This window comes from Cornus florida, unplaced genomic scaffold, assembly GCF_030987335.1.
Source record: "Cornus florida cultivar Cherokee Brave unplaced genomic scaffold, ASM3098733v1 CherokeeBrave_3.0.0_Hap2_Chr11, whole genome shotgun sequence".
NCBI classification, from domain to species: Eukaryota; Viridiplantae; Streptophyta; class Magnoliopsida; order Cornales; family Cornaceae; genus Cornus; species Cornus florida.
In genome coordinates this window covers 37,150,417-37,255,833 of record NW_026775581.1, presented here as the reverse complement: position 1 = coordinate 37,255,833, position 105,417 = coordinate 37,150,417, and the positions used below count along the sequence as shown (strand labels likewise).

General features: G+C 34.4%; 6 protein-coding genes and 1 long non-coding RNA gene across 13 annotated transcripts; 4 read left to right on the top strand and 3 right to left on the bottom strand.

The window, feature by feature from the left end:
- Positions 1-31,945: 31,945 nt before the first annotated feature.
- On the bottom strand, positions 31,946-41,020 carry LOC132285540 (ABC transporter I family member 10-like). 2 transcript variants are annotated; one of them, XM_059787727.1, is made up of 6 exons: positions 40,720-41,018; positions 40,377-40,548; positions 40,126-40,212; positions 33,245-33,370; positions 33,050-33,172; positions 31,946-32,289 (listed from the first exon to the last, which is right to left on the bottom strand). In XM_059787727.1, exons 1-6 carry the CDS (start codon positions 40,788-40,790, stop codon positions 32,080-32,082), a joined length of 789 nt encoding a protein of 262 aa, XP_059643710.1. In that variant the 5' UTR covers positions 40,791-41,018; the 3' UTR covers positions 31,946-32,079. The 2 variants fall into 2 exon arrangements, with proteins under 2 accessions (XP_059643710.1, XP_059643711.1); XM_059787728.1 differs by lacking the exon at positions 33,245-33,370 and having other exon boundaries at positions 40,720-41,020.
- A 963-nt stretch (positions 41,021-41,983) lies between these two features.
- On the top strand, positions 41,984-44,032 carry LOC132284732 (NAD(P)H-quinone oxidoreductase subunit O, chloroplastic). Of its 3 annotated transcripts, XM_059786861.1 has the most exons (6): positions 41,985-42,265; positions 42,379-42,434; positions 42,977-43,042; positions 43,145-43,186; positions 43,556-43,615; positions 43,774-44,032. In XM_059786861.1, the coding sequence occupies exons 1-6, from the start codon at positions 42,049-42,051 to the stop codon at positions 43,801-43,803; spliced, it is 471 nt and encodes a 156-aa protein (XP_059642844.1). In that variant the 5' UTR covers positions 41,985-42,048; the 3' UTR covers positions 43,804-44,032. The 3 variants fall into 3 exon arrangements, with proteins under 3 accessions (XP_059642845.1, XP_059642846.1, XP_059642844.1); XM_059786862.1 differs by lacking the exon at positions 43,145-43,186 and having other exon boundaries at positions 41,984-42,265; XM_059786863.1 differs by lacking the exon at positions 43,774-44,032 and having other exon boundaries at positions 41,984-42,265; positions 43,532-43,615.
- A 444-nt stretch (positions 44,033-44,476) lies between these two features.
- On the bottom strand, positions 44,477-50,199 carry LOC132285132 (uncharacterized). Its single transcript, XM_059787299.1, has 4 exons — positions 49,702-50,199; positions 49,498-49,603; positions 46,556-46,767; positions 44,477-46,118 (listed from the first exon to the last, which is right to left on the bottom strand). The coding sequence occupies exons 1-4, from the start codon at positions 50,023-50,025 to the stop codon at positions 44,931-44,933; spliced, it is 1,830 nt and encodes a 609-aa protein (XP_059643282.1). The 5' UTR covers positions 50,026-50,199; the 3' UTR covers positions 44,477-44,930.
- A 16,764-nt stretch (positions 50,200-66,963) lies between these two features.
- Positions 66,964-73,946, top strand: LOC132286984 (uncharacterized). 4 transcript variants are annotated; one of them, XM_059789434.1, is made up of 7 exons: positions 66,964-67,105; positions 68,348-68,414; positions 70,379-70,714; positions 71,161-71,812; positions 71,894-72,093; positions 72,176-72,420; positions 72,522-73,946. In XM_059789434.1, the coding sequence occupies exons 3-7, from the start codon at positions 70,446-70,448 to the stop codon at positions 73,319-73,321; spliced, it is 2,166 nt and encodes a 721-aa protein (XP_059645417.1). In that variant the 5' UTR covers positions 66,964-67,105; positions 68,348-68,414; positions 70,379-70,445; the 3' UTR covers positions 73,322-73,946. The 4 variants fall into 4 exon arrangements, with proteins under 4 accessions (XP_059645417.1, XP_059645418.1, XP_059645421.1 ...); XM_059789435.1 differs by having other exon boundaries at positions 70,376-70,714; XM_059789438.1 differs by having other exon boundaries at positions 66,965-67,105; positions 68,345-68,414; positions 70,376-70,714.
- Positions 73,947-83,640: 9,694 nt separating this feature from the next.
- LOC132280972 (photosystem I reaction center subunit N, chloroplastic-like) lies at positions 83,641-83,898 on the top strand. The gene has a single exon (XM_059782717.1). The coding sequence runs from the start codon at positions 83,641-83,643 to the stop codon at positions 83,896-83,898; it is 258 nt and encodes an 85-aa protein (XP_059638700.1).
- A 181-nt stretch (positions 83,899-84,079) lies between these two features.
- On the top strand, positions 84,080-84,671 carry LOC132285371 (uncharacterized). Its single transcript, XR_009472523.1, has 2 exons — positions 84,080-84,277; positions 84,382-84,671. It is a non-coding gene; the product is annotated as an uncharacterized LOC132285371 (long non-coding RNA).
- A 1-nt stretch (position 84,672) lies between these two features.
- On the bottom strand, positions 84,673-89,956 carry LOC132285369 (probable polygalacturonase). Its single transcript, XM_059787549.1, has 5 exons — positions 89,018-89,956; positions 88,193-88,313; positions 86,887-87,061; positions 86,271-86,341; positions 84,673-86,131 (listed from the first exon to the last, which is right to left on the bottom strand). The coding sequence occupies exons 1-5, from the start codon at positions 89,477-89,479 to the stop codon at positions 85,497-85,499; spliced, it is 1,464 nt and encodes a 487-aa protein (XP_059643532.1). The 5' UTR covers positions 89,480-89,956; the 3' UTR covers positions 84,673-85,496.
- Between the last annotated feature and the right edge of the window lie 15,461 nt (positions 89,957-105,417).

The window sequence follows — 105,417 nt, the reverse complement described above, 5'->3', positions numbered from 1 at the left end:
TATACTACCACTACACTAAATCTACACTACTAGCATGAAAATAAAGCTATCTAGACTAGGGGAGAGGCACAAACCATCAAGAATAGGCATAAACCATCAAATGAACCAAAATAGCATTCATTAAGCATATCATCTTGATAATCTCTCGATCTATAGCATCAATATACATAGACATGCATCAAAAACACTAAATCTAGAGATAAGCACATGAATATCCTACTTTACCATACATAGACATATGGGTAGCATAGAATAGTCAATTGGAAGCATTAAACCATACAAACCATGAAATAATCAAGATTTATATATACATGAATATCAAGATGTATCATACAACACTAATCCCTCAATAATACACAAGATTAGAGTATAGAAAGCATGCTTGGGGCTAACTCTAGCCCCAAGAGGATGTCTAGACACTCATGGTAGTGATGATCCAACCCTCAAGGGCTAACTCCATGGCTACTCCTTGTTGGTGAAGATCTCCTCCAATGGTGCTCTAGTTTCCCTCCTTCCTCCTCTCCAAGGAGAGCCTCCAAGATGATTTTCAATGTGTGACAAGAGACTCTAAACTCCTCACCAAAAAGTGTATCATATTCCTTATATAGGTAGGTCAAATACACCCTATGATGAGCTGTGGTCGTGCAAGGCATATTCTCCAATGATTGGGTGAAGGACGGAATAAATGAGCTGGACTTTAACTTTTTATCGCTGGAGGAAGTTCGATCGATCGAACCTTAACTTGGATCGATCGAAGATAGGTTCGATCGATCGAACTGCATCTTGGATCGATCGAAGTGGTCTGACTCCTCCGGATAAGAACAAGGCTGAGATATTTCGAAGATATTTATGGGGAAAAGGACAAAAGTGGTTGGTAGGCGTACAGCTGTGGATAAGATCAATCATTTGAATAGGACAAAATAGGGTTCGATCGATCGAAGGTGATGTTGGATCGATCGAACTTGGAATTTCAGCAAAGGCCAAGGTTGGATCTATCGAGAAGTACTGTGATCGATCATAGATGTTCGATCGATCGAACTCTAAGTTGGATCGATCGAACTTTTCAGCTGCACAACTTTGATTCCTTTTTGCTCCTTTCTTTCTCCACTTTGCTCCTTCCTTTGGTTTATCTCAGGATTGCTTCAATTAAGCTCTTATTTGGCTGAGTTAGCTCAATTTTGGGATTAGTGCCTGAAAATATAAATAACACGTAATAAGTCTAAAACGGCAAAGTAAGATAGATAAAGGTACTAGAATGCTTAAGCTTAACGGGTTTAAATGCGCACTTTTCAGTGCTCATCATTGATCATTACAAATAATCTCAGAAATGTGTGTTCATATTCAACTCTATTTTCTCACTCACTGTAACTTACCTTAGGGTTTTCTTGAAGGCTTAACTAGAATAATGCTATAACAACATATATATAGTACACCTTGAATATAAACCCTATCTCAAAGAGGAAATGTGTGCGTCACCATTAACCAATAATTGGTCATGGAATAATATGTAATTCTCTCTATGAATGTACCATAATACCCCTGCCACCTTTGCATAAAATATCTTTTAACATTCAAGCTCATTGACAGCCTTGTGTTTGTATATGTATATGAACGTATAACAAGCTTAAAGACTAAGTAAAGACTGACAGCTTACATATCCTCACACGTGTCATAAGAATTCTCAATAATTTGTACCATCATACACAAGTGTATAATGATATAATATATGTGTGAAAAGACCTAATTGCCTCTGAAATGCTCTGTAGCCAAATATCAACTTCTGTACCTCTAAATGGCCTGCAGATTGAGTCTCCAAGATAATGTACCTTCCTTAGAACATTTGAATAGTCTAATTAACACTATAAAATGGCCAAGTTACCCCTGAGGTTCAATAATATGCATTATTTATGCCAAAATCACTTAAAACTCAATGTAGAGAACATGTGATAGACTTTTTGACATTTAGAAGAGCAAACCCTAATTCAAAGGTGGGAGCAACAATCTCCTTATGTTGCCTTAGAATTTCAAAATCCAATATATGCTTGAATATCAAAAAGGAACTTAAATAATCAACAATGCACTAATAGAACAGTAATGAAAGCATACCAAAGGATATACATATCCTTGATTAATGTTCTATTTTTTTCTCCCTTTTTGACATTAAAAGTCAAAAGGTGAAAGGACCAACAATGTTAACAACTAGAAGGGATTAGGAACAACCCAAAGAAGATCTCTAAGAGTTGAAAACCTCTGTGGTAGCAATGGCTTTGTCAAGATATCTGCAAGTTGATCCTCTATAGGAAGATAGGTAATGTTAATGAGCCCTTTTTGTACCTTGTCCTTGAGAAAGTGGTATTTGATATCAATGTGCTTGCTTCTCTAGTACAATGTTGGATTCTTGCTAATGGTTATAGCCCTTTAATTATCACAGTAGAGCTTTGGAGGACTAGAGAATGGAATGCCAAGTTTTGAAAGAGTTGTCTTCATCCAGAGCAGTTGTGAACCAGCTGGTGAAGCAGCTATGTACTCAGCCTCTGCAGTGGATAGAGACAATGTGTCTTGTTTTTTCCTAAGCTAAGAGACTATGTTTGAACCAAGAAGGTAACAACAACCTGAAGTATTCTTTCTATCCGCTAGAGAACCACCCCAATCTGCATAAAAATAAGTTATAATAGGCAAGGAGGGTGAGTGAAGATAGTGAAGACCATAAGAGAGATATCCGAGTATCCTTTTTTGCAGCTTGTAGATGAGAAGCCCTTAGATTGCTTTGAAATATTGCAACTAAGCCCACAGAATACATAATTTCAGGTCTAGAAGCTGTAAGACATAATAAACTACCAATAATGGACCTTTAAAGTGTGGAAGGAACATTTTTTGTTGTACACTCAAGGATAAGCTTTGTGTTAGGGCACAAAGGTATGGATACTACCTTGTTTTTAGCTATATTAAATTTCTTGAGTAATTCAGTGGCATATTTCTCTTGAGAAATGAAAATACCAGTGGAAGATTGATGAATTTGAACACCTAAAAAGTACCTTAAAGTGCCAAGCATGAACGTTTCAAACCTTGTTTTCATATAGTTTGCAAATTCAGAGGTCAAGGAGGAATCTGAGCCATAGAATATGATATCATCAACATAAATCTACAGGATTAGGAATTAATCTTGATGTGTTCTAACATATAAGGTATTGCCAACCTTTCCTCTATGAAAACCTTGTTCCATCAAGAAGCTATATAGCTTCTCATACCAAGCTCTAGGGGCATATTTAAGACCATACAAGGCCTTACTTAGCTTGTAGACATATGAAGGAGACTGTAAATCTTTAAAACCCTTAGGTTGTTCTAAGTAAACTTCTTCATTTAGATCTCTATTTAGAAAAAACAGACTTCACATCCATTTGATAAACCTTGACTTGTTTGTGACAAGCAAATGATATAAGAATTCTAATGGATTCCATTATAGCCACTAGAGCAAAGGTCTTATCATAGTCAATTCCAGCTTATTGAGCATATCCTTTACACACCAATCTGGACTTGTTTCTGATCATTGCACCATTTTCATTCATCTTATTTCTAAAAATCCACTTAGAGCCAATGACATTCTTGTCATCTGGCCTTGCCACTAGTGTCCAAGTTTCATTTTTCTGAATTTAATCAAGTTCTTCCTTCATAATAGCTATCTAATTTTCATCATTCTTGGCTTCATTGCCAGTCTTTGGTTCAATTGAAGAAAGCATAGCGAATTAACTATATTCTTCATCATTTTCTTGCTCAAGTTCACTAAGTCTCTTCTTAGCCCTAGTTTGAATGCCTTCCTTAGGACTTCCAATGGTGTTTTCAGTTTGTCCTTGCTTCTGTAGAAAAGGAAATGTGGTTTCTTTTTTAATATAAGATTTTGATTGTGAAGTGCTTACTTCATTTGACCATGCAGGAGAATCTTCATCTTCAGAGACTATGGTTTGACGATTCTCATTAAATTTCACATGAATTGACCCAACATTTTAGAGGTTCTAAGATTGTAACATCTATAGGCCTTGCTTTTGGTTGAGTACCCCAAAAAGATGCCTTCATCAGCTTTTGAATCAAATTTTCCCAAGCTGTTAATGTGCTTAAAAATGTAGCACTTACTCCCAAACACTTTAAAGTAATGGACTGTTGCAGGACTCTTATACCAAAGTTAAAAAGGGTTTTTGGTTTAATTAGGCCTCAGAAGCACCCTATTTATAATGTACACTGTTGTATTCATAACTTTAGTCCAAAAGCCTTTTGCAAGTAGCATTGTCCTCCCCATTTCTTATACAGTTCTATTCTTCCACTCTACAACACCATTTTGTTGAGGTGTGGCCATTACAGAAAACTCCTTCATGATACCCTTAACATTACAAAATCTTTCAAATTCTCTCATGGTGAACTTAGTGCCAAAATCTGATCTAAGCTTCTTGACAGTGCATCCTCTTTCATTTTCAACAAGATTGACAAACTTAGTGAAGTGTGTAATGGCTTCTGATTTTTATTTCAGAAAGTAAACCCACACCATTCTAATAAAATCATCAATAAGGAGCATAAAGTACTTACTTCCACCAATGCTTGTAGTTCTCGTAGGGCTATAGAGATCCATATGAATTAGGTCAAATGCTCTTGAGGTGTTCAATTCTTTGAAAGGGAATGAAACCCTTGTCTGCTTCCCTTTGTTGACATGCTCTACAAGTATAATCTTCCTTGAACTTTAACTCAAATAGGCCTTTTACTGCCTTGAACCTTAGTATCTTTGAAATGTTTCTTGAGTGAACATGTCCCAGCCTCTTGTGCCACAAAATTGCTTCATCCACAGTTGATAAATTACATGTTGGTTGATTATCTTTAGTGATTATGTGCACATTTCCAGAGGACCTATTTGCAGATAAAAGTAATTTATCTAAGGTAAGATCAACCACATTGATCTTTGTCAAAGTACACCTTCTTATCTGTATCACACAATTGACTAACACTTAGTAGAGTGTGTTTGAGTCCCTCAACATATAACACTTCATTGATCTCTAGAAGGTCTTCAGACTTGCATACAATTCCAATACCAACAATTTTAGCCTTTTGATTATCTCCAAATACCACACTGCCACCATCAAATTTCTTTAGGGACAGGAACTTAGAATTGTCACCTGTCATGTGTTTAGAGTATCCACTATCAACATACTATTTGTCATTGGTATTATAAGCTTTAAAAGCTGTGTAAACCAACATACTAACAAAGTTTAGTTTCTTGGGAATCCACATCATCTTAGTCTTGACAAAGGATCTTTCTTTCTTTAACTTTCTGAGCTTGTAAGAGGTCTGGCTTCTTCATATACACAAAAGTGAGTTTGATGTTTCTCATGGCTGTAGTGACAAAGTCACACTTATTAAGCTACAGTGTTGGATAGGTTTTGTCAAGTAACTCATGTTTAGACCTAGTAACCTGTACAATGGGAAACCTAGCATACACTTCACCAGTGAATGACTTAACAAATACTCAGTGAGTTTGTTTAGCCTTAGCTGTAGTGTCACATAAGTAACCAATACCTGTTTTTCCAACTTGCTTTGTAGAGTTCTTCTAAATCTCAGTGATCTCTCTTCCAGATCCTGCGAGAGTTTTTCCTTACATCTTTTGGTAGTGCACACATTCTTGTTGGTTTGAAGCTTCAATACACAAGACACAATTAAGAAGATAGAGCACAGAGTTGATACCTGTAACTTTTTATGTTTAATGAGTAAACCCTTGGACTTGTGTAACTTTGAGCTAAGTCTTTTGATTTGGACTTTCTGTAGATCACACTTCACAGTCAATCTCTCACACTCTTCAATGATTTCTTCTACTTCAGTGTCATTTTCCTTATCTTCTTTAATCCGTGAGTTAGGGTTTTTAATTAGTGTTATGAATAAGCACTCATCTCCCTGGCTTTCATCTGGTTTCTCTTCTTCTGGGCTTGCATCCCAATCTGAAACTAAAGCTTTCCTTCTAAATTTACCTCTGTTGTTGAAGTTCTAAGTCTTCTTATGAGTTTGACCTTTTGAATCAGTACAATTAGCCACATAATGGCCTAACTTGCTACAACCATAACAGGGTTATTGTAACTGAGACTTCTTTTAGAACCTGAATTTTCTGAACTTTTTGGCAAGGTAAACAACTTCATCTTCTTCAAGATCATCATCTTCAGACTTAGGTTCAGCATCCTCAGCCACTTCTTTGGCCTTAAGAGCTGCTTCTCTTTTGTGTTGTGTAGGTGCACCAATTCTCATCTCATATGCTGTGAGTAAAGCTTGAAGATCATTAATTTTCATTTGAGAGAGGTCTTTGTCTTCAAGAATAATAGCCTTTGCATTGAACCTTGAAGTTAAGGTCCGTAAGATCTTCTTGCACACTTCAGAATCTTTTACCTTTTCATCAAGAGCCTTCATGTTGGTTACAATTTCATTGATCCTGAATAAGTACTCTTAAACAACTTCTTTTTCTTTCATTTTACAGCCTTCATATTGAACTTTGAGAAGTTGTATCTTATTCTACTTGGTAACATTATTAACTTCATAAGTAGCCTTGAGAGAATTCCATATTTCTTTAGTTGTCTTGTAATTCTTAATCCTTGTGAACTCTTTTTGCTTGAGTGCACAGAAGAGATCATGCCTTGCTCTTCCATCATTTGCTAGAGCAACATTATCATCTTATTGAGTGGTTTTTGGATTGAGAACAACACAACTATAAATGATTGCATGACATATATCATAAAACTGGGATATGAGAAAAGCTTCCATCCTTGTTTTCCATGAATCATAATTGGACCCATCAAAACCAGGTGCTTTGTTTGTAACCTGACCTTTTTCCATTACACAAGATCTTCTACAGGTTGGTTAAAACCTCAAAAAGGCAGACCAAAGCTCTGATACCAATTGATGAACCAAGAGGGGGGGTGAATTGGTTCTTGTATGAACCTTTCTTTTTTGTTTGATCAATACAATGTGATGAAGATGATGACAGATTCAACAAGCTTACACACACTTATAAGTTACACACTCAGTTGTCTCACACTCTGCACACACCCTTTTACAAGTTAAGACACTAGTTTTCACAACCTCTACAAACACACTAGCCCCATTAAGTGAACTCTGCACACACCCTGTCCTAAACAACCCTGCTTGGACCCTGCAAGTTCTCACAGCTCACCAAATACATATAAAGAGATGTATTACAACAATACTCAAGCTATTACACAAGATAAGAATGAATAATCAGCTTAAAGTATCAATATAAGCACCATGCCTTCATTCTACTGAAACTAGGGTTTGAAGGGTAAAATAGGAATTTCGTGTCCCACAAACTCAGAGATGAAATCCATAACCTTGTATCTTCATTATAGACATGCTTAGATGATAATCAGGATTAATACAACATTAATACACAATTACAACTCATATATAGGCTCAGTTTTGCATAACCTTTAAGAACTATTTACAAGGTCAAATTCTGTATTGACCTTATTTTTGTGCAAACCTCAACTTCAACAGCCTTGATTCAGTTATAGAAACTTGCTCAGATGATAATAATGCAACTCATAGCGAGATATAGTGATATTAAGTTTAGATTAACAAGCTAAACCAATAAAACAAGCTAATACAAAGGCCTGAGACATCAAAATCAAATGCAGCTAAAAAATGGTCGCAAACATACTTTATGTAGATGTAAAATAATAAGTTACACTTGCCTCAACCTTATTCAGCACCAAATCAAGCTCAAACCAAACTTAGACCTCCAAACCAGCTTCTGCACCAGAAAAATACAGCAATATACCTCAATTTGACCATCTACTCTTGCGAATTCTCTGAGTGTATTTCTGAGCTCAAATCAGGCTTTGATCATTACAAATAATCTCAGAAACGCGTGTTCATATTCAACTCTCTTTCCTCACTCATTGCAGCTTGCCTTAGGGTTTTCTTGAAGGCTTAAACCCTAAAATAATGCTATAACAACATATATATAGTACACCTTGAATACAAATCCTATCTCAAAGAGGAAATGTGTGTGTCACCATTAATCAATCATTGGTCACGAAATAATATGTAATTCCCTTTATGAACGTACCATAATACCCCTGCCACCTTTACATAAATTATCTTTTAACATGCAAGCTCATTGATAGCCTTATGTATGTATATTTATATGAATGTATAGCAAGATTAATCACTAAGAAAAGAATGACATATTCTCAGACTAGGACCACAGGACATGTGTCACAAGAATTCTCATCAATTTGCTTTAACCAAAATACCCTTAAAGTGACACTTGTCAATATACATTGCCTTCTGTAGTTGAGACAATATAAGCAATTCAATATAATGTACCTTCGTAAACAAGTGTATTATGATATAATACATGTGTGAAAAGACCTAATTGCCCTTGAAATGCTCTATAGCCAAATATCAACTTCTGTACTAGGGCTTGTAATCCTAAATGGCCTGCAGATTGAGTCTCCAAGACAATGTACCTTACTTAGAATATTTGAATAGTCTTCTTAACACTGTGAAATGACCAAGCTACCTCTGAGGTTCAATAATATGCACTGTTTATGCCAGAATCACTTAGAACTCAATATAAAAAACCTGTGACAGACTTTTTGACATTTAAAAGGGCAAACCCTAATTCAAATGTAGGGTCAACAATGATGATGTTAGGTCTCAAGAGGATAATATCTACACAATATATAATCCATTCCCCAACCAGAAATTGGGTTTAGGGGGGGGGGGGATAGAATGCATAAGCCATGCGAGTTAAGACATCAAGGATGTTGGGTCTCAAGAGCAGGTGATTCTAATGTCCTATATTGCCTGGGAGGGAGATGTTGTTGGCACTTATATATGTGGATATCTCTTAACTGTGTAGATGTACGCATTTTGCGGAAAACCATTAACACTAAGAGGAAAGCGTGCAAAGTGCAAAATATCTACACGGGTTGGGGCGGGTCGTGAAAAATGGGATCAAAGCCAATCCCCAGCAAAAAATATGGGACGTGCATTATCCCATGAGGGATAAGAGGCCAATAAGGATACTAGGTCCCAAGAGGGGGGATATTGTGACGTTCGACATCTCTTTGGAGGGCAAAGTTGTTGACACAGCTTATATGTACGTGTTGGCAACTCACAATTGTGCAAACACGTTTAATTTCCCAGGGGTGTTGGCCCAGTCTAAATATTTTACAAACATCATCCCACACGAATTGGAGCCACAAACCCAACATATACAAACACCCATCATACACATGAATTAACCCACATAGTCAAATGACACTTCAATCCATTTAATAAAACCATCAATACATATTATTCGCTATACATATATAAAGCATAATAATCACATTATTACAAATTGTTTAATTTTCTATGTAGGGCATACAATCCTAACACTTGTTTGCCGTGTTAATCATTAGTGTTAATTCAAACACAAAGAATTTCTTTCATACAAGCTCCTCGAGCGGGCTTTTATCTTATCGTACTCATAAATTTCTACTCTAACCTCGACTTTGAACTCACCATTCATAATCTCTCCCCAACCTGCACTTTTTCTTAATGACTCAGTCTTATCTTATTCATGAGTTTTCACTCTAACCTCAAATTTGCGCTCACCGTTCTTGATCTCTCCAGAAAAATTCTATCTAATTAACCTCCACTATTTCTTGATGACTGTTTTATCTTATTCACAAAAAATGACCTATCCTATACAAGGAGGGGCATATTCCTTTGTAGTGCATACAAATAACATCATTTTGATATAAACACAACAAGATTAAGTTTAGAAAAAAAGAAAAGCAATTACATCATGTTATGTTCGTGTTATGCTCCTGCAATGTTTTGGTTATATATTATTGTTTTTTTATCCCTCTCTCAATGGTCATATTTAATTTTGACTCATTTAGTGAACATTCCACATGTACCATTTTTCCATGTTTCTTCTCAAACTATTTTTTAAATAATTCCACATGACAAGTACAATTTTAACTACAATCGTATCAAGGTGCACCTAAGTTCTTAGTCAGTTATATTAGGTTAGTGATCTTCATGGAATTTACTTCTAGACTCTAATAATAATAATATATATTTTTTGGACGTTATAGATATAAAACTACAAAAATAATGAAAGACATTTAGGGAACTACAGGATTGAAGGTTAAAAGAGAAATTTATAATTTAAGAACCCTAAAAGGGTTTCAAACTAAATAATACAAGAGGTTAGTAGTTAATATTAAAATTAAATATAAAAACTATAGTGTTAGAATTGTCTATGACCTTAATTGTGTCGTGTTCATGTTTTGAACCTCAACCAGTTTAATTCGATTAGACCTGTTAAATTAATTATGTTTGTTGAGCTCAAATAAACCATAAGATGTTGAGACCCAATTACTATAAGAATTTTCGTTGTTGGAATATAAACCCATATGAATCTTACATTTGTGTTTTTTTATAAAAAAAAAACTTATGTCCTAAATATCTTCATTTTCGTAATTTTAATAATCAGTGATGCTAACTGTTCATTATATTTGTGTTTTATACTTAAATTAATAAACGGACTACACGATCCACTTAATTTGAAGGAGTTATATATGTTATTAAATGGTTATGTCCTATTATAAGTCACGACTAATTTCATAAACGGGTCATGTTGTGTTAGTTCTTTCATAAATGGGTCGTGTTGTGTTAGTTGTTTTATTATTATTTTTTTTAATATTTTTATTAAATGCGGTGCAATTACAATTAAACTCATGTATTTGGATTAATTTTCATTTTTTTATTTTATTTTATTAAATTAGTTGGATAAGCATTAAATGGAGCACATATACTCTTAGGGCATGTTTGGTGAACATGAATGGAATGAGGCAGGAATGGAATGCAAGTGGGAATGGAATGAGAATGATGTAGAAATGGAATGATCATTCTCATTTCACTGTTTGGATGCAAACAGAGAATGAAATAACCATTCTCATTCCTGTGTTTGGTTAGAAGAAATAAAAAACTGGAATGGAATGATTTATAAATTGCTTTCTCCAAAATACCCTTGCTTGTAATATATCAGTTATATTAAAACAAATTCTTATTATATAATAAAACTAGCTTATACAATTCGATGCTTGAGCCATTGACTAAAGATGGTATGCCTGACAGTTAATGGGTGATGTTATAGGCAGTGTTTATATATATGTGTGTGTGTGTGTGTGTGTGTGTGTGTGTGTGTATTTATATTGATATACAAAGTATATGTTTATATATTGTATATATATACACATATATATATATATATATATATATATATCTGCAAGTGAATTAGTGGGTCAAGCCGAACAAAAAAAATCCATAAAGAAAGAGAGCAGCTAGCAACAGTACAGACGGCATAATCCAGTGACCAAACGTCGGCGAGCCTCAAAACGAAGCTTCTTCATTGAACCAGTGAGACAATTCAAAACAATGAAGAATCTCTCCGGCACCGGTGCAGTTAAAAGTTCTCCGATGATCATTTCCTAAAGCTCATGTTGTTGGTTTACATCAAAACGGGTAACTCCTGCGCCACTTCCTAATAAAGAGAAAGTCAGGGTTTCGGTGAGAACAAATTGCAGAGCATAAACTGCAAATAGAGAGCGAGATATATATATATATATATATATATATATATATATATATATATATAGTGCAGTGTGAAGAGAGAAAGAGGAGAGAGATAGAGAGGGTGTACAATCACATAGTGAGAGAGGAGAGATGGAGAAAGAGTCTGTTAGATCTGTAGAAAAGAATGTGTATGGGTTTTTTTGTCCTTTCATTTTATTATCTTAATTTAGTGAGAATGAAATGGCCATTCCACAAGTCCAAAAAAGGAATGGTCATTCCATCTAAAAGCTGGAATGAGCATTCCAAAGCAATAACCATTCCACTTTTAAAGTGGAACACCAAATAAGAGAAAGGAAATGAGAAAGTGGAATAGTCATTTCATTCCATCACACCAAATTAGACCTTAGTGTCACGGACTTGGACCTTTCTAAGCTCACATGCGGCCTTAGACACTTTCAAGCCCCCCTTGAAGCGCCAAGTCAGCCTACCCGAGTGTGCTAGTTTAGTGAAGACTAAGGCTAGACAAGTGCTTTGCTTACTTGGGTGTGTAGGAAGAGATTATGCAAGTGAGCAAGAGAGTTTGGGAATGTATGAACACTTGTATTACTTGAGAGGAGATTATAACTTAGGTTACTTGGTGAGGAGCAAATGAACTCCCAGCTCCTATTTATAGGCCTTTGGCCCTTACAAGAACATTCTAGATGTGTACAAATGTGTGGCCTAGAATAAGTGTCTAGAATCCTCCAAAGATGTATCTACACAATTCTAGCTATCTACAATGTATAAGACAAGTCTAGAGAATTCTATACAACTCTAGACAAGCCCAGAAGAGACTAGACAACTCCACACTATTCTAGAGAATTCCAGAAAGTTCCATACTTGTGTAGAGAAGTCTAGAAAACTCTCGGTCCATGTAGGCTACCATGTCATCGTCTGCTGGGCATCTGCATGGCACCTGCATGGCATAACCTCTTGGTTGCGGGGTGTGACATTCTCCCCCACCTAAGCTCGCGATGCCCTCGTCGCATCTTCTTGCTTGAACCGCTTGATATGCTATGCGAACTACCAAAGTGTATTTTCATGCTCCCAGCTCGTCTCGCTATCTGGAAGGTTCTTCCATTTCACTAAATATTCTGTATACTTGGGCACGCCTCTCCTGCTTATCACATGATACGCAAGGATGCAATCAACTTCCTTATTGAAGGATGTGACAATGGCCGTGGGTGCCCTCTGCGATATTACCTGAGTAAGGTCTTCCGTGTCTTCATGATAAGGCTTGAGCATGCTGACATGGAAGACTGAATGTATCTTCAACTTGGGTGGAAGCTCCACCATGTAGGAAACCTTACCCACTTTCTTAACAATGGGGAATGGGCCCTCATACTTTCTTATTAGCCCCTTATGCACACTCCGTAGGGACTTAAACTATTGGGGTAGTAGCTTAACCATCACCTGGTCCCCACTATGTACTCCACCCGCCTTTGTTTGGTATCGGCCCATTTTTTTCATCTTCCTTGCCGCCTTCAAGGTACGCCCTAGCCAAATCGGACTGCTCGTGCCACCTCTTGGCAAATTTGTAGGTCGTCGAACTTTTACCATCGCAAGTCGAAGCAATGGCGTTGGGTGTCATAGGTTGTCGTCCGGTAACAACCTCAAATGGGCTATGATTGGTAGCCTCACTCTGCTGCAAGTTGTAAGAAAACTGTGCCACCCCAAGGAGTTTGGCCCAATCTCGCTAGTTGGCACTTACATAGTGCCTTAAATAAAGCTCTAGGAGAGCGTTGATGCGCTCTGTCTGCCCATCTGACTGGGGGTTAAAACTCGTAGAGAAGTTGAAATTCGTCCCCATCTTCTTGAAGAGTCCCGTCCAAAACCTACCCGTGAAGCACGGGTCTCTGTCACTGACAATATTATGCGGAACTCCCCAAAGCTTGACCACATGGTCAACAAACAACTCTGCTGCCCTCTCTGCTGTGTAATCTGTTGGTGCGGGTATGAAGGTGGCATACTTGTTGAATCGATCTACTACCACTATAATGCTCCCGCAACCCTCTAACTTGGGCAAGCAAGTGATGAAATCCATAGAGATGCTCTCCCATGGTCTCTCTGGAATAGGCAGTGGCTCCAGTAGGCCTACGAGATGCTGTTGCTCTATCTTATCTTATTGGCACACAAGGCAAATCTTTACATATGTCTCCACATCATCATGCATCCGAGGCCAATAGTAAGCATCTTCTAAGAGTGCTAGTGTGCGCCGCATACCTGGGTGACTAACCCATTTGGTGTCATGGCACTCCCGTATTAGCTCCTTCCGTAAGTTACCCCACCTGGGCACAAAAAGTCGGTCCCCTGTGGTCATCCCTTAGCCAAAATTATCGAGTCTTCCCTTCCTTAGCCAGCTGAATAAGGCTTTTGGCTAAAGGATCATGTTACAACCCCTCCTTAATCTGCTCCACAAGAGGGTGTTGGGGCCGACTAATAGCTGCGAGCTCGACCTTGCGACTAAGTGCATCTGCCACAACATTGGCCCTGCCCGACTTGTACTCAAAATGATAAGTGAACTCTGCTAAGAAGTCCTGCCATCGTGCTTGCTTGGGGCTATGCTTCTTCTGTGTCTGGAAATAGCTGGTGGCAACATTATCTATCTTGATCACGAACTGTGCCCTGAGCAAGTAGTGCCTCCAAGTATGTAGGCAATGGACGACCGTCGTCATCTCTTTCTCCTGCACCGTATAACACCACTCAGTATCATTAAGCTTGCGGCTTTCATAAGCTATGGGGTGTTCTGCCTACATCAACAAGCCCCCAATAGCAAAGTCTGATGCATCCGTGTGCACCTCATATGGCTTGGAGTGGTCGGGCAAGCTAAGTACCGGCTCTTCTGTAACTGCGCCCTTCAAGTCATCAAATGCCCCCTGGCACAACTCTGTCCAACTCCAAGCACGCGCCTTTTTCAGAAGGTCTGTCAATGGGGCTACTCTTGCCGAGTAACCCTTGATAAAGTGGCGGTAGTAGTTGACGAGCCGAAGAAATGAATGTAGCTCTGTTACCTTAGTGGGCGGCTACCACTCTTGAATGACCTTCACCTTTACCTCGTCCATCATTAGCTTGCAATCCCGTATCTTATGCCCTAGGAACAACATCTCATCTCTTATTCGAGTTCGCTTTGACGTCCCAAAGAGTGTTTTAATGAGTAAGTCTGAATCCTTGAATGAAAATACCTCAATCAACGTACCTATTATGTCACTAGACCATTTTTATGTATAAAGATTAAATCTTTGAAAGAAAAAGAGAGTTTTGAGTTAAACTTATTCGAGTTTCCTTTAACGTCAGGATAAGTGTTTTAATAAGTAAAGATTGAATCTTTGAATAAAATTACCTCAATCAAGATACCTATTATGTCACTAGACCTTTTTAAAGTATAAAGATTAAATATTTGAAAGAAAATGAGAGTTTTGAGTTTAACTTATTCGAGTTCCATATGAAGTCGTAAAGAGTGTTTTAATGACAAAAGATTGAATTTTTGAATGAAAAAATCTCAATAAAGGTACCCATTATGTCACTTAACTATTTTAATATACAAAGATTAAATCTTTAAAAAAAAATTGAGAGTTTTAAGTTAAACTTATTCGAGTTCCCTTTGACGTCCCGAAGAGTTTTTTAATGAGTAAAGATTGAATCTTTGAATGAAAATACATCAATAAAGGTACCTTTTACGTCATTAGACCATTTTAATGTGTAAAGATTAAATATTTGAAAGAAAATGAGAGTTTTGAGTTAAACATATTCGAGTTCCCTTTCACATCAGGAACCGTATTTTAGTGACTAAAGATTGAATCTTTGAATGAAAATACCTCAATCAGGGAATCCATTATGTCACTGGACCTTTTTAATGTATAAAGATTGAATCTTTGAAAGAAAATGAGAGTTTTGAGTTTAACTTATTCGAGTTCCCTTTGACGTCCTGAAAAGTTTTTTCATGAGTAAAGATTGAGTCCTTGAATAAAAATACCTCAATCAAGGTACTTATTATGTCACTAAATCATTTTAATGTATAAAGATTAAATCTTTGAAAGAAAATGAGAGTTTTGAGTTAAACTTATTCCAGTTCCCTTTGACGTCATGAATAGTGTTTTAATGAGTAAAGATTGAATCTTTGATTGAAAAAACCTCAATCAAAGTACTTATTATGTCACTAGACCTTATTAATGTATAAAAATTGAATCTTCAAAAGAAAATGAGAATTCTGAGTTTAACTTATTCGAGTTCCCTATGAAGTCGCGAAGAGTGTTTTAATGAGTAAAGATTGAATTTTTGAACAAAAATTCCTTAATCAAGGTACCTATTTTGTCACTAGACCATTATAATGTATAAAGATTAAATCTTTGCAAGAAAATAAGAGTTTTGAGTTAAACTTATTCGAGTTCCCTTTGACATTACGAAGAGTGTTTGAATAAGTAAAGATTGAATCTTTGAAAGAAATTATCTCACTCAAGGTACCAATTATGTCACTAAACATTTTTAATGTATAAAGATTGAATCTTTGAAAGAAAATGAGAATTCTGAGTTTAACTTATTCGAGTTCTCTATGAAGTCACGAAAAGTGTTTTAATGAGTAAAGATTGAATTTTTGAATGAAAATACCTCAATCGAGATACATATTGTGTCATTAGACCATTTTAATGTATAAAGAATAAATCTTTGAAAGAAAATGAGATTTTGAGCTAAATTTATTTGAGTTCCCTTTGACGTCACGAAAAGTATTTTAATGAGTAAAGATTGAATCTTTGGATAAAATTATCTCAATCGAGGTACCTATTATATCACTAGACCTTTTTAATGTATAAAGATTGAATCATTGAAAGAAAATGAGAGTTTTGAGTTTAACTTATTCGAGTTCCCTAAGAAGTTGCGAACTGTGTTTTAGTGACTAAAGATTGAATCTTCAAATGAAAATACCTCAATCAAGGTACCCATTATGTCACTCGACCTTTTAATGTATAAAGATTGAATCTTTGAAAGAGAATGAGAGTTTTGAGTTACACTTATTCGAGTTTCTTTTGACATCCCAAAGAGTTTTGCAATGAGTAAATATTGAATCCTTAAATGAAAATACCTCAATCATGGTACCTATTATGTCACTAGACCATTTTAATGTATAAAGATTAAATCTTTGAAAGAAAATGGGAGTTTTGAGTTAAACTTATTCGAGTTCCCTTTGACGCCAGGAAGAGGGTTTTAATGAGCAAAGACAGAATATTTGATTGAAAATACCTCAATCAAAGTACCTATTATATCGCAACACCTTATTAATGTATAAAAATTGAATATTCAAAAGAAAATGAAAGTGTTGAGTTTAACTTATTCGAGTTCCCAATAAAGTCGCGAAAAGTATTTTAATGAGTAAAGATTGAATTTTTGAACGAAAATTCCTCAATTAAGGTACCTATAATGTCACTAAACCATTTTAATGTATAAAGATTAAATCTTTGCAAGAAAATGAGGGTTTTGAGTTAAACTTATTCAAGTTCTCTTTGACATCACGATGAGTATTTTAATGAGTAAAGATTGAATCTTTGAAAGAAATAACCTCACTCAAGGTACCAATTATGTCACTAAACCTTTTTAATGTATAAAGATTGAATCTTTGAAAGAAAATGAGAGTTTTGAGTTTAACATATACGAGTTTCCTATGAAGTCGCGAAGAGTATTTTAATGAGTAGAGATTGAATTTTTGAATGAAAATACCTCAATCAAGGTACATATTATTTCACTAGACCATTTTAATGTATAAAGATTAAATCTTTGGAAGAAAATGAGAGTTTTCAGTTGAATTTATTCGAGTTCCCTTTGACATCACGAAGAGTGTTTTAATGAGTAAAGATTGAATCTTTGGTTGAAATTACCTCAATCACAGAACCTATTATGTCACTAAACCTTTTTAATGTCTAAAGATTGAATCTTTGAAAAAAAATGAGAGTTTTGAGTTTAACTTATTCGATTTCCTAAGAAGTCGCGAAGAGTATTTTAATGAGTAAAGATTGAATCTTTGAATGAAAATACCTCAATCAATGTACCCATTATGTCACTAGACCTTTTTAATGTATCAATATTGAATCTTTGAAAGAAAATGAAAGTTTTGAGTTAAACTTATTTGAGTTCCCTTTGACGTCCCGAAGAGTTTTTTAATGAGTAAAGATTGAATCCTTGAATGAACTACCTCAATCATGGTACCTATTATGTCACTAGGCCATTTTAATGTATAAAGATAAAATCTTTAAAAGAAAATAAGAGTTTTGTGTTAAACTTATTCGACTTCCCTTAGACGCCACGAAGAGTGTTTTAATGAGTAAAGATTGAGTCTTTGATTGCAAATACCTCAATGAAAGTACTTACTATGTCGCTACACCTTATTAATGTAAAAAAATTGAATCTTCAAAAGAAAATGAGAGTTTTGAATTTAACTTATTTGAGTTCCCTATAAACTCGCGAGCAGTGTTTTAATGAGTAAAGATTGACTTTTTGAACTAAAATTTCCCAATCAAGGTACTTATTATGTCACTAGACCTTTTTAATGTATAAAGATTGAATCTTTGCAAGAAAATTAGAGTTTTGAGTTAAATTTATTCGAGTTCCTTTTGACGTCGCGAAGAATGTTTTAATGAGTAAAGATTGAGTCTATGAAAGAAATTACCTCACTCAAGGTACCAATTATGTCACTAAACCTTTTTAATGTATAAAGATTAAATCTTTGAAAGAAAATGAGAGTTTTGAGTTTAACTTATTCGAGTTCTCTATGAAGTCACGAAGAGTGTTTTAATAAGTAAAGATTGAATTTTTGAATGAAAATACCTCAATCAAGGTACATATTATGTCATTATACCATTTTAATGTATAAAGATTAAATCTTTGAAAGAAAAAGAAAGTTTTGAGTTAAACTTATTCGAGTTCTCTTTGACGTCACGAAGAGTGTTTCAATGAGTAAAGATTGAATCTTTGGATGAAATTACCTCAATCAAGGTACTTATTATGCTACTAGACCTTTTTAATGTATAAAGAATGAATCTTTGAAAGTTAATGAGAGTTTTGAGTTTAACGTGTTCGAGTTTCCTAAGAATTCGCGAATAGTGTTATAATGACTATAGATTGAATCTTTGAATGAAAGTACCTCAATAGGGGTACCCAATATGTCACTAGACCTTTTTAATGTGTAAAGATTAAATCTTTGAAAGAAAATAAGAGCTTTGAGTTAAACATATTCGAGTTCCCTTTGACGTCCCAAAGAGTTTTTTTAATGAGTTAAGATTAAGTGCTTGAATGAAAATACCTCAATCATGGTACCTATTATGTCACTAGACCATTTTAATGTATAAAGATTAATCTTTCAAAGAAAATGAGAGTTTTGAGTTAAACTTATTCGAGTTCCCTTTAACGTCATGGAAAGTGTTTTAATGAGTAAAGATTGAATCTTTGATTGGAAAATACCTCATTCAAAGTACCTATTATATCACTAGACCTTATTAATGTTTAAAAGTTGAATCTTCAAAAGAAAATGAGAGTTTTGAGTTTAACTTATTCGAGTTCCTTATAAAGTCGCGAGGAGTGTTTTAATGAGTAAATATTGAATTTTTGAATGAAAATACCTCAATCAAGGTACATATTATGTCACTAGACCATTTTAATGTATAAAGATTAAATCTTTGAAAGAAAATGAGAGTTTTGACTTAAACTTATTCGAGTTCCCTTTGACTTCACAAAGAGTGTTTTAATGAGTAAAGATTTAATCTTTGGATGAAATTACGTCAATCACGGTGTCTATTATGTCACTAAACCATTTTAATGTATAAAGATTGAATCTTTGAAAGAAAAAGAGAGTTTTAAGTTTAACGTATTCGAATTCCCTAAGAAGTCGCGAAGAGTGTTTTAATGACTAAAGATTGAATCTTTGAATGAAAATACCTCAATTGAGGTACATATTATGTCACTAGACCATTTTAATGTATAAAGATTAAATCTTTGAAATAAAATGAGAGTTTTGACTTAAATTTATTCGAGTTCCTTTGACTTCACGAAGAGTGTTTTAATGAGTAAAGATTGAATATTTGGATGAAATTACCTCAATCACTGTATCTATTATGTAATTAGACCATTTTAATGTATAAAGATTGAATCTTTGAAAGAAAACGAGAGTTTTGAGTTTAACGTATTCGAGTTCCCTAAGAAGTCGCAAAGAGTGTTTTAATGACTAAAGATTGAATCTTTGAATGAAAATACTTCAATCAAAGTACCCATTATGTCATTAGACCTTTTTAATATATAAAGATTAAATCTTTGAAAAAAAATGAGTGTTTTAAGTTAAATTTATTCGAGTTCCCTTTGACGTCCCGAAGAGTCTTTTAATGAGTAAATATTGAATCTTTGAATGAAAATACCTCAATCAAGGTGCCTATTATGTCACTAGACCATTTTAATATATAAAGATTAAATCATTTAAAGAAAATAAGAGTTTTGAGTTAAACTTATTTGATTTCCCTTTGATGTCACGAAGAGTGTTTTAATGAGTAAAGATTGAATTTTTGATTAAAAATACCTCAATCAAAGTACCAATTATGTCACTTATTAAGGTATAAAAATTGAATCTTCAAAAAAAAATTAGAGTTTTGAGTTTAACTTAATCGAGTTCCCTATGAAGTCGCGAATGTGTGTTTTAATGAACAATGATTGAATTTTTGAACAAAAATTCCTCAATCAAGATACCTATTATGTCACTAGTCTATTTTAATGTATAAAGATTAAATCTTTGCAAGAAAATGAGAGTTTTGAGTTAAACTTATTCAATTTCCCTTTGATGTCATGATGAGTGTTTTAATGAGTAAAAATTGAATCTTTGAAAGAAATTACCTCACTGAAGGTTCCAATTATGTCACTAAACCTTTTTAATGTATAAAGATTGAATCTTTGAAAGAAAATGAGAGTTTTGAGTTTAACTTATTCAAGTTCCCTGAAAAGTCGCGAACGGTGTTTTAATAAGTAAAGATTGATTTTTTGAATGAAAATCTTTAATCATGGTACATATTATATCACTAGACTATTTTAATGTATAAAGATTAAATCTTTGAAAGAAAATGTGAGTTTTCAGTTAAACTTATTCGAGTTCCCTTTGATGTCACAAAGAGTGTTTTAATGAGTAAAGATTGAATCTTTGGATGAAATTACCTCAGTCAAGGTACCTATTATGTCACTAGACATTTTTAATGTATAAAGATTGAATCTTTAAAAGAAAATGAGAGTTTTGAGTTCAACTTATTTGAGTTCACTAAAAAGTCGCAAAGATTGTTTTAATGTCTAAAGATTGAATCATTGAATGAAAATATCTCAATCAAGGTACCCATTATGTCACTAGACCTTTTTAATGTGTAAAGATTGAATCTTTGAAAGAATATGAGAGTATTGAGTTAAAGTTATTCGAGTTCATTTTGACGTCCCGAAGAGTTTTTTAATGATTAAAGATTGAATCCTTGATTGATAATACCTCAATCATTGTACCTATTATGTCATTTAACCATTTTAATGTATAAAGATTAAATCTTTGAAAGAAAATGAGAGTTTTTAGTTAAACTTATTCGAGTTCCCTATGACGCCACGAAGAGTGTTTTAATGAGTAAAAATTGAATCTTTATTTTGAAAATACCTCAATCAAAGTACCTATTATGTCGTTACAATTTATTAATGTATAAAAATAGAATCTTCTAACAAAAATGAGAGCTTTGAGTTGAACTTATTCGAGTTCGCCATAAAGTCACGAAGAGTGTTTTAATCTAAAGATTAAATTTTTGAATGAAAATTTCTCAATCAAGGTACTTATTATGCCACTAGACCATTTTAATGTATAAAGATTAGATTTTTTCAAGAAAATGAGTGTTTTGAGTTAAACTTATTCGAGTTCCCTTTGACGTCACGAAGAGTGTTTTAATAAGTAAAGATTGAATCTTTAAAAGAAATTGCCTCACTCAAGATACCAATTATGACACTAATCCTTTTTAATGTATAAACATTGAATCTTTGAAAGAAAATGAGAGTTTTGAGTTTAACTTATTCGAATTCCCTATGAAGTCGTGAAGAGTATTTTAGTGAGTTAACATAGAATTTTTGAATGAAAATACCTCAATCAAGGTACATATTATGTCACTAGACCATTTTAATTTATAAAGATTAAATCTTTGAAAGAAAATGAGAGTTTTGACTTAAACTTATTTGAGTTCCGTTTGACGTCACGAAGAATGTTTTCATGAGTAAAGATTGAATCTTTGGATGAAATTACCCCAATCACGGTACCTATTATGTCACTAGACCTTTCTAATGTATAAAAATTAAATCTTTGGAAGAAAATGAGAGTTTTTAGTTTAACGTATTCGAGTTCCCAATGAAGTTGCGAAGAGTGTTTTAATGACTAAAGATTAAATCTTTGAATGAAAATACCTCAATCAAGGTACCTATTATGTTACTAGACCTTTTTAATGTATAAAGATTGAATCTTTGAAAGAAAATGAGAGTTTTGAGTTAAACTTGTTCGAGTTCCCTTTGACGTCCAGAAGAGTTTTTTAATGAGTAAAGATTGAATCCTTGAATGAAAATACCTCAATCACGGTACTTATTATGTCACTAGACCATTTTAACGTATAAAGATTAAATCTTGGAAATAAAATAAGAGTTTTGAGTTAAATTTATTCGAGTTTCCTTTGACGTCACGAATAGTGTTTTAATGAGTAAAGATTGAATCTTTGATTAAAAATATCTCAATCAAAGTACCTATTATGTCACAAGATCATATTAATGTATAAAAATTAAATCTTCAAAAGAAAATGAGAGTTTTGAGTTTAACTTAATCGTGTTCCCTATGAAGTCGCGAAGAATGTTTTAATGAGTAAAGATTGAATTTTTGAACGAAAATTCCTCAATCAAGGTACCTAAAATGTCACTAGATCATTTTAATGTATGAAGATTAAATCTTTGCAAGAAAATTAGAGTTTTGAGTTAAATTTATTCTAGTTACCTTTGACGTCACAAAAAGTGTTTTAATGAGTAAAGATTGAATCTTTGAAAGAAATTACCTCACTCAAGGTACCAATTATGTCACTTAACCTTTTTGATGTATAAAGATTGAATCTTTGAAAGAAAATGAGAATTTTAAGTTTAACTTATTCGAGTTCCTTATTAAGTTGTGAAGAGTGTTTTATTGAGTAAAGATTGAATTTTTGAATGAAAATACTTCAATCGAGGTACATATTATGTCATTAGACCATTTTAATGTATAACGATTAAATCTTTGATAGAAAATGAGAGTTTTGAGTTAAACATATTTGAGTTTCCTTTGACTTCACGAAGAGTGTTTCAATGAGTAAAGATTGAATCTTTGATTAAAAATACATCAATCAAAGTACCTATTAAGTCACTAGACCGTATTAATGTATAAAAATTAAATTTTTGAAAGAAAATGAGAGTTTTGAGTTTAACATATTGAAGTTGCATTTGAATTCACAAAGAGTGTTATAATGAGTAAAGATTGAATCTGTGGATGAAATTACCTCAATCACAGTACCTATTATGTTACTAGACCTTTTTAATATATAAATATTGAATCTTTGAAAGAAAATGAGAGTTTTGAGTTTAACGTATTCGAGTTCCCTAAGAAATCATGAAGAGTGTTTTCATAACTAAATATTTAATCTTTGAATGAAAATACCTCAATCAAGGTACCCATTATGTCACTAAACCTTTTTAATATATAAAGATTGAATCTTTGAAAAAAAAAATGAGAGTTTTGAGTTAAACTTATTCGAGTTTCCTTTGACGTCCCGAAGAGTTTTTTAAAGAGTAAAGATTAAAACCTTGAATGAAAATACCTCAATCAAGATATCTATTATGTCACTAGACCAATATAATGTATAAAGATTAAATCTTTGATACAAAATAAGAGTTTTAAGTTAAACTTATTCTAGTTTCCTTTGGCATCACGAAGAGTGTTTTAATGAGTAAAGATTGAATCTTAGATTAGAAATACCTCAATCAAAGTACCTATTATGTCACTAGACCTTATTAATGTTTAAAAATTGAATCTTTGAAAGAAAATGAGAGTTTTGAGTTTAACTTATTCGAGTTCCTTATGAAGTCGCAAAAAGTTTTTTTTTTGAGGTACATATTATGTCACTAAACTATTTTAATGTATAACGATTAAATCTTTGATAGAAAATGAAAGTTTTGAGTTAAACTTATTCTAGTTCCCTTTAACGTCATGAAGAGTGTTTTAATGAGTAAAAATTGAATCTTTGGTTGAAATTTCATTAATCATGGTACCTATTTTGTCACTAGAGCTTTTTAATGTTTAAAAATTGAATCTTTGAAAGAAAATGTGAATTTTGAGTTTAACTTATTCGAGTTCCCTAAGAAGTCGTGAAGAGTGTTTTAATGACTAAAGATTGAATCTTCGAATGAAAATACCTCAATCAAGGTAGCCATTATGTCACTAGACCTTTTTAATGTATAAAGATTGAATCTTTGGAAGAAAATGAGAGTTCTGAGTTAAACTTATTCGCGTTCCCTTTGACGTACCGAAGATATTTTTAATGAGTAAAAATTGAATCCTTGAAAGAAAATGCCTCAATCATGGTACCTGTTATGTCATAAGACCATTTTAATGTATAAAGATTAAATCTTTGAAAGAAAATGAAAGTTTTGAGTTAAACTTATTCGAGTTCCCTTTAAAGCCATGAATAGTGTTTTAATGAGTAAAGATTGAATCTTTGATTCAAAATACCTCAATCAAAGTACCTAGTATGTTGCTACACCTTATTAATGTATAAAAATTAAACTTTCAAAAGAAAATAAGAATTTTGAGTTTAACTTATTCGAGTTTCCTATGAAGTCGCGAAGAGTGTTTTAATGAGTAAAGATTGAATTTTTGAACGAAAATTCCTCAATCAACGTACCTATAATGTCACTAGACCATTTTAATGTATAAAGATTAAATCTTTATAAGAAAATGAGAGTTTTGAGTTAAACTTATTCGAGTTCTCTTTAACGTCACGAAGAGTGTTTTAATGAGTAAAGAATGAATCCTTGAAAGAAATTACCTCACTCAAGGTACCAATTATGTCACTAAACCTTTTTAATGTATACAGATCAAATCTTTGAAAGAAAATGAGATTTTTGAGTTTAACTTATACGAGTTCCCTATGAGGTCACGAAGAGTGTTTTAATAATTAAAGATTGAATTATTGAATGAAAATACCTCATTCAAGGTACATATTATGTCACTAGACCATTTTAATTTATAAAGATTAAATCTTTGAAAGAAAATGAGAGTTTAGAGTTAAACTTATTCGAGTTCCCTTTAACGTCACGAAGAGTGTTTTAATGAGTAAAGATTGAATCTTTGGTTGAAATTTCCTCAATCACGGTACGTATTATATTACTATACCTTTTTAATGTTTAAAGATTGAATCTTTTAAAGAAAATGAGTGTTTTGAGTTTAACGTATTCGAATTCCCTAAGAAGTCGCGAAGAGTGTTTTAATGACTAAAGATTGAATCTTTAAATGAAAATACCTCAATCAAGGTTCCCATTATGTCACTAGACCTTTTTAATGTATAAAGATTGAATCTTTGAAAGAAAATGAGAGTTTTAAGTTAAACTTATTCGAGTTCTCTTTGACGTGCCGAAGAGTTTTTTAATGAGTAAAGATTGAATGCTTGAATGAAAATACCTCAATCATGGTACCTATTATGTCACTAGACCATTTTAATGTACAAAGATTAAATCTTTTGAAAGAAAATGAAAGTTTTGAGTTAAACTAATTCAATTTCCCTGTGACGTCACAAAGAGTGTTTTATTGAGTAAAGATTGAATCTTTGATTGAAAATACCTCAATCAAAGTACCTACTATGTCGCTACACCTTATTAATGTATAAAAATTGAATCTTCAAAAGAAAATAAGAGTTTTGAGTTTAACTTATTCAAATTCCCTAAGAAGTCGCGAAGAGTGTTTTAATAACTAAAGATTGAATTTTTGAACGAAAATTCCTCAATCAAGGTACCTATTGTGTCACTAGAACTTTTTAATGTATAAATATTGAATTTTTGAAAGAAAATGAGAGTTTTGAGTTTAACGTATTCGAGTTCCCTAAGAAGTCGCGAAGATTGTTTTATTGACTAAAGATTGAATCTTTGAATGAAAATACCTCAATCAGGGTACCCATTATGTCACTAGACCTTTTTAATGTATAAAGATTAAATCTTTGAAAGAAAATGAAAGTTTTGAGTTAAACTTATTCGAGTTCCCTTTTACGTTCCGAAGAGTTTTTTAATGAGTAAAGATAGAATCCTTAAATGAAAATATCTCAATCTAGGTACCTATTATGTTATAAACCATTTTAATGTATAAAGATTAAGTTTTTGAAAGAAAATGAGAATTTTGAGTCAAACTTATTCTTATTTCCTTTGACGTCACGAAGTGTGTTTTAAAGAGTGAAGATTGAATCTTTGATTGAAAATATCTCAATTAAAGTACCTATTATGTCACTAGACCTTATTAATGTTTAAAAATTGAATCTTCAAAAGAAAATGAGAGTTTTGAGTTTAACTTATTCCAGTTCCCTATGAAGTCGCGAAGAGTGTTTTAATGAGTAAAGATTGAATTTTTGAATGAAAATTCTTCAATCAATGTATCTATTATGTCACTAGACCATTTTAATGTATAAAGATTAAATCTTTGCAAGAAAATTGGAGTTTTGAATTAAACTTATTCGAGTTCCGTTTGACGTCATGATGAGTTTTTTAATAAGTAAAGAATGAATCTTTGAAAGAAATTACCTCACTCAAGGTTCCAATTATGTCACTAAACCTTTTTAATGTATAAAGATTGAATTTTTGAAAGAAAATGAGAGTTTTAAGTTTAACTTATTCGAGTTCCCTATGAAGTCGCGAAGAATGTTTTAATGAGTAAAGATTGAATTTTTGAATTAAAATACCTCAATCAAGGTATATATTATGTCACTAGACCATTTTAATGTATAAAGATTAAATCTTTGAAAGAAAATGAGAGTTTTGAGTTAAACTTATTCGAGTTCCCTTTGATGTCACAAAGAGTGTTTTAATGAGTAAAGATTGAATCTTTGGATGAAATTACCTCAATCAAGGTACCTATTATGTCACTAGACCTTAAATATTGAGTCTTTGAAAGAAAATGAGAGTTTTGAGTTTGGCTTATTCGAGTTTCCTAAGAAGTCGCGAAGAGTGTTTTAATGACTAAGGATTGAATTTTTGAATGAAAATACCTCAATCAAGGCACCCATTATGTCACTAGACCTTTTTAATGTATAAAGATTGAATCTTTGAAAGAAAATGAGAGTTTTAAGTTAAACGTATTCGAGTTACCTTTGACGCCCTGAAGAGTTTTTTAATGAGTAAAAATTGAATCCTTGAATGAAAATACCTCAATCATGGTACCTATTATGTCATTTGACCACTTTAATGTATAAAGATTAAATCTTTGAAAGAAAATGAAAATTTTGAGTTAAATTTATTCGAGTTCTCTGTGACGCCACGAAGAGTGTTTTAATGAGTAATGATTGAATCTTTGATTGAAAATACCTTAATCAGAGTACCTTCTATGTCGCTACACCTTATTAATGTATAAAAATTGAATCTTCTAAAGAAAATAAGAGTTTTAAGTTGAACTTATTCGAGTTCCCTGTGAAGTCGCGAGGAGTGTTTTAATCAGTAGAGATTAAATTTTTGAACGAAAATTCCTTAATCAAGGTACATATTATGTCACTAGACCATTTTAATATATATTGATTAAATCTTTGTAAGAAAATGAGAGTTTTGAGTTAAACTTATTCGAGTTTCCTTTGACGTCACGAAGAGTGTTTTAATAAGTAAAGATTGAATCTTTGAAAGAAATTACCTCACTCATGGTACCAATTATGTTACTAAATCTTTTTAATGTATAAGGATTGAATCTTTGAAAGAAAATGAGAATTTTGAGTTTAACTTATTCGAGTTCCCTATGAAGTCGCGAAGAATGTTTTAATGAATAAAGATTGAATTTTTGAATTAAAATACCTCAATCAAGGTACATATTATGTCACTAGACCATTTTAATGTATAAAGATTAAATCTTTGAAAGAAAATGAGAGTTTTGACTTAAACTTATTGGAATTCCGTTTGACGTTACAAAGAGTGTTTTAATGAGTAAAGATTGAATCTTTGGATGAAATTACCTCAATCACGGTACTTATTATATCACTAGACCTTTTTAATGTATAAAGATTGAATATTTGAAAGAAAATGAGAGTTGTAAGTTTAACGTATTCGAGTTCCCTAAGAAGTCGCGAAGAGTGTTTTAATGACTGAAGATTAAATCTTTGAATGAAAATACCTCAATTAGGGTACCCATTATGTCACTAGACCTTTTTAATGTATAAAGATTGAATCTTTGAAAAAAAATAAGAGTTTTGAGTTAAACTTATTCGAGTTTCCTTTTACGTTCGGAAGAGTTTTTTAATAAGTAAAGATTGAATCCTTGAATGAAAATACCTCAATCAAGATACCTATTATGTCACTAGACCATTATAATGTATAAAGATTAAATCTTTGAAAGAAAATAAGAGTTTTGAGTTAAACTTATTCGAGTTCCCTTTGACGTCACGAAGAGTGTTTTAATAAGTAAAGATTGAATCTTTAATTAAAAATACCTCAATCAAAGTACCTATTATGTCATTAGACCTTATTAATGTATAAAAATTGAATTTTCAAAAGAAAATGAGAGTTTTGAGTTTAACTTAATCGAGTTCCCTATGAAGTCGCGAATAGTGTTTTAATGAGTAAAGATTCAATTTTTGAACGAAAATTTCTCAATCAAGGTACCTAAAATGTCACTAGACCATTTTAATGTATAAAAATTAAATCTTTGCAAGAAAATGAGAGTTTTGAGTTAAACTTATTCAAGTTCCTTTTGACATCACGAAGAATGTTTTAATGAGTAAAGATTAAATCTTTGAATGAAATTATCTCAATCAAGGTACCTATTATTTCACTAGACCTTTTTAATGTATAAAGATTGAATCTTTGAAAGAAAATGAGAGTTTTGAGTTTAACTTAGTCGAGTTCCCTATGAAGTCGCGAAGAGTGTTTTAATGACTAAAGTTTAAATTTTTGAATGAAAATGCCTCAATCAAGGTACCTATTATGTCACTAGACCTTTTTAATGTATAAATATTGAATCTTTGAAAGAAAATGAGAGTTTTGAGTTAAACTAATTCGAGTTTTTAATGACTCGGTCATTTTCGGTAATTTCTTTTTTCGTCTTTTTCCTATTTAATTTTTTTTTCCCGTTTATCGTTTTTCCTTGCATAACCTCACTTTTTGTACTCGGATTTGATTCTGGCTTTGCATGCATACATGATATTTGATTTCCATGATAATTGTATTTTTAGTTTTGTAGAAAAGTATACTAGTTGCTTTCTTTTTTCGTAAAGGGCATGGATGCATACTTTCTTGGAAACATTCTTGATTTTGGGGTTTTAGTGTAATTATGTAAAATAATTATTTTTCGTCTTAGGGACTTTTTTTCAAATTAATTTAGAAGATATTTTTAAAAAAGACCTTTTTGCAATTTTTGGAAAGTGTGACATGTGTGACACTCTCATGGAGCCACTTGTTGGCATTGGGGTGGAGTGACTTAGAAGCCTAGTCTTGTGACATGTGGAGGGTGGAGATTCACCTATTTGTTGGGTTAGGATTGGTGCACTTGTTGGCTTGGATGGTTGACAAGTGTAAGCTTAGGGTTAAACATAAGAGGGAGCCATGGATAGGTGATAAGTGTAGGCACAAAATGAGTCTTGCATTAGTGTGTGTATGTGTGTGAGGTAGTGTAAGAGCACCTAGTGAGTGGAGGAATACTAGATCCTCCACTCACCATTTTTCACTTTATCTCTTTCATTTCCTTTGTCCTCAAAACCCTAACCTAGCCACCATTGAAGGAAAAGTTTGGTTAAGAACTTGTTCCATCATTTTGGCCTCCTTCCACTCACCTTAGACCTTGAACCTTAGAGGGTAAAAGTTTCCTCTCACTCTCTTCTACAAAACCCTATAATTGTTTTCCATTTTTAAACTTGGTTGCTTGGATTATAGAGATTCAATTCTCTATTGAGGTAAGGATGGTAATATGTTTATGCTTTTAAGTGTTTTATAATCCTTTAGGGTTTAATATATATTGTATACATACTTTTAATATTGTAGTCTTGCATATTATAGGAAATCCTCACTTTTGACTTAGGATTTAATGATTTAAGCATGTATGATATGTATTTATATTATGTAGAATTATTGATGTCATATAAAATTCTTGTTGACTTGAGTTGTTATATGTGTTGTGATGATAATTCTATATTCTTGTGGATTATTAATTGTAATTACTTTAGAAACTTATTACTATAATGTTAAGATTTAATATATAAAGCTTATTGTTGAGGCATGATTTAAATTGATAAGTTGGTGGTATTATATTGTACATAATATCATGATGAAAACTTGTCATTTGGTATGCCATTTTAGACTTGGAATCCTAAGACATGATTTGTGTGGTTTCAAAATACTTGTGCATGGAAGGTGGTTTATATGCCTTAATTATAGTGTATCAGTTTTGAACTTGATTATGATTTTGGATACTCCTGGAACATTTTTACAAGTGATATGGCTAGAGTTTGGCTCTAGTGCGGGAGGTATGAGTTCTCCCCATTTATAGTGCGCACTAGGGTGGTTTTCCTAGCGGGTTAGTGCTCGGAATAACCGTTTAGATCTTGGTTCATTCCGAGACGTGATGACCAAGTTTTTCACTAATTGATTTCACATTTAATTCCAAGTTGACAATCAATGTTTAATTGTAACTTGTGATTTTTGCTATTGACGAATTGATGTTCTTAAGTACATTGATATTGATTTTGTGTTACTAAAGTATCATTTAATTTAACTTAAAATGATCCTTTAGAACACTTTGAACATAGACGTTAAGTGGAATGATCCCTTGTATTCGTCTATATTGATCTTGCAATGATATTAAAACTTTAGGGTATACGCATATGCTTCTTCCTACGAATAACTTGATTACTCACCCTAGTTGTTAGGGGTTAGAAAATGTTTTATTAAATCCAATAGTCTTGGTTCTAATCAACACCTGACAGGTTTAAAGCATGTGTCTCTGGCCATGTTTCATGAATAATATTGGATATTAGAGATTGAATCAACAAATTTCATTGACTTGGCCATGTTTAGAAGCAAAGTTAGAGATATCATTGTCCTAAGTTCAAATGACAAAACTTCATGAAAAACACTCACTTTGCTCATTTTAACATATTTTCCTGACTAAAAACTTAGAACACGGCACAAATTTATTCGCCAGTACAGGCGAAAAACTGCATTTTCATCCATTACAACTTGCTTATTATGAAGTTGGCCCAATTTCTTCTGGTGGTTCAACACATAATTTTGGCAACACTTAACACTTTCATGAGAACAACTAGAACTCAGCACAGCTTCACTCTCATGTGCAGGTGAACAACTACAATTTATCCATCCCAGCTGTGCAGTATTATCAAGATGTGCAAGATGATGTGCTCAATCATTTAAGACTAGCAAGACTGCAGTTGTATCTCATTGTTTACCATACTGCCTCCAGGAGCTAATCAAAAGTTAACGAGACGACATCAATCTCAAAAATAAAGTCAGCAGGTTCAACACCAGCAGATCCAACACCGGTTTGGAATAGTTTGGTTGAAACTGAATGGCTGGAATCATCAAGCAAGCATATTCACCCCATAGCGGGTAGAATCCTTAATATGACATTATGGCTATAATTGGTCAAGAAACCATACTTTCTGTTCACTATAATGAAGCTCTTCCCTGAATCCATTTAACTACGGGAAATGTCCCTGTACAACCGCCCTACTGTAATAACACTTGATGACTGACATTTCACATCTTGCCATGCCCTTGGCAAGAAAAATAGAAAAGGTAATGGGCTTTTTGTACATTAAATGCATCTTGATATTTCTTGACCTTTCTAACATAAATTTTAACACATAAGTAGTTGGTTGTCTGGGCAGCTCTGAATTATTCATATTTCATCTGAAACCCTGCCCAACTATTATTGATTGGAAATCAACATTGGAGCAAAAACATTTCAAGAAAAGAGTAAACAAAAGGGGAGGTGTTCAATGATGCCCCTTCCCTGGCACTCCACAAACATGAACGTACTGAAAATAGACACAAATGCTTAAAAAAATAAAAAATATAAAAAATAAAAATAAAAAATGATATAATTTCATGTGCTAATTAACCGTTATACAATAGAAAACTAGGAAGTATGAAAAATGAAAAGGAAAAAAAATAAAATAAAATTTATCCTCAAGAATTTATTTGATCAATATAAGAGGCTTGCCTGACTTTAATGAAATCCAATATGCTTGAGGCATCACCATGCTTGATAACTCTTCCATCTTCCATATAGACAGCACCATCCGCATACTCGAGTTCCTCTAAACGATGGGTCACCCATAATGCAGTAACTTCTTCAGAATTATTCAGAGAGTTCTTGACTGCTTTTATTACCCCAATCTAGCAAAATTTGGCAGTATAATATTTTTCAGAAAATGAATAACATACTAATAAACTGTTCCAATAAGTTGTAATTTGTAGAGATATTAAAATACATTTTTTTTTAAGGATCTAAGATAAAAAAGATTCATCACTATCATAAGCACATAAAAATATATTTTGTATGTAAGGATAAACTGTTGTTACCATATCCTTGCAACACCTCAATATGGCAGGTAAAAGAACTACCAGCACCGAAGGGGGAAGTGCAGGGTTCAAAGGCATTTGTGTGCGTGACTTGTTAAGAATAAACAAAATATGAGAGGCAACAGAATCAAAGTTGCGTCAACCTGCTCACTCCAAATGTTAGAGATATACTGTTGGCAGTCATCTACCACGTATGTTACGCTGTCGACTAATGCCACTGAACATCACCGTATAAAGTTAGCATCCTCCCCCTCTCCTCTTTCTCCCTCCTTTTTGGGGATCTAATGAGAAAAAAACCCAAACTTATATCTAACAATTTATTTATGTTTTGCTGATTCCTCTTTTCCCCCTTTAATAGAATTTTGACACGATAATGATGGATATTATGTCATGCTAAGATATAACAAAAGCACCAAGTATACATTTTACATTTAACAGACAAGTGCTGTGTAGCTTTCTTTAAACATGACATGAGATGCTATAGAGTGCATGAACAAGGTCATGGTAATTTTTTGCATCTACAGATTAATTGTACTGTAAATGCAACCTGATCATTGACATTGAGTAGTAGTACCTGATCTTTTTCATCCAAAAACGTTGTGAGTTCATCCAGTAACAATACTTTGCATGCTTCTGCCAAAGCACCAGCTATGGCAACCCTTTGTTTCTGACCACCACTTAGAGTTTGAACTGGTCTCTGACAAAAAGAAAGGTTGTCTTCAATATATACTCTAATAGTCAACTAAAATCATAACATGTTATGACGTACTTGCAAAAAGTCAAGCATGTCCACAGCATCCAAAGCTTTTGCTACTCTTGACCTAATTTCATCACGGGAAATATTGAATTTACCAAGGCCAAAGGCAACATCAGCTTCTACAGTGGGCATCACTACCTGCAAAATGGAAGGGATAGTGCCCATGTAATTCATGCAAGTCCTTCTTAATGTTGGCTCAATTCACTAAAAATATGACTAATGACGGGAACTTGTTAGCATGCTTTATGGCTTGCAAACTGAAACATGCTGCAATATCACTAATGCATTCAGCTATAGGACCAGTGCTTGAGAAGGAAAGCACAACCTTCATTCAGAAAAACAAAATTTGGCTTCTACTGAAGACGTGTTGCTAAAAGACAATGTGAGGCATCTTCACATACTTGTTTTAGTGTGGCAAAACTCTTTCTTTGCTACATTTTCTTTAAAAATTCTGTTCACAGAAGCAGGATTAGCTCTCGTTCCAATTTGACAAGTCCTCTGAAGCACCAACTAACCAAGCTTATCCGTGCGCACTTTTATCAGTCATCACACATTTAAGCCAGTAGTTCATCATAATGGGCAATTATCTAGTAATGTTTCAACTAATGGAAGTGTTGGAAGGGGTGTGGAATGCATACATACCTAACCTCTATTATTCATAAAGTAGGTGAACCCATGTTCTCATGGTTGGTTGCCAACACTTCCATCATATAGGAAGAATATATGGAAAGAAGTTGTTGAAACAACATATCCCATAATAATCAGGGTACACAAACACAATTGTTTGTAGACTTTATAACTTTTTCCTCTTATATTTATGTGTTGCAGGAACCATCTCTGTTTGTTAATGGCTTCATGAAAACCAAAAAGCAGTTTGATAGGAGGCTGGTGCCAAAGAAAACAGTTTGAGGCAGAGTCCCAGGGCAACATCCATATCCTTGCAAGTAATACCGTGGGAAAAAATAAAAAATAAAAAAATAGCAACAACTACTGAAATTGTGAAACAAAAAAAAGCATTGGTGACAAAAAAACAAAGAAAATGGTTTTCAAGGATGCCGCATGAAATGAGTTGGATGTTTCAAAAGTCACAACTGGAAGTGTGGTTTTTTCAATGGTGTGACAGTTTGCGTTGGGAAAGATCTGCATTTCAAATTGAATAATGACTCAGCTGTAGCTCTGCTTAAAGAGCTTCGGCTCTTTGCTGCGGTTGAAGGTTTGAACAGTCAATCATCTGAGAATGAGGTGATGTTGTCAACTGAACATGATGCTTCGGAAACAGAGGGGAATATGCAGTTAGGAGTGGTTGATGTCCCTACTCAGGAGCACTGTTCTAAAGATTCTTTTTCCGGGACGGATTTTGATCAATCTGAAGTGGATTAAATGGAACCTCTGGCAGTGCCAGATTGTTTGGAGACGACCAGTGATCTGGGTATGGAATGGGTCATTGAGAATATTGGAGCAGTAAGTGAAGCTTTGGGTGTCTCTGCAGAAGGTTATGAGGAACAAACCCTGTCTATTCTTCACGAAATTGTTGCAGGAAATGGTAGTGCTGAGCCTAATCGTGGCACAAAAGAAGTCAAAGTCAGAAATTCACATCGGAAAGGCGAACAGGAAGTGAAGAATCTGATTTCTTGTGTTAATTATGACGGGAAGAATGGGACGACCAAAGAAAGGGGAAGAACCAGAAGTGGTAAACAGGGAGGAGGAGGAGAATTGATCGTTTTTGGTTCTACATGAAGCTACAACATATAACATGGAATGTTCGTGGTCTTAATGATCTGAAAAGAAGAACAGTTGTCAAGGTAGCTTTGAGGAAGTGGAGTGCTCATGTCGTTTGTTTACAGGAAACTAAGATGACCGCTATCACTGTTGAGATTGTCAGGAGTCTTTGGGGAGTTAGGTTTGTGGAATGGGAAGTGCTGAACGCAACAAGCACTTCAGGTGGTATTCTTCTCATGTGGGATCGACGGTGGTTGTCAAATTTGAATTGTTGGAAGCGTATTTTCTCTGTGTCTTGTTTGTTTTAGATGGAGGAAGACAATTTCAAGTGGGCGTTTTCAGGTGTTTATGGGCCTGATAGTGGTAGACCAATCATGTGGGAAGAGCTTTGCTATGTTAAGGATTTATGGTCATTACCTTGGTGTTTAGGTGGGGATTTTAATTCTGTTAGGTCCCCATTTGAGAGGTCCACAGGGGCAGGTGGTCTTCAGAAATGACCATGTTTTCAGAATTCATTGATAGTAATTTCCTTATTGACCTACCATTGGAAGGAGCGGCCTTTACTAGGTCTAATGGTAGGGAACCGGTTACTTTTTCCCGGTTGGATAGATTTCTAATTTCTGGGGCGTGGGAAGAGCATTTCCCGGATGTCTTTGAGGCTGTGTTGGTTAGAGTCACATCTAATCATGTGCCTTTAGTTCTTGATTGTGGTGGTTTGAGTTCTAGACGCACTCCTTTCCGCTTTGAAAACATGTGGCTTAAATCCAAGGACTTTCAAGGGAAGGTTCAGTCTTAGTGGGAGGAAGCGAATTTCACAGGCTCTGCTAGTTATATGTTAGCTAGAAAGTTTCAATTTCTTAAAACTGAGTTAAAGAGGTGGACTAAAGAAGTGTTTGGGAATCTTGAATGGAAGAAGAATAGAGTTCGTGCTGATATTGCTAAGCTCGATCGTCTTGATGAGGTGGGACAGAGTGGGGAATCATTACGCTCTAAAAGAGCCTCTTGCCAAGCGGTTTTTGCTGAGATTGCTCTTATGGAGGAGATTTCGTGGCGCTAGAAGTCTCGAGCTTTGTGGTTAAAAGATGGGGATCATAATACAAAATTCTTTCATAGACTTTCCAATGCTCACGGAAGATGTAATCACATCGGGCGTATCTGGGTCAATGGTTCTGAATTGTGGAGGGAGGACGAGGTGCGCAAGGGAATCGCTTCTTTTTATCAGCAGCTCTACAATGAGACTTTGGATTGGAGACCTACTCTTGATGATCTTCCATTTAATTCTATTTCTGCGTTGGATAGTGATAGGATTGAGATTCCATTCACTGAGGAGGAAGTGCTTAAAGCACTTTCTAGTTGTACCGGGGACAAAGCTCCAGGGCCAGATGGATTTACTATGCGGTTTCTTAAGAAGAGTTGGGAGGTGGTGCAAGCTGAGGTGATGAGCACCTTTCAGGATTTTTACTCTCATGGCACATTTGAGAAATCTCTAAACGCATCTTTTATTGCTCTCATTCCTAAGAAGGGCGGTGCCTCCAATATTAAGGACTTTCGGCCAATTAGCTTAATTGGAAGTTTATATAAGCTTATTGCCAAGGTTCTTGTCTCCAGGATGAGTAATGTTTTGGATGGTCTCATTTCAGAATCACATAACGCTTTTGTTGGTGGGAGGCAGATTTTGGATTATGTTCTTATTGCAAGGGAATGTATTGACTCTAGATTAAAAAGTGGGGTTCCTGACATTTTGTGTAAGCTTGATATTGAGAAAGCTTATGATTTTATTAATTGGATGTTTGTTCTGTATCTGCTTCGGAGGATGGGGTTTGATGACAGGTGGATAAAATGGATTGAAACTTGTATCTCGTCAGTTATGTTTTCTGTGCTGGTGAATGGTTCACCTGCAAGATTTTTTTGCTAGCTCGCGTGGTCTGCGGCAAGGAGATTCATTATCGTCTTTTCTTTTCCTTATTGTCATAGAAGGTCTGAGCAGATTAATAAGAAAAGCGGAAGATTTGGGTTACATCAGGGGGTTCAGAGTTGGCAGAGATGTTGAACATCAGATGCAAATTTCCCATTTGTTGTTCACGGATGATACTTTGGCATTTTGTGATACTGAAGTTTCTCAACTCAGATATCTGAGGTGCATTCTTGCTTGCTTCCAAGCGGTTTTTGGGTTAAAGATTAATGTCGGAAAGAATGTGTTTCTCCCAGTGGGGATGTTCCAGATATTTCCTCCTTAGCTGCTATCCTAGGGTGTGGAGTTGGTGCTTTTCCTCTTCCTTACTTAGGATTGCCTTTGGGTGTTTCTTCTACACAAGTTGGGAATTGGGATCCAGTAATTAATAGATATGAGAAAAGATTAGCAGGATGGAAAAAACAGTATCTATCTAAGAGGGGAAAGTCACACTCATTAAGAGTACTCTCTCATCCCTTCCTACCTATTTTTTTTATTTTTGTTTCAAATTCCATGCTCTGTTGCTGAAAGGATTGAAAAAATTCAGAGGGATTTTCTCTGGGGTGGAAGGGAAGAAAAGTTTAAGTATCATCTTGTTAATTGGGATCAAGTCTGCCAACCGTTGTTAAGTGGGTTAGGCATTCGAAAAATCGTTCCTTTTAATCGTACTCTCTTGGGAAAGTGGTTATGGAGATTTGGAAGGGAACGCCATCATCAGTGGAGAAGAGTCGTCTCGTGTCATTTTAGTGAGGAGAGTGGGGGCTGGTCATCTCTTCCAGTCACTGTTACGGGAGGCGTTGGTGTGTGGAAATTCATTCGGAAGGGCTAGGATGTTTTCTCCACACACATTAGATTCAAAGTTCGTGATGGCAAACATATCCGTTTTTGGGAGGATCTTTGGTGCGGCGATCAATTGCTATCTCACTCCTTTCCTAGACTTCACAGTATTGCAACCAATAAGCATGTCTACATGATTGATTGTTATCATCTTGATAACAATGGGGTTATGTGGGATGTGCAGTTTAGGCGGCCCTTTCAGGATTGGGAAATGGAGGAAGCTTGTATTTTTTTGGATACGTTGTATAGGCAGAAGGATATTGGCAGATGGTGTGATGATATTTTGTGGGTTCCTTTAGCTCATGGTCGGTATGGTGTCCGATCCATGTTCTTGAGTTTGTCCAATTTCGTTGGTCACGAGTTCCCTTGGAAGTCTGTTTGGCGTTCTAAAGCTCCTCTTCGAATCGCATTCTTCGTTTGGACTGCCACATTGGGAAAGATTTTGACATTGGACAATTTGAGAAAGAGAGGCAACATCATTGTTAATTGGTGTTGTTTATGTAAAGCTGATAGTGAATCCATGGATCACATTCTTATGCATTGTCCCGTGGCGTATAATTGTTGGAGTTCTATTTTTTGCATATTTGGCGTTTTTTGGGTAATGCCTAAGCACTCCTCACAATTGATTAACGCTTGGAGAAGGTGTCCTGTTAAAGAACAAGCTCGTGATTATTGGAGGATTGTTCCGCATTGTGTCTGGTGGTGTTTATGGCGTGAGAGAAATAACAGATCCTTTGAAGGAAAAGAATCGTCTTTAGCTAATTTAAAAATTCATATTCTTCGTTCTTTGTTCTGTTATGTAAGAGGAAATGCATGCTCCACGATTGATGATTTCTTTGATCTCTTGGATTCTATTCATCCATAGACCTTTTTTCTTCTTGTATTAGGGACGCGTTCCCCTTTTGAACGCTTTCCTAATATATTTTTACTTACAAAAAAAAAAGGATGAAATGCACTTCAGTCATTCCGTTGCTCCTTAAATCCTACAAATTTGTATGGCAAGCATGTACTTTTCTCTTTTAATATAGAGTGAGAAGTTGTGAAATGCAAAGTTTGACTTTCAAAGCTCTTAACATTCTAGATTGACGTACTTATAAAAAAAAAAACATTCTAGATTGACGTGAGTCATGAGCAACCCCAAAAGTGACCTTTATTATGTCAAAAAAAAAAAAAGAAGAAAATACTGGTTACTGATTAAATGGTACTTCCAGTTCATATGAATTCAGACATCCATTATAGGAAACGGAAACATTTGCAATTTTAATCCACTAACTATTTTACGAATAAGAAGTACATTCCATCCATTTAAAATAATCCTCTTAAATGATATATAACTGCCACAAGGAAAGACGGAGTTAGGGTGGTGTAAGGGACATACCATTCCGTAATTTCTAAGTCATATATGGTTTGATTTGAGAAAGTAAGTGCAACAAACAAAAGAAAAATAAATCAAAAATAAATAATAAGTAAATAAGGAAAGACCTGTTTATGTTATTTGTAAAATGATGACAACACCGCAAAGTTATTCACAAGATCATATCATTTTAACTTCAGGAGGAAAGCATGAAAAAACACAACTACAATAGCTTTCGTAGTCAAAGTTTGAGCATGCTACTTACCTACAGAAAACATAACAAAAGAAAATAAAGATTGAGCATCCTAGAAGAAACGAAGTAAAGATGCTCTGACATGCTCTTTTGACCTTAACAGCAAAATCATTAGTGAGCTGTGATGCTTCATTCCTTTCAAAGTCCACAAAAGATTATAAATATACAACATCATACTTATCCCATTCCTTCATATAAAAACAGATTCTAAAAAATCAGATTATGGGTTACTGAAAGCTCTTAGGTTCCATACAACTCTCCGTAGCTTGCCAAATTACCAACCTGTGTTTTCTATTTTGAATTTCTGATGCAACTAAGCAAGGATACAAAGTCACATTCGAATTATTTGGAAGTCTAGAATTTATAATCAATTCAGGCTTAGGACTGAAAAGTATTTTCTGATTGGTTTATGTTTTCTGCATATGCATTCCATCCCTGGCACATAAATTTCTTAATAATAGTTTGCAACCCCATTTGACTCACTTCCTTAGAAAATCAATCTCGCGCATCTAAAAGCAAGAATAATTCACACTTTCATGGTCAACACCAATCAAATATTAAATCCACGAATTTTAAGTACTTGGAGGATTAAGCAAGATTAATTCACACTTTTATGGTCACCACCAATCAAATATTAAATCCATGAATTTTAAGTACTTGGAGGATTATCATGTCATTAATGTTTCAAGGTCTTTGATCATCTTTAATAGCACTTCAGTAACTCTCCATCCCATCATGCAAATAAATAATGTAGCTAATGAGAAGGAACCAGAACTAACCTGATGATCCGGGTTCTGGAAAACAAAACTCTTGGGTTTCTTCACGTACGCAAATCCATCAATCGGATTCAATAGACCGGCCAAGATCTGTGTAATACATGACATAACAATTTTTACTTAGAAAAACCGTAATTTTAATTGAACATATCATGATGATGATAGCTTGTCAGATTGCAAGAAATGTTGGAACTTAAATACACAAAAAGTCAGTTACAACTTTAACAAGTACAACAGAGTGAAATGTGGCATACCTTCAAAAGGGTTGATTTCCCGCAACCATTGGGTCCAAGAAGCATCCAAAACTGCCCGGCAGGAATCCGAAGCGAACAATCTTTCAAAATTGGTACGAACTTCCCCTGCCTTGTTGTGACTGAGTAATTCAAATTCCGACCTTCAATGGCAAAATTCTCAGTAGAACCATTCCTGCATTAAACAGAAACAAACAAAACAATCAACATAGCCACATCAACAAAAACAAGAAACCCAACAATAACAGTATTGTATTATATGAGTGTCTATAAATAGATTGAATGTGTTTGAAGAAATGCCAAGCTGAAATATGTGTGCGTGTGGGAGAGAGAGGGGGTTCGGAACCTGGCGGGACCGATGGAGTGAAGGGGTGGAAGTTGAGGTGCAGAGGCACGAATGAAAGCCGAGTGAATCATTTGTGTATTTATATATATATATACAGCTAATTTTCCAACCAAAACTTGACTACCAAACGGTTGGAGAATCCAGAAGCAAAAATTTGGCAGTAAAGCTTCAAACGTACCAATTCGGACCCTTCGTTCATTCAGAGAAATTTACCCAAAAATATGTTCTTTTTGGGTGCGAATAGAGGAAAAAGATATTGCTAACTACTAACGATGTCAACTTGATTTGTCCAAATAGAAACCTGCTCCTAACGGTGAGGGTTATCATCCCATCTAATCGGGTCTAACCCGAACTGGCTCTGTTAGTCTTAAAAATGTATATAAATAAATATTTAAAAAAAAAAAAAAATCTTTTCATTATTTTTATGATGATATTCAGATTTGTGTTCATTAATTTAACAAAATTTATAATTATAATTGCTAAATAATTTATTATATTTCTAACTTAGAAAAAAAAAAAAAAAAAAAAAAAAAAAAAAACTTATATCTCAATGATGATTAGTATTATATTTAGTTATTTTATATTTAGCGAGAACCTTCAACTCAATTCCGACTCAAAGCAAACTAATTTTAATTATTATCATCCTTGTTTAAATTTAAAAAATAGGATCGACCTAATTAAATTATCTTTCTCCAATCTTTTTTTATTATTTGTCATTTCGTCTTAGTTTTTGTCCTTGTTTAATTCTAAAAAAAATAGAATCAGCCTAATTGAATTCTCTTTCTCCAATCCTTTTTATTATTCGTTGTTTCACTTTAGTTTTTGTCACTCTCTCCGTTATTTACTTTTTTTTTATGACTAATATTTTTTATTGGACCAGTGCATCCCTAGGTCTTCGACGTACATGTTCAAAATATTAAAGAACTCCACATAATTTTTCTTACCAATGAGAGTCGTTCCTAATTTTTCTCACATGTTCATCAGTAATCCTCTCTCTCCAATTCACTCCACTTATCCATCTTAGCATTCTTGTTCTTTTTTCTGTTTTAGGGCTCAAAACTCCATTCCAGAGCAAATGAAAAAGATGCAGCATGCCTTTGTTTTCTTCTCCCGTGGGAGTAACTAGGACGAATTCATTATTCACCCTAAAGTATAAAATTACCATGTGAATTTACCAAAAATTCCCTTTATCCACTGAGGTGGCGCTTTTTGATTAGCCAATATTCAGATGGCAGTTAGAAGTTAAAAGAGTGACCATTCCTTATCTATTGAGAGGTGGTGGTTTACAAACTGAGAGAGTCACACTTGGAACTTCAAAGCCCATCTCTCATGGCTTTCTCTGCAACTTTTTCACAAAGCTCCTTCTCATACTTATCATCATTCCCACATACCAGAAAAACAAACCCTCTTCGTCTATGGTCAATTAAAGCCGTAAAATCGACCGAACCAGAGAATGAGAAGCTTGCAGAGACAAAATCTGAAGGCTCCTCCAATGCCCAACCTTCAACCTCTGTTTCTAAGCTTCCAAAAAAACCCGTATATTCCAGTTAAGTTTCAAAAAACTCTCTTAATTGTATTTTGAATCTATGAACCTCAAAGAAAATACTTTTAATTCCCTTTTTTTATATATATTTAATTTCTTGGTTTACTGTTTTGCAGTGAAGAAAGGTCAAATTGTTAGGGTGGACAAAGAGAAGTATCTCAATAGCGTCAATGTGAGTGCAAGTTGATCTAAATATTGTAATTAGTCAAAAACATAAAACTGTGTTGCTTTGTTTTGCAAATTAGATTTATTTTTTTAATTATTACATTTATAATATTTTTACATTTCTCTGTTGAAATGGCAATTTAACTTTTAAGCACAAGGGTTGTTTTTCAGAAAAGAAAGACATTGTTTATCACCAATCATTTTGGATATGATCATCAAATTGTGGATTCCATTGTACCACACTGTAGTTTAGTTGATGTAAAGTCACTTTTTTGGCAATAAAACCAAGGTTTTGCCCAATAAAATTTATATTTATGACATACAATATGTGACAATAAAAATTAAGATTTACCCAATAAAGTTTAGATTGAAGTTATCTCCCTCATGAAACATTGATATATAAGCAAAAATAATAGAACTAAATCCATAAGAACTTCGATTTGTAGAGCCAAAAAAACACTCACAAATCATGTAACATTCTTGTTTGCAACTTGAGACGTGAACATGCAGAGGAATGTAACCGGTGACATGTTTTTCTTCTCATATCAGTATTTATCTGTTGGACATCCTCCTTACTACAAAGGCTTGGATTACATATATGAAGACCGCGGTGAGGTATCTTCCTAATATTCTTTTAGAACAACTTTTCAGTACCATTATATGTGCACAGACTGTCAATTCTTTCCAGTGATTACTCACATTATACTGTTATATTAGGTCTTGGATATACGTATATTTGACACAGGGGAGTATGCACTGGTATGAACCCTTCTTGTGCAGTCTATGCCTGTTTTCCTCTGATTTGATAGTCCACATTAGTATAAATTAGGATGATAAATAAACTATACAATCAGAATATATATTATTGCAGTAACATGTATGACTAGGGTACCTATTAATGGATAAAGTATTTAATGAATTCAAACTCAAAGAATAGCCTGAGACATTAAATGATGCAGTCATATACATTTTCCTGAAAATTTTGGTTTTCTTTTATGAGATTCCATTTTCTTTTCTTTTTTTAATAAAGAAACATATAACGAATAAAACGGAAATTAACATTTGCCTACATGAAATATAAATAGAGCATGGACAAAATTTCAGGTCATAATTTAATGGTTCTTACAGATTGCATGGGTAGGGATCCCAACTGCACCTGCCTGGCTTCCAACAGAAATGCTCATTAAGGTACTGTCAAAATTTTCAGCTTGTTCTCATGGGTAGCTCACTATTACGACTTTATTTCTGCAGTTGAAATTCCCAAATTTTTTTTTAGAAAACGAAGACTTGAAACAGAGTCATTTTGAGGTACCTATTGTTTGCTTACTTCTTGTGTTTGCCTGCAGTCTGATAGGCTCAATTATGAGAGAATGTAAATTATATGCTCCTCCGGCAGAATTTTAAGATCAGATGATGGTTATCGATATTGCTTTCCTCGTGCAGTGATATTTAGAAGAAGAAAAAATAATTGTCTTGAGGATTCTTTGGTTTGTCATCAAATGGCTACTTTTTGTGTTTTTCAGAAAAATATATGCGATTTTTGTATATCTGTCAAAATATAACGCGATTTGTTTGGAGATGATGCTAATAATGTCTTCTTCTGCATCTTCTACCACTGTTTATAAGTGCATTAGATCTGCCATATATGAGAAAAATGCATTATTCTTCAGCAAAAAGAGATCAAATGTATATATGTATATACTGAAGTGTAAACTTCTACAAAAACTAATGGGAAATTGGGAATATATTGGTTATCAATCTAATCTAAATGCATCCCAAATTGGTAGCCTACAAAAACATAATGACTCTGAGACTTGACCAACAAAATCCAAATCAGATGTGATACCCTTCAAGATCACTCTTTAACAGATGACTGGATAGACCATTCAGAAGGAAAATCAGAGAAGGATAAATATATTGAACTTCACAGGAAATTTTATGTCCGATTTATAAGACGAGAAATTTGGAGTCAGCTTTCCTCCCTCTTTATGTTTTTTCTCCAAGAAAAAAACTCTTTTGCACATACCGAGTATTCCCATCACACATTACTTGCCAAACATAACAAACCTTTTTGCATACAATTACATTAAGTTCCAACATTACAAGAAAATAAAAGAATCCGTACAAAACTTGGGAATTACATAATCTGCAAATACATATAATGGCATTACACTACTTAAGTAATATTGGCTGTTCATAGAATTCAATTTGAATTTGCTCTGAGTGGTGAAAGAATCAATCGTGATTGTATTGCAACTATTTTCAGCGACCGACCGTAATAACTAAAATGGGAGTGCTGAGTACAGAGCTTCATGTGTAGTTTCAATTACCTACACTCTTCCTCACTAAGAGTTCAAGCAGCTGGGATGACATCTCAGATAGAAAGTATAGTCGGTGAAGAACGAACATCAGGCACAATCTGAAGATTTATTCTAATTCTCTTGGTTTCTTAGCACATCAAAGCAAGGATTTGATACTCCATAAATTGCAAGAATAGGTAAATCTAAAACTGAAACCTCCTCTTTGCACGTTTATTGGAATTCATAAGATCCACCAAGGAGGGAAGAGGCTGCGGTACAGGCACATTCATTGACCTGTACAACTTTCTAAAGCTTTCATTAAACCTCTTTGATGATCCAATGGTTGGATAAGAAGCGGTCTTATGGGCTTCTATATCTTTCTCCACAGACCTTTTACATTGCACTTCAGTAACATCTGCCTTGTTCTCCAATGATTTTTTGCACTTCACCTCAACAGCTTCCTCAGTATGGAATGAGAAACCTTGTTCTACTTTATTAAAAACTTCATGTGAAGGCTCATCTTGAATGGATAAACCTCGTTCAACTTTATTTAAAACTACAGGAGGAGGCTCATCTTGAATTGGTGCTATTTTGTTCTCCTCGTCTGAAGTATAATATGACAGCCCAAGTCTTGCTCTTCCAAATAATGTAACAGTCTGCCTTTTCCTAGGAGGAGAGAGAATCAACACTGGTCTCTGGTTAGTGGATATTTTCACTGGTTGTAACAGAGATTCAGCAGTAGTTTGAGTGGGGCCTTCCATCACAAGTGGAAAACTTACACCTGAATTTAAAGAATCTTCAAGACTAATGTCTAGAAGTTTCGAGAGAGAGCACTTGGATGCTAGTTGCGAACCGAAGCAATGCTTTTTAACATAACCCAGCTCCATAGCCCTGCAATTGGGAGTTGTCGACACAACCCATTTGGGTGCAAGAAGTTGCAGTGCCCACTCTAACTCTTCTCTGGACGAGTGCATCGAGTAACAGACGTGCCAAATACCAAACTCATCCCTTACTGCTTCATTTGCTTGCTCTTTTCTTTGCTTTTCATTCTCTGAAAGTTCTTCATCACATACATACCACTGTGCTGAAGGGCGGATTATGAGAGGCTCAGGCAGTAAATTAGCTCGGGCCTCAGTGAGCTTTGCTTTTGCTCTTTCACCCAGTCTAGGAAATCCTTCAAAAAGCTGGAAGCGGGACGATGGATCTTGAGAGAGTATATCAGGAACTGTAAGTGTTAGAGCATCAAAACATTCTGGATTCTTGTCTTTATCAACAAATATCTTAGACCCAAATGTTTGAAACACATTCACAAGTATCTCTTCCTGACCAAGAAGGTCGCAGGTCAGATACACCACTGAGGCATCAGGGTGCTTCCATATACAATTAATAACCTGTGCCATTAGATATGTAACTTAGAATGCTACAACGGTTTGCACTTAAACAAGAAGTTGCTCCAAAACAAAGGAGCAACACTAACACACTCATATACTCCGTAATATACACACATGCATATATATATATATATATATATATATATATATATATATATATATATATATTGGCATCTAAGTTGGCTTCTCAAAGAAAGCACGCCTAACTTTCTTTAAACTTCATTAAATCAGAGAGAGAGAGAGAGAGAGAGAGAATGCAAGTGTTCCATTTATGATAATGAAATACGATATCGTATTCTTTTAAATGACAAGATAATGTGTAAGGGGCTTGAATGCTAGTCTAAGACTTGAGTGTAAGATATACCAAATAAGGCCCTGCGTGTGAATAACTTGTTACCACAAAGAAACCTAAATCGAACAAAGCCAACCAAAAATACCTGTCGGACTGCAGAATGCTTGCTGGGCATCTTTAGGGAGAATCTTCCAAATGTGCAGTCTAAGAAAACATAATCAAGCCGACACGGCAGTTCTCTTCCTTTCTTGCCAATATACTTCTCTGGTAAGCTTTGCAAGCACTCAGAGGTGAGTCTACAATCTCCCGTATGCAGGATGTTACCAAAATCGCCTTCAAACAAGAACATTACAGCTCCTGAAGTTCATAAATAGCACGCCAGACAAGGGATCATCTGTCAATAGAGTTCTCATATCAATTTAGATCATCTACATATATCAGAAATGAACAACCTAAACACACACACACATGAAACAACATACCGGTCCTACGCAACCACACAAAAGATAGATAAATCTAAAGATCAAATGAGTAAGATAAAATAGTCCATTCATAAACAAATTCTAAAAACGAGCACAAGATAACATTGTAGTTCAGTCCTTCAATGATCCCTATTTATTTTATTTCAAACTTTTCTTTTTCGTTTGCCAACTTTTTTAAAGAGTCATTATGTGAGTTTCCCGATATTAAAGGACTGATGCAACAATATTCTGAAATCACCTCTTATTCTAATAGTTGGAATCCTATCAAGCATAGTAGATACTGCAATAAGGGGCCAAAAAGGAACATGTTTTTCTTTTTATTGATAAAATAAAATAAAAATCCATTCATAAGGCTATAAGCATAATTAAAATCTGAATGATACATACATATAGTTATAATTTTATAGACATATTGCAACTTTGTGTCCATCATTCATAATAAGAAGTATGAAAACCACGTGCATCATTTAAGTCCAGAGGCCTCACTTTCGGTGAGACTAGAACCAGCCGCATACACAAGTTGAAAAATAAGCATCACAAAATCAATGAATAGAACACAAAATTTTACATTTTTCCACATATACAAAGAAACATTTAACATACTGTGAAACGGAAGGGTAAATGTTGAATAAAATGTGCCCTTAAGCTGACATTAGAATCCAAATCATATGCTCCGTTAAGTAGGAAGGAAGGAAGAAGGGTGGAAGGAAGACAGGAAGGAAAAAACAAACTTCCTTCGTTTGTGAGAGAGGAGGCAAGGAGAGAAGAGAAAAGAGGATGGATGAGTCATCCTTCCCCCTTCAAAAATTTTCTTCCCTCCAAATATGGACGGAAGACACGAAGGAAGAAAGGCAATGCTATTATAAATGTTTTTAAATTACAAAACTTTCCTTATAATTAACCTTTCTCTTCCCTTCTCTCATAACAAACAAAATAAGGTATTATTTCATTCTCTTCTCTTCCATCGAACCAAACAAAAAGAGGGAAGTACACAATCTCTTCCCTAGGATGTCTCATTGATCTCTTCTTCTCTCCCTTCCATCCAATTTTCTTCCATCCTACCAAACGGAGCTTTAGGGTTTATATATATATATATATAGAGAGAGAGAGAGAGAGAGAGATTCTAATGTAATGTGTAACTGAAGGTAAGATTAACAACGTAAATGTTAATTATTTGAACATATCCAAAAGTTTTACATTATCAAAAACAATGTTTATGATTAATAGCATTTTAGGCATTGTATCAAGTTACTCTATTGTCAATGCAACATGATTATTCAATATAAATTAGGACCTTAAAATAACACAAGAAAAATAATATGAGATGAAGAAAGGGAAAAAATGAAATTGAACTTGCTAGCTGCACTAATAAAAAATAAAAAAAAAGATAAAAATGAAGAATAAACTGCCTTAGATGATCCAGAATTATTCTCAACATAGAACCCATCCTACTCTAATCCATAAATATGATAATAGCTAAATAACTATAATCCTAGGGGCCTAGACTGCCAAATGAGAGGCTAGAGGTGGTGGTTTGAAGCATGGTTCAAGAACAATGCATTTTGACGGAGAGGTTTAGAACAACTATTGCTATAAATGACTAATTGACCATGCCAGAGAAAAGTCACATGATTTGGCCACTCATGTTCTGTAGTGCCATACTTTAATTGGTACAGGAAATACCCAAGAATGCAAGAATGTAAGTACAAGTTATATTCTCCTTTTCTCCTTGAACAAACTTTTTCAATTGTCACTTAACAAAAGGGGAAATCCAACCAAACCAAACTCAAAGAGAAGCTCGAGACCATTTTAAAACTTCAACTCTAACATATTTGCATATCTTCAATGATACGAAAAATAAATCTCATTGAGATCTAAAAAAAAAAAAAAAAAAAAAAAAAAACAGGTAAGAAACTTCATTGGAAATGGAACAAAAGCTAAAGAGGTAAAATCATGAGCAAAACAATTTTAGAACCAAGAAATTGAACCAGATTCTACATTCAATGACTTTAAGAGGGGGGACGAAGACTAGTTCACAATTATAGTTTATCATATATATGTAAAATAACCAAGCTCGTATTTTCTTACAAATAAAAGATGCAAACAAAATAAGATAAAACTATTAGAACCCACAAAGAAGCTTTTATTTTATTTTGTCCTCCTTTGCAAGACACCCAACACTCCTTTTAGAGGTACTATGTAAAGAAAGCTAATTTTGTGGCAATATATGAGATAACCATCCAATAGTTCTTGGCAATTATATTGTCAAAAGCTTTCTAATTTGAAAATAAGGAGATTAAAGAAGCACAATCTGTAGAACGGGAGGAGGGAGGGTTGATTAAATTGAATCGTATGGCCTAAACCAAATCAAGAAGGGACGGATTAATCGGATTGAATCGCATAGGTCATAATAAATTTCAGTGTGACCCTTCCATGAAAGGAAAAAAAAAAAAAAAAAAAAAACAGAGCCTAGAAAGCAAACAAACCCTAAATAAATCCCTATTAATAAGAAATCACAAATACCACCAAACCCAAATAAGCAAATCAATCAAATGGGAAAATATCGCAAATAAATAAATAAATAAACTGATATAGAATGAAATACCAGGACAGTGATTTGCATCGAAAGCAGTAACAAAGAAGACGCCATCCGGGTCATCGATAGAGACTGGTTGGCCGACTTCAATACACACAAACAATGAATCATCAAGCTGCCAAAACAACAGCAAAAAAATTTCAAAATTAGAAAGAAAAGAAATGAAATTGATGTATCTGAAAACAGGGCAAAGTTTGGAGAATTAAGACAAACCTTGGGGTATTGTTGAAGCGTGAGACTTTTGGTGAGAAGGGTGCAATAAATTGGGTATGAAGAGTGAGTGGAGATTCCTTGGGAATGATCTTTGTGGGCATGAGTAAGAAAATGGTGCCTCTTCTTCTTCGAAGAAGGGCTCCATGTATCTACAGAGAATGGTACCCCTTTCGGCATCTCTATAGGCATCTTTCTGTGTGTGTGTGAGAGAGAGAGATTTCTGAATTCACAAGCTTGCGAGAAAGAGGAGAGATGAAATTTGAGGAAAAGGGGGGAAATTTGCGAAACAGCAAAAGTTGAATGGGTTTGAATCTTGTGTGCCATCTCTAATTCTGCAATCGGTCACTGAACTCGTTGGGGCTGCAAATTTTGGCTACTATATCTAGAAAAGTCAATCCCGGGTGGGCCCATTATCTCCTATAATTGGTTTGGGCAACCGACTGAAGGTGTACCCACCTTTTCGTATCCGGCACAACACCTTGATTCCCCCGACAATTATGAGAGAGACGTTCGGGACTTGAGTCGGTTGGGTTTGGGTTTGGGTACGTGGGTAACAAAAAGCATATTAATGTCTTATAGAGAAATGCTAAAAGACCCGATTACTGTTCACCCAACATCAACCGACACACACTTGTCAAGTGCAGATTGGTACAACTGGGCAGACGATTTTTCCGACGTAACTTTACTTTCTCTCATCTCTCTTTCGATCCTCTTTCTCCGTTCTCTCTCCGGTGGAGAATCCTTCATCTCTCTCGGACGTTCCCTTCTCCCTCCCTTCTATCTCGGTTAATCACAAGTTTTTTTTGCTTTCTTGTGAAGACCCATTTCTTCCAAGTTCATCATCGCCGGGATTTCACTGTCGGCAACCATAAGCCTCCGGCCGGTGCTTGTCTTCTCCATCGTCGGCGTCTCCGTCGCTGATCTGCTTTCTTCTCCATACTTAGACTCGCCAACCTTGATTGTATCAAAACCATCAAACCGTCATGGCCGAGGACCAAACTCACGTCCACCATGGTAGACCCAGTTCCGCCTTTGCTACCCAAACCAGAGGAGACCAACACAATTCCGGCGACGAAGTGAGATGATGGCGATGCCGCGATGAAGTGAGATTATCTCGTCGGCAATAAAGTGAGATGATCCCTCTGGTTTCATAGAATAGTTGGGTCGGCGATAAAGATCCGGAGATGTCAATCTTGTCGTGATGGAGGCGGCGGCGGCGAGCAAGAGATGGGCTGTGGTGCTGCACCGATTGCGACTCGTGGCGGCGTGATGGCAGTGAGTGTGGGCTTTGGATAACGGTAGAAGCTTACTGTGAGGATGTTGATGGCGGCGGCGGCGAAGAGGGAGATGGCTGGGTCCGATTCGGTCATGGAGAGCCGGCGAAACAGATCCGGGTCTTGGACTTGCAGCGCGGTATGCTTGCGGCGGCGGTGCCCAGCTGGATGGTTCGGACGGTTCGCTGCACCGGCGAGGAGCAGCTGGAGATGGGCAAGCTTAATCGGCTATGGATAGCGGCTAGAGCTAGTAAACAACAGACGAGGGAGAATGAAAGGTGTGAGTTTGATTCTTATAGATTTTGTAGTTTGCAGAGAGAGAGGATGGGTTTACCGATGGTCGTGGAATTTTAGCCGGAAAGATGGGTTCGTCGCCGATTGTTAGAGAGAGAGAGGAGGGAAAATTGCCACGTTGGACAACCACCTATGCAGTCGGTTTTTTTCGGGTAAATAGTGGTCGGGTCGTGTAGCACCGCTCATGTCTTATAATATTTCATCTAATATTTCATAAGGGCATAATGGTCATATCAAATTAGCTATATCCATATACATATACATATGTATATATATATATATATTTTTTAAAAGTATTTACAACCAATAGATATCTTGAGAAGACTTTTTGAGAGTGGCAGTGTTTGATTCAAAATAATGAATTCTATATTTATCTCAGTTTGCCATTGGGTAGGGCCACAAAAATTGGGAAAAAATAAATTAAAAAAAAAAACGTGGATGGCAGGATTCGAACCTGCGCAGGCAGAGCCCACATGATTTCTAGTCATGCCCGATAACCACTCCGGCACGTAGGGGTGCAACATGGGCTGGCCCAACCCAGCCCGTCCCAACCCAACGTCAACCCGAGGTCGGGTCGGGTTAACCCGAATTGCACCCAACATGGGTTGGGTTATAACCCAGGCTAAACATTTTCGTTCGGTTCAGGTCAGGTTTTTTTAAGTAACTAAACCAAAAAAACAAAATATTTTCAACTGCAAACTTGCCCCTCCTCTCTCTTTCTGCAACTGCAAACTACAAATTCTACAAGAATCAGAAGTATCAGAAGTTCTGTAATGATCCGGTCATTTTCCTTCATTTCCTTTTTCTGAAATTTTACAGATAAATTTTTTCCGTTAAATTTTCTTTTCTGAGTTCGGTTATTCATCATTTAGTGTCGTCTTGAATGCTCGAAAATGGTTTTTGAGACTTTTTCTTTTGGATTGACAACTTCCTTTAAGGATCGAGTCATTTCCACATTTTGTCAAGTCGGGAACTCTTAGAATTTCCTTCCAATTGTTTTCCCCAGTTTTAGGGTTTTCGGCCCAGGTTGCCGCGGAACTTGTGTCGAGCATATATTTTTGCACGGGACTCGGTTTTCGACACCGTTTCTTCTGTTGTTCATTTTTTTTCATTTCGGTTCTTTTTCGTTCATGGTGTTCTTACCGTTTGAGCGTGTTTGTGCAAATTCCATATTTCCAGACCCGATAGGGCACTTTTAGGGTTTTACTATAAATAAGGGGTTTTTTTTCATAATTATGAAAATTAATTATTTTTCTCTTTAAGGAATTTTTTGCAATTTATTTTGGTAGATATTTTCAAAACTGACCTTTTTGTAATTATCGAAAAAGTGTGACAAGTGTCGCGCTCTCATTGGGCCACTTGTAAATATCTCATTGGTTAATACTTGGAAGCCTTGGATGATGACATATGGAGGGTGGAGATTCACCCATTTGTTGGTCTAGCATTGATGCACTTGTTGGCTTGGATTGTTGGCAAGTGTAGGCTTTAGATTAAGCCTAGAATGAACCATTGGATTAATGACAAGTGTAGGCTCCAAATTAAAGTTTAGCTTTTGTGTGTGTGTAGGCATGGTGCAAGACTAGGTGTAATTGACTTGCTTTGACTAAGTGAGTGGAGGATTACACCAAAGGGGCTTAATATTTTATTTTACATGATTTTTATTTCATCATCTTCCTCACATAAAACCTTAGCCACCATTGAAGGAAACTATTAACCTAGGCTTAAAATCTTGGTTTTGACCGCCTTCCACTCATTTTATTTCATCATCTTCCTCACATAAAACCTTAGCCATCATTGAAGGAAACCATTAACCTAGTCTTAAAATCTTGGTTTTGACCTCTTTCCACTCATCTTGGACTCAAAAGTTTGGAACACAAAATACTTGCCTCACCTTCCTCTATATAACCCTTGAAGGAAATTCAAAAATTCCTTTGTTTGCTTTGGATTCAAGAGGAACAATTTTCTTGTGAGGTAGGGGGTGATTTAGGTTTTTAATCCAATTGTTTTAATTGTTTTTATAGCTTACAATAAATTGTTTACATGTCTTATACTTAATTTTTAAATTAATAGATTGTAGTATCTTGCATGAAATTAAGATAGGATATGATATTCTTGAAGGTCATGACTTGATCTATAACTTGTATTAGTATAAAGTCATTTGGAATTGTTTTAGAATCTAGATATTTAATTATTTAAAATTAATTAATTTTTTATTTAATTGCTTCACTTATTTAATTAAGGTTTTGAGTTTATATATGTAATTACCATGATAGTACCATTGGCATATAATTATTTGGAGTCATTTGAAATTGATTTAAATTCTAGAGAAATTAATTAGTTAGTTTAATTAATTTCTATTCAAGTGTTACATTAATTTAAATTGACATTTGACTTGATATATGTAATGAGTATAGTATATTCTTTAACATATATTAAATTGAGAATATTTGAATCAGTTTGGAAAACTTTATTTAATTATTTTCTTATATGAAATTTAATTCACCTAGTTGTACCTAGTGTAGAATTAACTTGTAACTTGATTTTAAACAATGTATTGACATGTTCTTTCATATATATTAAATAGAGAATATTTGAATGAATTTTGAGAAATTTATTTAATTATTTTTTTGGCATTGATCTTAATTTACCTTGTTGTAACTAAGGTAGAATTGGCTTGTAACTTGAAATTAAATTAGGTTTTGCTATGACCTTTGACATATAATATATTTAGAATTTTTGGAGTTGCTTTGTAATCTTGAAAATTTAATTATTTAATTTAATTAAGTTTCATTTGTATGCTTTCATTGAGGTAATTAAGTATTGATGTTATATTCTTGCTTAACTTATAATTTGCAACTTGGTGTATGATTACAAGATGGTATTCCATGAGTAGAAGTTATGATTTAACTTGTTATATACACATTATCCTTATATGACATTTAATATGTCATTATAGCTTGAAGGCTTAGAGCATATCTTGTGTGTATTCCATGACTTGGTTGTGCATGGTAATTGACAATGTGCATTGTGTATATGTGATATACTTGTTGTACAACTTGATGACTTTTGAAAAGCTTGTATGGATATTGTAATATGTTAAGGCTAGAGTATGTCTCTAGTACGGGGGATGAGAGTTCCCTCTAAAACATATAGTGTGCATTAGGTAGTTCCTTGCGAACTAGTAACCTGAGATCACTTGTTTGGTCATTGAGACCATATGTCCTTTGTCTTTCCGCCATTGGTTGATTTCGTATTCAATTCCTAGTTGTAATTGTGGATTACTTTTAACTTGTGCTTGGACTCATGGTACTTTAGTTCTTGCTTAGTATACTTGTATTTGTATACTTGTACGCCTTGTATATCAAAAATGTTTTGTATACTTGAATTTGTATACTTGTATGCTATGTATGTCAACATTACTTAGTATACTTAGAAATATATACTTGAATATATATGTTGTATTATATTTCAATATTGCTTAGCGCACTTGGTATGTACACTTGTATATTGATGATTTACTTTATAGATAACCTAGTAGACTTGTATCTTATATACTTGTCTTAAGTGCATTTCAATATTGATTGTATACTAGTGTACGTATACTTGTATATTGAATATCTTGTTACGTGTACCGCATGCTTTTATGTTGCCTAAATTGCATGAATGATTTGATTTATGCTAGAAATGTTTTAAAGTAGCTTAGGATGCTCCCTGAGTCTCACCTTGGACATAGACGCTAGGTGGTATTGACCTTATATATTAATTTATATCAATTTAATGAACAGTAAAATATTAGGTTTATGCATACTCATTCCCTACGAGTAACTTGTTTACTTACCCCGAAGTTACCGAGTTATTTTTAGGTACGAATACCTTGGTTTGAGATGCACATCATTCCTTGGATGACTTGTAACTTTTAAGTTTACATTTCATGCAAATGTTAGCATGAAATGTCATTTTGTAACTTTATGTATCAAAACTTGTATCTTTAATTCCATATATGTAACGTGTACATAAATACACATTTTATGATGTATTTGACATGTATCAGATGAGACCGGAGGCCAATGACAATTATTTTGTATCCTAAGTAACTTTTAACTTCAAGAAATATTATGAAAATATTGATAAATGGCAAGTCATTGCCTCACCATGTGTTGCATCGGGTATGAGAATTCCATTTTTATTCTTTTATAGGGTCTCATTAATCATTCATGAAGTGTGGCAAAGGGCCAAGCGGTAATTTGAAACTATTTTATAATTTTAAGTTTCAAAATTCCCCTTTTTATGTGCATTTTCGCCTTTTTTGGCCGTCGGGAGGTCGGATTTTGCATCGGGTCTTCTCGGGAGCCGCGGACCATTCCCACGTGCTTGAAAACACTAATTACACTTGCGTGCACATTGGTTTCAACCTAGAAATGCATTTAGGGCCAAATGCATATTTGGTGCAAAGTTGTATTTTCTGAGTTTTTGATCATTTACTGATCTAGGGGCATTTTGGGTATTTCACAGTGTTTTTTTTCATTTTCTCTTGCGCTGCCGAGTAGAAAACTCAATTTCGGGAGGGGTTTATTTTTCGTGTTTTTTTCAGAAAATGTCGATAAGGGCCCTGACTTTGCTCTCTGTTCTGGCAGATTTCAGAAATATCCCCTATAGCAGTTTTTTAACCCTCTTGACCCTATGCTGATCTAAGGGCATTTTAGAAATTTTACAGCATGTTTTTTTCATTTTATTTCATGTAGCCAAGTAGAAAACATGATTTTAAGGGGGGTTTCTTCTTTGTGTTTTTCCAAAAAATGTCGTCTCGGACCTGAAAACCCCGCATCAAATCTGATTTCTTGTGCACACCGGCACTATTTGAAAAAGTCTTTATAAGGGCATTTTGGGGGTTTCACGTCAAAAATAAAATTTTCTTTCGACATGGTCAGTTTGAAAAAATTATTTTTAGGGGGGTTTCTTTTTCGTATTTCTCCAAAAAAACGTCATTTAGTGCCTCAAAACGGCACACAAATTTCAGCATTTTTCCCAAGTTAACTATTCATTGCTGTCAAAACACTATTCACGGCCTCGACGACGTCAAAACTTTGTTTTGACTTTTATCTTCCATCCGGACTCCGAATCAAGTGATTCTTGAGTCTAACTTAATTAATTTTTCTCTGTCTTTCCAGTGGTGTGGTCGGTAACACCCGATTTTATATTTTCAGGAATGACCATTTTGCCCTTGGGGCTAAATTTGTCTGATTTTTTTTTAATTCGTTTCCGCTACTTTCTTTTGAGTCTCGTGACTTCATGGGTAGTCACGGATGTGTATTAGGAATGATGTACATTCCCAAGGATGTTGCTTCCATGTGAAAAGACTAATTTGCCCTTGAAGGCCTGTTCGGTCTTTTTCTGATCTTTCGCTTCTGCATTGTTCTTGTTGAGAATGAAACTTACAAATTTTCAAAAGTTCGATATGTTTTGACTAATGGAACAAAGAATGTAAGTTTCAATGCTTTCTTTAACAAACATCAATCCAGCAGGAACATATAAAAAGCATGTAAAACTTGTTATGCTACTAAGAAACTTTTTGCGCCATTAAGTAGCTAAAAAGATTATATATTCAAATCCAGACCATCAAATATTTTTTTTTCATGGTTAATAAATTAGGGTTGGGTTGTGTAGTTCTTCCCTTTTTGTTAAGGTTTTGGAATAATAGAAGAATTATGATTAAAAAAATATGCTAGGCTTATTTTATGGGAGCTTGGTTTTTTTTTATTTATTTATTTTTATTTAATTGAGGACTAAAAGGTTTAGGGATAATAATTTTTGATGTTCCAAGTTTGCAGATTTCAATAGTTAATTATTTTGTAATTTTAAATGATATCTCAAGGACATTTAGGATATAAAAAAATAATTTGCCCCACCTAGTCACAAAAATGTTTTGACTGATGCAACAAAGATTATTTTTGTGCCATTAAGTTCGATACGTTTTGACTGATGCAACAAAGAGTGTAAGTTTCAATGTTTTCTTTTCAATTTCAATCAGAAGTGCTTCTGTTATTTCCTTTCAAGAGATGCTCAATTTTGTGCAGCTGTAGAATAAGCCCTTGAAAAATTGAAGGATTAAGAAGCTCGAAAATTCAATTCCCTCGAGTAAAATTGACTGTTAAAAGAGAAATGATTTGCCCCACCCAGTCAAAGTAAAGTAAAGTTGCCGACAGAAGCAATTGAAAATTGATTGAAAGCTAAATAAAAGAAGGAATAATTAGCCACTAACTCAAAGTAAAGTGATAGACGCGGATAGAACAATTTGAAAATAGATTAAAAGCTCAAAAAAAAAATAATAATAATTCCCTATATACATAGATGAGAGCCCATAAGAATTGATAAATGGGAAAAGAAAAGTATTGTTGAAGTGTGAGCATGTTCAAAATTGGAGAACTTAATTGTGATACCCCTCGATTCTAGAGCCACGGGTGATCAAGTCCGAGCATAGATATGAGGGATACCAAACAATTAATATGTAAACAAGTAGAAAATAAAAACTGAATTAAGAATAAATTAATAATACGTTGAAAGAAATCTAAAATAAGAATCCTCATACTTGAAATAATAAATTAAGTATAATTTAAAACCGTACAACTTGGGAATCCACCTAGTGAACCCCTAATCCTAAATCCTTGAATAAATTTATAGAATTAAAATCCAAAATTAAAATAGAAAGGAAATCCTATGTAATCAGAAGAGTGAGTGTATATATCTGTATCAACACGATCAAGCTCTAAGCTTGGTACTGTCGAACACCTGAAAAATAATAGAGTGGGTCAGGCCCACATGCAAGTCCTGATCTACTATGATCCAAATAGGAATCTGATACGCAGATACATCTTAGATAGACTCAATAATATCCAGAGTAATCCATATATGTATATATTATACACTATAGGATGCTCACTAGTCCAATAGGTATGTCTCAGCCTGAGTAGAGATACCATGCAAATCGCACGTAATGTGGTCATGGGTATCTAGACCTACCAGGGAACAAAACCACTGTCTAGTTATCCCTCCTAGTCGATATACGCATCCTAACCATGGTCCTGAGACTCAAGCTCATACCATGGCACCATAACATAAATATATAAAGTCCGTTCAAGGTGTGTCATTCAAATAGTTTATTGACCTGACACATAGTTATAAGTAGGACTTAACTTTTGTAGTTAATCCATCTTATTTCAATATAGGTAGGACTTAGTGTTTAAACTAATCCATCCCCAATATAGGTAGGTCTCAATGTTTTGAACTGAGCCGCCTCTAATATACCACCGTCCTATACCGGTGCATAGACATCCATATAAGTAGGACTTAACCTTTTATAGTTAATCCAACTCATTCCAAAATAGGTAGGTTTTAGTATTTTACTAATCCATCCCTAATATGCCACCGTCCCATACCAATGCACACAATCCTCCAAACAACATAATTGTAAAGACCATAATTGTTATCTATCAACCATTATCCAGGATATGCATAAATACAGTTTAGTATATATAACATGACATTAGGCATTCATTACAGAACCTAAACATCACATTCCAACCTTTTAAATTGCTAATATGAGTCATAGCATTTAAATCCTCCATTTACCATAGTTGACCAAAAACAGTATAAATAGTTACCAACTACATTCCAAAATAAGCACAAACATAATTTCACATGTGTAAAACTAAATCATGCATCCACTACCAGAGTTAGAATCCAAATCCCAGTTCTTTAAATTTGTAAAATAAGATTACACCATCTACCTCTCCAAACAATACCATACTGATGCAATATATAACAGATTTAAACACCAGTTAATTCTATTTAGGCATACACATATTTAAATTACTATATGCTTAAAACACAGCTGAAAATATGATTCTTAATTTAAGATTTTTTAGAGACATCAAAACTTCAAAAACAGTAAGTAACAGAAGCATTTACATCCTCCAACTAGTCCCTAAACTGATGCAGTTGATTAACCAGATGAATATTAATTTAGTCCAACACAAGCATGGCTAAATTCAAGTACTCCATGTTACTTATAGTCCTATTTAAACATGATTAATCAAAATTAAATCACATATTAACAATCCTCCAAGTTCCAGAGACTACACTAACCAACATTCAAAATGCAACCTGTAAGTTCTTTCCCTAACTGTACACTGCCTCCTCCTTAATCCCTTTATGAATTCTTGTTTAAACATGTTCTTATAAGTCTAAAATAATACCATGCATCATTTAAAACCATTTAAGACAAAACATCAAAACTCTGTACAGCCCCAAACACAGCTTAAAAACAAGAAAACGGACATTCTGGGTGAGAGGAGGCTCTCTCAAAATTGAGAGCCTGCTCTTTTAATGTGAGAGCCGGCTCCCTAACTAGGGAGCCTGCTCTTTGCTGCATGGAGCCGGCTCTATGCTCCTTGGAGCCGGCTCCTTGATAAGGGAGCCTTCTCCCTCTCACTCCGAGGCTCTCTGCAATTTTCCTACTCCATCGTCCTCACATTCGGTGATACCCAGGTCTCTATAGGTTTTTTTTAATACCTATTCTAAGGCTCAATTTATGTTCCAGATTGTTTGTGAGGCAGGAGTATACAAGCAAAACCTAAGTTGCAACACAAGTTGTTAAGCATCGACAGTAAGTTTAAAACTGAACTTGTAACCAACTGAAGAACAGATTAATTCACTGATTTTAAACACAGATTAAACATGCATAAACGTTCTATTTAAAACTTAATTTAATCCCTGGAGGCTATCTAAGCATGAACTAAACACAAATTCCTGCGAAAGAGAAGATCAGAAACTTGCCTTTGAAACTCAAACTTGCAAAGCTAATTCCACGTCTCTGAGTGTTAAACCACCCTTGCTGCTCCTACTGCAGTCCAGTAACACACACCAAACTTCCCTCCTTGATTTTGTTTTGTGAACCACCCAAACTCCCACTCCGGTTCTCTCTGTATCTCTTTGGTTTTCACTACCAATTTAGGGCTCTGTTTGTGATTTACAGAACGTACGTTTATTCTGTTCTCCAAACCCTAAACCATGTATTGCTTTATATTTATAGGTGTATATTAATACCCTAGTCCACGAATAATCAGAGACTAAGCCCTAATCCCCATCCTAATCAGCCCATGAAACTATCTCAGTTCTAACCTACGGTGGCTCACCTATACGTGAATTAGAAGCCAAAAATTATAACTGTAACCCTAAGTTACCATACATAAAATAAATAAACGTTACATTAACTAAATAAAACAATTAAATAAGTATAGTAATTAAACAGGTAATAAATCCAAGTTACATATTACTAAGGCAATTAATTTAAATAAATTCAAATAATATAATTAAAACAATCGCAATTAACATGTAAATTAAATACACACAAATATTAATTAAATCAATTAAGCAAACATAATTAATCACTTAAAAAAAAAAACAAAACAACTAAGTCACATAACTAAATCAATTAATCAATGAAAAATTAAATTAAATTTCCAATTCTATCCTTTTGAAAACTAGGGGTATTACATTAATTGCTTGGTATCCACTAAGGCAGAGGATGAACCCAAAAATGTGATTAAAATTCAAAGATCCACATAAATTGAACAACATATATGTGTGAAATGATAATTGCATTGAGAATTGAAGACTCAGATAGGGAAAGAGTGTGAATTTAAAGAAAACATGTTCTATGGTGGCGAAAGAGACGTTTCGACTTTCGCGGGAGTCGCTGAGAGATGTGAGATAGAGGGAGTCACTGAGAGATGTAAGATAGAGGTAGTCGCCGGTAGGTTGCCATATTAAATGCTTGTGGCTTTGTGGAAAGTTTAGCCATATTGAATCCTACATTACAAGCATTTGGGTACATGCATGTCAGGTGTGTGGGCATGAGTCTAATCAATGTATTTATCGAATTGCCAAACCCAAGGCCACGGCGACCAGCCAATATTCATATTAAAAGAAGTCAACACCTATTGAATACTACATTGCATGTACTTAGGTATGTGCATGTTAGGTGTGTGGGCATGAGTCTAACCACTGTATTTATTGAATTCCCAAACCCAAGGACATGGGGATTGGCCAATATTCATATATTTTAAAGTTAAAAATAATGTTTTGTGTGAACATAATGTTTAGCATAGACATGTCACTCATTTTGAAGTAAAAATGTGACAAAAGGAACATTAAAATAATTTATATATAAAATTATATAATAAACTTAAAATATTGGATATGCTTGTAAAGTGTGTGTACAACAACACGTATTGGACACATATCCTATACCCATATTCCAAAATATTGTGTTCGTGTGTGCTTTACCCATTTTTCAAAAGTCCAAGTAACATATAGATCAAATCTATATACATTTCAACAAATTTATTAAACTAATCAGGCATTTACCTTAATGCCAAGAAATTTAAGCTCCCACGTTCTACGAATGGCGCTGATAAAATAAGAAAAATATACTTGATATTTCGTCATAACACTCTCGTTAATATTATTTGTAATTTTCCCATTTTGGCTTTGCAACTCAAACAATAATTTGGTAAAATATGAAAAATGAAATAACTTTCATAAACTTCACATTTAGAAACTCATATCTCTCTTTGAATAACATGGCCGTAAGACAATTTCTAATCTGCCAAAAGAGACAACCAATTGATAATATCTTTTCTTCAGTTTTGTACATTTTTTTGGGGTAACAGAAGTTGATGAGGCCAAGATTACACATCCTAAGGTTGTTTGCCAAAGTACAGACTTAAAATCTGTAAAAGCAATTTAATAAATCTATACCATAATTAGACCCCATTCCATTTGACCAGAAATCACACTGTAATTGTGGTAGCAAAAACTTTTCTAATGGAGGACTAAAACACCATCACCAATTCTACAACTCTACTCAACAAAGCCTTGTTCCAACCATGTACATCACATCTGAACTGAACGGCAAAAGATTAACTCACTCCAAAAGTCAAACAAGAAAAAGGCCAAAGTATGACATTCAAACAAAGTAAACACACAACATAAGAATAAATAACAGTCACTTGAAAACTTTAAGTTAGACATCTCATTTTACCTTTTTTTTTCCCGATTGGCCATAGCTAATAAAACTAACGACTCAACTCAACAACATCTTGTCTCATCTATTAGGTTAGGCCACATTAATCTTGTTTTGCCATTTTAAATCGAAAGGCAAAAGATTATCCTTTAGAACCATCATGAAAATACTTTGTTAATTGTTTCCTATAAGGGTTGACGCATTTTTCATTAATGTCTCATCTCGTAAGAGAAAAGTCCATATGGATAATCGGCTGATTTAATGCGGCGAATGATTGGAAATGCTATTCCTTAAGTCAATCCCGTGCCATAGATCCATTTTCCCTCGAAGAAAACAAGTTATTGCATTTGAACCCTCACTTGCTAGGTAAATACATTTTCTAATTCAAGAATGAGCCATTGGCAATTATGAGTCTACTTCATATCAAATAAGTGACGGGGCATCCCTTATCATCAGGCCTTTCAACTGATTAGCAAATCAAACCAAACTTAGCCATGTTTTGACCTGACCGACCCCTTCCTATTTAGACTTTCTCATCGGGTTTGCCGGCAGAGACTGGTTATCCTCAGGATTGATTTGACATACGCATAATATATATATATATATATATATATATATATATATATATAAAACATATATACATCTAAACAAAATACATATACACATATAGGAGTGCAAATAAATTGGGTACTTCTACTTTCTTAAACCTAATCTATCAATCATTTCATCTCAATACGTTCAACACATGAATTTAAGGCAATTTATAAACGAAAGACCATCGAAAAGGAATAGAAATACACATAGAAACAATAACATCAATATATGTGTGTATATATATATATATACATGAAGTAAAGTTTGATTGCAAGAAAATTCACCCAGTACTATTTCTGAATGCAAATTCAGTCAAAGCGCCTTTTGGGATTATTTAAGTTGCGGCTTCAGTTCTACTGGGTTATGATAGTAGACTTATCACATGTGCGTGCGCGTTTGTGTGTGTGTGTAAATACACACACGTTCTTATAGCTGATAATTGATGATTGTGCACAAGTACAACAATAGTTGAGTTTTTTTGGTTTAGAAATGCAAGTAAGGTTTTACTTAAAACCTAATCCCAAGCAAGCGGAAGGAACCAAGATGGGCTTGGGTTTGGACTGGGTTAAGTCCACGTGAATCATGTGATCTAGACACTTTGATAAAGGAGGAATGGCTGCAACGAGCCGAGCCGAGCCGAGTATTGAGGTGCTCAGACTCGGCTTGTCACATTTTGCAGAGGTGCTGCCCTTATTGTATAAATTGTCGGTCGCTTGGGATTTTGGTTTGCCCCAGAATGGAGAGAAGAAGAATATTGGTTAGGGTTTAGAAGCGGTGGCAGGAAATGGGCTTGGGAATTAATTAATGGATTGGGCTACTTTTATTTTTAACATAAAAAATTATATAAAATTGTTGGGCTGAGTTGCTGGGCTAGTTTTATTTTCAAAAGAGAAATAATATAATGAATGGGTTGATTTGGATTATTGGGCTTTGGTTTAAAATAAATTCAAATGATGAAAATACTTATTTATATAACATAAAAATATAAGAAATTATATATAACTCAAAACGAGCCTGGACTCGAGTTTGTTCATGAACATGTTTATGAACAAACGAACTGAGCAGAGTGATATTTGAGCTTAGCTCGTTTAGTAATCAAGCTCAATAATTCTGTTTGAGCTCTGTTCATTCAATAAATAAATAAACGCGAACGGAGCTTAACTCGAGCCGAGCCCAAATAGTTCACAAACCCTAGGGAGGATTTAATTTTTTGTGAAAAGGCTCTAACAAAATAACAAGTAAAGGCCAACTAATCAAATTAAGCTGTATTCGATTACTAATTTAAATAAAATTTATGAAACTTTATAAGTGAATTTTTAGTTGAAAGCCCTTTTTCCCAAAAATAAAAATAAAAATAATGGGGACCTTTTTTTAATCTAATTAGCCAAAAAAATTCCAAGTTTGGATTAATTATGTGCTTTCATATAGGAGATGGTTAGTAATTCATTTCCTCCAACAAAAAAAATATATATGTAATTCATTTCCAACTTCCAAATGAAGAAATGAAATTATGTTAGTGAAAGAAAAAATCTTAAGAAACGTAGATTCACAAGCAATTTAAAAATTTTAATTTAGGGCTATTTTCATAATCATCCAAATCTTTAACTAGATATGTCTATTATGTATATATCAACTCCCCAACCACAATTTAAGTGACCTAAATGTCCGTTTGCATAGTAAAATTTTGAATTCCTTAGCAAGAATGTGGACGTGCCGGTAGGGGTGCAACTTGGGCGGGTTAGCCTAGTCCAACTCGATTTCAGCCCATAAATTTTAAAATCTGAACATATAAATTTACAATTCGGGTTTAAGTCGGATTGGGTTTTATCAAAACCCAACCTTATTCGGTTTGAGCTGGGTTCAACCCAAACCTAACCCAAAAGTCCAAATTAAACATAAATCCCTTCTCTTCTCTATCTATATCGACTTCAGGTTTGGACATTGCTTGATAAACACAAACCCTAACTTTCTCTCTCCTCATCCTTCTCTTCTCTCTCTATATCGCCTTCCTATCGATCTTCCGTGAAAGTCGAAACAAGCAGCGAAGCTTGCAACCTACCGGCAACTCCCTCTATCTCACATCTCTCAACGACTCCCTCACCTTTATCTCACATCTCTCGGAGACTCCCGCGAAAGTCGAAACGCCGCTCTCGCCACCATAGAACAGGTTTTCTTTAAATTCACATTATTTCCCTATCTGGGTCTTTGATTCTCAATGCAATTATCATTTCACACATATATGTTGTTCAATTTATGTGGATCTTTGAATTTTGATCACATTTTTGGGTTCATCCTCTGCCTTAGTGGATACCAAGCAATTAAGTACTCCAATTTTGAACACGCTCACACTTCAGCAACACTTTTCTTTTCCCATTTATCAATTCTTGTGGGCTCTCATCTGCGTATATGGGGAATTAATTATTTTTTCTTTGAGCTTTTAATCTATTTTCAAATTGTTCTGTCTATCACTTTACTTTCAGTTAGTGGCTTATTATTCCTTCTTTTATTTAGCTTTCAATCAATTTTCAATTGCTTCTGTCGGCAACTTTAACTTTGACTGGGTGGGGCAAATTATTTCTCTTTTAACATTCAATTTTACTCGAGGGAATTGAATTTTCGAACTTCTCAATCCTTCAATTTTTCAAGGGCTTATTCTACAACTGCACAAAATTGAGCATCTCTTGAAAGGAAATGGCAGAAGCACTTCTGATTGAAATTGAAAAGAAAACATTGAAACTTACACTCTTTGTTGCATCAGTCAAAACATATCGAACTTAATGGCACAAAAATAATCTTTGTTGCATCAGTCAAAACATTTTTGTGACAAGGTGGGGCAAATTATTTTTTTATATCCTAAATGTCCTTGAGATATTATTTAAAATTACAAAATAATTAACTATTGAAATCTGCAAACTTGGAACATCAAAAATTATTAATCCCTAAACCTTTTAGTCCTCAATTAAATAAAAAGAAAAGAAAAACCGAACTCCCAAAAAATAAGCCTAACATATTTTTTTAATCATAATTTTTCTATTATTCCAAAACCTTAACAAAAAGGGAAGAACTATACAACCCAACTCTAATTTATTAACCATGAAAAAAAATATTTGATGGTCTGGATTTGAAGATATAATCTTCTTAGTTACTTAATGGCACAAAAAGTTTCTTAGTAGTATAACAAGTTTTACATGCTTTTTACATGTTCCTACTGGATTGATGTTTGTTTAAAAAAGCATTGAAACTTACACTCTTTGTTGCATTAGTCAAAACATATCGAACTTTTGAAAATTTGTAAGTTTCATTCCATTTTTTCTTTGATACCACCATTATTGATGTTATTTGAAAAAATGGAGAGAGAGAGAGAGCGCCGCGCCGGGGGGGGGGGGGGGGGGGGGGCTTACGTTGTAGTTTGCAGTTGCAGAGAGAAATTCCCATAGAATAGTCATTAATATATGACTTTTGAACTTCTGATACTTCTAATTCTTGTTGATTTTGTAGTTTGCAATTGGAGGGGGGGGGGGGGGGGGGGGGTTCTTTAGTTACTAAAAAAAATCAAATATATATATTTAAAAAAAAAAGGGGGGGAGGGGAAGTTTGCAGTTAAAACATATTTTGTTTTTTTTTTTTGTTTAGTTACTAAAAAAATCAAATATATATATTTAAAAAAAAAAAAAACTCGACCTGACCGAAAATATTTGGTTCGGGTTATAACCCCACCCATGGTGAGTGCAATTCGAATTGGCCTAACCCGACCCGATTTCAGGTTGAGGTTGGGTTGGGATTGAGCTGGGTTGGGTCAGCCCAAGTTGTACCCCTACTCGGCTCATTGCAGTCATTCCTCCCTTATCAAAGTGTCTAGATCACATGATTCATGTAAATTTAACCCGGTCCAAACCCGAGCCCGTCTTGGTTCCTTCCGCTTACCTGGGATTAGGTTTTAAGTAAAACCTTACCTGCATTTGTGAATCAAATAAACTTGTGCAGAATCATCAATTATCAACTATAAGTACGTGTGTATTCACACGCACACACAAACGCACACGCACATGTCATAAGTCTACTGTCGTAACCCAGTATTAAGTTAGGGCAAGTTTCAGACGACACAATCTGCTTCGACACTCCGCAGGACGCAGCCTCCGCTGTCGGCTCAGGTGACAAGGTATGTTCATCCTCTTTCTCTCTTCTCTCTCCTTTTGCATGAATCGATCTTTTATACATGTTTCTTTCTTTTGTTCATCTCATCATTTGATTTGTTCTAACTTTGGACCTTTGGTTCGTTTGATTAGGGCCTTTACCTTTGTTCCAATAGTGAAAAGTAGCTTCCAAACTAGGGTTTTTTGTGTGTGTGTCACTGTGTGTGATGGCTATCAAAAGATGAATGAATATATTATGGTTCTCTGAGTATTTTAATAAATGTGTGCCTTTCTACATGTGTTCATGGCGATCGAGTCCATAATCTATGGCAGACACTTTTTTTTTTTTTTTACCTCTCCCTCATTCCACTCAAATCTCACAACAGCAGCAATCATACCCCTTTTCCTCATAAGTTTTTGCATTTTCACATTCAATCCTACGAAAATTAAGGATCCCTTCTGGGTTGAGCCGTTGAGGTAATAATTAACTTTTTCGATCTCTAAATTATGCTCATACTTAAAAGTGCCAAATTAAGGGTTTTTTTTTATATTTTATTTTTATATGCAGATACATACCACCATTATTGATGTTATTTGAAGTTGGCTCAGCTAGAATTTCAGTTAATAATACTGTCAAAGCACTTGCCATCAATGTACAAACACATGGAAATCAAGAGCAGGCTTTAATAAAACAAAAGTTAATGGTTTTTTCTATTAATTTGCACAGGTCTTCTGTAGAAAGATCAATCAATCACTGCTACTAAAGTTGATTCCTCATCCTGAAATCAAGAAAGGGGTAGTTGGCTCCCAATAAAAACACACACAAAGTGTAGTTAATATAAAGAGTGAAAGACAAAACTATAAATGATAGTGGATGCCACATATAACCTAAAAGTCCCACTACTTCTTCAACACTAAAAGTTCAGCCTCCTATATATATATAGTCACCTCATCTCCACATATTTTTGTCATCTGTAATCATCAAATTTTAGCAGCTATATAAACAATGAATGTAAAAAAGAAGCTGCAGTTTTCTGTTCCTCATTTCCACTTTTGGACTGTATTTTGGATACTCTGTTTTGTCTTCTCTCCTCTCCTCCAGATTCCACTGAAAACTCCAGCCAGGAGATCATTCGACCAAACTGCTTGATTTTAGATTTTTTTTTAGTTATATTTATTGTATGATCGGCAATGCATAGTTATTATTGTTTCAGTTTGATTCTCCATCCATTATATGTTAATTGTGATCTTCTTTCACATGCTAGCAGGACACTCTTCTTAGGATCTCGTGAGGTTATTTGCCTTGAACTTGAATCAAATCAATTGTGTATTGAGGTAATATATATTTTCTTTAAACAAAGCAAATTATTATTATTATTTTTTTGAAGTCTAGTTTTATGTTGATTATGGTTCCTGTTATTTAGATTTCAAGAGATTTCATTATGTCTACAAGAAAATTTGAATCTGGGCATGAAAAAAAAAAAAAAAAAAAGAGAGAGAGAAGAAGAATTGATTCAATCTCAAAAAGGAGATAATCTTAAGTTTTTTACGAGCAATACACAAATAGAGAGTTTAGTTGAAGATTTGGTGAATGAAAAACATATGAATACGAAAGCAAATGAAGAAAATCTCAATAAACATGAAGATTTAATGAATGAAGATCATAGGAAGTTAGTCAATGAACATGAAGATTTAATGAATGAAGGTTATAGTTATTAGTTAGTTGTCTTATGCACAATACACATGCGCACAATTAAATTAGCTATAGAATTAGAAAACATCGTGTGAAAATTCCGCATTCTTATAATTTTTTTTGCGCATGTGAAACTTAAGGGCCTCACATTTGAAAGTTTGCCTAGGGCCTCTCAAAATATTTGGAATCTCAGGGCTGGCCCTGGTTGGAACAAGGCTTTGTTGAGTAGAGTTGTAGAATTGGTGATGGTGTTTTAGTCCTCTATTAGAAAAGTTTCTGCTGCCACAATTACAGTGTGATTTCTGGTCAAATAGAATGGGGTTTAATTATGGTATAGATTTATTAAATTGCTTTTATAGATTTTAAGTCTGTACTTTGGCAAACAAACATAGGATGTGTAATATTGGCCTCATCAACTGCTGTTAACCCCAAAAAAAAAAAAAAAAAAAAAAAAAAAAAAAAAAAGAAGTACGAAACTGAAGAAAAGACATTATCAACTGGTTGTCTCTTTTGGCAGATTAGAAATTGTCATGCGGCCATGTTATTCAAAGAGAGATATTAGTTTCTAAATGTGAAGTTTGTGAAAGTTATTTCATTTTTCATATTTAACCAAATTATAGTTTGAGTTGCAAAGCCAAAATGGGAGAATTACAAATAATATTAACGAGAGTGTTATGACGAAATATCAAGTAAACTTTTCTTATTTTATCAGCGTCATTCGTAAAATGTGGGAGCTTAAATTTCCTGGCACTAAGGTAAATGCCTGATTAGTTTAATGAATTTGCTAAAATGTACATAGATTCGATCCATATGTTACTTGGACTTTTGAAAAATGGGTAAAGCACATTCGTGTTGAACACAAGATTTTGGAACATGGGTATGTGATATGTGTCCAATACGTGTTGTTGTACACACACTTTACAAGCATATCCAATATTTTAAGTTTGTTATATAATTTTACCTAAAAACTATTTTAATGTTCCTTCTGTCACATTATTGCTTCAAAATGAGTGACATGTCTATGCTAAACATTATATTCACACAAAACATTATTTTTAACTATAAAATATATGAATATTGGCCAGTCCCCATGTCCTTGGGTTTGGGAATTCGATAAATACAGTGGTCAGACTCATGCCCACACACCTAACATGCACGTACCTAAGTACATGTAATGTAGGATTCAATAGGCGTGGTGTTCTTTTTAATATGAATATTGGCTGGTCGCCGTGGCCTTGGGTTTGGCAATTCGATAAATGCATTGATTAGACTCATACCCACACACCTGACATGCACGTACCCAAATGCTTGTAATGTAGGATTCAATATGACTAAACTTTCCACAATATTTTCGATCTCATTGACACCATGTGATAGCAAATGTGGTTACTTAGCGGTGAGCATGATACTTCCTCTGCAACTAGAATTCTGTTCCCGGTAAAGTAATGATTGCTCTTCTCCATGGTCCAAAAACCAGTCTTTGTGATGGTTCTGAAAAAAATTTGTGACAGTAAATGTTTACAATTATCCAATCTAAGTTGTTACTTGTTTGCCTCTTCTGACTAATTTATGTTTTTTAATTGATGCATGCATTATTTTTTAGCAGTAATTGGTGCTGAATGTTAAGCTGGCTCAAGAATTCTTCCAATCAGTAGGTAGTGGTGTTGTAGAAGATGGACATAATCGAATCGATCCTCGATATTCCTGTTCAAGATCCACAAGATGAAGAGTTCTCTTCTGCTGACTTGAATTGGACGAAATTTGGAACTGCCGAACGTCATGATGATGTAGCCCTTATTCCTTATGCACGTGTTGATGATTTTATAATAGGAGAATGCTCTAATGTAGAATGTCCGACGAGATTCCATATTGAGAGGGGCAGAAAACGATCAAAAGGCACCTTGAAGGACTACAAGACTGATGAGTATTTGGAATATAGGCTGTAAGTTTGTCGGCTTGCATATTACTTCATCATATTCACCTTGCTGCTTCAGGATGACAAGGTTATTCTGTCATATCATTGAACCTGAACAATGTATTTCTGAAAAACACTATATAATTAACACAATGAAGCTATTCAGATTATGTGATCCAAGGAGTTCATGATCAAATTCTGATGAAATTCCTTGAAACTTTGTTTCACTTACATAACAACCATCATTTAGATTTGGCATTCAAACACCAAGTTTGGAACCTTTTACTGTGGAGGAATAAAAATGTGGTCTACATGCTAAACTGCCTTTTTCAGTTGACAAATCGGTCATTTGAGCTGTAAAATTCTCAATGCTTAGGTTTTCATATGTGTCAAAGTAGAGTTTGCATATTCTGTTTCAAACTAATAATTATGTTCTCTTGTGTTCGTTTTCTTTCATTTTTATCTTTGCAAAGATATTGGTGTTCATTTGGTCCAGAAAACTATGGGGAAGGTGGGGGTATTTTGCCAAGCCGAAGATATCGACTTAACACTCGAAACCGCGCTGCTAGACCTCAGTCTATGCGTGGCTGCACATGCCATTTTGTAGTGAAGCGTCTGTATGCACGTCCATCTCTTGCACTTATTGTCTACAATGATAAGCGCCATGTAAACAAGTCTGGTTTTGTTTGTCACGGGCCACTTGACAGAGATGCAATTGGCCCTGGTGCCAAGAAAATTCCATATATATGTAATGAGATTCAACAACAAACTATGTCTATGATCTATCTTGGCATTCCTGAGGAGAATGTGTTAGAGAAGCACATTGAAGGGATTCAACGCTACTGTGGTTCAAATGCAAAAGTAAATAGCCTTGCTTCCCAGTATGTGCACAAACTCGGGATGATTATTAGACGTTCTACGCATGAGTTGGATTTAGATGACCAAGCTAGCATACGAATGTGGGTAGAACGCAATAAGAAATCTATATTCTATTACCAAGATACTTCAGAGACAGATTCTTTCATTCTGGGGATTCAAACAGAGTGGCAGTTGCAACAAATGATTCGTTTTGGCCATCGCAGTCTCATGGCCATTGATTCAACATTTGGCATAAAAAGACTCAAGGTAATGAATTCATTGATGTTTGTTTGTGCATGCTTTAGAAAATCTACCAGACATTCTCACGTCTTCTTTTCTGAATGGCAGTATCCCTTATGTACACTTCTTGTGTTTGATTCAAGACAACATGCGCTCCCTGTTGCCTGGGTCATTACTCGAAGCATTGCTAAGCCAGATGTGTCTAAGTGGATGAAAGCTCTACTTGATCGTGTTCATGCTGCTGAACCTGGATGGAAGGCCAATGGGTTTTTGATTGATGATGCTGCGGCAGAGATTGATCCGATAAGGCAGGATGCTCTTCCTTTAATTTTTTCCTGTTTAAATATACATTATTTTCGGATCAGTTATATGGAGTGGACTGTCTTTCAGGGATGCATTTTCTTGTCCTGTCCTATTCTCCCTCTGGCGTGTTCGTAGATCATGGCTGAGGAATATTGTCAAGAAATGTAGTAATATTGAAGTTCAACGGGAGATTTTTAAACGACTGGGAGAAATAGTGTACAGCATTTGGGGTGGAATGGATTCTTTGGCTGCCTTGGAAGAATTAACCCAAGATTTTGTTGATCAAACTGCCTTTGTACAGTACTTCAAGGCCACTTGGGTGCCTAAGATTGGTTAGATGACTCAATCTCTCTCTCTCTCTCTCTCTCTCTCTGTGGGACTTCTTTAAAATTTGAATTTCTGAAATTAGTATTATTCATTTTTTGTTGTATAGAGATGTGGCTTACAACAATGAAAACTCTCCCACTTGCAAGCCAGGAGGCATCTGGTGCCATAGAAGCGTATCATGTGAAGCTGAAAGTCAAACTATTTGATGATTCACATCTTGGTGCACTCCAGAGAGTCGATTGGTTAGTGCACAAACTGACAACAGAGTTGCATTCAAGCTACTGGCTTGACCGATTTGCAGATGAGAGTGATTCCTTCCAAAATGTTAAGGAGGAATATATTGCTTCCACATCATGGCACCGGGCACTGCAAATTCCGGATACATCTGTTACCTTGGATGAGAGGGACCACCTCTTTGCCAAGGTTGTGAGCCAAAAAGACAGCAGCCTAACGCATCTTGTGTGGAATCCTGGATCAGAATTTGCTTTTTGTGATTGTGCATGGTCAATGCAGGGAAACTTTTGCAAGCATGTCATAAAGGTCAATATGATCTGTGAAAATCGTCAAGGGTATCAGTCTTCTATGTCTTTCTGTTCTTTTAAAGAGATTTTAATTAATCTCTGGAAAAAACCGAAGGATGATTCAGTTGCATTGGATCTGTCAATGGCATGGACACACCAGATGCTTGATCAAATTCAGACACTCGTTGAACTGAACAGTTCAAATGATATTGGCAGTGTAGTAAATAATCTGCCACTGAAATGGGTTGCTAAGAAAGGGAGAACATCTGTTGGCAAGACACCATCCACTCTTGCTCTGCCCTCCAGCTCCATGGGCAATTCTAAGAATTCTGCCGCACGAAAAAAGAATCGGAAGAGGAAGAGATTGTCTCGGTTGGGATGGTAGGTAGAGGGTTGTTCTTGCACATATTTGACCCATGCAAGCTTGATTTCATCTCAGAACTTACTTTTCAAACATGACTTTAATCTAGTGGCAGATCATTCTGATTCCAGAGCTGGACTTTGTCCTTTCTTCATAATTCATTGATAAACAGGTATAGGCAGTGCTGGCATCAAAACTGTATAGTGGACACTCTATGAGTTTATCTGCTAAGTGTAGGCTGAAAAAATGCTATTGAAGGAATTAAAGATGTGTCTACAAGTTTGTGATTCTAGCAGATTGGTGGCAAATTCAAATATGAACTTCGACAGAGAAATTAGCTATTGAGACTTGGGAGTCCATTGACATTGCGTGTCGTCTCCTTTTTTTCTCTTTCCCCCCGGTCACTTGAGTTCTTTAACCTGTAGACGTATACATTTTTGTTAGAAAGCCTGTAGAAAAAGAGATTGGAGAAAACTGCTGATGATCTATGTTATGTTTCATATATTTAAAATCTCAAAACATGTACAGACTAGCGGTAAAATTGGGTATTGGAATTATGTTCAAATATTGTGAAGCATGCAGATTGCCAGAGTTGAGCGTTTGAGTTGGACAAGTATTTGATGATTACTACGTATTTTCTTGCTTAAAAGTATCTGATTGAAATGCTGCTGAAACTGGAGATTGAATTTGTGTGTGGTAGTTTTTGGCTACATTTTTTTTATTTATAATATGGGTTAGCAGAGCCCAAAAGTACAGAAGGGACATGCTGGGAAAAGAATTACTCAAAGTAGTATATACCTGTTTGATTGCTGAGAAAGTTTTGCTAATATGTAAATGGAAATTGGGAACCTTTTTAACACAGGTTTGGGACCTGAGTTGATGGATGTTAGGTCTTGGGGGGGATGATCCGAACTCTCGACCTCATGTAACGACCCGAACTCGGGGTCAAGTGGTCAACTAAGGGCAAAGTCATCATTTCACATCATTCAATGCATTAGGAGTCACACTAGTGTCTTACTGGTCAATTATAATGACATTTGATTAATTAAAACATGATACAATACTTCCAATTCAAAATAGAAATCCTGAGGTCACAAGGGTAAGATAGTCATTTTAGATTATAGCGTCGGTCTGTGAGCCTACGATAAGTTCATTTATTATATGTTATATGCTAGTTCCATTGGTCAAGTGAAAATGAAACGGCGGACCGAATTCTGAAGTGGCCAAGGTGCACCCCCTCACAGCACCTGCGAGGGCTAGCGCAGTGTCAAACCCGAGTTCGGAACCTTACACCTCAGTTAGTTTTAACTTGGAAGTTGATAAAGAAATATTTATAAATTGTTCCTTCCTCTATGTCATTACAGTTCCTAATAATGACAATATCTCCATTCTTAATTGAGTGGTAAATTTTCATTAGGGAATCTGGCTGGGGACTTGGGAGTCACTGGCCACACAAAAATTGGGTCCTTTTGTAGTCTAGCAAGCAAAAATAACAGATATAAAAAACACATTTTAACTTCATGGTGGGCTCCAAAATATCACACACACCACACAAATTTGTAGCTATAAGACTGATGAAAGGAAAATTTGCCAATGGGAGTGAGGCAATCTCACCTTATCCACAATTTTAGTTAAACGCATCATCATCCCACCCTTCCACATCTCTCCCCATCAAACCATCCATAAACCAAAAACACCAACACAGCCTCTTCATTTTTCATTTTTCATTTTGTAAAGGGTCAAGTGAAGTCACAATTTTCTTTTTGTAGCAACTAACTGTTGGGATTTATATGCCCTGGCATAGCGAATTCCTATCTGGATTGTATTGACATATGTTCCTGACATATCTGAAATATTTATGATTTATATAATTGGTGAATTCAATGTATTATGTTTCAATTCACTATGAAATTGATAGTGTCCAGTTAATTACAAGAAATATTTATATATATGTATGTGATGACAATCAATGCATGATATATAAATAGTAATTATAAATTGTTCATAGTCGGTAATTATGGATGGACTCATAATTAATTAAGACTTGAACTGGATCCGCGTTAGGTTGAGATATATTGCGAGAGCCGTCGTATGCAATTACTCCCTATCACCGTCATGGCATTTGACTCTTAAGCATGAGAAAAGTATAGACTCTTTTATTAATTAATAATTACTTTGATTTGTTCGGCGGATTCTTCGGGATCCTTAGACCGACACTTTGGGTAGTTATGTAATTAATAGTTAGAGGGTTATATTTTCAATATTTGCATCATTGCTACTTGTATTTATTTTGTATTGATTATGGTTGATCACAAAGTAAATTCGAAGGCCTTCGTGTGTTTTTAGACAAAATGATTTATTATATATTTATTTATTTAAATTATTATTTTTGTCAAACAAATGTTTTATTGTGATCGAACCAGAAATAATCAAAGGTACCAAAATAAATATATTAATTAAGTAGTCGGATTGATGGCTATATTTATCCGATAACTAATTATGCATAGAGGGGTCAAAGTGCAATATTGACTTAGAAGTTATTTATTATTTAATTGGAGTTCAATTAATTTCTTTTAGTGGAGTAGAAATTAATTTATGAATTAATTGAATTGGGTCCATGGACCGGGCCAATTATTAATTCATTGTAGCCAATAAAATAATAGGCCCAATGGATTCTCACTCATAGCCCAACTTGATATTGGAATCATATTAGATTTGAGACATATGAATTAGAGATGGAGAAGGATTTGTTGTTTCCTTTTCTTTATTTTTATGTTGCCTATAAATATACATGGTCTATGTATATTTTAGGGGGTGATTTTTATGAGAAGGAAAAAGGAATAAATTTTCTCTCTCTAGAAAATTAGGGTTTATATTCTCATCTAATGGAGGCTCCCACAAGCCTAGTTTTTCAAGGTCATTCATGGAGGCATATGAGTGATTCCTAAAGGCAAAACAATTACCAAGAAGATGGAGATCCAAGGAGAATGCATCTAGCAAAAGGGATCTACAATAAGTGAGAACATTCACTTTAGAGGAGAGATCTGAGGTTTACTCAAATCTTGATGTAAGTATTCAATCTTTTAGTTGAATAATACATCATATTTTATTTTATTTTTTGCATAAAACTTGTCTCTATGTGATGAATCAAGATCTATGAATTTAAATCCCTCGAAAAGTTTTTAAAACTAGCACGTTTCCCAACAGTGGTATCAGAGCATGGTTTGATTCATTACTAGAGATCATGATTTTATGAAAATCATCATTCATAGATCCAAAATTATATTCATATATATTTTTATTGATGTATGTTGATGTATGATTTAATATGTTGATATATATTGATACATAATGATGTATGAATAATTGTGAATGAATGATGATGTATGGTTGGGCCATGGATGAAGCTTATAGGTTAAATTAATGTAATTTTATCTTTGGATGAATGTAATTAAGGCTTTGATTTAGCCGTTTGAAAGTTCAATGATGTAATTTAATTTTTTCCATTGTATTTCAAATTGTAAATATTTTTAAAGCCATGTAATCTTCGTCAAAGGATGCTATGAAGCTTCAAGAAGGTCCAAAAGGATTAAATTATGCTTCAGTAATTTTCTGGAATTTTTTCGAATTTTTTGGAATTTTTCTGGAATTTTTTGAGGCTTAATTTAATTTTCTGGCATTTTTTCGGATTTTTTGGAATTTTTTCGGCGTTTTTCCGGTGGCCGGAGCTTCGCCGGCGGCGAGAAGGGGCGTCGGAGGTGGCCCGGATCAGGTGTGGCGTCAAGATGGTGAGCCTGGCGCGTGTTCCACACGCGCCAGGAGAGTGCACATGCTGGCGCGTGCATTGCACGCGCCAGCCAAGGGAGCTTGAACTCCACGCGCGTGAAGGCGCGTGGAGGCGCGTCCCACGCGCCCCAGGCGCGTGGGAGCGCGTGAGTGTGCATTCCACGCGCCCCAGGCGCGTGCCGGCGCGTGGGAGCGCGTGGGAGCACGTGCAGCTTGCCCTAGGCGCGTGCTAGCGCGTGTGAGGTCCTCCGGGCTCGTTTCAAGCGGCGTTTTGCTTCTCCTGACGCGTACAAGCTTCCTATGGGTGTTTACAGACAGTTGAAGGATGCCCGTACAGCAAGAATAGTTTTTAAATGTTAAAAGCTGAATCCATTGGCCATTTAATTTGCTTTATCTGTCATTTATTGTTGTATGTGATGCATGAAATAATTAATTGCTAATTATTATTGTTCATGCATTGGATCCATGATATTTATTTAAATGGCTTGATTTATATTAATTAAATTATGAAAATTAATTGGATTAGATTACTAATTAATTTGAGGGCACTTATTGGGAAACGAAAAATTGATTTTGTAAATTATTTTTAAAGTGTGCTTCAAATTAAATATTAGTGAATCGTTTAAAGTCCAAATATTTTCTAAATTTAATTGGATTAAAATCAAGACGTTTTGCATGCATTATATCATGTAAATGAATAAAATGAAAACCCTAATTATGAATGATTAAAAATTGAGTGGGAGCGGGGATTTTTATACATTGCCCCATGGCCTTCGTTATTAAAACCATTGTAATTAGATCTTCAAAAATAAGGCCCCACGCATGATTTGAAGAGTCTTAATATTACAAGAATGGTTGTCTCATGAAAATAAAAATATTAAATGTTCATTGTAATTAGATCTTTAAAAATAAGGCCCTACGCATGATTTAAAGAGTCTAGATTATAATGACAACATATTTAATGTTTTATTTTTCATTAGAGCATTAATAATGTTATACACTCAATCTAAAATCAATAGTGTTAGCTCCCCAACGGAATGGTCTACACTAGGTGATTTTAGAAAGGCTAAACATAATCGGGAGTCATTTCATATAGATAGACAAGGCATTGTCTTAAGAGATATGGAGATGATGGGATTTGCCCGCCAATAGCAATAATGAACTTCGCCAACCGAATAAGTTATTGGTGTATTGGTTATCCGATTTTTCATGCAGTGGTTAAGGGACCCACATACTATTTTAATGGAAGTGCTCACCTAATAGTAAATGAATCTCAACAATAGTAATAATGAACTCCTCCAACAGGATAAGTTATTGACATATTGATTGGTTGATTTATTATGCTACAGAGTTGAGGGACCCGCATTAATTAAAAGGGATTGTTCACCAATAATGATAATGATCTCTTGTTCGATTGAGATTTATTATATTATGTGGTTAACAAACTCATTTTAATTTTAAATATGCATGACAGAATTAATAATTCACCTTGCATGTTGTATGAATGCATTTATATTCAGATTAATTATGTCTACTCCAGTTTATCTGCTTGCTTACATATTCTATGATATTGGACCTTATTTATAATGACTGGAAAATGAGCTTAGATATTTTATTCACAACGTAAGGGTACAAAATGTGTTTATTACTCCTATACCTATCTCTTTTACTTTGAGATACCAAATTTGACATTAATGCTTTTAATAAATTAGATAAGGCAAATGATATGACTTGGTGCAATATTCTAGAGTTTAGCTCGAATATACTCCAAAGCTAACATTTGTATTATTTTATTTTCTTCAAGTATCATATTAAATGTCAATGAGATATTTTGGTGAGATTAGATAGAGCATATGCCTAAGTACTGTGTCAAATTTAAATACCATCAAGATAACCTGATGAACTCCAGTTTGAAATCAAATTTTGGAAAATGATTGTTTATTATTTAAAATTAGCTGGAGATCAATAAGGCTGACTTGGGTGGTAAGTTTCAAGTTGACATGATTATTGCCTTGTTACCAAACTCATTCGACTCTGTTAGAGTGAACTAAATAAGGAATCAGTTTGAGTTCACACTCGCTGATATTCTTATAGAATTGGTAACAGAAGAAGGGATAATCAAGAGTATGGGCGTTCCTATCAATCTAACCTAGTCTATACCATCTTCTTCTAGGCCCAAGTGGATGGGCAAAGCAAAGAAGAAGGATGATAATAGGACTAGGCTAGCACAAAACATAGGTATCTAAAAGGTTAAAGGGAATAAGGCAGTGTATGTGGAGGGCGAATGAAACTGTTTCTTTTGCCGTTAACTAAGACACTAAAGGACAAACTGTCTAAGCAATGACGTGGCATAGGAAAATATATATTTAATCATTGAGCCATGTTATGTGGTTGTATCTATTGATTCCTGATGGATAGATTCTGGAGCCACTAAACATGTTTGCAATTTATTGTAAGGATTTCAGGAATCCAGAAGCCTTGATGATATAGGTATATATTTATCTTTTGACCTGATGCCAAGGTTGTAACTAAGTCAGTGGGAGTATTACATCTGAAATTAGAGAGTATGAGGATATTAGTATTAGAGAACTATCTTTATGCACAGAAGTGAAACGCAATCTCATTCTTATTTCACTTTTGGCTTATAAAAACTAGATCGTTATTTTGTAAAACTGGTTTTATAAAATTGAATAGATATGTGATTGCTTCTGGTGTATTGAAAGATGGTTAATATACTATAATCACAAGCTCTTAAGATTTGCAGGATGTAGAAACTAGTGTTGCATCTTCTAGATTGAATGTTAAGAGAAAATTTGTTATTCCTGACTCATTGTATTTTTGGTGTCTATTTTTGGGTTGTAATCAATCAAAATGAGATTTAAAGATTGGTTAAAGAAGGTTTATTACCTAGGGAGGCAGAGGAGCCTAAACCAAACTTGTGAATCTTGTTTTGAAGGATAGATAACTCTAAGGGCTTAATCAGCCAAATGAAATAGACATAAAGAACAATTGGAGTCGGTACACACGTACACGTGTAGTCTTATGAACATCCAATCAAGATTACTCACGTTTTGGATAAATTTACCTGTTGCGACACAAGTCTTATACTTTTGGTATATTCTGAGAGGGTCAAGACTGATGTGGAGCTCAGATTAGGTAAACTTATCAAGACACTTTCGATCTGATCGAGTATTTGAGTATTTCTTGGGATAGTGCAAAGACTATATAGTCAATGAGGGTGTTGTGTACCAGTTTTCCGCAATTGACGCTAAATTAATTTAGGTGTCAAATAGGAATAACAGAATTCCACTTAACATGGTTAGATCTATGATCAGTAATGCCACATTATCTCTTTCATTTAAGAGTTTAGCGTTAATGACATCGATGCGCATTATGAACTGCATTCCATCTTAGTCTGTCTCAAGGATACCGTTGAGCTGTGTTTTTGACTAAATATTAGTTTGAATCATATGCACATATGGGGTAGTCTTGCACATGTGCGCTTGATATGGACAAGTAAGTTGGAAGCAGATCATAGGCATGCTAGATTTGATAGCTACTCTAAATGTCACTAGGATGGATTATTTTATGATCTCAAAGATAAAAGTTGATTGTTTACACTCACTGTTTATCTATAGGAGAATCATATTATGAATCACATACCTAGTAGCATAATGTTAGAGAATTTGGTATGAGTACCAGGTATACCACATGTGAACACACTTATTATAGAGATTGAGAATAATATATGAATTCCCTATTGATGCGTTAGCATCATCTACTACACAGATTCTTGCATCGGTACATTGATGTAGTGGGAGGATTATCATCCAATTCGACAGAATCATGTTTTTAGGCGAGACCATTATGGACATCCCTGTTAAACATGAGTTGGACCCAGTAAGCTACACGGAAGCGTGAACTGATGTGGATACAGATCGTTTTGGTGAGTTACTATGAAATCAGAGTTGGAATCTATGTATTCTAATAAATTCTGGGATCTTGTAGAACTTTCTAGTAGGGTGATTCCTATGGAAGGCAAGTTAATCTACAAAAAGATACCAGAAGATTTCTTAGTGAATAAATCATGAGTATACAAGGGAATGTTATTATTTTTCTTAATTCTATATATTGATGACATCCTACTCATTTATAATGACGTGGAAGTTTTGTCATCAATTATAAGGTAGTTGTTCAATTACTTTTAAATGAAGGATTTTCAAGATGTAAGCTATATTCCTAGGATCAAGCTTTTGCAAGATCAGGTTAAAAGGAAAATAGGCTTATCTTAATAATCCTACATTGATAAAGTTTTGACCAGGTTTGGTATGCATAACTTAAAGAATGAGTTCTTGCTTTATTGATATGGATCGCTCTCTCTAGTAAGTAGTTTTTCAAGACTAGCAGAGGAGATTGAGCAAATGAGACTGGAACAATATGTTTCGGCATATGAGAGTCTCATATATGCCATGGTCTATACCAAACAGGACATCCGCTACATGGTAGGGATAGTCAGTAGAGATCAGTCCAATACTGGACTTGACAACTGGTCTATTGTGAAAAATATCATTAAGTACCTAAGGAGAATCAATGATATCATACCCATTTATGGATGTGATGATATGGTCCTAGTCAGGTATGCTAGTTCTGATTTTCAATCAGAAGTAGATACTATGAGGTTCATGACTTAGTGTATGTTCACTTAATGGAAGGGAAATCAGTTGGTAGATTGTCAAACAGATTTCAACTGTTGACTCAAACCTGCAGGTGGAACATATTGCAGCCTTAAAGGTGGCAATATAAGCCTATTGGTTTGATCTCACTGATTTAGAGGTTGTGGAGCATACTAGCCTGCCTATCGAGCTATATTGTGACAATAGTGCAGAAGTAGTCCAAACCAATGACACAAGGTTCCATAGAGGAACAAGATACACTGAGAGGAAGTATCATGTTCGACATGATATTGTCCGGCAAGAAAATGCACTTGTAGTTAAAACATTGCATTGGAACACAACTTTGTTGATCCATTATCAAAGGTGTGATTGATCAATAATTTTGATCATCATCTGGATAACATTGGAGTTAGGTGCAATTTGAATTGGCTATGAGGGCAAGTGGGAGCTGTTGGGATTTATATGCCCTGGCATAGCGAATTCCTATCTGGATTGTATTGACATATGTTCCTGACATATCTGAAATATTTATGATTTATATAATTGGTGAATTCAATGTATTATGTTTCAATTCACTATGAAATTGATAGTGTCCAGTTAATTACAAGAAATATTTATATATATGTATGTGATGACAATCAATGCATGATATATAAATAGTAATTATAAATTGTTCATAGTCGGTAATTATGGATGGACTCATAATTAATTAAGACTTGAACTGGATCCGCGTTAGGTTGAGATATATTGCGAGAGCCGTCGTATGCAATTACTCCCTATCACCGTCATGGCATTTGACTCTTAAGCATGAGAAAAGTATAGACTCTTTTATTAATTAATAATTACTTTGATTTGTTCGGCGGATTCTTCGGGATCCTTAGACCGACACTTTGGGTAGTTATGTAATTAATAGTTAGAGGGTTATATTTTCAATATTTGCATCATTGCTACTTGTATTTATTTTGTATTGATTATGGTTGATCACAAAGTAAATTCGAAGGCCTTCGTGTGTTTTTAGACAAAATGATTTATTATATATTTATTTATTTAAATTATTATTTTTGTCAAACAAATGTTTTATTGTGATCGAACCAGAAATAATCAAAGGTACCAAAATAAATATATTAATTAAGTAGTCGGATTGATGGCTATATTTATCCGATAACTAATTATGCATAGAGGGGTCAAAGTGCAATATTGACTTAGAGGTTATTTATTATTTAATTGGAGTTCAATTAATTTCTTTTAGTGGAGTAGAAATTAATTTATGAATTAATTGAATTGGGTCCATGGACCGGGCCAATTATTAATTCATTGTAACCAATAAAATAATAGGCCCAATGGATTCTCACTCATAGCCCAACTTGATATTGGAATCATATTAGATTTGAGACATATGAATTAGAGATGGAGAAGGATTTGTTGTTTCCTTTTCTTTATTTTTATGTTGCCTATAAATATACATGGTCTATGTATATTTTAGGGGGTGATTTTTATGAGAAGGAAAAAGGAATAAATTTTCTCTCTCTAGAAAATTAGGGTTTATATTCTCATCTAATGGAGGCTCCCACAAGCCTAGTTTTCCAAGGTCATTCATGGAGGCATATGAGTGATTCCTAAAGGCAAAACAATTACCAAGAAGATGGAGATCCAAGGAGAATGCATCTAGCAAAAGGGATCTACAATAAGTGAGAACATTCACTTTAGAGGAGAGATCTGAGGTTTACTCAAACCTTGATGTAAGTATTCAATCTTTTAGTTGAATAATACATCATATTTTATTTTATTTTTTGCATAAAACTTGTCTCTATGTGATGAATCAAGATCTATGAATTTAAATCCCTCGAAAAGTTTTTAAAACTAGCACGTTTCCCAACACTAACAATGGCAACCATGAACTCCAGTGTGCTGGCATGCAACTATGCCATCTCTTCTGGTGTTGGATCACCAGAGCTCAACTCAAAGATTGTTTCTTCACAATCACTTGTATCCTCAGTTAAATTACCTGTGATCAACATGCCAGAGTTTCTGATTCGAAAGAGTCAATCTGCAGCTGCACTTTTCACCACTGCTGCCTCCACCTCCTCTGCCAATGCAGGCGTCATCGAAGATTATCTCGAAAAGAGCAAAGCTAACAAGTGAATCTTCATCACTCAATATAATTGTTTCTACTTTTGATGACTTACAAATATGTGTGTTGTAATAGGAATTGAATGAGGTTGGCCACAAGTGGTGCAAACTTTGCACGGGCATATACAGTTCAATTCGGCACCTGCAAGTTCCCGTAGAACTTCACCGGCTGCCAAGCAGAAGGTTTGATTATCTCGAAAAGAGCAAAGCTAACAAGTGAATCTTCATCACTCAATATAATTGTTTCTACTTTTGATGACTTACAAATATGTGTGTTGTAATAGGAATTGAATGAGGTTGGCCACAAGTGGTGCAAACTTTGCACGGGCATATACAGTTCAATTCGGCACCTGCAAGTTCCCGTAGAACTTCACCGGCTGCCAAGCAGAAGGTTTGATTTATAGTACATAAACTGACTCTGATATTTGGATTTGGTAGTTTTAAGAATGATCTTTGTGCAGCCATTTTATTTATTTATTTGGTGGTCTAATGCAGAAAGTGCCATTTTTATCCGAGGATTTGGCTTTGGAGTGCGAAGGAAAGGACAAGTGTGGTTCCAATGTGTTCTGGAAATGGTGAAGTGCGAAAGCTGCTTGTGTGTGTCAATGTGTCAATCATATTCTCCCCATCATGTATTTAATTTCCATTAAGACTTGTACTCTATTTGTTCTCTCATCTTTTCTCTGTTTCTAAGTTTTTTTGCTTGATCCATCCTTGTTCTACACCTAGTAATTCTTGGGAAATTATGGACAGAATGTGCCCAGAATTTTGATCTCACATAAAAATGATCACATCTGATATGTTACTTAGGTTACACTAACACACAAACTGTATAAGTTTTAGGTCTTATAGTCACCGATAAGGAGTAAAAAATAGAGAAAAAAAAGAAGAAGATATATAGCCCTAGAGAGAACAGTAATGCTAATACCAATTCATCCTGTTATACTGAGTAGTGATTTCAGCCGCAAACTCCAATATACTTGATACTTAATGACAATATATAGTGTACAACTCATGGTATCATCTCTTTCTTGCCTCAAACTTGAAAGATAGTTCAGCTGACAATATCAACTTTTCATCAATGAAATGATATTAAAATTTTCCGCATATGTTACACTTCTCTTTTCACAAAAATTGTTGGTTAGGGAACTAGGGTTAAACATACTCCATTTCTATATCCTGAGATTGACTGTATGGTGAAAAAAAAAAAAGAGGAACAAAATTTGTCAACTTACAAAACAGAAATTGTTCAATAAGAAAACTGTGAGCAGAAACTATTTTCCCGGTGATCATAAAAAATATCCCTCTAGACTAGCCAGTCCAATTGCACTTGAAAGATTGGTCTCCACAGGAGGTTTAGGCTGTTGTAAGGCCAAAAATGCATTGATACTGCAATCTCATCGACAACTTTTACCCACCCATACCACGATTACCAATTCATATGAGTTGCAAAAACATGAATGTGGCTCACGAGCATGTCTAATATGTTCGAAGCAAACTTTGGGTTTTCAATTGTCAACTGCAATTCAAGTGAATCTAGTCCAATTTATCCATCTGCATGTATCTAATCCGATCTGTCTGTCTATCTGTATGAATCTGTTCGCGGAACCTCAAGAGTATGAACACAAAGATGAGGAGCCATTATACTGCAACTGAGGACATGGAGTCGGAGTTACTCCATCAGTAAAACCAGAAACATATTTACAATTCCACCTTGCAGATGGTGCCAGGCCTAGAACACTAACATTTTTCATGCATACCATTTCAAAAGGTGCATCTTCAATACCCTCTAATACTGGGGCTCTTGTGGAATTCAAACTCACCACATCACTTATAAAAATACCGCGTATTTTTGGGAGAGCTTTGGAATCCCATCCATCATCAGGGTGGTCATCGGCACCCCTACTGAATCTTATGGGTATCTTAACTCTCTCCAGTATAATGTTGCGTATGGTGATATTTGCTATATATCCTCCCCTCCCCTTATCTGTCTTTATTCGCACCCCAGCTGCGGAGTCTCTAACATGCAGATCCTCCACGGTGACATTTGAAATCCCACCAGACATCTCGCTGCCAATTCCCACCCCAGAACACGTTGGAGTTGTGCCCGAGACTCTCCTTATAAAGATGTTTGAGCTTGGACGGGCCATGGTGATACCATATTGATCCCAACCACTCTTCACCGCTACAAGATCGTCCCCACTTTCAATGTAGCAGTCTTCAATACACACATGGGTGCTTGAATCTGTGAGTAAAATTATCAGGAGATTAAAATCATTACTCTTTTAAGCTTTGGATATATTTTATCAAATATTCAGAAAATAAAACATGATAAGATAGCAACATAAAAAGAATCAAACGATAAAGAGAATTTAGTGGCCTACCTGGGTCTATCCCATCGGTATTTGGAGCATTGAGAGGAGCCAAGATTTTCACATCTTTGATCACAATATTTCTGAAACAAATGGAGAGTTACCTGTTAGGTTTCCACCAGAAAGCTTGAGGCACATGAAATTATCATGAAGATAAAGGGAGAAATCTTGATTGCTGGTCCATTGTTACGAGTGATATTTTATGCTTCAAATGTTTAAGATCTGTATGAAATTAGGACTTTGGAAGCGTTATAACTTCATAGTTGACTTGTCCCCCTCGAGATGTTGTTTTAACACTTCTCGGCTCAATTTAAGGTAGTGTAGAAGAATCTGTTTTATCTGCTATTCTTCACTGATTTTCTTTTCATAATGGTAATGCGCTCGGGCAGTTGCAAAAAGTACCCAAGGTGCTAAAATTCTGGACATAATAAAAAGATATACAAAGTGCTACTGTACTACTCATGTTTAAATTTTGAAGTCAGTAGTAGTATAAAAAGAAATGATATTTACTTCATTTTCTAATACCAAAATCAGTTGTTATAATATCCAAGATGATTACGCTTTATGACATTGAAAATAATAATTCAATACTGGCTAGCAGCAATTGAGGATTCTAGTATATTCAAACCTGCAATAAACAGGATGGATGGTCCAGAAAGGAGAATTAAGGAAGGTGAGGTTGGAGATGAGTATGTTATGCGAGGACATCATCTCAAGGAGGTGGCCTCTGGTGTGCTGCAATGTTCTGTTCCACCATAGATCCCACCACATCTTTCCCTGGCCATCAATGGTCCCATTCTGTCCTGAAATTAATAAAAAAATGAACTGATCACAGACCACTCAACAATTTATTCAACTTCAAATATTTGGGAGGCTATAATAGATGAGAATTCGGCATCCTAGCTTAATCCAAATTCGTCTGAAAGACTAACAAAAAGTGATAAAGAGTATACATTCTAGTGGTACATGGTAATTTCGTGCCCCCTACTTGATTTGTAAGACCATGGCATGTTTTCGATGCATTCCTAAAGTACAAAACCTAAGAGGCACAATGCATGAGTCGCAATACAAAACATTAGTTCCAAGTAACTCTCCTTTTTTGAGCTGTGCATTACCCGAAGTCACAACTCTAATTAGATCTTCCTAGAACAGATTAATGTGATCCCTTAAACACTAAACTACGAATGTGAACAATATACAAAGGAACATGAACGTGAAAGTAGTGCCAGAACTGGGAATCCACAAGACTGGTAAAGAGAGTGTTTTTGAAAGCAATAGTTAATGAAGAATTGAATAACTGTATGGGTGAGCATATGAATGAACCCTCTAGGGAACCTGACTGAAAAGGAAAACATAATTTTATCCTTATTTGCAGCCATCATTTGTGATGGTTCAACAAGATTTTCTAAAAATAATAATCATAACTAAAGGAAATACTATGCTCCCTTTAGGTGGAAGAAAAAGATGACCGCAAACTTTGAAATTAAATTCTTGATACTCTAAGGATCAAGATGGTTAAAGGCTGCTTGCTTCTACATGGAACCAGTTCAATGATGGGTATTAAAGGCAAAACATAAGAATTCAAATAGGCATTTTTAGCTTCATCAATGTTGACAGAGCAAACTAGATTAATCAGCCTAACTTTGTATGCAAGATTCTTCATTTATATACATATGATTATCCATCCCCTCACCACTTCACAATAAATAAACAAACAAATATACATTAAGTGCTTTTTAATATAACCTTACACGGAATCATCAGTGTACTACATGTCTCATAAAGGAACACTTAAGAGCACTTAGAGCAGTGCTAAAAAACATTTATTCCACTCGACATTAGGTCTTGAGATAGTCAAAGGAAATTAGATGATTATTAAAAAACTCAAAATGGGATGCAATTTCATCTTTCATTGCATGACCAAGTATTAATACCTGTAATGACAACATTAGCGAGACCATCTCCATGGATGAGGCTTATATGCCTCCCCCCCAACCTTTCTCTCCCTCTTCCATAAGAAGGTAACGGCTCTATAATTGGCCATTCTTCTGGGTCCTATAATTTGAAGTAAACAAAACAAAATTTTTAAAATTAGAATTTTGGGTTAAAAGTATATGGATTTAGTTCAATAAATCACTGAAAATGAGTAGTTGTGAAACAGAGTCACCCATCACTAAGATAAAAATTGAAATGGGTTCATTCAGTTTAGTCCCCAAAATGTCTTTTCCCGTAAAACAAATTCACACACACTCTCTCTCTCTCTCTCTTCTTCATTTACTTCCAAGTTTGAATATGAATTGACCTTTTCCAATGCACAGTCCAACAGAAAGGCTAATTCCAAATAATCCAATTAGAGTTTGTAAGTAAATGGTCTTTTCTTTCTAGAACAACTTTTGTTGCTGATATACAATTCAAATAAATGAAATGTCTCAAATTTCTCCCAACTAGTTTTGCTGATAACATGCTTTTTTGACTTTTAATTAGCACACAGTTACTCAAGTGAGAATATGTATGTGTGTGTGAGAGAGAGAGCTCAAATGCTACCAAACCATTTGTCTTCTATAGACTATTAAAACCCATTTACCAATCAAATTGTTAATACAAATTCAACCCAATAAATAGTTGAATTTTTCAAAAATGTTAGTTAAAACATATATTCTAAATGAATTAAGCCTATGGAGTCAAAAACTATACACCTACAGTACATAATACATACACACATATATTATATATTATATATTATATATATATGAGATTACCTGAGAACCCAATATAACAGCACCTTCTTCAAGAAAGAGCGTAAAATTACTGGTGAGATTGAAGCTGCCGGTGACCCACCTCCCCCTCGGAACATTGAGTTGGGCCCCACCTCTCTCCACGAACTTCTCCAAGTGCCGTATCGCCCGCTGAAACGCCGCCGTATTCGCAGTGTTCCCATCACCGACGCCCCCAAAATCCCTTATCGACATCACCACCTTCCTCGGCGGCGCATGACGGAAAAACCCGGCACAGCTCGGCCGCCCGACCCTATCGGAAAGCCCGGGAATATCCTGAACCAACTCGGGCCGTATCGGAAATACCCTTTTTGTGGTGATTTGAAGGCAAGAAACGGCTATAACCGTGACTATCAATAACAAGAACGCCCATGTTGGCCTGGTATACCCACCCATCATCGCACCAAACATTTGTTTTTCACCATCCATCATATTACGTTCATACATGAAATTTTTGTATACACAAATATATATACATATATATATATATATGCGTTTATATGATGTACATGTATATGTATATGAGGAAGAACTGGAGAGGTGTTGTTTATAAGATGGAAGAACAGTGCGTATTACGCATAGTTTTGGTGGGTTCTAGGAATGATAGTTTTCTTGGCTGGAGGCCATGAAAATTGTAATGAGGACGTGGGGAGGGAGTGTGCGTATTGCGCACGGAGGCGTATATTAGCAGGCCGGTGAGGTCTTGGTTAATCCGTGTGAAAGTTTTGGATCAAATACAGTGTGATAGCGGTAATTTAACGAAGAAAGTATAAACGAATGAGCATGTGCCACGCCAGAGGATGTTGCGTGGCGGATGACTATTGGTTGATTAGATGTAGAGGCGGCGGATATAGTAGGCTTTGCACTGAATTGAAACTGGTGTGTGGAGAGTGGACAATTTGGAGCTTTAACTGGAAAAGTAATAATGTGAAGTTGTGATTATATATGCGTGTATATAAATATATATATATAGACAGTCGGTTTGTGGCATGATCACACGTGGGAGATTCTGGTACTCGTGGGGCCCATAGAAGACCAGATACCCTTGATGGTTGATGATGATCTGGTGGGCCACGCCAGTCCCGGGTATTAGGGCGTCCATCCGTTGAAATAGATCATGATTCATGAGCTATATACGGACGGGATTGAATTATGAAGCGAAATTTTTATTATTTGGGATTGGGGAAAAAAAATTTGAAAATGAAATTCAAATTGATAAAATTTCAATATAATATAGTGCTTTGAGATTCTATGAATTTTTTTCAAAGAAATATACGTTTTTTCCAATTCTGATTCCATAAATTTGACTACTTTTTTTTATAAAATTTTAATTCCAATTTTATGGCTTCAATTTCAATTCTAAATTCAAAATTTTCTTGTTGTTTGGCAAGATGAAATTGAAGTAAGAAAATATTAATTCAATTTTTAAGATTGTAATTCTATGCAGTTAAATATAGTTTTTATATTTTGCAATTCTATTTTAGCATCTTGAATTCCATTTTATTTCAAACGCACAAATGATATATATATAATTCAATCTATTTTACTTTTTGAAATTCAAATTCAGATTCAAAAAGAATTTGGTTCGAGAGAATAAAGGCAGTGCCACTTTCCAAATAAAAAGGTATTAAACATTATGATATGTTTATCTCTTAACTTTTTATTTTTTTCACTTGCAGAATCTTCCGTTTATATAATTCTTGAATTTTTCTTCAGTTATGAAATCACTGAACTTAACAGACTTACTGCCATTTTTTTTTTTTTAATTCCAAAATGTAATTTATCACGTCACTTTTTATTTCAACCTAGTCAATTTCTTTGCCAAATTTTGTATTGTATTATTTCTTGCATCACCAAGAGTGGAGGGTTGACTCTCAGCCAACTGATAAATGCTTTCGAATTGAATCTGTGTAAGTCTTAATTGAACGCATCTAACGGTGTTGGTGCATTCGGATTCATATTAGACAATTTGGAGCATACATGTCATAACAAGTTTCAAGCAATAACTCCTAACCCATCTAGCTCAATTATTGAATGACAATCATAGTCACTTTAATTTCTATAATCAATATTCAAAGTGACATAACACATAAATTTGTTAAATGACTGATGACATGTTTTTAACCAATTCAGTTTATAGAAAGCAACATCCATTAAATTATTTTTATAGATTTCAAATTTATCGGTGCTTCTTATCAGGGGCAGAGTCAGAAATTTGGTACAGGGGCATGTTAATACTAATAAAATAATTTTTTTTCAAACAGGTCGAAAATATAAGTGTAACAACAGGGCATTAGAATAATAAATAAAAAATGAATAAGAATAGAAAAAAGAAAAAGAAGGTTATTGCACATAAATTATGCTTGAGTGCAAAAAAAAAAAGAAATTTTTAAGCAGAAAATGAAATAAAAAGAAAAAAAATATAAGAGAATTTCGAAGGAAAAAATAGGTTTTAATTGTAGAAAGAGAATGCAAAAGTTTTTTAAGATGACAAAAAGAAATTTGAAGTATAAGAAGGAAAAGGAATAAATAATTAAAGACATTTTTAGAAATAGATAATTTGATGGGGATAATTTATAAATTTTTATGAGGGTATTTTTATAAATATTTACAAATTATACGCATAAAATAAAATAAATTTTAGTGAATTCAGGGGGTAAAGAGGCCATTTTATTAATTTTAGGGGATATTGTGTCGTATAATAAGCAATATTTGTTTCTGTGTAATATATTTTCCGGAATTGACAATGAGCCTAAATTAAGGAAACTGCAAACAGAACATACGTACAAGACATGCTAATCTCTTTGTTACTTTTCCATAAAAACTGCCAATGATAAGCTAATTAATTCTCTTTCATGTTGGAAAATAATAGAATTTTTAATCTTTTATTTATTTTTTAGTTTTTTCAGATTAAACAAATATTCTTAGGGGACTTGTCCTCTAAACTTCCCCCTTTAGAAAGAAAAGAGAGATAATACTATTCGTAATTAGACATGTAAACAGATTAAATTTGACTGGGTTTAGGACTAATTTGATCTGAATTCAATAGGATTATTTCCTGACAACCCGACAGATATTTTTTGTTTTGGCATAAAATATTCTTTTTGAAAAATATTTTTATTTTTTAGTTAAAACATTATTTTATTTTTACTTTGTCGGTATTTGGCAAAGGTCTACGGCGAGATTGAGGTCAAGTTATTTTTGTTAAATTTTAATATTGTTTTTCTTCTTAAATATTTTACGACAACCAAACACCAGAAAAATTCTATTATTATCTCTTAACTTTTTATTTTTTTCTCTTTTATTCTTTACATTCTTTTAATTTTTTTTTTTTCCTTTCAGAGTTCTTTCATTTTTCATACTAAATTATGAAGTTAATGGGTTTAATTTCATGCATATCTTTCACAATACAAATATGTACAACTGTATTTAATATAAATATTACTGAATAATATTTTAATTTTTATATAGGTCAACTATTTATTCTTCTTATACTTTTCATTGATTATCATATTATTTTACAATAATTTTTTTTTTTCTTTTTCTTTGTCTCTTGATTTACTGTAGCCCCCTCTCCCTCTTAAATTAAAATCCTAACTTCGCCCCTCATTAATGGAGTCTATTTTTATTATCTGATTAAAAAATTAGAATTACTTTGCATATCCTTTTACAAACCTAACCTAAGACATTTTTCATTCAAATCTACTAACTATTTATTCTTTATTTTTTTTTCTTTTTTGGTAATCGTGAGTGTTCAGGCTAGTTTGCACGCACCTCAACCAATCCCACGAGGCCCTGAGGTTAATGACCGGAAAAGCCTCCAATGGTCCTACAGAGACTCGAACTAGTGACCATCGGATTGAGATTTATTGTATTCATCATATTCATGCTTAATATTTATATTTTCCAAAATACACATTGTTGTTTTAGGATTTTTTTATAAAAATTATTTATATGGAGTGAAAAAATAGGACTAAATAATGTTTTTTTTTTTTTTTTTTTTTAATCTACTGCCTTCTGAGTTGGCGCGACTCCTGTGCAGTTCCATTTCTGTTCTGTCTCGACAGTTGCCTTAATTCTTTCGGAGGTTGCTTCTATTCTCAAAAGCCAAACAGACCTCTGCTCAGGTATCCATCTCTCTATGTGTGTGCTTTCACATTGTGTGTGTATTATGTATAACTATATATATTGATGTAATTTTGATCGGATCTTTCGTTGGTGTGCTTTTGGTTTGATAGTGTAGATTGATGGATTCGTCATCGAATCAAGCAGAATTTGATTACTTATTCAAGCTTTTGATGATTGGAGACTTTGGTGTTGGCAAAAGCAGCCTCCTCCTCAGTTTTACTTGTGATACATTCGAGCATCTTTCTCCCATTATAGGTACAAAAATAGGAAAATTGGCATTAAATGAACACACACATACACGGGAACCTAGAGTTTGATGTTAGAAATAAACAAAGGGACTTCACCTCGAATGGTACCGGTGGGGTGCAAACCGAGAACCCTCCGACAATCAAGTTAGTACTTGTAATCGTATCACATAATAATTATATATATTCTCTTTAGGGGTTTTTTCTCGTACCTTCTTTAATGGCTTGGTGCCCTATTTATGGCCGTTGATCCTAAACAAATTGGTTCAGCCGATGTCTATGGTTGAGGTCTCCCTTATCATCCGCTTGTGCGAGATCAGAGGAGATTCGTTTGTTGCCAGATTTATCGGGGATATGATTTACTCCTTTTACTTCCTCAAATTGTGCCAAGGTTATCCTTACCCTGTTGAACCACGTCATCTTTCATTATTCTTGATAATGAAATATTATCATTCTTATCCAATGGAAATATCATTATTCAAAAGTCGAAGAGGTCTGGCGGCTGGTCAACATTTAGTTGTCTCTATCGTTAGGTCAAGGCAGGTTAGGTTTTTTTTTCCCTATCAGTTACCTCTCATTCCCAAGCTTGCTCGTCTAACTTCGGGAATGTGAATTTTTTTACCTAGGGCACTGTTCCCTCTGAAATTGTACCCACAGGGGGTACTGTTCACTTGAATAGTAGTAGTAGTTGTTGTTTTTTTTTTTTTTTTTTTTTTTTTTTTTGGCCTTGGGCACTGTTCCCTCGGGAATAGTGCTCACGGGGTACTATTCACTTGAACAGAAGTTTTTTTTTTTGGTACCCTTGGGTACTCTTCCCTTAGGTAATCTTCCCTTGGGTACCCTTGAGTACTCTTCCCTTGGGTAATATTTTTGGTACCCTTGGGTAATCTTCCTTTGGGTAGTATTTTTGGTACTCTTGGGTACTCTTCCCTTAGGTAATCTTCCTTTGGGTACTATTTTTGGTACCCTTGGGTACTCTTCTCTTGGGTAATCTTCCATTGGATACTATTTTTAGTACCCTTGAGTACTCTTCCCTTGGGTACTATTTTTGGTACCCTTGGGTACTCTTCCCTTGGGTAATCTTCCCTTAGGTACTACTTTTAGTACCCTTAGGTACTATTTTTGGTACCCTTGGGTAATTTTCCCTTGGGTACTATTTTTGGTACCCTTGAGTACTCTTCCCTTAGGTAATCTTCCCTTGGGTACTATTCTCAATGGTGGAATTAATACAGATATCAAATTAAGGTTCTGTTCCCTTGGGTAATGCTCCCTTTGGTAATAGAATAAATTGTACGAGCTTCACTCAACTCTTCACTCCTTTAATAAAGGAATTAAATTTTACGAGCTTTACTCAGCTCGTCCCTTTAGTAAGAGAAGTATGTTTTACGAGCTTCACTCAGCTCGTTCCTTTAGTAAGGGAATTATGTTTTATGAGCTTCACTCAGCTTGTCCCTTTAGTAAGGGAATTAGGTTTTACGAGCTTCACTCAGCTCGTCCCTTTAGTAAGGGAATTAGGTTTTTTGTTAGTTTTTTGTAAAGCATTAATTATGACATAGGTTTAACACGTGAGGGAGCTACCCTCCATTTAAAACAATAAATTTCTGATCAATAAACATCGTCCCTTTAAAAATAAACTTCTCAGGAACTTGTGAGAAGGATCATTTTTTGACCTGACCTTTGTAGGTTAAGTCCTGATCTATAATGACCATACTTTTGTCAGTTGTCTCTGATGACCAGACTTGGGGTGACCAGGCACTGATCTTAGATGACCGAGCCTTTGTAGACTTTGGGTAATCAATTCTTAATCTTGGTTGACTAGGCCTTGATTTCGGATAACCAAGCCTTGATTTATGATAATCAAGGGTTGTACCCTTATGATCTAACTTTTGGTGTTGGAACTATTTTCTCTTTCTAGAGTCGTATTTAGATATGTTTGACCATTAATGTCTCGACCCTTTAATAAGGGAAGTAGTCATTCTTCCTCCTTTGGTAAGGGGTTTGTAATATGTTCAAGCTTTACTCAGCATGCCCTATTGATAAGGGAAATAATAATTTCGAGTTTCACTCAGCCTGCCTTTTTAATAAAGGGTTATTTTTTACGAGCTTCACCCAGCTCGCCCCTTTAAGAATGGGATGTTTTGCCCAAGCTTTATATGCTTGCCCTTTAATAAAGGAGTCAAAGTTTTTCACTTTCATGGACTTATCTTTTATGCTTGCCTTGCTTTGTGACTATGGTGGTAGTGACTCATCAAATTTGAAGTGCATGTGACTAAGCTTGGTTCCAAGTTGAAAAGACCATCGTTGGTGCTTGATGGTTAAAAACCTCATGGGACCACCTTGGACACGGTGGACTCATTGATTACAGAAACTTCACTGGACTTAGTCCTTCCCGATGTGTAGAGACTTACGAGGTTATGGTTTCGGAGGATCGAGCACTGGTCTTGGATGACTAGTGCCTTTGAGGGGTCGCTAAAGGAAAGAGACTAGAAACCCGACTAGCTCGATGTATCCAGGTTGGTACGTCAATCTTCTAAACCTTGTCATCATATGTAGATCAATGATTGATATTGTCTGATCCACTATTCTGCCCCCGATGGTGGGATCTTGGGTGATGACCCATTCTATAGACGTTTATACAGCGAACGGGGTGCCTGGTGCTGCAACAATTTATAGTTGTCTAAAAATATTAGATTGTGTTAGAAATGATTACTAAAAATTAACTTGTAATGGATTATCAATCCAAAATTCTGTATAATCTGAAGTCGATAGGTAATTCCTATAAAGGAAGAAAGGTGACGACTGTCGTCTGCTAAGTGGAGGCTTTACTAGTAGGTAAAGACCCCCTTGTTGGTAGTGATCTTCTTGATAGGTAGAGACTTACTCATTTATGTAGGCATAGAAAGACCAAGCCTTAGTCTACAACGATCAGGCCTTGGTAGTTGGCTACTGTCAGATATGAGATAGAGTTTGGTCTTAGACGACCAAACCTCAGTAGTGAGGGGACCAAGTGGTGGTCGGGTGTCGCCGTCCTACCACAAGCTTAAAGAGTGTGCATTAAGGCGAGGGCCAAGTTTTACATTTATAGAAGCCACTACTACCTTCACTAAGAATATAATTAGGGTGAGTAGGGATCGTCCCAAGGGATTGGAGTCATACTTGGTTGTGTAATCGCTATTAGGGTTAGTAGGTCGAGTGATCAAACAAATGGTTGGTTAGTTGATTAAACTAGAAAGCAAATTAAACTAAATAATTGAATGCAACAAAGAGTAAGTAAGAGAGAGAGAAATCTTGGGGTTTAGAGGTCACCACCAAGCAATACTTTTCTACACCTTTAACTAGTGACTAATGAGGGAAATGTATGTTGCAATATTGATGTGTGTGTGTGTGTTTGGTTGATTCAACTAGCAAGGGTGACCAATTAAGTATACATTGTCTAATCAACATGTGAAAAGCACAATATATCTAGCAATTAAGTATCTAGTGTCCAAATAGTATGTGAAAAGCACAATATATCCAGCAAGTCATTAATCCTTTCATTAAGTTCATAAGCTAAACACACCACAAGGTTAGAGACATATGCTTCTTGCATTCAAAAGTATGGAATATCAAACAACAAGCATGGATTGTCCTCCCATCTAACAACTATGCTACCCTTACATTACAAATAAGCTAAAGGCATGAAATTAAGACTAATTAAGCTAAGGGCGAGGCTCAATCCATTAAAAAATGAGCATGGACCATCTAGAAAATCACAAGAGCATTCTTTTAAGCACAATGTTTTGACAATCTCTAGATCTATAGCATCAATACACATAGACATGCATCAATAACACAAGAAATAGGGATAAACACATGAACATCTATTCTAGCATACATAGACATATGGATAGAATGAAATGATCAATTGAAAACATTAAACCACATAAATCATTGAATAAACAAAATCTATATATATAAAAGTGTCAAAACATATATTACAACACTAATCCCTCAATAATACACAAGATTAAGATATAGAAAGCACGCTTGGGGCTAATTCTAGCTCCAAGAGGATGTCTAGCCACTCATGGTGATGTTGCTCCAACCCTCAAGGGCTAACTCCATAGAAGAAATCTGCTCCTTGTTGATGAAGAACTCCCCCCTTTGTGTCTCTAGCCTCCTCCTCCTTTAAGCTTGCTCTCCAAGAGATGATAAGATATTATGTTGGCTCCCCCTTGTAAAAAGCAATCCTTATCCTTATATAGGTAGGTCAAATGACATTCAAAATGAGCTGGGGTCGTGCACACAATATTCCCTAATGATTGGATAAAGGACAACTTTCAATGAGCTGGAAATTTAACTTTTTCGCACTGGAGGAAGTTCGATCAATCGAACCTTAGACTTGGATCGATTAAACATGGCTGATATCCATCGGACTTGGGCTGGATCGATCTTCATTGGTGGCGCTTTTTGGATAAAGACAAATCTGAGATATTTTGAAGATATTTTTGGGAAAAGGACAAAAGTGGTTAGTAGGGTGGTACAACTAGATAAGATCAATCATTTGGATAAGGACAAAGCAGTTCGATCGATCGAAGAATGATGTTGGATCGATCGAACTTTTGAGATCTCTGAAAATGTCATTATAGCTCTGATCCATCTTGAAGTGTTGAGATCGATCATGTTGGATCGATCGAACTTTGATCTGAGATCGATCGAAGATGTTGATTTCTACCTTTTTCTTCCTTTTGCTTCCACTTGGCTCCTTTCTTTGATTTATCCCAGAATTGCTTCATTTCTGCTCTTATTTGGTTGAGTTAGCTTATTCTCGGGATAAGTGCCTAAAAATAGAAATAATACGAAATCAATCTAAAATGGTAAAGTAAGATAGATAAATGTACTAGAATGCCTAAGCTTAAGGGGTTTAAATACGCACTTTTCAGCGCTCATCATAAAGTATCGTGTAATACCCCTAATTTTAAAAGGATAGTCTCGGTATTTATTTATTTGTTTTAATTATATTTTTAATTATTTAATTGATTATTTGACTAATTGCTTACGTGTTTAATTAAATTAGGTATTACTTGATTATTTGATTATGTGTCTATGTATTATTTGTATTTGTCTATGTGTTAATTGTTTAATTAGATTATGTGCTTAAATGGTTTTTTGATTAATTATAAATTAATTTTTTTTTTCTTTTATTATTTTATTTTATTTTTCTTTTATGGTTATGGTTAGTAGTAATGGGCCAACCAATTGGGTCTCATGGACTACTTGAATAGGAGGTTGGATGTGTATGAATTATTACCCATGAATAGTTGTGCATGTACATATATAGATATATATTATATACATATATATAAGGGAAAGTAATTTATTAATTACTTTTATGGTAACTTGGGTAGTAATATTTAATATGATGTATATGTTTTATATTTAAATAATGAAAATATACATAGATTTGATACATGTTATGCTTTAAGTTACTTTATAATATTATGGTAACTTAAGTATTATTGGATAATCCATTAATAAATAATAGAATGTATATAATTTATTTATTTAATAAAGATATACATAAATTATATACTTAACATATTTTACTTACTTTTTTAATATATATAAAAGGGAAAGTAATTTATTAATTACTTTTATGGTAACTTGAGTAGTAATATTTAATTTGATGTATATGTTTATATTTAAATAATAAAAATATATATAGATTTGATACGTGTTATGTTTTAAGTTACTTTATAATATTATAGTAACTTAAGTATTATTGAATAATCCATTAATAAATAATGGAATGTGTATAATTTATCTATTTAATAAAGATATACATAAATTATATATGTAACATTTTTTACTTACCTTTTTAATATATATAAAAGGGAAAGTAATTTATTAATTACTTTTATGGTAACTTGAGTAGTAATATTCAATCTGATGTATATGTTTTATATTTAAATAATAAAAATATACATAAATTTGATACGTGTTATGTTTTAAATTACTTCATAATATCATAGTAACTTAAGTATTATTGGATAATCCATTAATAAATAATAGGATGTGTATAATTTATTTATTTAATAAAGATATACATAAATTATATACCTAACATATTTTATTTACCTTTTTTAATATTTTATTTTTTATTTTTTTTAAGTTGACTTGGATTGGGAAAAGGGTTAGAGTTATTTTATTTAGCCTATAAATATATAGCTATAGGTTGTAAAAAGGGGTTAGAAATATTCACATGATACATTCTAGAGAGAGAGAGTTAAAGATGGAAGGAGGAAAAGGAAGGAAGGAGGAGAAAAACCCTATTGAGAGAATATCAAGGAAAAAGAAGTTTAACTTTCGATCCGAAAGTTTAAGGCAAGTTCTTTTTTCTATCCCTTTCCCTTTGATTCGTGTTTCTGTACATGCCTATGAAATTCTATGATTTATTAAACACATAAAATTAAATGATTATGCAGGTTTAATTGGATAAGAACATAGGTTTTATAAAATTGATTCATATCTGTTCTTGTGTTATGAATTGATAAATGCATGATTTTGATTTGATTTCCGGTGTGAATTTTTATATGTTTAAATTATGTATTTTTCATATATGTGGAATGATGGAACGTATAAACATATCTAGAATTCCTGAACATTAAATAGGAACTAGGTTTGGGTTTAAATAAATTTAAATAGACTTAATCATAATGATGCTTGCTATTTGAATGTTTTAAACAAATGAATGGATTTAATCTTTTAAAATGTTTTAGCAATTGAGATTAAATGTGTAGAATGAATTGGATATGGAGAATACTTATTTGACGGTATAATAAAATATCATCATGTATAAGATTCAGTTTGTGTAGGACATATGATATAGGAAGCTTAAATAAATAATAAGTCATTCTTATTTTGTGATAATTTGATATCATATTATCATAGTTATTTCTGGATTGTTTGATATATTTCCTTAATCGTTACATCAATTGTTGGATTGTGTGGTTTAATGCACCGATATGGGATGGTGACATTCTAGGGACGGATTAACTTATCAGTTAAGTCCTACCTATTTTATATAAGGGAATGGATTAACTAAAATGTTAAGTCATACTTATATTCAAGTCAGGTCAGCTGAACAAGTTGAATGACTTATGGAGGATTAATTTATTATATAAGGGAATTGATTAACTAAAATGTTAAGTCCTACTTATATTCAAGTCAGGTTAACTGAACAAGTTGAATGACTTATGGAAAATTAATTTATACTGGATAGGATGTCTACTAAATTATATATATATAAGTATGGTGCCATGATATGAGCTTGAATCTCAGGATTAGTGGTTAGGGCGCGTATATCACCAGGGATGTGTAGCTAGATATAGTGTAGTTGTGTACCCTAGTAGGTTTAGGTACTCATGCCCACTATATGTGCGTTTTGCATGTTGTTTACTATTCAGGTTGAGACAATCCTATAGTCTAGTGAGGTTTTTTTAGTGTGTGTGTGTGTGTGTGTGTGTGTGTGTATGTGTATATATATATATATACGGACTACTAGTTACTGTTGGATTGATTAGGATGTATACGTGTATCGGATCTTTGCTTGGACTGTAGTAGAATAGAACTTGTTTGTGGGCCTGACCCACCATTATTTTTCAGGTGTTTAGAGGTTGTTCGTGCTGAGCGGGGATCAGTCTACTTCATTCTTCCGATGCTACATAGGAGTTCATTTATGATTCAGTTTACTGATTTAGACAGTTATTACTGTCATTTGTTTAGTTTGGATTTGCTCGGGGTCCACACAGTATGAATTCCCAAGTTGTATTTTGGAGGATCAGTTGTATCAGAAGAGTTTATTAATTAATGGAAATATATTCTGAGGTTTATTATTAGATTATCATTTTAGTTTCTTGTCAGCATTTAATTTATTCTTCTTTATTCTTTTCTACTATGTGTTCATTTATTACCGATTTGTTTTTGATATCCTCGGGTATTCGGGCGTAGGCCTGGCCAACCTGCATTCAAAAATTCGGGGGTATTACACATCGCTAGATGGAAAACACCACATTGGACTGCCTGGGTCGACATGCGAAATTTTGATTATTGTCATCGTACACTGGGTGGCATCATGCAACCCACCGTTTTGCCCCCAATATGATGGACGAGTAATCATGATGTAGAGACCCGTCCTTATATAAGAACTGAAAACCTGTTGTCAACTGATGACTTTGGGATGGTTTCCATGATCGAAAACTTTCGTCTTGCCATCCGAGCCAAGTCGCGTCAGGATTATTATTTCTTCAGAGAACTAATCGTTCTCACAGGCGGTGCCAGTTGTTGATGTAAAAATCCTCGCTACTTGGAACGACAACGTTTACCTGCAAAACAAAGGGACAACACCTCGAATGGCACCGGTGGGGTGCCAACCGAGGACCCTCCGACGATCAAGTTAGTATTTGTAATCGTATCATATAATAATTATGTATATTCTCTTTAGAGGTTTTTTCTCGTACCTTCTTTAATGGCTTGGTGCCCTATTTATAGCTGTCGATCCTAATCAAATTGGTTCAGCTGATGTCTATGTTTAAGGTCTCCCTTACCGTTTGTGCGAGATCAGAGGAGATCCGTTTGTTGCCAGATTTGTCGGGGATACTCCTTTGACTTCCTCAAATTGTGCCAAGGTTATTCTTACCCATTTGAACTACGTTATCTTTCATTATCCTTGATATTGAAATTTTATCATTCTTATCCAATGAAAATATCATCGTTCAAAAGTCGAAGAGGTCTGGCGGCTGGTCAACACTTAGTTGCCTCTATCGTTAGGTCAAGGAAGACTAGGTTTATTTTTCCCTATCACCTTATATTCTGGGAAGTTCTTTTTTAAATAAATTATTTTCCTATGTGAAAAAGTAAACATTGTCAAATTGGGATAAAAAACATATGTATTTGTTGAATTTTTGAATCATTTTATTTTTAATTAACTCTTAAGCAATCTTGTAGTTTATCAAATTCTAATTTTGGCCTTAATAATCAGAAGTTATACCGTATGACGCAACTTTATCAGTCCATATATTGTAGTTTCATTGCTAATAAGAAAGCTATTTGATCTTAAATGCAAATATAATTGTGTTCATATTTTAAGATTTGTATGGTTTATGAGATACCCTCGGATTTCTGAATGCGGGTAGGTAGGCCCACGCTCGAATACTAGAAGATATCAAAAACAAAATCGACAATAAACGAAAACAGAGTACAAAAGAATAAATAGGAATAAATAATTTGCTGAAAGAAAACTAAAAGAAAAATCCAATAATAAAACCTCTTAATAAATTTCTATTAATAATAAAATCATTTTGATACAATAAATCCTCCATTAATACAACTTGGGAATCCATACTAGGTGGACCCCTAAAAACTAATCTGAACAATTGACAGCAATAACTGTCTACAACTGAAGAACGAAGCATAAAAGAATCTCCTATATAGAATCGGAAGAATGAAGTATTCTGATCCCCGCTCAGCACGAACAACCTCTACTCTTAACGAATACCTGAAAAATAATGGTGAGTCAGGCCCATAAACAAGTTCTGCTCTACTACAGTCCAAGCAGAGATCCGATACATGTATACATCCTAGTCAATCCAACAATAACTAGTAGTCTGTATATATATATATACACACACTAAAGGAACCTCACTAGACTATAGGGTTGTCTCAACCTGAATAGTAGGCAACATGCAAAACGCACATATAGTGGGCATGAGTACCTAAACCTACCAGGGTACACAACTACACTATATCTAGCTACACATCCCTGGCGATATACACACCCTAACCACTTATCCTGAGACTCAAGCTTATATCATGGCACTATACTTATAGATACAAAATCTAGTAACCATTCTATCCAGTATAAATTAATCCTCCATAAGTCATTCAACTTGTTCAGCTGACCTGACTTGAATATAAGTAGGACTTCACATTTTAGTTAATCCATTCCCTTATATAATAAATTAATCTTCCATAAGTCATTCAACTTATTTAGCTGATTTGACTTGAATATAAGTAGGGCTTAACATTTTAGTTAATTTATTCCCTTATATAAAATAGGTAGGACTTAACTTATAAGTTAATCCGTCCTTTGAATGCCACCGTCCCATACCGGTGCATTAAACCGCACAATCCAACAATTGATGTAACGATTAAGGAAATACATCAAACAATCCAGAAATAACTATGATAATATGATATCAAGTTATCACAAAATATGAATGACTTATTATTTATTTAAGCTTCTTATCTCATATGTCCTACACAAACTGAATCTTGTACATGATGATATTTTATTATACAGTCAAATAAGCATTCTCCATATCCAATTCATCCTACACATTTAATCTCAATTACTAAAACATTTTAAAAGATTAAATCCATTCATTTGCTTAAAACATTCAAATAGCAAGCATCATTATGATTGAGTCTATTTAAATTTATTTAAACCCAAACCTAGTCCTTATTTAATGTTCAGGAATTCTAGACATGTTTCTACGTTCTATCATTCCACAGATATGAAAAATACATAATTTAAACATATAAAAATTCACACCAGAAATTAAATCAAAATCATGCATTTATCAATTCATAACACAAGAACAGATATGAATCAATTTCATAAAACCTATGTTCAAATCCAATTAAGCATGCATAATTATTTAATTTAACATGTTTAATAAATTCTAGAATTTCCTAGGCATGTACAGAAATACAAATCAAAGGGAAAAAGATAGAAGAAGAACTTACCTTAAACTTTCGGATCGAAAGTTAAACTCCTTCTTCCTTGATCTTCTCTCTACAGGGTTTTTCTCCTTCTTCCTTCTCTAACTCTCTCTCTCTAGAATATATCACGTGAATATTTATAAACTAAATAAAATAACCCTAACATTTTTCCCAATCCAAGTCAACTTAAAAAATAAAAATAAAAATATTAAAAAGGTAAGTAAAATATGTTACGTATATAATTTATGTATATTTTTATTAAATAAATAAAATATACACATCCCATTATTTATTAATGTATTATCCAATAATACCTAAGTTACCATAATATTATAAAGTAACCTAAAACTTAATACGTATCAAATCTATGTATATTTTTATTATTTAAATATAAAACATATACATCATATTAAATATTACTACCCAAGTTACCATAAAAGTAATTAATAAATTATTTTTCTTTTTATATATGTATATAATATATATATATATATATACACACACACACACACAACTATCCATGGGTAATAATCCGTACCCATCCAACCTCCTATTCAAGTAGTCCATGGAACCCAATTGGTTGGCTCATTACTACTAACCATAACCATAAAAGAAAAATAAAAGATAATAATCAAATAAAATAAAATATTTAATTTACAATTAATCAAAACACCATTTAAGCACATAATCTAATTAAACAATTAACACATAGACACATAATCAAATACTCAAGTAACACTTAATTCAATTAAACCCATAAGTAATTAGTTAAATAATCAATTAAATAATTAAAAATACAATTAAAATAAATAAATAAATACCGAGACTATCCTTTTAAAATTAGGGGTATTACATTCTTCCCCCCTAACAAAATGAATTCCGTCCTCAGAGTTCGCCCTTACTTTCTTCCATTATGTTTGGAAACTGTTAGTGAAAAACATCCTCCTATTCCCAAGTAGACGCAACCTTACTATGAGGGCTCCACTTAACTCCAATATACCAAGTGGTATACAGGGTTCCTATATTGTAAGAAACACAATAATCATACAATGCATAGGTTGTATCAAACAACAACGTAATCCTCCCATTTCGATAAGGGAATGATCTACATACCTCCAAGTGCCATAGAATATATGCACAAACTCCTATGCACCTAGTGCTAATAATTTGGTAACGCTAATCCAAAGGCGACTGCCTTAATTGTGAAACACTATCATCTAAAAATCAATGTAATAAGTAAAACTGACCTTT

Bases quoted from the DNA above. Each gene is read 5' to 3' on its own strand.
- LOC132286984 (XM_059789434.1), top strand. From the start codon at position 70,446: ATGGACATAATCGAATCGATCCTCGATATTCCTGTTCAAGATCCACAA. The intron at 71,813-71,893 runs GTAATGAATTCA...TCTGAATGGCAG, and splicing joins TTGGCATAAAAAGACTCAAG to TATCCCTTATGTACACTTCT. The intron at 72,421-72,521 runs GTTAGATGACTC...TTTGTTGTATAG, and splicing joins CACTTGGGTGCCTAAGATTG to AGATGTGGCTTACAACAATG.
- LOC132285132 (XM_059787299.1), bottom strand. From the start codon at position 50,025: ATGGCACACAAGATTCAAACCCATTCAACTTTTGCTGTTTCGCAAATT. The intron at 46,768-49,497 runs GTATTTCATTCT...TATGAACTTCAG, and splicing joins CGATGCAAATCACTGTCCTG to GAGCTGTAATGTTCTTGTTT. The intron at 46,119-46,555 runs GTATTTTTGGTT...CTAATGGCACAG, and splicing joins AGCATTCTGCAGTCCGACAG to GTTATTAATTGTATATGGAA.
- LOC132285369 (XM_059787549.1), bottom strand. From the start codon at position 89,479: ATGTATGAACGTAATATGATGGATGGTGAAAAACAAATGTTTGGTGCG. The intron at 87,062-88,192 runs GTATTAATACTT...TATTAATTTCAG, and splicing joins CGCTAATGTTGTCATTACAG to GACAGAATGGGACCATTGAT. The intron at 86,342-86,886 runs GTTTGAATATAC...CATTTGTTTCAG, and splicing joins ATCCATCCTGTTTATTGCAG to AAATATTGTGATCAAAGATG.
- LOC132284732 (XM_059786861.1), top strand. From the start codon at position 42,049: ATGGCTTTCTCTGCAACTTTTTCACAAAGCTCCTTCTCATACTTATCA. The intron at 42,435-42,976 runs GTGAGTGCAAGT...TTCTCATATCAG, and splicing joins AGTATCTCAATAGCGTCAAT to TATTTATCTGTTGGACATCC. The intron at 43,043-43,144 runs GTATCTTCCTAA...CTGTTATATTAG, and splicing joins TATATGAAGACCGCGGTGAG to GTCTTGGATATACGTATATT.
- LOC132280972 (XM_059782717.1), top strand. From the start codon at position 83,641: ATGGCAACCATGAACTCCAGTGTGCTGGCATGCAACTATGCCATCTCT.
- LOC132285540 (XM_059787727.1), bottom strand. From the start codon at position 40,790: ATGATTCACTCGGCTTTCATTCGTGCCTCTGCACCTCAACTTCCACCC. The intron at 40,549-40,719 runs GTTCCGAACCCC...TGTTTAATGCAG, and splicing joins CACTCCATCGGTCCCGCCAG to GAATGGTTCTACTGAGAATT. The intron at 40,213-40,376 runs GTATGCCACATT...TGTATTACACAG, and splicing joins GGAAATCAACCCTTTTGAAG to ATCTTGGCCGGTCTATTGAA.